Genomic DNA, 144,179 nt, shown 5'->3' on the forward strand with positions numbered 1-144,179 from the left:
TATCTATATTTATATTTCTGTGAATTAATTGTAAATTATACATGGGGAGTTGTACTCAGATAAATTGAGAGGGTGCTTACGCTTTTCAATAGTGAAGTGACCCAACTGTTAGTGCATATTTAGTCTTCCTATCTGGGCTTTTTTGGGTTAATTTATATGCGTTTCCTTGGAGGACAATCTATTCACTAACAGGAATACAAGATGTTATGGGGAGTTTTTAATTAGAAAAAATGGATCAAACTTATTGATGAGCTAATGCAAGTTAGTAGATTTCAACAGAATAGTAGAGAACTCCAACTTTATACCCAATCTGAACTTTTAAAAAACAAATATACCTCAGAAATGAATATGCTTTGAAAATTTTTCTAATTACTCAGCACATAATTTATTACAATATTTATGTTTATTATAATAGTCTAAAAATAAGTGTGAGCATGAACACTAAATGTCAAACTAGTATACCCACTTACTAATAAAACCAAACATCAGAATAACATTAAAATACATTGATAGCTAATCTTCCTATACAACTCCCCTATACAACACAATCTACCTATACAACTCTACATTACAATTTCATTTTCATAGATTTTAACAACTTGGCATTTTCTATGAAAGAAAGGTAAGGCTTGATTAAAAGGAGATAATTTCCACAATATGTCAAATTATGATATTGCTATCAAGATTAAACTATGTGATTTTGAGTCAAACTCATTGACCCATGTTTCATGAGTAGTGATTCAACGTGAACCCATCTCCCATGAGAATAAATGGAACACTTTCAACTTCTCATTGGATCTAGGTGATGCTCACACCTTTGTGAGCATCACCTAGATCCAATGAGTTGAAAGTGTTCCATTTATTCTCATGGGAGATGGGTTCATGTTGAATCACTCCTCATGAAACATGGGTCAATGAGTTTGACTCAAAATCACATAGTTAAATCTTGATAGCAATATCACAAGGTAAGGCTTATTCAACATCTTCTTTATATGAATTTAATTTCTACCAAATATGGACATGTGAAAAAAAAAAAAAAATTTGAGATGTCTTTTCTCATGGATTGATCACCTCAAGCCATAATATTGAACGATGGTGGTGTGTGGTCAACTATTTTTAACAACTAGAATGCATCTCGAAAACAAGTGGCTTAAACAATCCATCCATGTGCACAATTGTGTAGCTACCAAGCATTGTGACAAGGTAAGGCATAGGGCCATTGCATGTTGTGCCTTCACCAGAACACTTAATATTCTTATGGTTGCATTGCCCCCCCCCCTTCAATGGGTAAGAGATCGACACTTAGTGGATCTTCACATTATATCTAGGTGTTACTAGTTTCATTAGTGGTTGTCCAAAAAAGAGAGAGATTAAGGAATAGAATAAAATGATATGGGGAACAATGGTGCATTTCTTAACTAGACAATTTAAACATAGTTAAATAGAATGGATAATTGCAACAACTACTTCAAAGACTACCAAGCCACAACCTATGCCAATTACAATACACTTGCTTTGAGGATTCACACTATCATCCCATTGATGCTATAAAATTCAATGGAACTAGTATTAGAAGCAATAATATGTCAACATTTTCTTGAAGAGGTCTCATGCATGAAGGAGCATTACAAGAGAGTATTGCTTGCTGGTAAAAAAAATTAATTATCTTTTGTGGTTGATATCTTTAATTTTCCATAATGTTTTTGTATAAAAGTTGCAAGTCACAATTTTATGATAAATTTTAAGCACATTATGTTATGAAAATTGAACCATAACCATTGGTACCAACTGTGAGTTAATTTTTTCAATCGTCTTATTCTTTTATAAAATGAAATTGCCACTTGTTTGATTTCAAAAAATCATGATTTAATCCTATAGGGATTCTTCATTTAGGAAAATTTTTGTGAGTATAATATTATCTCAACTTATTTCCTCTTTTGATTTTTAATTTGCATGGGACCAATACAACAAGAGGTGACTGGAGTGTAGATTATAAAGATGGGTATTTCATACTTTTTCTAGTAATCTCCTACATAATCTAAAAGAGACAATTAGAGAAGTTTCCAATTAGTTTTGGAATGGTTGTGTTGAATAGTTCCAAAGAAGTTGGTGGGCTGGAAATAAAATATTCTATGTAGTGTGGGGAAACTCTAACTTCTTTCAACTTCTTTGCAGGGCATCCCAGTGTACTTCCTTTCTATTTTCAAACTTCTTGGTAGATTTAGACATTCTTGAAAAAATGCTATGAAAAGGAATATTTTGAGCGGTGCAAGGAAACTCCAACTTCTCTCAACTTCTTTGCAAGACATCCTAGTGTACTTCCTTTCTATTTTCAAACTTCTTGGTAGATTTAAAGACATTCTCAAAAAATACAACGAAATTTCTTGTGGTATAGAACTTAAGAGTGGTATAGGATGAGTTTGGTAAGATGGGAAAATGTTTGTCATCCTAAAGCTCTTGGAGGTTTAAATATAAGAAGGATAGGGGATATGAATAAGACCCTCCTAACCAAAACTGGTTGGACGTTGATGAATTATTTGGGTAGCTGGTGCAACATTGTGAGAGCTAGGTGCCTTGGAGGGGAATTGTTTCATCATGCCCTATGGACCCAGGCTCTACCACAAGGATCTAAAATTTGGAACAATGTGTTGCACACCTAGAAAATTCTAAAGTTGGATTATCACTAGATTGTAGGGAATGGTGATACCATTGATTTTTGGGAAGACCAATGGCTCCAAGATAACTCACTCATGCACACTAAGTTCCTAACTTTGCGTGAGATTCAGAAAATGGTTCCCTAACTCAAAACTATATCACCCCAAATCATCAATGGATTAGAATTCTACACTAAGAAATTTCTAGGGCAAGCCTTGCCTTGGAATTGTAAAACCTTCTACATAGTTATAGGATCCCTCTCATCATGGTGGAATAATCCTTTGTTTGAAAGCTTTACCCCTTGGGTGATTTTATGGTGATGTCAACTTAGCTTTGTTGCCTTAGGGGTGGGATGGCCCAGGGAGATTAGAGAAAGGTCTGGAACCCATGGATCCTACCAAAGATTTAAAAAAATTGTTGGATGACTTTATATGGGTCTATCATCACTATGGATAATCTCCAAAGGAGAGGATGTCAACTAGCTAACTTTTGTGTCTTATGTTTCTAGGATGCAAAATCTACCCCACACCTTCTTATCCACAACCCTTTTGTCTCAGAGCTGTGGAGGTAGGTACTGTCCCTAGGGGGGATTTTGGGATTGCAACAATTTGTTCACTAGAACGGTTCATCTTTCCACCCATACCTAAATAAGTTATGGACAATGATTTATCCTTATGTTCTTGGAAAACATGGAAAAAGTGAAAGTGAAATAACAAAATATTCCAGGATAAAGCAATTGCAAGTTTAGGGGTACCTCAATAGGTTATTTATAGGGGTGTCTTATGCAATTATATGGGGAAAATGATGGTTTCCTATTCCAAAAACTATGGAGGAGATCCAAACAAAGAAGCAAAAGCCTTGGCACTTCTTTGGGGAATGAGAATCACGAAAAAATGTGGAATTAATAGGTTAGAAATTGAGGGAGATTCAATGTTAATTATTAATGGTGTTAAAGAAGAAGATTGGAGTAGTTGGACAATCAAGGTGATAATTGATGAAATTTGTAAGTGGTTGGAGGGGTATGAAGAAATCCATGTGGGCCACATTTACCATGAAGGCAATGGCGTAGTGGAAAAGTTGGCTAAATTTGGCCATAGTGTCATGCAACTAATCAAATGGTAGTACATCAACCTAATTCCATCATCAACTCAAGTGATGATGGAATATGAGTGTACCTTTCACAATGATACATGAATCATCACACCAAGTGGTACATCTTCAAGTATCCCTGTGGGTAGGAAGTTAAGTGGTCTTCTTCTCATAAAGTTTTTGTTTGGAAAGATTGTATATGTATACACTTTTATGATCCTCTTTCCATGAGCTATAATTACTTCCACAAAAGGATGAAGGTAGTGGATTTGGCTAGATACAAAAAAATGACAAGAAAGATAATAAAGACACTTTTTTCATACCCCACTCCAACTACAGCTAGCATCGGGTGATTATGGAAGGAAAGGGACTATTAACACTTGTTGAGAGAGGGTTTTAGGGCTGTGGGAAACCTTTTGGTCTTATGATGGTTTTTTACTAGCTTTATGTTTTCATCTTGGGCATATTTTATTTAACTTGTAGGGACTATCTTACTTGCAACAAGGCAATGTCTAAAAATTTAGAGGAGTTAGTGGAATATTAAGAGGAATTGGTGGTTAAGCTAGGTGGTGGTATGGGCACCAGTGATTGTATTAAACCCGTGGGATTCGAGGCTTGCATCTACTAGAGTGAAGCAGGGATTGATTATCTGAGGGAGGCTAGCTTATTACCTTTTATGGAAGGGATGATAAAATATGAGGAGAACATCTCGATGTTGTAATTTACTTATGGAATGATAGAAAAGTGATGCAAGAGCATCTTGCATTAGAAAATAAAGGGATAAAAAAATATTTTTAAAAAATAAAAATAAAAAAAGGAGAAAAGAGGAATTTATATTTTCAAGGTGCATAAGTGGCATAAATAGAAGATAAATAAAAATGGTTGTCATTCTATTTATTGAGGTGTGTAGGTAGAATTCTAGAAGTTTGTAGACATTTCCTTAAATCATGCATTTAATATTTGTTGGGCCACATGGTGGTGCTTAGTTGTATTTGGGTAGGAATTAAATATTTTTTGTAAAGTAGTTGCATTTACCTTTTATCCCACATTGGTTGTGTTTGTAACATCTTAGGTGGTAAATGCCTATTTAAGAAAGGCATATGAGCATTTTTAATCAAGCTTCAAGGTGTGTTCTCTTCTTAGTAGAAGCTAGGAGAGAAGGAGGAATTAGAGGAGCAAATTTTGCTAAGTCTATGGATAGAACATTGATTGTGAGGTAGTTTACAATAGGATTGTGGTAGAGTTGTGAGTTTTTGAGAAGAGATAGTGCTTGTAGTTTAGAAATAAGGAGATTTCTTGGTGGGCTTATGAGAAAAAGTTGAGATCTTCCTTGGAGGTTTCTAGAAAAGTGTGGATCTAGACTAGCTAGGCTTTCAATTGGATCTTGAGGAATCTTGCAGAACTATTACTTTCTTTATATTTGGTCATAACCAAGAAGGCCTTATAGCCTGACACATTACATGTAAACAGTTATTTTATTAATAAAGAATTGTGATTTTGTATCAAATTGTGTATCTTCTATTCTGTTTTTACTATGTGGTTATTTGCTAGGGTCTAGGACATCTACTTTTGGGATTCTCCTACCTTGCATTCCATGAAGTGGTACCAGAGCTAAGTTTTTTCTTGAGCATGTAGATAGATAGTTGAAGTTGAGATAGTTTGCACAAAAACCTTGGGAGGACATGCATATGGATCTATGGTTGTGACGATCAAAGGATGATCCTTTTTGGGAAGATTGATTTGATGGTGATTCGTTGTAGAGGGTTTGTGAATATTTGGAAAGATGGCTCCAAGAGGATTCGACCCTAGGATGATTGTGAATCTCTATGATATAGTGGAGAGGAGGATTAATGAGATAATAGCTTGGGTGGACATTGTTGTGGATGCTTTTTTTTGTAAAAGATTTGACAAACTAAAGAAGAGAGTTATATGAAGTCTATCAATCTAGAAGAGAGTTATCTGGCTTGTTTGAAGAACTATTTGAGAAAGAAGATGGCATAGAAATGTCAAGACAGAAGAGGTTTGTTTTGTTGATGTGTTTGTGGAATCTGATAGAGAACCGATAGAGCAACTAGAGGATTTTTTGAGGATATTCCTAACCTTGTTGATGATGGCATGGAGATTGGTTTTTATGATCAGTTAGTTGAGCCTAACCTAGAGATTGTAGTACACTCAATTGTGGATGATCTAGTTGTTGTTGGTAGTGACTTGTATGTTTTGGAACATCTTGTTGTGAGAAATGGATGGTTGGTGTTAATTAAAGTTTGGCATATGTTGCTGAGGAGTTACATATTTCTATTGATATAGAGTTTGTTGTTGCTATTGTAGATTCACTACTTGTTGATGTGGATGCAGGTTTGCTGATGAAGCATTATGTTTAGTTTATTCTTGGGAGTGAACATGTTGATTGGATGGTTAAGATTCTAGGGTTTAATAGAGTGATGCAAATGTGGATGATTTGCATGTTATTTTTCTTGTCCCTAATGGCGTGTAAACTTGTGGTAAAGATGAAGATGGTTGTAGATATTTCTTTTGGCATCAAAGTGTGACACATAATTTTCTATCTACCGAGGGAGCCTAATGTAGGAGCATCTTGCATTAGAAAATAAAGAGAGATAATTTATTTTAAAATAATAATTTAAAAAAAGGACTAAAGAGGAATTTATATTTTCAAGGTGCATAGGTAGCATAAATAAAAAATAAATTAAAATGGTTAACATTCCATTTATCAAGGTGTGTAGGTAGAATTCTAGAAGTTTGTGGGCATTTTCTTAAATCATGCATTTAATATTTTTTGGGCTACAAGGTTGTGCTTAGTTGTATTTGGGTGGGAATTAAACATTTTCTGTAAGGTAGTCGTATTTATCTTTTATCCCACATTGGTTGTATTTGTAACATCTTGGGTGGTAAATGCCTATTTAATCATGCCATATGAGCATTTTTAATCAAGATTCAAGGTGTGATCTCTTCTTAGTAGAAGCTTGAAGAGAAGGAGGAAGAAGAGGAGTGATTTTCCCTAAGTCTATAGACAAAGTGCCAAATGTGAGGCAATTTACAATAGGATTGTGGTGGAGCTATGAGTTTGTGAGATGAGCTAGTGGTTTCAATTTAGAAACAAGAAGATTTCTTGGTTGGCTTGCAAGAACAAGTTGAGATCTTCCTTGGAGGTTTCTACCAAAGTGTGGATATAAACTACCTAGGGTTTGGATTCAATCTCAAGGGATCTTGTAGAATTATTACTTACTTTGTATTATGCCAGAATTGGGAAGGCCTTATAGCCTAAGACATTGCATGTAAACAATTATTTTATGAATAACAAGTTGTGATTTGGTATTAGATTGTGTATCTTGTGTTGTGCTTATGTAGTATCATTATTTGTTGGGGCCAAGACATCTCCTTTGGGGATTATCCTACCTTTCACTTCTTAAAAAGGTGACTATCAATGGTATGAGTTTTGAAATAATAGAATAAGTTATAGCTAAGGTTAGTGGGTTTTTGATGAGAGGCAAGAACTAAGGCAAGCAAGTATGCATGAATGATGAAACCAGCCTGTGCAAGTTCTTCAAGTTTAATGAGGAACCAGTTCAAACACAAGGTGGGCTTTCTAGGGAACATCTTCTTATGCCATGTTACACTATCCGCTATGCTATTATGAGATACATTACCCTTGAGGACTTGTTTTAGGTACTTTATTTCTACCATTTCCCCATTCTCAACCATTTAAGAAATTTGGATCAAATTTCAATTGTCTCTTTAAGGATATTATAATGAGAGCTATTAAAATTTCTTTGCAGATGGTTTGTGCTACATGGTTTACTTTGAGATAGTTCCATCAACTCAATACTATAAAAGTGTATCAATAGAAATTCAAGCGGGTAACTAAAGATGTAAGAATTTTAATCTTGGCAATAATATTAATTGGTTTTAACTTTTAGTATTAACAGACCATATGGTTTCAATTTGACTTTGTAGAAATAAAAAGTGAATAAAAAAATAACCAAATGATTATTAGTCGTAGCTAACAAGATTCAAGTAGTTTTTTATTAGTTGGAGCTAACAAGATTCAAGCAGTTCTAAATTTAACAATGAACTTTCAAATGATTTTAACCTAATGATATTTTTTATGAGTTCAAGGATAACTCATTGTTGTTTTTTTCATGTTGTATTCTTATGTTATTTTTCTTTAAGCTATTAGATAGTAATTACTAAGTTTTGTATTTTTTATCTCTTGATATTGTAGCTCCAAGCCTACTGGCATTTGTGTCATTGGTACTAATTTGGGGAAAACAAATTCATGTGTTACGATTATGAAAGGAGTGGTTTTTTGTTCCAAACTTGACTCGTCTTTGGTGATATCTATAGTGGCCTAAAAAGTTCATTTGGGTGCTCCTAATAAGTGTCAAGCTGTCACAAATCCTACAAATATTTTGTTTGGAACAAACATAAAGAGATGAAGATGACTCCACTCAAGATTGTTAAGCAACAAATGGTGATGCATGGGTTGAAGTAAATAAAAAAAACAAAAATTCCCCAAAGAAGGAATTTAGAATGATCTTGCACAATTGGAAGATTGGCAGGCATTGAAACATGGTAATAGGTATATGATCAACATGCAGCTCCAGGACTAGAAGTTTGGGGCCTCCTAGTTTTCCACTTTCAGCGATCTTTGTTGCAACAAAAATATTAGCGGCAGTGCAGTGGAGATTTTTTTGAGACCTTGAGATTCTAGGCTCTTCCTGAACCTTGAGATTCTAGACAATTCTAACTCTTCCTCAGGATTTTAATCGTATTATAATAGTTAAATTGCATTAGTAATGGTTATGCTAAAATTTTTTTCTATTTTTATTGAGAATAATTATTTTTCTTCTCACAATTTTTGACAATAACTAATGAGCTACTAAATAAATATTATTTTTATACTTTAATAAATCTACCAAACAATTAGAACTTTACAAAAAAGTGGAGATCTATGATTTTTTTTTTCTATTGGCTATTCATTCAACGGAAATTTTTTGTTGCTACTTTATAGTAAATCTATGAAAATTCTTTATTTCTATTAGCTAGTCAAAAGAATTGACTAGTTTTTGAATGGTGCTCAATGATTGCATTAGTATCTTACAATTAACATGAACTAATAATTTATTGTTCTTTGAACTAAGTAGGAACATTTCACTTTAACAATAATATATAATATATAATTTAGAATCTAAGATGTCATATTTTTTCCAATTAAAAGTGGAGTTCTACAAAAATTCTTTGTTTCTATCGAGTAGTCAAAAGAATTGGCTAGTTTTTTATGGCACTGGACAATTGCATGGTATCCTGCCATCCATAAAAACTGACAATTTATTATGCTTTGAACATATGGAAGTATGAATATTACACTTCAATAATAATTTATAATATAAATTAGCCAAATCTAAAAAGTATGATGTTTTTTCCATTAAAATAATATAGGCAATATATTGAAGATTAATTAGTTTTAAAAAATTATTAACAAATATATCTTTATATTTGATTACAATTTTTTATATGAGTGATAATAGTGATATTTCATTAAATAAATTTTGAAGCCAAATTTATTTCTTCATGTTTTTATATAGAGTTTAAAGATATAAAGTTTTAAAGAAAAAAAGATTTCTTTTTTGTCTTTTTTTCCCTCCTTTTCCATCAATTTTTCTCCTTTACACTCCATTTAATTCCTTTCTCTTTCTTGAAAATAGTCTCCTCCCTTCTCTTTAGAAATAATTTAAGTTGCATGATTTAGGTGAAAGATAGGTGCAAGGTTTTGAATCGTTAGCATGCTAAAGAAGACCAAATTAGTAGTACATATCAAGATTGAGCATCTTTTGAAGGATGTCACCTTATCATTTTTTTCTTTTCTTTTATTAGTAGTATAAATAAGTAAATTTTTTGGAACATATATATTTAATGTTTTCATCTTTTTCTGAAAATAACAACTATATGATTCATGTGTCCCTGGCATTAAAGATAATGATTTTGGGGTACATTACTACATATTAAATTGAAATCTTTTGGTCATAAAAAATTTTTCATTATTTTTTAAATTTTGAGTTAATTTTTAAGAGTAGTAAACATTTTGTAAGTTACATTAAGTCCTTTTTAAAAAGTTGTATGGATTTTATTTTTTGCAAAAATTGATTTATATAAATTGTTTTTCTATGAAAATGCATAGACCTTAACCATTTATTAAGAATGTAGGCAAGAATTGGATTATCTTATGTTTCAAAAATACTCAACATGGACTAAGTTAATAATGTTAGTATTCTTTGAATTTAAGTCAAACAAAGAACAGACGATTGATATGAAAAGGCACTCTAAAGGAAGGGTAAATGCTTTCCCTTGGCATAGTAGTATTTCTCCAATTTATTTTTTAAATATGTAATAGAGAAGCATAACTTCAATTCTTCTCTTTTTCATTATGTTTCACACTAGATTGAAATAAAATTGAATTTGATAGTTAAAGTATATGACATTTTACATTTAATTTTTTTCATTGAGTATTTTTTATTCTCAAAAGAAACATTATGTGGACAATAGAATTTTGTTTAAGGAGTATATTTTAATTTTGATCATTGTTTTTTGCCAAGGGAGGAGGACCCCTAGCATTACCCCAGCATACCACCATTGGTAGTGATAGGATTACAAGTATGAGTTGGAATGTAACTAAAATTGTTTTTGTTGCTCCATGCAACTTAAGGGCATTGCACACTAATGGAGGTTTTGTATGAAAAATAGGAGAAGAAGAAGACTTACCATGTCTTGGTCAAGTAGGATTAGGTGGTGGAAATAAGGCTTCACACATACTTTCTAGCACTAGGTCTCTTGAACTACCTCTCCCCCTCCTCAAGGGACTAGGTCAAATTGATCACATCCTTTAGCACTCATGCTAAATTTAGGATCTAGGATGAATTAACTTTAACTTAAAATAGGTGTTTTAGACTTGCCTCAACCTTTTTTTGTTGAAGCACTTCTACTGAGTACCCAACTTTGGTTTCTTCACGCTTTGGCACAAAACTAACTCTCCAATACTTGTTGGTAGATTTTTTAACTTTTTCAAGCAAGTGTATTGATCTTATTTATAATGTATTCTTGCTAGTTTTGAAAGCCAAGATGGGGATGTAATACTTGAATAAGGCCTTCATGAGGAAGCACCATTTACCTCATGGCCTTTGCATGCAACATAAAATGATTATATGAGTGTGGACTTAAAGTGTAATCCCACTATAGTAATAGGCAAACTCAATCAGAAAAAAATAACAATAATAAAACATAGTAGAGATTTTTATCTTTCTATAACTTCAAGTACAAGGGTTATCTAATAATGATTTGAACTTTTACAAATCTTCCGAGTGGAATCCATTACATGAATTTTTATTCAGATTATTTACTGGTTATTATTACTCCTAACAATAAGACTTTTACATCTAACCCTAAGGCTTGCATAAGATAGATCTTTATTGTATTGGTTTCCTTGTTGCTTTCTTGGAGCACTTGCTTGGTTTGTTAGATCAATGGAGTGATAGACATGTTGTGAGGATTACTAGGTATTTTTTTGTATTTCTATTACATTTAAACATTGGAAGTTAAAAATTAACCTCTCATGTGTTTGGCTTGAGTGGTACATGTTTTCATAGTTGACATTTTGATTTGGGCTTTAAGAATGAACCTAGATTTTCTTTCTCACACATATGTTTCACATAGTAATTAGGCTCTATGAACACTATTTGTGGCATTTTTGAGAGATTGGACTTCATTCTCTTTCCATACATTTGAAGCTATTCTAGAAAATACATCCCCTTGTAGGTAGAGAAGGATTTGATATCATCTCATTGTTTCATTTGGTTTAGTGAGGTGATTTCAAATTAGTGTGTCAATTAATCTACTTTCTATGTTTGAGTGAGGTGAAGAGGCTAGAGAAGTATGATCTATTCCCTTTTGGGCACATCAAAAACTTGGAACCCTTGAATCTAAGATAAGTCCCCATGTGGTCCATATTGTGAGTCTTCCTGGTTAGAGAGGGTTAACCATAGTGGACACTCCCTTTATTGGGTAAACCTCATGGATGAAATCTCAAGGAATATTAGCCACTTCTACTATGTAGCAACAATCACTATATAAATGTCCTTATGGAAGAAATCTCCATAGGTGTGGTCCTTATTGGGCTATTAGATTTCCTCACCATCTTTGATTGATTAAATTCTCAGAATGTGTCTAAACCCTTGTACACCGAGATCAGATTTTGCCCAGTTGAGATTGCAAGAGTTATAGATTTGACTATTACTACGAACCGTACTAGAGCCCAATTTTCTTTTCCATGACTATGTGTTATTGGAAAAAACTTCAAGGATATACACAAGTAGATTCCTTGGGGAGTAGAGTACTATATCCCTATTCTTGTTCATGTGCAAGGTTGCTTTATCCCTTGCCCATTGTTTGAAGATATTGTTTGCTTGAACTCCATAATTTCTATCTTGCATATCTAATTAATGAAAATGATTTATTGATGCATCTAGTTGGTCAATTAAAATGAAAAAAGATGATTTCCTGAGTTGAACCCTTATTGATTCATTATTCCCAAAAACTATCAACCTACTCAATTTTCTATCCTATCATTTCTAGTGTTCTTTAGTTGATCTAGGTCAGATTAGGTCACTACTATTAGAAAAAAATTCCACGTTGGATTGTTGCATTTGGGCCTCTTGAACTAGTAATCTTTGATTTCACAAGTGATCTTGTTTGGAGTCAGTGAGCTAGAAACTATAATTTTTGAGAAGATAAACCTTTGGATTATTCGATAACACACTTGGAGGGTCTTAGTAATCTCTTGTCCATTCACTTCCTATCACCTAGTACATTTTTCTTCATGTTGGTTACAACAAGATATCAAGTAGATTAATGAAAGAGACCTCAAATAGTCTTTAAACAATTACCCTTAGTTCAAACTCAACAAAGACATAAGGGAAACGAACTCGTATTTCATCGATCACCTAGGAATAATTTAGAAGTTTGGTTTGATCCCAAGAGTGACGTTAGTTAGTTGAATATACCCTTAGAACTTTCTCACATGGATATGGATATGAGTTACATAATGACTCAATGAGAGAGGGAAAGAAATGGATGGACACCTTGATGACATATTTGAAAAACATTGAGATACTATTTTGTTTGGTAATTCCTCTCATTAAAATTGATTAGTCTCACCACTTATCTCAACTAGACATCTGGATACACAACAAAGGGCTAAATGAGATAAGAGGCAACCCTATCAATACGAAAAATTACAATATGAAAACCAAGATGATTAACCTCATGGAACTTGTGTGAATGCAACATACACCAATAACTTGTTTAGTCATTCAAGACCAAGTTCACTACTCAGGACACCTTCAAGATACATGAGTGAAAGACTTAAGATAATCAAACATGAAAAGAAATCCTTCCTAGATGAACAAGCTACAAAGGAAGAGGATTTTAGACTCCTAGAGTTGGAAAAACACGACTTTTTGGAGATAAAAAGGAAAACCTTCCTAGAAGAGCAAGATAGACTCTTGTCTCAATAACTTAATGATCACTTTAACAACATGGATGTTGGTAGTGGAGTCAACTCTCCTCCATCCAGCCCTCCTAAAATTCCATGAAGTGGAAGACATTCAAGAACACCTTCATGATCTCCCAGCCCAAGAGGAATAAGGACTTCAATATATGATAATTATAGGAGACAAACATGTCATAGCAACTCAAGAAAACCTTCACAAAATGCTCACAACGGTTCAAAATATGATGGTAGTAGCTTGAATTTTGACCACAACTCCCAAGAATTCATTAGGATTTAACAAGACCCATGTTTCCAACAAGTATGTGGAGAGATATGTAAAGAAAAATAAAAGGATTTTCAAAGAATTTAATCAACAAGGGAACTAGAGTCCCCTACAACTTTTCTATGGACAAGTACATTAAGAATCAAGGTCCATCTATAGAAGAATTGATCAAACAAATGCAAAATATGATGGAAATGGTGATGGCACCTAATTGTTCATTCTCACTTGATTCAATTTTTCCTAACCCTTGATAAGAGTATTGACATGAGAGATTTCCCTAGAAAGGTTGAGATCCCCCAATATGAAAATTATGATGAGAATGTAGATCTGTATGAGTTTTGAGTTTCATCAAGATGACGTGTACCTCATGACATTGTTTCCAAGAATTCTTAAGGGTGAGGTGATGGAATGGTTCACCAACATAACTCCCCTCCTTGAGAATTTTAAAGATCTCATTCAAATATTTTTTTCAACACTTTGCATACAACCTATCATGATCTGTCATCTTGTTGGACTTGTGTAACACAAAGTAAAATCAAGGGGAATCCTTTGTCACTTTCTTGCAAATATGGAGATGATAATGCTCTCGCTAGTCTAGAACTATCCCTAAAAATGAGAAGATCAGAATGCTTATTAGAAAATTGGTTTCCAAAATGTGGTATGAAGTTAAAAATATGTTTTTTGAGTCCTTTGACACCATGGTTGAAACCACATTTAGGATTGATGATGTTTTGAAAGAACAAGGAATTTTGGCCAAAAATGGAAATAATAGAAAAAATGGTAAAAATAACAACAACAAAGATAAAGGAAACAACTCATATTGGAATAGTGACAAACAAGTGGTTAGTGATTAGTCATCCTTTACTACCAAATTACTATGCTAATCTTCATTAAATATCAATCCGAGAGCATGAACTTGAGATTATGCTTGCAAAGTATATGCTCTAGTTTATGCTAAAAGTCACTACTACCTTGAATGCAATAGCCATTAAGGAAATCAAGTTTATAAAAAAGAAAGAAAACTATCAAATAATTGGAAGGAAATTCTAATTACTTAACCATACATCTATGCACCTACTATTGTGGGAACAATGACTAGTTTTATTTCCAGTGGCAGCAGGAACAATAGTTCTAAACTTAACTTAGAAAATTAAGTCTAACTCCTAATTACTAAAGTAAACTCCACCTTCTATGTGGGCAAAAAAAATTCATGTATTCATTCAAATATTTAGTATTAAAATTTCTTGGAAAACAAGATGTATATCAAATCTATCTATCTGCTTACTACCTGACCTCGTAGATATAGACAAGGTCTTATTTCAAAGGAAGGAAATAAAAAACTCCTACAATCACTACTTCGTTATAAAGGATATTTTGTTATAGTTCAAGATTTATGCAAGTATGCAAACATAAAAACTTTAGTTATTTCCTTAAATTCCGATAAATATAGAGCATAGTGAATGCTAGATCTGCTCTTCTATTTGACTTAAACAACTTCTAAGAATCCAAGTATCGTGTAACAGTTCCTTGCATGTTCAACTAATTTCTTTGATGCTTTCTTTTTGGCTCAGCTACTTTATTAGGTCCCACTTGTTATTCAATAAAATAGGTCCCTTAAATATTTGCTACTAAGTCTCTGGCTATAATAGTGTCATAACATTTCACTTTCATATGAATGATTCCTCAACACTAGTCCTTCGCAGTTATTTTCGATTAATTCTAGCTTGGCTTGAATTCCTATGATCAACATTTAGTGCACATAAAGCTTCCTACAAAAATTTATTTATATCTATTAATTTGTAAATAAAAATCATTAATATTCAACTAATAGTTTTTGCAATCTCTTACGTTGTAAGAAGATCTACCAATGTCAAACATTCATGAAGAAAGATTTTTATCAACAAAATAAACCCTTTTTAGACATAATTCTAATTATCATTCTTATGCCATATGTTCATACCTTATACATCAAAAGTTCAAAATACTCTACTTAAAGGGTGATAAATTTCGGTATGTTATAGACACATGTCCATTAAAAAAGGGTCAAAAAGACATCTATTTCTTCATGCCATCAACCCATGTTTCCAACAAGTCTTTGGAGAGATATGTAAAGAAAAAAACTGCATTCTCAAAGAATTTAATCAACAAGGGCACTAGAGTCCCCTATAGCTTTTCTATGGACAAGAAGATTAAGAATCAAGGTCCATCTATAGAAGAATCGATCAAACAAATGCAAAATATGATGGAAAAGGTGATGACACCTAAGAGTTCATTTTCATTTGATTCAATTTTTCCTAACCCTTGATAAGAGTATTGACATGAGAGATTTCCCTAGAAAGTTTGAGATCCCCCAATATGAAAACTATGATGGGAATGGAGATCCGCATGAGTTTTGAGTTTCATCAAGATGACTCGTACCTCATGAGATTGTTTTCAAGGATTCTTAAGGGTGAGGCAATGGACTGGTTCACCAACATAACTCCCCTTCTTAAGAATTTTAAAAATCTCCTTCAAAGATTTTTTTAACACTTTGCATATAGCATTTCATGATCTATCATCTTGTTGGACTTGCGTAACAAAAACCAAAATCAAGGAGAATCCTTTGTCATTTTCTTGCAAAGATGGAGATGATAATGCTCTTGCTAGTCTAGGACTATCCCTAAAAATGAGAAGATTGGAATGCTTATTAGCAATTTTGTTTCCAAAATGTGGTATGAAGTTAAGAAGATGTTTTTTGAGTCCTTTGACACCATGGTTGAAAATGCTTTTAGGATTGAGGATGTTTTGAAAGAATAAGGAATTTTGACCAAACATGGAAATAATAAAAACAATGGTAAAAGTAACAACAACAAAGATAAAGGAAAGAACTCATATTGGAATAGGAACAAACAAGTGGTCAGTGATAGATTTCTAGCCTCCTCTAAACCCAGCGATCAAGTTCTTCTTCACTTTTCTAGCACTAATAAGTAAGGGAACAAGCCAGAATACCAAGATAGGCCTCAGGGAGAGAAATGCGAGTTTTGAAAACTTAGTGATTTATATGAGGATACATTGAAAAAAGTGATTGCTAATAACCTTGTGCATCCTCTACATCCTACAATGTTTCTTATACATGAGGTTAAGCCTTATTGGTGGGATGAGAAAGCCTATTGAAAGTTCCACAATGGTACTGGACATTATATTGAACATTGTGGGAGACTCAAAACATATCATTCAAGTTCTTATTGAGAATGAAAAACTTAAAGTGGATGGATTTAACACTAACGCCGATCACATGGCCTTCAAAGAAAATTTTCCCAAGTACAAGAAGGTGGAAACCTCTAAACCTAGGAATGACAAGGTTGAGATCAATTAAACTTACATGAATGTAGAGAATATTGTTGACATGATTGAAGTGGTATAATAAAATGTTATCATGATGACAGATAAAGATCCTTGTGATTATGATCTAGATATGGGCTCTCCTCTTATCTTTGATGAAGAACCCATCCTAGTGCTAAGGGTTCCTAACTCTAGAGTATCATCTCAACATCTCAATGTTGTCACACAAAGTCAACATCCCCTTATCATTAGAATACCTAGTTCAAGTCAACCAAATAAACCATTGCAAGTGGCATCCAAGAGTTTTCCTCAAAACCAAAAATCAATCCTAAGTTGAGTTACAATCTTATTGATTAGTTTCAAAGAACTTTAGTGTATATTTTGATCTTTAAGCTCTTAGAGTTGTCTCTAAGAGACGAGAAAGTCCTTGAGGATGATTTGTGCATGGTGAACCTCCCCAACAAGTTATAAGTTGAACAATTCTAGAACATGGTTAACCATATTTCTAGCCCTCATTACCTTACTTTTTCAGAGAAAGATAATAAATCTTTGAGGCACCCAGATAATCTCACTCTTCATGTTGAGGTCATGATCCACAAAACTCATGTTAGGGGCATGTTGATAGACATGAGTGATGTTCTTAATATTTGTTCCTTGAGTCTTTTAAAAATGTTGGGTTATTTTGTACAAGCCATTGATACCAAAAGAAATATTTCTGTAAAGCCTATGATAAGATGTAGAGAAGTTCCAAGGGATTGGTTGTCATTCCTATTAGGATGACCTTTTCAAAAATGATATTTTATTCCAAGTAGTGGACTGTGGCCCCCTTGCATACAAATTTTTTCTTCGTAAACCACAGATTCATGATATGCAAGCAATCTCATCTACCCATCATTAGTGTGTTAAGTTCCCTTACAAAAGAGCAGAGATTTGTATACTAGGGGATAACACTTTATATATTAACTTGATTTTAGTGAGTGCTTATGTTCCCTTCAATGGTGAAGCCAATGACTTCAATGTAGCCTATGCTACATATAAATACAAGTTCATTTCAATAGACCTTGGCATGGGGGGATATCAACTCATCTTCCTTGTGGTACTACCTATTTCACCTAGGTCTTATGGCAAGCCTTCGTAAGAAATGAGACCTTCCTCTCCATCTATGACTTTATTTGGCATGTTCACAAGCTCCTGGGTGCCTATTCAAGATGAGAAAGAAGATGTGTGTTGGAATTATTTAGAATAAGTGAGAGGGGGGGTGAATCAGCTATTCAAGGTCCAAATATACAAATAAAACTTTTCTTATCTCGGTGAACCCATACAACATTCATATTCACGCATGCACACAAATGAATATGTGAATACTCAAAACTTGTAAGTTACTATCTAATCAAATTGCAAAAATGTAAAGTATGAGACACAACACATTCATCATCACACTTGAAAAGATTCAATATGAAAACCCAATTTAGAAAAAACCATCAGTAACATGCTACTCCTTTTTCACTCTTCTAAAGTGATGTCTATGAAAGGCCAACCCTATTAAAGGTTATAATACACACTATTAAATATGACTTTGTTAAAGGATTTCAATCATCCCATTAAAAGTGAGCCTTTTTAGAGGACTTTACACCATTTACTTGGAATGCCAACATATTAAAGGATTTACCAATGACTATTAAGGAAACCTTAATTTGAAGGATTTACCCTAGAATGATACAATTGTTAGAGAGTAACAGTAAAGCTTTGATCTAAAAAAACTTACAACTTCTATTACAGATTATAGATCTCTTTTTTAGAAATCGAGTTTTCTTGGTCTTCTCACTTTTAAGTTCTAATAGCTTTTTCACCCTTCGAGCATAAATCTCCTTAAGCCTTCTTGCTTAGTATGCCATGCAAATTCTCCTCTTGGTCACTTAATGAAGCAAAACTCTTTAATTCCCTCTCCTCCTTGGGTTGTTGCATCTAACAACCTTCCTTCATGAAAAAACATTCCTAGAAATAGGAAACTAAGATACTTTTCCATTTTCCATCATCCATTTTAAGGTTTTGACATATTAAGTAGGATACAATGTATCTACCCCATATCTTGTATCTCTTCTAGAAACTTCTTCCTTGAATCCATTTGAATTCACCTCCAAAATGTTTAACATAAAATTCTATGCCAGTAACTCATCAATTTTATCTTCCTACTAGTTCAAACGTTTTAAGAAAATAAACTTGTTAGCTTAATTTTGGTGAATCTACAATCTTTATCATAATGTAGCAGCTCAATATTATCAATCTTCTAATGCTTGAGACATACTGCATCACTTAGTATCAACTATAAAATCATTTAGCATCAACTATATTTTAGTGGTGCTTAGCATCAAGTAAAATTCACTTGGCATCTACTATCTTGCCTTACATCCACTAGAATTCACTTTTACTCAGCTCTAACTGACTTTCTGATTGACTTGCACTAACTTTTCTTAGCTCCTACTATCCACTAAGTCATGTTTGGCAGATAATATTTGTTTCACTTATTCTTCTAAACTTTCTTAGTGTAGCCAAAATTTGTAACCTTAAGTAGATCATCAATACATCATGTTATCATTGTCTTAGCCAATCCTTTTACTTCATTACATAATCATAACTCAACCTTTCCTCTAGGTGCTATTGTTACATCTATTAGAAATGTTTTAGAATAAGTAAGAGTGGGAGTGTGAATCTATTATTCAAGGTCCAAATTTCCTATTAAAATTTTTTACTAAGTATAATGATCCCATTCATCTATTCATTCATCCAAGCATTAACATTTCTAATCAACAAGTTATTGTAAATCAACATGCAAGCATAACATATAAGAAATTAACACATAACATGGTGATTTAAGTGGAAACCTAATTTGAAAAAAACTACCAGTAACATGCTACTCAATTCTCATTCTTCTGAAGTGATGCCCTATGAAAGGCCTGCCCTGTCAAAGACTTACAACACACTATCAAATATGACCTTATTAGAGGATTTAACCACCCTATTAGAAGTGGGCTTGGTTAAAGGACTATAACATTCACTTGGAATGTCACCCTATTAAAGGATTTACAAATGGTTATTAAACCAACCTAAGTACATAAGATTTTTAGATCTAATACAATTGTTAGAGAGTATTAGAAAATCTTTGACCTGAATACAACATACAACTTATCTTGCAGATCTCAGATCACTTCTTAGCTCATACCATTGCATAGCCTTCAATAACTACAACTCTTGATAGCTTGCCTTCCTTTCAAGCTTAGTCTCCTTGAGTCTACATGCTTAATGTACCAGTGCAATCATCTCTTCATGAACACTTGTAGAAGCAAAGCCTCTATGTTCTTCCTTCTCCTAGATGTCCTCTCCTTGACATCCTTCTAACTAGTTCATAGTTTTGCTCTTCAGTAGCAACAATATCAATAGCATTTGCTTCTTGGTCAATGACTCCTTAAATAGAAGTCTTGGAGTTCCTTTTTCCCACTCAATTCCTCAACTCTTTAATTTTTATTTGTATGGATTAGGTACAATTCATTGCATCTACCCTATATTTTGTTTTCTGTAAAAACTTTTCGAATAGTCCTCGTGAATTTTCTCAAAAATGATTTACATAGATTTCTATGCCACTAGCTCATCATCCTTATCTTCCAACTCATTCACAAAATTCAAGTTAGCCACTTTTGTTGGCTCGGATTTGGTGAATCTTCATCATTTTAAAATAATGTAGTAGCTTGACACTATTGAAATACTAATGCTCGACACACTATTTTACTTGACATCAACTATGTTTTTCCTAATGCTAGACACCTGTGGATCGCTTAGCACCAACTAAGAATTTTCTCAACTTCAACTAAATTTCTTAGCACCCACTAATGATCTTAGTTTAAGCTTTACCATCAACCTTGTTACAAATTCTTTCCCAATCTTTCTAAGTGTTACTAACCTCTATATCTTTGAGTATGTTATCTATACATCATTTAACCATTGTCTTAACTGATCCTTGCACTTCATTACAACATCATAACTCAACCTTTCCCTTAGGTGCTCTTGTTACATCTTGTTGATCAAATCCTCTTCATCAATCAACTAAGTGATAGTACTTGGATCTTAAAAGAAAATGTCATTCCTACAAGTAGCAGGTTTGACATCAATGAAAAAACAATGATTGAAAACACTCTTTTAACAGCAAACTTCCTTCTTTACAATAATATCCTTTTTTGATCATCAACCTTGAGCTTTTCAATTATATTTCTAACAACCTCCCTCTTTGGCATTAATGTCAAATAAGCTGATCAACCATTAGACTAAACTATTCAACCAAATGCTAACAAGGGTAGAATAGTAAGTCAAATGCCAAAAAGTAAATTGTAACTCCACATCTTTCTCTACTATTCTAATTTCTTCATTTTTTCTTCTCCCTCTTGGTTGTTGTATCCTTGTTCTTTGTCTTTCTCCCTCTATATTTCTCATCTTCTACTATTCTAATCAACATCTAATTATTATATCATCAACATGTAATCAGTTTCTCACAACTTCTCCCTCTTTTCTGATTCTTCATCTTCAACAGTTGTTTGATCAATTTTTTGCTATTGCTCCCTCTTTGACAACAATGTGAAAGACATATTAGCACCTTAATATGCAAGTGTAGCTTTTATAGGTTCATTCTATTTCTCCCTCTATCAACTTTCTTGTGACTAATTTGGAACTTTGGCACTTCTACTACTTTAGACATAAATCCCAAAGTAAATATCCTATGCATCAATGTGTAAAATCCTCAACAATCACCTCATTTGATGCAAAAAATTCTTGCTTTTGCTTCAAGTAGCCTTGACTAGGGGTATCACCCCTAACTTACCTCTATGATACTCAAAAGCACCTTTAGGTAGTTCTTTTGTGAAGATATCAGCAATTTTTTCCTTTGAGCTAACATATTCCATCTTCACTTGTTTGTCTTCTACCAACTCTCTTACATAATGATACTTGATTGCAATATGCTTGATTTTAGCATGCATTACAGGGTTCTTTGTCATGGTGATAGCACTTGTATTATCACAATAAACTATCATAGGCTCAGTTACCTCTTCCGTCATACCTTGCTACAAATGTTTGATCCATACAATATTGATACAATTTATAGAAGTTGCAACATATTTAGCTTCAGTAGTGGATTGTGAGGTGCAACTTCACTTTTTGCTAGTCCATTTAATCAACCTTTTTTCCAAGAAAACTACTCCTCCACTTGTACTTATTCTATCATCAATATTACCTTCCCAATATGCATTAGTGTAGGCTCTTAGTTCAATTTTTTCACTCCTCTTGTAGTATAAGCCAAAGTCATCAGTTCCTTTCATGTACGTCAATATTCTCTTTACTACCTTTCAGTTATTTTCTCTTGGATTTGCAAAAAATATTGCCACTATTCCAATAGCTAATGAAATTTCTAGTCTACTATGTACAACATATTGCAACTTTCCAATCATTGATATATAGAATGTTTGATTCACTTTAGCTGATTCATTATTCTTAGATAGATTATGTCCTATAGCCATTGGTGTGCTCATTGATTTTGAGTCTTCTAATCCAATGTTTTTGAGTATGTCCTTGATGTATTTGGATTGGGTCACAAATATGCCATCATTAAATTGTTGTACTTGTAATCCAACAAAGAATTGGATCTCTACAAACATTGACATCTCAAATTCATGCTTCATTTGATTAGAAAAATCTTTACAAAGAACATCTTTGCTTCCAAATATTATATCATCAACAAATATTTCTGATATCAAAATGTCTTTACCATTTTTAGCTTTGATATACAAGTTGTTATGGTCATATGTTCTCTCAAGTCTTATCTTCACAAGATATTTGTGCAATCTCTCATACCGTGATCTTGGTGATTACTTCAATCCATAAAGTGCTTTGTATAGTTTGCAGACCATGTCCTTGTTCTTCTCATCAATAAATCCCTTTGGTTGTTCTATGTAGACTTCCTCTTCTAGTATACTATTCAGAAAAGTAGACTTCACATCCATTTGGTAGACTTTGAAACCTTTGTATACAACATATGCAAGTAATGTTCTTACCCCTTCCATTCTTGTAATAGGGGCACATGTTTCCCCAAAATCTAGTCCTTCTTCTTGTGCATAGCCTTTACAAACTAGTCTAGCTTTGTTTCTTGTTATCTCACCATTCTCATTAAGTTTTTTTCTAAACACCCATTTGGTACCAATCACATTCTTATCAGTTGGTCTAGGAACTAGGGTTTGTGTTTTATTCTTCTCAATTTGATCTATCTCCTCTTCCATGGCTTTAAACTAGTCATCATCTTGTAGTACATCTTTCACTATTTTAGGTTCATCCTTGCTCAATGGACATGATTCATTCCTAAGCCTATTTCTTATCATTGATCTAGCATCCTTATCACCAATGATTTGATTTGTAGGGTGATGTCCTCTTACATACTTGGCTAACTTGGGTGCTATTCTTCTTTCTATGTTTAATCCTTCATCTTTAGATTCATTTTGTTCTTCTTCATTTCATATTTCATCATTCCTCTCATGTATACTATTTTTAGAACTAGAATCTCCTTTTTTTGCATTCTACAACTTGGCTTCTAAATGCAACTCACTATTCATAGGCTAAGACTCAATAGATACTAAAATTTGTTGCTAATCCCCAACTTGATTTGCAACATTGTCTTCAATAGTCATTCCTTCATAGAAGTATACAAAGGATCTATAATCCTCTGAGTGCTTAGTTTCATCAACCTAAACTTTTGCATGCTCATCAAAGTTTGCATTTTCACTCTCCACAATCTTGTTAGTGTTACTATTCAAACACTTATATGCATTACTTCTAGTGGAGTATCCAAAGAATATTCCTTGATCACTTTTTGCATCAAACTTGCCATTTCTAGTATCTTTTAAAATATAGCATTTACAACCAAATAATTTGAAATGTTTAAAATTAGGTGAGTAACCATACCATAATTCAAAAGGTGTTGCATTTGTACCTTTCTTGAGTTGAACTCTATTCAATGTGTAGACTATAGTACTTATAGCTTCTCTCTAGTACTTTAGTGCAACATTTTTCTCCATCATCAAGGTTCTAGCATAGTCAATCACTAGCCTATTCCTCCTTTTAGAAATACCATTCTATGGTGGAGTTCTTGGTGCTAATATTTTCTTTAGGATACCTTTTTCATTGCAGAATATCTCAAATTCTTTTGATGTGAACTCACCTCCTTTGTCTGACCTTAGACATTTAAAATTCTTTCCTATTTCCTTCTCAACTCTAGCCAAATGCCACTTAAAAATTTGAAATGCATCATTCTTTTTCTTTAAAAAAATAGCAGTTATCATCTTGGAATAGTCATCTACAAATAGTATTATGGACTAACACTAGTACTTCAGTGAAAGTGTATGTTTTTCTTTTGAAACTGGACTTAGTCATCTTCCCTAGTTGACATTGTTTGCACATTGTATTTTAGGGTTTCTTCAATTTGGGCAACCCTTTGTCTTTGTTCTTCTTGCTAATGTTGATCAGATTATCAAAGTTAATATGACATAGCCTTTTATGCCACAACCACATGTCATCAATTCTAGCAACAAAACATGTTGCATCTTCCATATCTAGGTAAAATAAATTACTCCTAGTTTGTTCACCTTTTCCTATCATATTTCCATCAATGTCATAAATCTTGGCAATTTTGTTTCCAAATTCAACTTTGCAACCTACATTGCCTAACAGTGATACACTCAACAAGTTGTACTTCAATCCTTCAACATAATATGCATTATCACATGAAATTTTCTTTATGAGTTTAATAGAGCCTTTTCCTTTGATTTGAAATGGAGCATCATTACCAAATCTAACACTATTTATGTCATATTGAGTAAAGGTAATAAACTTACTTTTATCTCCTATCATGTGATGTGAGCACCCACTATCAATGATCCACTTTTCATCCTTGTTCACATAGGTAACCAATGATATTGCTCATTTTCATCTAATTCATCCTTTATGGCCACATATACTACTTCATCATCATTCTCATTAGAATCTTCTTCAACAATGTAGCATCTCTTGCCTTTCTCCTTGTATTCTTTGCGATCATCTTCCCTCTTGTTCCTATACTTGTTTCCTTCTTTTTAGTTCTTCTTCTATGTACATCTTGTAGCAATATGACCTACTTCATTTCAATTGAAACATATAATAGGGAGCTTACCTTTGAATTTACCTTTACCTCTATTGAATCTCCTAGCTAGTAGTGCTTCTAAGTATTCCACATCTTCCTCATCTATGTTGCTATCACTTGATGCATGTTTTCATTTTCTTCTCTTCTTACTCATTGTCTCCTGCTTAGTATCTCTTACTTTCATCTTGGCCTTAAAAGAAGATTCAAGGTTCTCAGGACTATAGTTGTCAAAATTGGATAATTTAAATGTAGTGAGTCTTCTCACTATTCCTTCAAAGGTTAGTGTGCTCCCTTGTACACACCTCAGCTCTTGGATGGCTAAAACTCTAATAGTATAGATAAGGAGCAGAGTTCTTAAGTATTTGTTGATGACAGTTTCTTCTTCCAATTGACCACCTAGACTTCTTTTTGTACTTACCACTTCTTTCATTCTTGTAGCATATTTAGCAACATTTTCACCGTGTTCCATTTTCATGTCATCAAATTTTCCTCTTAGGCTTTCTCTCTTTTCTCTCCATACTTCTAATCTTCTCCATAGATATCTAGTAAGGCTCTACACATTTTTAATGTAGTGTCACAATCTTTGATGTCATCTTATTTTGGATAATTGAGTGCAAAAGAAATCTTTAGCATTGCTTGATTGTGCTCTTTTTTATTCAAATCATCTATAGTAAGAGGTCTTGAGGGATTTACATGTTTTTCTCCAATTGAAGTTTGTTCATAGTCACCTATTGATCCATGGTGCAATTTCATCAGACTCTGCCATTTAGCAAAGTTGTCTTTGTTGAGCTTGGAAACTTCTCTTTTGGACATCTTGATCTTCCTACTTCTAGTGGCTTAAAACTAAATCAATAGATGGCTCTAATACTAATTGTTAGAAATTCTTTAAAATAGCTAAGATGGGGAGGCAGGGGGGGCAGTTTTGAATTAGTTATTCAAACTTTTCACTAAGTATAGTGAGCCTATTCAACTATTCATTTATCCAAGCTTTAACGTTTTCAACCAACAAGTTACTATAAATCAACATGCAAGCATAACACATAAGAGATCAACACATAGAAAAGTGATTTAAATGGAAACCCAATTTGGGAAAAACCACCAGTAACATGCTATTCAATTCTCACTCTTCTAAAGTGATACCTTATGAAAGGCCTACCCTATCAAAGGCGTATGACACACTGTCAAATGTGACCTTGTTAGAGGATTTGACCACCCTATTAGGAGTGGGTCTAGTTAAAGGACTTTAGAACATTCACTTGGAATGCTACCCTATTAAAGGATTTACAAATGGCTATTAAACTAACCTAAGTCCATAGGATTTTCAAATATAATACAATTGCTAGTGACTATTAGAAAATCTTTGACCTAAATACAACATACAACTTATCTTGTAGATCTCAAGTCACTTCTTGCTCATACCATTGCTTGGCCTTCAATCACTGCAACTCTTGAAAGCTTGCCTTCCTTTCAAGCTTAGTCTCCTTGAGTCTCCATGCTCTCTATACTAGTTCACTAATCTCTTCATGACCACTTATAGAAGAAGAGCCTCTATGATCTTCTCCTAGATGCCTTCTCCTTGACACCCTTCTAACTACTTTAAAATTTGGCTCTTCAATAGTAGTAGTATCAACAACATTTGGTTCTTCGTCTATGAATTCTTAAATAGAAGTCTTGGAGTTCCTTTTTCCCACTCAATTCCTCCACTGTTTAATTTCAATTTATACGGATTAGGTGGGATTCCTTGCATCTAACCCATATCTTGTTTCCTCTAGAATTTGTTTGAATAATCCTCTTGAATTCTCTCAAAAATGGTTTACATAGATTTTTGTGCCACTATCTCATTGTCCTTATCTTTGAACGTATTCACAAAATTCAAGGTAACCAATTTGTCAGCTCAGATTTGGTGAATCTTCATCATTTTAAAATAATGCAACAGCTCGGCACTATTGAAATACTTATGTTGGGCACATACTATGTTGCTCAACATCAAGTGTGTTTTTCTCGATGCTTGGCACTTGAAGATCACTCAGCACCAACTAAGAATTTTCCCAGCTTGAGCTAATTTGCTGGGCACCCACTAATGATCTTAGTTTAAGCTTTGTAGTCAAAATTGTTACAACTTCTTCCTCCAATGTTTCTAAGTGTGACCAACTTCTATTTCTTTGAGTATGTTATCAATGCATCATTTAACCATTGTCTTAACTAATCCTTTCACTTCATTATAACATCATAAATCAACCTTTCCCTTAGGTGATCTTGTTACATCTTGTTGATCAAATCCTCTTTATCAATCAACTAAATGATAGTACTTGGATCTTAAAAGAAAATGGCATTCCTACAACTAGTAGGTTTGACATCAGTAACAAAAAAATGATTAAAAACATTCTTTTAACAACAAAATTCCTTCTTTACAACAATCTCCTTCTTTGATCTTCAACTCTTTGATCATCAACAATGAGCTTTTCAATCAAATTTCCAACAACATCTTGTTGATCAAATCCTCTTCATCAATAAGCTAAGTGATAGTGCTTCAATCTTATAAACAATTGTATTACAAGAGAATAGTAGGTTTGACATTAGTGAAAAAATAATTATTGAAACACATAATAATCTTCCTCATAACAATCTTTCTAATTAATGATCTTTTCAATATCATTTCAACAATATCCCTCTTTGGCATTGATGAGAAGCCAAAATGATCAACCAAGTCAATCAAATGATGAACATCTTATTCAACCAAACTAACTAGGTCAAAACAACTAGACAGTATGAAAAAGAAAACTTGTATTGAAATTTCTCCCTCTATCAACAGCTTCCATCTTCTAATTAGGTTACAAAAATATAACTCCCTTTGAGTTTATTCTTATGTCTCTCTTTCATATTGAATTTATTAGCAGAATATCTCACTCTACGAATGATCCTTCTATATCTTTGATCAATCTCTTCCACTTTGTTTTGATTCTTTCTCTAATTACTTTCTCCCTCTCTAATCTCACTCATTTCTCCTTCTTATCCTTTGATTAGTCTCTACCATTTCTCCCTCTTTGAAAAAAATTCCAAAGACATATACAAAGCACTTGGCATCTTAAATATATCCAAGTATAAGCTTTTATAGGTTCTTCAATTTCTCCATCTGTTACTGTGCTCGTGACTGATTTGAAATTTATATCTCTTTAGTTACTTTAGGAAATTCATAAAGTAATATTTACAACATCAATTTGTATTATATGAAAATTAAATTATTTGATCTAGGGTACTCCCTCTATCTCTTATGTAGCCCTTAATAGGGGTGTCAACCATAGTTTACCTTTTAGATACTCATAAGCATCTTTAGGTAATGCTTTTGTGAAGATATCAGCAATTTTCTCCTTTGTGTTAACATATTCCATCTTCACCTCTTTATCTTGAACCAACTCTCTTACATAATGATGCTTGATTGCAATGTGCTTTATCTTTGTATGAATTATTGGATTCTTTAATATATGGATAATACTTGTATTATCATAATGAAGTATCACTGGTTCCTTGATTTCTTTCTTCATTCCCTTAAGTAACTATTTGATGCATACAATGTTTGTGTATTTGATAGTAGCAACAACATATTCTACTTCAGCAGTAGATTGTGAAGTACAACTCTACTTCTTACTACTCCATGTAACTAATCTTTTTCCTAAGAAGAATTATCCTCCACTGGTGCTCTTTCTATCATCAATGTTTCCAGCCCAATCAACATTAATGTAGGCTCTTAGTTTAGAATTTTCATTCTTCTTGCAGTATAAACCAAACTCTTTCGTTTCTTTAAATTATCTCATTATTCTCTTTACAGCCATCAAGTGATTCTCTTTTGGATTAGCAGAGAATCTTGCAACTATCCCTATAGATAGTGCAATATCAGGTCTATTATGTACTACATATTGCAATTTGCTAATCATAGCTTTGTATAACACTTCATTCACCTCTACTGAATCATCATTCTTTGATAACTTGAGTCTTGTCACCATAGGTGTACTTACTGTTGGATACAATTAAGTAATTGTGTATTGTCTTTGATGTTACACAAATGTCATATCAGTTATCAGACAGAGTCTACCGAGTTCTATCAACCAGGAAAATAGTTTACAGAGCTTACCGAGCTCAGTTGGTCAGTAAAAGCCTTTTGCAGTGTATACCGAGCATTCTGGTATGTCACACGGTGAGTTAGTGTTAACCGAGTTCACTCAGTAAGTTAAGGAAAGTTTAGTTCTTACCGAGATCACTCGGGTATCAAAGGATTTTGTAACGAATGGTTAAGTGTTAACCGAGTTCGCACGGTAAGCTAAGGAAAGCTGAGTTTTCACCGAGCTCACTCGGTAGTCGAAGACAGCTTTTACCGAGTCCAGTCAGTTTCCAAAGGAAGTGGCAAGATTACCGAATTTCCCGGTAATTGTAGTTCTTACCGAGTTCTGCTGGTTAACACAGGAAGGAAGTTTTTGTTCTGTATTGACCGAGCAGCGTCGGCCAGTGAAAGTTTTTTTTTGTTCAAGCCAACTTTAGAATATGTTTAGTCAAGTTGGTTGGGCAAGCCGACTTTGGAATTGTTTTAACAAATTGGTTGGGCCGACTTGGTATTATGAATAATATATAAAGAGGTGCTCAAGATGAAAAAAAAGGGGTGAGAATGAATATACGAAAAATGCAAGGAAGTGCAAGGAAGAGACTTGCGTGTGCCTAAGCAGAATTGAGCAAAGGGAAATCTTGGAGCTGCAGAGATATATTTGATCAGTAAGGATCTCATGGAGCTAAACTGAGATCTGTATTCAGCAAGATAAGTTGCATGTATTTTCAGATCATTCATTTTTGCTTTCTAACCATTGTAACAGTGATTCCAAAATCTCCTAACAGAGTTGGTTTAACAGCCATTTCATAAATCCTTTAATAGGGTGGCAATTCAGTTGAATTGTTCAAAAAGACCTCTTACAAGGCCACTCCTAACAGGGTGATTAAATCCTCTAACAGGGTCACACCTAACAGTGTGTTTTGTAACCTTTAACAGGGTTGGCCCCTAACAGGGCTCACTTCAGAAGAGTGAAAATTGGTGACTAGTTGCTGGTGGTTTTTTCCATATTGGGTTTCCACGTAAATCTGGTGTCTACTGTGTTAATGATTACTTTCTTTTGCATAGTCTCTTATTTCAGTAAATTCTTCATAAATTAACTAAACACCTATCAAAGTTTAAGCAGTGATTTTTGTAGTAGCAACAACTAAGTTTAAGGCATCTTTGGGACTTTTGAAAATATTTTTGTGGTAACTGATTTACCCCTCCCCTCTCAGTTACACCATCTTCATTTTCCAACAATTGGTATCAGAGCTTTTGGTGCTTGCAGGAGAAGATTTCAAAGATCTAAGCCAAAGATCAAGATGTCTTATAAGAGGGAAATCCCAAGGCTTAACCGAAACAACTTCTCAGCATGGCAGGGATTAATGAGACTTCATCTAGCTTCCATTGGTGACACTGGTTTGAAATATCTTGATGAGAAATATGTAGAACCATTAGGTACATTATCAGTCAATGACATTGCTATAAAGAAGACTCATAACATTATGATGATTGATATTGCATCTTCCTTGAGTTATGAAGAGTTTGATGATGTCAAGGACTGCACTACTACCTATGAAATGTGGGAAAGACTGAAAGAGATCTATGGTGGAGATGACAATGTAAGAAGAGCCAAAGATGAAAGTTTGAGAGGACAGTTCGATCAGATGAAAATGAAAGAAGATGAAAATATTGCCAAATATGTTGAAAGAATTAAAGCATGTGTCAGTGCTATCAAAGCTTCTGGAGGAAGTATCAGTGAAGAGATAGTCATAAGTAAAGTTCTTAGAACTCTACTTCCAGTTTATGCCATCAGGGTATCAGCCATTCAAGAAAGAAGGTGTGAGGCCAATCACAAGATAAACCTAGAGGCCATAGTTGGAAGATTGACAGCATTTGAATTAGATAATTTTGATAATTATGTTCCAGCTGCAAAGAACATTGAGTCTGCATTTGAAGCCAAGCTCTCACTCAAGGAAAAAGGCAAAAAGAAGAAGGAATCTCAGTCAGAAAGTGAAGATCAATCAGATCAGAGCTCTGATAGCGACCTTGAAGTAATTGAAGCCCTACTTGCAAAGAAATATTCAAGAGGAAGAGGTAAATACAGAGGTAAAGTACCCCTAATCTGCTTTTCATGTGAAGAAGTCGGTCATATTGCTGCAAGGTGTCCAAACAAGAAAGATAAAGATGAAAAGAAAAAAAAAAATGGAACAGTAAGAAAGATTTCAAATCATTTAAAGATAAAAGTAAGAAATCATGTTTTATGGCTAAAGATTCTAATGATTCTAATGATGAAGAAGAGGATGAGATTGTTTACATTGCTGTAAAAGATGAATCTGACAATGAAGAAATGGCACTCATCTCTCACATAAGTAAGAATGATACATGGATCATTGATAGTGGCTGCTCACATCATATGACTGGAGATAAAACAAATTTTGATCAATTTGAAGAGTATGATGGTGGCAGTGTAAGATTTGGAAACAATGAACCTTGTTGCATCAAAGGAAAAGGAAGAATCACTCTAACCCAGGAACTTGTATGTGATAATGCTTATTGGGTAGAAGGACTAAAGCACAATTTATTGAGTGTGGCACAGTTACTCAATAATGGACTCAAAGTAGAATTCATCCAAGGCAAAGCAAGACTGCTGAACGGTGAAGGAAAGCTGATTGGATCTAGTATTCAAACTAAAGGTAACTTGTTCTATCTTGAACTTGATGAACATTCATGTTTTATTGTTCAAATAGAAGAGAGTTAGTTATGGCATAAAAGATTATGTTATGTGAATTTTGACAATCTGGTAAAGATAAGCAAATTCAAGAAAGTGAGAGGCATTCCTGATTTAAAGAAACCAGAGGTCAGTTTATGCAAGAATTGTCAAATTGGAAAGATGGGTAAGTCTAGTTTCAAAAGAAAAAATTATCAGTCTGAAGATTTATTAGAAATTGTGCATACTGACTTATGTGGACCTATTGAAACTGAAAGCTATACTGGTGAAAAATATTTCATTCTTTTTGTTGATGATTAGTCAAGAATGATGACCATCATGTACCTAAGGAACAAATCAGAAGCATTTTAAAAGTTCAAATGGTATTTGGCAAGAGTAGAAAAAGAAACAGGGAAAAGATTGAAATGCCTAAGGTCAGAAAGAGGTGGTGAATTTATTTCACATGAATTTAATAACTTTTGTATTGAAAGAGGAATCAAACGACAGGTTTCAGCACCAGGTACACCTGAACAAAATGGCATAGCTGAAAGAAGGAACAGATCCATCGTGGATTGTGCAAGAACCTTGATGATAGAAAAGAATGTTGCTATCAAATACTGGAAGGAGGCTATCAGTATAGCAGTTCATACCTTAAACCGAGTACAGTTAAAAAAGGACTCATTCAAAACTCCCTACGAAATATGGTATGGTTATAAACCCAATGTAAGTTATCTGAAAGTATTTGGAAGCAAATGTTATATCTTGAAAGAATCTAGAAAAGGAAAATTTGATGTAAAAGGTGATGAAGGTATATTTCTTGGATACTCATGTAAGAGTAAAGCATATAGATGCTTAAACTTATCTACTCACAAAGTCATAGAAAGTATACATGTGAAAGTTGATGAATTTGCAAAAAAGACTGAAGAAGAAAGCAGAAAAGAACCAGAAGATTACAAAAGATTTTTCTTCAGTGATTCGGATATAATATCAACTGCATCTGAGAATCAAAAATCCTCTTCTACCGAGTCATCACTAACCGAGTTGCAGGAAACATCTACCGAGCCAACGTCTACCGAGTCAGAAAATACCGAGTTAGAGATTACCGAGCCTGAGGTAACCGAGCAGGTACATACCGTGCCAATTGATACCGAGCTAGACCAAACTGAGAAAAGAGGAGAAATGCAAGAAGATAACGACAAAAATCATCCAAAAGAAAAAGAACCTATTCTAGCCAAATATGTCAGGAGACATCATTCAGCAGATCAGATCATTGGAAATAAATCGGATGGAACCATCACAAGAAGTAAGTTGAAGGGTACTTGTTTACTTGCTGATTTTGAACCTAGAACTGTCAAAGATGCATTAGAAAATGATAATTGGATTGAAGCAATGAATGAAGAAATAGAGCAGATAGAGAAAAACAAAACATGGACTCTTATACCTAGGCCTAAAGACAAAAATGTAATCGGTACAAAGTGGGTTTTCAGAAATAAGTTGGATGAAAATGGTAAAGTATCAAGAAACAAAGCTAGATTAGTGTGCAAAGGATATTCTCAAGAAGAAGGCATAGATTATGGAGAAACTTTCGCTCCCGTTGCTAGATTGGAAGGTGTTAGAACCTTACTAGCATATGCTGCCTACAAAGGATTTAAAGTTTATCAGATGGATGTCAAGTCAGCATTTCTAAATGGTATACTGGATGAAGAGGTCTACATTGAACAACCTGAAGGTTTTATTGATCCAGATAAAAAGAACATGGTTTGCAAATTGCACAAGGCATTGTATGGTCTGAAACAAGCCCCTAGAGCATGGTATGAAAGATTGCATAGCTATCTTATTCAAATTGGATTTCAAAGAAATAATGATAACAGTAGTTTGTATATCAAGGAAGGACTAGAAAATAAGATTGTCCTAGTAGAAATATTTGTAGATGATACTATTTTTACAGGGAATGATGATCTTTGCAAAGAATTTTCAGAACAAATGAGCAAGGAATTTGAAATGTCAATGTTCAGTGAAATCAAATTCTTTGTGGGACTTAAAATTCAGCAGAACAAGAATGGCATCTACATCACTCAAGAAAAATATATCAAAGAGATATTGAAAAAGTTTGGTATGGAAGACTGTAAACCAGTTGGAACTCCCATGTGTACTGGACTAAAACTTACCAAAGAAGATGATTCAAAGGAAATAGATCAGACATTGTACAGATCTATAATTGGAAAGTTGCAATATGTAGTTCATACTAGGCCAGATATTGCTCTTGCAGTTGGAATTGTGGCAAGATTTTTAGCCAAACCAAGAGAAAATCACATTATGGCAATCAAGAGAATAATGAGATATCTGAAAGGAACTGAAGATTATGGATTATGGTATAAACTTGGAGGAAACCTAGACTTAAAAGTTTTTACTGATGCTGATTGGGCAGGAAACCTTGACGACAGAAAAAGCACAAGTGGAGGTACATTCTTTCTTGGAAAGAGGTTGGTTTCTTGGATAAGCAAAAAGAAAAACTGTACAGCTCAATCAACAGCAGAGGCAGAGTATGTTGCTGCAGCAGTAAACTGTTCTAATATTATTTGGTTCAAGCAATTGCTACAAGGCATGAAGATGGAAATCAAGGAACCAGTCGTTATGTTTTGTGATAATACAAGTTTAATCAATATATCTAAAAATCCAGTAATGCATTCTAAGACTAAGCACATTGCAATCAAGTATCACTTTGTAAGAGAATTGGTGCACGACAAGGAAATCAGATTGGAATATGTACATACAAAGGAACAGATTGCTGACATATTCACAAAGCCTTTACCTAAGGATGCATTTTTGTATCTCAGAGGTAAGTTAGGGGTTATTCCCCTATCTGAAGTTCACTAAAATAAGTTTTAGTGATGCATCAACTCTTACAATATTGAACAATCATCAGCTGATGCAGCAAATCAAGGAAATATTGCATATGAATCAGTACTAAAGGTACAATAAAATTCATTTGAAATTAGATGGTCTTTGACATGTGTTGTCAAAGAGGGAGATTTTTACTGTCATATCTTTTCCGAAATCCGAAATTTGATTAAGTAATTTCTTCACAGAGGGAGAGTTCTCTATCTTAGAGGGAGAATTGTTAATTATGTTGTGTTGCAGTAGACTTGCTTTCAAATTTCATTTCTACTATGACATGTTGTGTTTCCATCAATGCCAAAGAGGGAGATTGTTGGATACAATTAAGTAATTGTGTATTGTCTTCGATGTTACACAAATGTCATATCAGTTATCAGACAGAGTCTACCGAGTTCTATCAACCAGGAAAATAGTTTACAGAGCTTATCGAGCTCAGTTGGTCAGTAAAAGCCTTTTGCAGTGTATACCGAGCATTTTGGTATGTCACACGGTGAGTTAGTGTTAACCGAGTTCACTCGGTAAGTTAAGGAAAGTTTAGTTCTTACCGAGATCACTCGGGTATCAAAGGATTTTGTAACGAACGGTTAAGTGTTAACCGAGTTCGCACGGTAAGCTAAGGAAAGCTGAGTTTTCACCGAGCTCACTCGGTAGTCGAAGATAGCTTTTACCAAGTCCAGTCGGTTTCCAAAGGAAGTCGCAGGATTACCAAATTTCTCGGTAATTGTAGTTCTTACCGAGTTCTCCCGGTTAACACAGGAAGGAAGTTTTTGTTCTGTATTGACCGAGCAGTGTCGGCCAGTGAAAGTTTTTTTTTGTTCAAGCCGACTTTAGAATATGTTTAGTCAAGTTGGTTTGGCAAGCCGACTTTGGAATTTTTTTAACAAATTGGTTGGGCCGACCTGGTATTATGAATAATATATAAAGAGGTGCTCAAGATGAAAAAAAAGGGGTGAGAATGAATATACGAAAAATGCAAGGAAGTGCAAGGAAGAGACTTGCGTGTGCCTAAGCAGAATTGAGCAAAGGGAAATCTTGGAGCTGTAGAGATATATTTGATCAGTAAGGATCTCGTGGAGCTAAACTGAGATCTGTATTCAACAAGATAAGTTGCATGTATTTTCATATCATTCATTGTTTCTTTCTAACCATTGTAACAGTGATTCCAAAATCTCCTAACAGAGTTGGTTTAATAGCCATTTCATAAATCCTTTAACAGGGTGGCAATTCAGTTGAATTGTTCAAAAAGACCTCTTACAAGGCCACTCCTAACAGGGTGATTAAATCCTCTAATAGGGTAACACCCAACAATGTGTTTTGTAACCTTTAACAGGGTTGGCTCCTAACAGGGCTCACTTCAGAAGAGTGAAAATTGGTGACTAGTTGCTGGTGGTTTTTCCCATATTGGGTTTCCACGTAAATCTGGTGTCTACTGTGTTAATGATTACTTTCTTTTGCATAGTCGCTTATTTCAGTAAATGCTTCATAAATTAACTAAACACCTATCAAAGTTTAAGCAGTGATTTTTGTAGCAGCAGCAACTAAGTTTAAGGCATCTTTGGGACTTTTGAAAATGTTTTTGTGGTAACTGATTCACCCCTCCCCTCTCAGTTACACCATCTTCATTTTCCAACACTTACTAGTTTGGAATCCTCTAATCCAAATATCTTCAATAACTCTTTGTTGTACTTTAATACTTTAACTAAGTGATATATATACCATACTTAATCTAGTACACTTGTAATCTCACAAACAATTTGATCTTTCCAAACATAGACATTTCAAATTCTTGGTTCATCTGATTTGTAAGGTTCTTACATAAATCATCTTGTCGTCCAAATATGATATCATCAAAAAATATTTCAAAATAAAAAAATTCCTTTTTCTTTTTCTATCTTCATGTACAAATTGTTGTTATCATCAGTCCTTTCAAATCCAATCTTTACAAGATAATTATGAAGTCTATCATACCCTGCTTTTGTTTCTTGTTTCAATCCATATGGGGCTTTGTGTAGTTTTCATACCATGCTCTTATTGTTAGCTTCAACAAATCCTTTGAGCTATTCTATGTAGACTTCCTCTTCTAGTATGCCATCTAAAAATGCATATTTAACATCCATTTGATAAAATTTGAAACTTTTGTATGCAACATATGCAAGTAGAGTTCTTACTCCTTACATTCTTGCAATAGGAGAAAATGTCTCACCATAGTCAATTCCTTCTTCCCGTGCATATCCTTTGCAAACTAATCATTCTTTGTTTCTTATTACTTCACCATTTTCGTCTAGCTTGTTCCTAAATACCCATTTGGTGCCAATCACATTCTTGTCTTCTAATCTAGGAACTAGACTCCATATTTTGTTCTTCTCTATCTTTTGAATTTCTTATTCCATGGCCTTATACCAATCATCATCCCCTAATGTATCTTTTACTATTTTGGGCTCCTTCATGCTTAAAAAACATGATGTAGTTCTCAATCTACTTCTTTTTATTGACCTAGCATCTTTATTTCCAATTATTTGATCTTCAAGATGATGTCTTTTGACATATTTAGATAGTCTTGCCTCAATTCTTGTATCTACATTTTGTCTCTCAGTTATAGGGTTACTGTGTACATCTCTATGATGCATCTCAACCTCTCTTTCATGTATACTAATCTCAGAGTCGGAATGTGCATTTTCTTCATTCTATAACTTGACATTTGAATGCCATAGGGCATTCATAGGGTGTGATTCTATAGTCAGTAAAACTTGCTATTGATTTTTGACTTGATTTGCATATTTTCTTCAGAAGGCATTCCTTTGTAGAAGTATACAAATGATTTGTATTATTCTAGTTATTTCAGAAGTTTAGCCTCATGTACTTCTACAAATTCATCAAAATTCACATTTGCACTTTCCACAATTTTTCTAGTTTTAGTATTTAAACACTTATAAGCTCTACTTCTTGTGGAGTAACCAAGGAATATTCCTTCTTCACTTTTTGCATCAAGCTTTCCATTCCTAACATATTTAAGAATATAACATTTGGTTCCAAATACATTAAAGTGTTTTACATTGGGTTGATAGCCAAACCATAATTCAAAAGGTGTTGAGTGCCTTTCTTGACTTGCACATAATTTAAAGTGTAAACAATAGTCCTTATAGCTTCTCTCTAGTATTTCAAAGCAACAATTTTCTCCACCATAATTTTTCTAGCATAGTCCATTATAGACCTATTTCTTCTTTCAGTAATTCCATTTTGTGGAGGGGTCCAAGGGGATGATGTCTATCTTTTTATTCCTCTTTCATTATAGAACATCTCAAACTCATTTGAAGTGAATTATCCTCCTCTATCTAATCTCAAGCATTTTACATCTTAATTTTTTTCTTTCTAAACTCTTGTTAAGTACTACTTAAACAATTCAAAAGCATCAGATTTCTATTTCAGAAACATGACTATCATCATTCTAGGGTAATCATCAACAAATAGCATAATATACTTATCTTCTTTGTAGCTTTGTAATTCAATTGGTCAACATAACTTAGTACAAACAATTTCTAGTATTTATTTAGAGGTATAAGATTTATTCTTAAAGCTTGACTTTATCATTTTTTCTAGCTAACATTATTTGTATACTTTATTATCAAGTTTCTTTAGCTTAAGAAAACCTCTAACTTTATTCATGTTACTAGTACTAACCAAGTTATCAAAACTAGCATGACATAAAATTTTGTGTCATAGTCATACATCATCAAATATTGTAACAAGACAAGTACCATCCTTTATATCTAGATTGAATAGATTACTTCCAGTTTGATCACCTTTTTCAAATTATCTTTCCATCAGTATCATATATCTTAGCAATCTTATTATAAAATTCAACTTTTAATCCCAAATTGCTTAGTTGTGACACACCTAACATGTTATAATTCAATCCTTCAACATAGTAAGCATTGTCACATGAAATTTTGTTCATGAGTTTGATAGACCCCTTTTCTTTCATCAAACATGGTGCATCATTACCAAATCTTACACTATTTCCTTCATAAAAAGTTAAGCTATTGAACTTATTTTTGTCTCTAGTCATGTGATGTGAGCATCCACTATCAATAATCCACTTGTCATTTTTTTTGCATAAGTCATAAGTGTAGTTTCCTCATCCTCATTAGATTCATCCTTCATTGCAACATGCACCACTTCCATCATCATGTTTGTTAGAGTTATCTCTACTTCCCTCTTCAACAATGTAGCATGACTTCTTTCCTTTGTCTTTGTAATCTTTGTTTTCATATTCTCTTCTATTTTGGTATTTGTTTCCTTATTTGTACTTCTTCTTCCATGTACATCTTGTAGCAATATGACCAACTTCATTGCAATTGAAACAAATGATGGGTAACTTACATTTGAACTTGCGTTTACCTCTATGAAATCTTCTTGCCAGTAGTGCTTCCAATTGTTCAATGTCTTCCTCATCTATATCACTCTCACTAGATGCATATTTTATATTTCTCTTTTCTTCTACTTTGTATCATCAAAATCTTTCAATAACAATTTATCTTCAAAAGCAGATTCAAGACTTTCTTGTTTGTAATTGGTAAAGATAGATAGCTCAAAAGTAGTAAGTATACCTACTAGACCTTCAAGGGTTAGATTATTTCTTGGTATACATCTCAATTCTTGAATTGTAGAAACTCTAATAGCATAAACATGTAGTAATGTCCTCAAGACTTTACTTAATTCTGTTAGAATTGGTAATCTTTCCTTGGTTGTATTTACTAAATGGGATAAACCAAAGTATCTCTTATGTTGTTTGTCCTCTAGTCCACATGTGAGGACAAGTCTATTTTGTAATTCCTTTATTAAGATAAATAGTTATTCCTTCTTAAGAGGAATATGACACTTTTTATGCACACACTTATGAATGTGCCAATCATTCACTTGGGAGTTACAAATAACTCCTCTTCTCATCTCTTTATAAGAGATGCTTCTCTTTCGTTCACAACACACAATCACTATGTAGTTCTTGTAATGAGCTAGTGGCTCCATTTTCTCTGTTTTCTCTCCTTCTTTCATTCTTTAGGAATTTTCCTCGTTCATATTATTCACAAGGGGTTTTCTTTGCTTTCCCTTTTCATATCTTTGTCTCCTCTTGTTGATTCATTGATGGTTGTTCATTCTTTCACTCTCTCTTTGGATCTGAGTTTATGGTAACTATTTTCACAAACTCTCTTGGATTAATTGTTAATTTTTTTTATTTTAGTTCATTTTGATGTTTTTTATTTCTAACAGTATCATCATCCATTTGGCCATTAGCACCTTTTATTGTAGTAACAACTTTTATCCTAGCAACATATTGAGCAATATTTTCACATTCTTCCATTCTCACATCCTCAAATGTACCTCTAAGACTCTCAAACTTGTCTCTTTGAACATTTTTGTCTCCTCCATAGGTGGTAGTCAATGAATCCCACATCTTCTTTGTTCTATCACATCCTTTGATATCATCAAATTCAGAATAGCTTAGGGTAGAGGCAATCTCCAACATCACCTAATTGTGTTTTTTTTTTTTTTTTCTTATCTTCATTAGTTAGGGCTCTTGATGGATCGACATGTTCTACTAATTTGGTAGATTGTGCATGATCTCCAAGTCTTCCAAATTTTAGCTTCATCAAACTTTTCCATGCAAGAAAGTTATCTTTGTTAAACTTGGGTACATCTCTTCTTGACATATTGAATTTTGTGCTTCTAGTACCTTCAAACTAGTCTTCTTAAGTAGATTTCTATAATACTAATTGTTGGAATTCTTTAAAATAACTAAGAGGTGGGTGAATCAGTTATTCAAGGTCTAGATGTACAAATAAATTTTTTTTTATCTTGGTGAACCCATAAAACATTCATATTGATGCATGCACACAAATGAATATGTGAATACTTAAAACTTCCATGTCATTGTGTGATAAATTTTAAAAAATATAAGTTATGAAACACAAAATATTCATCAATATGCTTGACACAATTATTTAACATGGAAACCCAATTTGGGAAAAACCACCAGTAATATGCTACTCCTTTTCCACTCTTCTAAAGTGATGTCCTGTGAAAGGCCAACCTTGTTAAAGGTTACCATACACACTATTAAATGTGACCTGATTAAAGAATTTCAATCACCTTGCTAAAAGTGATCCACACTAGAGGAATTTAGGCCATTCATTTGAAATGTAACCCTATTAAAGGATTTACTAATGACTATTAAGTCAACCATAATCCAAAGGATTTACCCTAGATTGATACAATTATTAGAGAGTGATAGTAGAGCTTTGCTCAAACAAAACTTACAACTTCTCTTGAAAATTATAGATCACTTGTTTAGCCATCATTTTTTCTTTTTCTTTTCACTTTTTAGTTCTAATAGCTTGTTCACCATTCAACCATAAATCTCCTTAAGCCTTCTTGCTTAGTATGCCATGCAGATTCTCCTCTTGGTCACTTGATGAAGAGAAATTCTTTAATTCCTTCTCCTCCTTAGGTTCTTACATCTAAAAACCTTGCTTCATGACCAGCCATTCCTCTAAATAGGAAATTAAAATACTTTTCCATCTTCCATCATCCATTTTAGGGTTTTGATGGATTAGGTAGGATACAATGTATCTAGCCCATATCTTGCATCTCTTCTAGAAACTTCTTCCTAGAATCTATTTAAATTTTCCTCCAAAATGGTTTACATAATATTCCATACCACCAGCTCATCAATCTTATTTTCCTCCTAATTCACAAGTTTCAAGGAAATGGACTTGTTCGCTTATATTTGGCAAATCTACGATGTTTTTCATAATGCAACAACTTTGCATTATCAATCTTCTAATGCTCGACACATATTGCATCACTCAACATCAACTCTAAAATCACTTAGAATCAACTAGATTTTAGTAGTGCTCAGCATCAACTAAAATTTACTCGGCATCCACTAGAATTCGCTTTTACTTGGCTCTAACTAACTTTCTGCTTAGCTTACACTAAATTTGCTTGGCTCCTACTATCCACTCGGTCAAGTTTAGAAGATAAGATTTTTTTGACTTGTTTTTCTAAAGTTTATTAATATGGAAAACATTTGTAACCTTAATTAGATGATCAATACATCATGTCATCACTATCTTAATTGATCCTTGTACTTCATTACATAGTCATAACTCAAACTTTCCTCTAGGTTCTTTTTTTACATTGTGCTGATCAAATCCTCCTCATCAATCAACTAAGTGATAGTACATGAATCTTATAAGAAATTTTCTTACCACTAAATAGAAGGGTTGACATCAATGACTAAACAATGATTGAAACACACAACCATATCCCTCATAACAACCTTTCCAATCAATGATCTTTTCAATCAAATTTTAACAATGTTGTTATTAGAGAAAAGAAGTACATGTGCAATGAGAACTTCTATCCCTCTCCTAAGGCTTAAGGAAGAGGGTATAATTTTCTCAAATAGATGAGATATCCTAGACATGGCCCTCTAAGTCACTGATTCGATGCTAGAGCTAAACACCTCGACCATGTTCTTTTTGGATGCAAGTCTAAGGAGACTATTGCCATAGGTTTTTTGAATTACAATGAGAACACTACTCCTATCCTTGATAAGTTTGATACTGAAGAAGAACTAGAATACATACCTAATTTGGTTAAAAAGAAAGACACGTGAATATTGGTTTCCTTCCACTAATCTCCTTTAGGAAAATTCAAATAGTCCAGTCACTCATGAGATTGTTGTAACTATGGAACAAGATGAATCAAATGTAGAAGATCCTATCAAAGAAATGCAAAAAAATAATCTTTATAGTTTTATAGAAAGAGAATTTTCTACCCTTGATGACATTAAAGCTTCCATATCAAGATGTCCCAAACCTTCATGGTGTAAAAACCCTAATAAAAGTTTTAAAATGAGTTCACATGATTTTGAATGGGAGTCTGATTCATAGTCTTCCACAGTTGACATTGATGTTGATGACCCTTAAAATTATAGTTCTCAATCTAAGGTAGCTAATGAGTCACATGTAGGATTAGATAATTTAAACTCACATGTTTCCTTAGTGGATAATTATTCACTTCTTAGGATTAATACCAATTTGGGTAGCTTAGGAAGATACTTGATGGACTCTAACTCGTTGGTTATCAGAGATGATATCATTCACATTTACAAGCTTGAAACAGTCATTGAGTTAAATTTTGTTCATCCTAACCTCATTGATTGGTCCCAATGTGATGAAGAACCTAAGATTTTAACACTTCAAAATGATTCTGGGATAGTTTTTTACTTAAATGCCATTGAACTTGTAGTCTCTTCCACCAGTGAACTAGCTATCAACATGATAGAGCTAAACAAAGTAGCTTAGTGATAAAATAGAAAGAAAATAAAATAAAAAGAAAAGGAGTTTTGATGGTGAAAACCACTATGTGGTGGTGTCAGAACCAAAAATGTAAAAAGAAAGGACGTATCCATGGGTGAACACCGCTCTGAGGTGCCTAAGGATAGGGTACTTGATTGTCTCCCTAGCTAATTTCAAGATAGATCTTCAATTCTTATTGAACCAACATAAAAAGTCAATTTGGGCATAGATGAGGCTCCATAGATGCTAAACTTGGCTCAGTCCTTGGCACCACAAGAAAAAGAATCGTACACTAAGTTCTTACAGAGAAAGAAGATCAAATTTGCATGGACTTATTCAAATATGCTAGGGTTGGACACCTATCTCATCATACATCACTTATCCATAGCTTTGGGTGTCAAACTAGTTTAAAATAGATTGAGAAAGATTCATCCTCACATAGCTCTCCTAGTCAAACCATAATTAGAGAAAATCCTTGGTGCAAAATTCATAAGAGCTATTGACTATTCTGAGTGGATATCAAAATTTACAAACATGACAAAACCATTTGAGTGTGCACTAATTTTAAATATGTCAATAGAGAATTCCCAAAGGATGACTTCCCACTTCCCACTATAGACATGATAGTGGATATGAGTACGGTTATGAGATTTATTCATTGATGGATATTTTTCTTGGATAAAATAAGATTAAGAGAGCTCCTGAAGATCAAGAAAATAATTCATTTACTTGTGCATGGGGCACCTATTGTTAGAACATTATGGTTTTTGGATTAAAAAATGTATGATCCACCTATAAACAAGCTATGATACAAACTTAGATGACTTAGAAGTCATTCTAGATTAGATGAAAAAATTTCAACTAAGGTTAAATCCTAAAAAGTTTGCATTTGGAGTCACCTCTGAAAAACTATTAGGATTCATCATTTCAACAAAAGAATAGACGTAGACACTAAAAAAGTCAAAGAAATCATATATGTGCCACCTCCTAGAAATACTATTCAAATGAGGAGTCTTTAAGGACATCTTAATCTATAAGGAGATTCATTTCATAGTTGGTAGATAGAGCTCAACCTTTCAACAAGAGATTACACAAAGGAGTCAAATGTGTATGGAATGAGAATTGTCAAAAGAGCATATATCTTCAATCAAGACATACCTAGAAAATCCTCCCATTTTAATTCCTCTTATCACAGGGTAACCATTATTCTATATATTTGAGTGAAAAAATCTTCCTTAGGGGTATTAATAGCTCAACTTGATAAACATGGGAAAGTAAGAGCAATATATTATATTATCTATAATCTTGTTTCCTATGAGGTTAACTACACCAACATTAAGAAAGCTTGTCTTGTAGTTGTGTTTTCTTGCCAAAAGTTGCAACATTACATGCTTGTGCACACTATATACCTCATAGAAAAAATACATCCACTCAAGAATTTACTAGGTAAGGTTGTCCTCATAGGTAGACTTAGTAAATGGATGATGATCCTCTCAAAGTTTAACATAGAATACATTGGGCATGAAGAAATCAAGGGAAAAGCAATAGTAGATCGATTGGCTGATTTCCAAATACAAGATAATGGACCTATATAAGTTGACTTCCTAGATGAGAACCTCATTTATATGACTAAGAGAACATGGAAGATGTTCTCTAATGAATTATTTATGAAAAATAGTTTAGGAGTTGGTGTGATGTTTGCTTCTCCTCATGGGTACATGGTTCCTAAGTCTTATATGTTATTGTTCCCATGTACAAATAACATTGCTAGGTATGAATCTTTAATATATGGACTTAATATGGCCATAGAATGAAGAATCATAGAGTTATAGATCTATGGGGATTTATAGGTGATAATTAACCAAGTTAATCATGTATATCTAACAAAAAATGAGAAACTAGTACCTTACAAGAAGAGGGTTGATTCCTTGAGATGATACTTCACATTTGTCATAATTTAGAAAATCCCTTGAGTAGAAAAAAAAGTATTTGATGCTATGGCTATGCTTGCATCACTCCTTTAGTTAGGGAAACATGAATCTAGATTTGAATTCTTAGTGGAAGAGCTACATCACCCTATCTATGACTCTATAGAAGGTCATGTCATTTGCACCCTTGTTGGTTGTGAATCATCCCCTTATGGTGCCATTTACTCATACCTTCATTATGAAATTATACCTAAAACCTTTAACTGATCTTAATGTAGAAACCTTATTTGAAATGCCTCTCACCATTCCCTTATCTATGATTATTTCTATAAGAGGGGTCTAGATGGAACACTTTTTAGGTCCTTATAGAAGGAATAATTTGACAAAGAGTTAGTTGACATCCACAAGGTCATCTATGGGGGACATTTGAATGGCCTTTCTATGGCCTCAAGGTTTCTTAGGGTGGGGTACTATTGCACTACGATGAAAATTGATGTAGTATCTTTTGCAAAGTCATGTGAAAAATGTCAAAAACATGGTAACCTAATACATGCTCCATGCAACGAGCTCAATCCTTCTATATCTCATTAGGCATTTCAACACTGAGCCTTTGATCTTGTTGGGAAAATTCAGAAAATTCATTCCAACTCATTAGGTCGACATATGTTTATCATCACTACAACTAATTACTTCACTAAATTGGTAGAAGTTGTCCCAGATTTTTTTGCCTCGGGTTGCCTCAAGAAAGACAATCTCTCTGTTCATTCTTAACCATATCATCTATCGATATGGAGTTCCTTCTAAGAATATCATGGACAATAGAGACTAGTTCAAAAATAAGAGCCTTAAAAAACTCTACAAGAAATTCAAGATTAAACAAAATTGGTCCTTCATTTACTTCCCACAAGGAAATGGTCAAGGAGAAGCATCAAACAAAACCATTCTTAAAATCCTACATAGAATAGTTAGTATGAGCGGTAGAGATTGGTACATACAAATAAATCTGGCTTTGTGGGCCTATAGAATGAGTATGCATACTCCTATTGGGGCTACTCCTTTTTCCCTTACATATGTTGCTAAAGGATTGTTACCTTTTGAGTTTGAGATTCCTTCACTTTGAGTTTCGCTCAATGGTCTAGTTACATAAGACTACCACAACTTGAGACTTTAAGAGTTATAACTTCTAGATAAGAAATGTCAAGCATCATTTGACCATACGAAGCTTTATCAAAAGTTTATATCAAAAGTCTTCAACAAAAAGGTTCACCCTAGAGAATTCCAAGTGGGACATTTTATCCTACATTAAAATCTTAAGAATCAACAACATAGAGATCAAAAGGGAAAATTTGAACCTAATTGGCTTCGACATTACATAATTACAACAACATTTGGGTTAGGTGCTTATTTATTGTCTACAACTCATCCTATCAACATCTTGCACCTAAAGAAGTTCTATCAATGACACTCATTCTATTTGGGGGCATCCTTTGTACATATTGACTGATCCTAAAAAAAATGAAATATTGTCAAATTTCTAAAAATAAAAAAAGTCCTTAATAATGACCATTTTAGTGAAAATTTAGCAATAGGAGCTTTGATATGTCCCCAAAAAAAATATTTATTCCAATTTTTTTTTTTTAATTTTAAAAATTAAAGAAATTGAAAAAGTGCCTTGGTGAAAAACTAGAAATAGGTACCTTGCTAGCAAAAATACAAAAAAAAAAATTGTAAAAAGGTCCTAAGAAAAGAAGAAGAAGAAAATAAAAAAATGAAAAAATTGTAATTAAATTTAAATGGTGAAAACATAGAAATGGACACTCCTTGAGGCCAATGCACATCTATTTATTAGTGTGTGCCCTCAAAAGTTAGCCTTTCTCCATCATGCCTTTTCCTTGTTGCCTTAGTTTAGAATTGGTCTTTATCTTTTTCTTGGGGGCATAATTGTGTTAGCTTTGGTCTCTTAGATGCATTAATCTTAAGGACACCTTATGAATGGTGGTTTTTTTCAACACCACCCCACCTATATTTTTCACTAAAACCCCTGACATCAAGTATTTTTCCACACTTATTGGTTTAGCCTTATCTAGTCTTTTCATGCGACCTTACCTTATTTCAAGCATTTGATCCTTATGCTCAGAACTCAATATTAGTTAACAAAGTTCAATTTTTAAACACAGATACTTATTGCTTGAGTTATGTCATGATCTTTTCCTTGTGTCTTGGTTATTATTGATTTTTTGTTGAGTGTCCTTGTCCAATAATTCTCTTTGGTATGCATAGCTAGAGGACTTGGGACATGGGGCATATTTTTATTTTCTTTCTACTTGTGGGTGTGGCCTTCAAACTCTAGAGTGTCTCTTTTTGTCCCCTTGGAACACTTAGGAGATTTGACACATCATCCTTGATTTTTTTGGCATAACCATTTGTATGGTCATCCTGGCATCTATGCCTTTATATGAGCATGGTTTGGCTACATTAAATTGTGTAAGATAACATCAAAGTCATATTGACCTTTATGTCTTCGATACTTATGTTAGAATATTACCACATTCCAATTGATATAAATCAGATTCATGTATTCATAGTTGTACTCCTATCTAGTGATGATTGAGTGGTTTTCTGATGTCCATTAATAATGGCCCAATGATGAAAATAAGTTCCTTAACATTCTCTAATGAATGATGAACACAAAATCCTATGTTATAGTTTCTCTATTGCAAGTACACCTTTTCATTTTCACATAGCTTGCATTGTTAGACTTCATGTTAATTTTAATTTTTTTGTTGCATTATGAGTTTGAGAAGGTTTTCCTTCATCTTTATTGTTGACTTTTAATCAACTCTAGTCATGTTTGATCTTCATTTCCTTATCTTCTTTTCTGATCTCAATTGAGACTTTCTATCTTAAACAATTGATTGATTTTGGGGCACTCTCTATCTTAAGGAAAATTCTCTTTCTTCTTGTCATTTTTTTTGACCTCTTCCAAAATTCTATCTTACATTCACTTTAACCCCACTTCTTTTCTTTTAATTCAACTGTTGGGCATAATCTTTCATGCTTGATGATCTACCTTGGTTTTGTAATCATTATATCTTTCACCTTACAGCAAGAACCTCATCTTTAGTTTAATTTAATCAAATTATCTTTTTTTCATTTCTCCTCTATCTTATTTTGATTTCCATCACAAGAGGATAGTATCTATCAAACTTTAATGCTCGATTCATACTTATCAATCTTTGGTTCACTTGTGGAAACCTCACTTGAGATTCTTATGTTGGACATGTTAGTTTCCTTTTTACAATAGTGTTGACCTTGTCATTTTAAAATCAAAATTGTATTCTTTGTCCTAACATGTTCCCAGATCGACAACACAATGACAAGTAACTTAGGCAGATAGGTGATTTTAACAATCCACAATACTAGTGGAAAGGCTTCTACAAGCTATCTTTAATGTCTTCTAACTTTAATCGTACTCCTACTACTACTTTAATCACTATTTTTCTTTCTAAATAATGCAAGGATGCAATTTAGGAAAAGAACAATATTTCATATGATGGGAAAATAGAATTTCTTTCATTGTTAATACTTTACCAAAATGGAATATGATGAGTTAGTAAAAGTCCATATACACTTTTGTTTTGATTCCATAAAAAACTATTATAACATGCAATGCAACCAAAAAAAAGTGTAGAAATACATATGAAAGGAAAATAAAATCATTTTAACAGAGAATATTTGTATAAAATGGAATTTACATAGAAATTAGCAGCTTTACATGTATTTTTCCTATAATTTCAAGGACAAAACTAATCTAAATGCAAGTGACAAACAATGAGATAAACTCAGTAGATGAAATTACAAAGCTCATTCACCTAAAATTTTATTGATATTCTATTTAGCTTTGAAAATTACATATATAGGCCCTCATAGATTTAGGTAGTCACATTGCAAGATTACATTCCAGAGCATATGATGGGAATAGCTTCAAAATAGGATCAACTAACATTCATCCATTACAAAATGAAAAAAAAGCAAGGAAAAATGTTATATTTAGCTACAATAAATAGAGGAAATAGAGAAAAAGAGAAATGGAAAAATTAGGACTAGGAAGTCATTATGAGAAAAATTGCATTGTTTTAGTTCTTCTTTGCTACAATGGCCCTGTGTGCCCTTAATGCACACAGAATCATCTTTATCTCCTTGACACTTGGAATGTAGATTTTGTTAGCTCTCACCACCTAGTATTGATGGTTCTCTATTAGATTCTCTACCATGGGAACCTTAGAATGGAGCTTATCGAATGCTCTTTTCAGTTTTCCATTAATAGAGATTTATTTCTTGAATATTTGAATCTTGAAATTTTGCACAGATGATTTCTTCATCTCTAAATTCAAGGAACTTTACCTTAATCCTTTTAATGTCAAGAAACTAATTATTTGTACTCATATGTGACATGGCATCAAAGTCTTTAAGATACACATAGACTTTCACAATTAACTTCTTCATAGAGCCATACAACTTTTTCAACTATTGTTTAACTTTAAGCATGTTCTCATATTTAAACTCGACTAATTTCTTCCAATGAAAAAAGAGCTCTTTTCAATTTCTAAGTATGCAAAGACTAAAAGAAACATTAGCCTTCTTGTTAATTACTTCTTAGATTAGTATCAATTCACCTTTAAGCTTCTCAGACTTTATTAGCATTGAGACTTTATGTGGAGAAACTTCCTTCATTAATTTGTGTCTATCCATACTAAGATTTCCCAAATCATCAACCAGATGGGGACATTATGACTTAATATTTTCAATCCAAACTTGAGTAATATGTCCAAATTTTCTCTCCTATTATAATTTCATGAACAAGTTCCTATTTTTCTTTGCACTTGGATCAAATGTAGTTCAGGTAGCATTATTCATGGATACTATAGCCAAAGGTCCCAATGTAGCTCTAATATAATCAACCAAATCCTTGTTGAAAGCCTTTAGTTCTTCTTTTTCTACATTTAATTCCTCCAATCTATATTCAATCATAGAATTTATGGATTTCCATATATTGACCATAGAGTCATGGATTGGAAGACCTATGTCAACTAATTTTATTTTCAAGTCACTAAAAGCTAAGATCCTAATTCTTCCTTCTTTGAAAGGTTCAACTACCTCTGCAACCATGTAGCCTATATCCAAATATGTAGCTAGAGCAATAGGAGTCTTCTACTTCTTTCCTTTAGATGTTTATTATGATGGCTGCATTGATTGTGAAATCAAGTTCTTTAATGGGACACTCTCCTTTATTATCCCTTTCATTTTGTCAATAGTCTATTTTAGCCAAGAATTAGTCTGAAGGACATTGAATGTTAACTTGAGAGTTGAAGGATCAATTAGATTTTTAGCTATGAGAAGATTTTGCTTTTTCCTGCTAGAAAATGTAAAGGATATCATTATAGTAGTAGAATGATAAAGAATATTACCTTGATCTATGTCTCCTTGTTGTTGAGGAGTGTCTAGCATTTGTTGGTCACCACCTTGTTCATATTTTGAATTGTTTTCACCGTGTTGGTTATCTTCTCCATAAAAATTAATGATTTACATGCTAGCTAATTCCCCTTCTTTGCCATTATCCTTTTCTTTCTCTACCTTCACTTATTCAACTTTTCATGTGTCTAGCAAAGAGCCTCCTTTGGAAGTTAGAGGGACTTTGATATTGCTCTCATGTGGGTGATCTCTACCTACTACTTGTGAAGGATCTATTGATGTAGAAGTAGAAGTAGCTATAGTAGAGGTAGTAGTTAATGTAGATTGGGGAGCACCTAAAGATAATCCCATAGAAGAAATGTTGCCTCTAATTATTTTCCTCTTGGATCTATTACATTCTACCCACTTCTCAGTTTTCTATACAATTCCCTCCATAAGTATCTCTAATTTATCAATAACTAGGCCCTCAGATGGGATGAATACAATAGGCTTCTCCTTTATGTCTTTTCCATAAGTTGTAGATGTCATATTATATTTTTCATCATCAATATCATCAAAGTTAACATTCACATTATATATCTTTGCTTTCACCATAGTGAACCTTGACTAGTATCTTTGTTGAGTATGATATTAATTGTTACACTCAGCCCAATAATCCTCAAGGTCATGAATATGATTGAACCTTGCACCCAAATGAGGCCTAATAACTTAATAATCTTTGAATTTGAACATGGTATGAAATTCCTTAACAAGGTTCTTTGCATTAGACCTTGATGAATGTGAATAAGATCCTATCTCAATTGGAAAGGGGTTTCTATCCTTTTTGTTATTATTAAATAGAGTGTTTACTTTGAGAACTTTCCTACAAAAAAGTACTAACATCCAAGGTGATAGAATCAGACATGTAGAAGATTGGTAAGAATATGGTAAAAGTGTTTGATGAAGAGTTCACAACATTGGAAAAGATTGCTTTAGTTTAGGGCTAGGCAAAACATGATACATAATTATCAACACAGTTTCCACAAATGAGTGCAATGATTTGCAAACATTGGATGTTTGTATAAAAAGAGTTGGGAAATTTTCTTGGAGAAGGAAAGAAGTTGTATGGAAAATGGATCATGTCCTATTACTATCTCAAAGACACTGATAGTAAGATTTTGGCCTAGATATGTGAGCTTTACATACTCAATGATACATTCTAGCAACCATATGTAAGCAATGGAGATATTGACAACAAGTTGCAAGTTCATGATGCCATAAATATCAATAACCTAGAGAGGGAAATGGAAATCAAGAGATTCTCTATTCTTAGAGAACACTTATCCCCAAAGATTATTATGCTTCAAAAGTACCTAGAATAATGTCTTAATGCTAAGACATCATATAACAAGTTTTCTTATATTGACTTGAATGCAATAGAAGTGGCATCCTATTGCCTTTTCAAACAATTGAACACTATATAGATACATTAAGAGACACATGGAAGAAGAAACTAGAGATGTTAAAGATACACTTTGCAAATTGTATCTCCATATTATCAAATTAAGCCAGAAGAGGTAACTCAAATTTTCACATTTAAATAAGTTTTGACATGTTTATCATTGATGTTAAAGAGGGAGTGATGTAGAGAGGAAAATTGTATGAAAAATGCATAAAAGAAAGTAACAATTATATACTATGTGGGATTAGAACCTTCTAGAGAGATAAGGAAAATATGGTTAAATGTAATGATCCACAAATTTTGTAATATTTTAAAATTTTGTAAAGGCCAAAATTTGAAAACTTTTTGACGTATGATTTAGGGACTTAGCCAATTTTCCCATATGTTTCCATCAACTTGAAAGAGGGAGATTGTTTAAAATATGGCTAAGTATGATGAGTAATATTTTTCATTTATGGCAACATATTATTTTGGAATAAAAGGTAAATCACACATCTAAGGATTCTATGATCAGAGACAAAAAATTGTCCAAGTATTAGACAATTCAATATCAATATGAAGATAATTATAATATTATGGAGTGTAGACTAAGAATTATCTTGTTCATACTTAAGGATAGGTAGACTAGAGCATCACAATGACATACCTAAGTGCATAGATCAGTTCGGTCAGTACAGACAAAAATATAGGTAAAACACTAGTAAAGAAAATGAACACGACAAAATAATATATAACATAAAATGTCTAATGATAGGTTAAGGAATTCTTTTGGCCATGAAATAATTACTTAATTGTTTAGGCTAAACATCTAGGATATGTGAATTAAGTATGTGACTTGAAAACTTATGTGAGAGATATTTGATGTGAATTTTGATGTAAAATCCAAGATATGTGAAGTACAATAGTTAGAAAATAAGAGATTACTCTATCTATCTTGTTTTATTTAAAGTAGTTCAATTATATAATTGCATGTTTGGAAATGGGCTCTTCTTGCATACATATGTAATTGTAATACCAACTCCTAATAGGGTTGAAGTGACCCTTAACAATGTTTAGGCTTTTGCAGTGCCTAGTCTTCTAACAAGGACTAAGGCAATATATGTACTCCATAGACTCCTAGCAAGGTCAATATCCTTAACTAGATACCTTTCCTTAGTGGATAATTTTGTGGATATCATCGCCACCAAAATTTCCACTTGGCTAGAGTTTCCCAAATTAACAAAACATGGTATTATTAGTTATCTTTGTGTATTGATTTATTTACTATTCAACATTATTGGTTTGCTTTCATATGCATGTTATAAAATAATTATCAATATCTAATTGTGGGAAATAATTTGTGTACTCATTGTGGAAAAAAGTGATACAGGAGCATTCTAGGGCTTTAAGAAATCCTGCATGGTGGATGTATTTTGGCTAAGATTTGTAGAATTGATCACCAAATAGTGATGCTTGATTGCTAAAGGTTGTAGTGTTAACCAAGGTAATTAGTTGTTGGTCAAGATCAGTGTCATTTTATGTGCTAGACATGTATTGGTTTCTTAGCATGTTTTGGTTGCTCAGTAGATACTATGCTCGACATGCATTGGGTACTCAACATGCACTATGAACTTAGCATGGACTATGAGCTCAAAAATGCTTTTTGTTTGGCTATTTCTTGGCTTAGTCCCCATGACACTCAGTTTTTTCTTGGTTCCTATAGGTTTTGAGTTATTTGTAAGACAACTTTGGGTATTTAATTTGTGTTGTAGCCAAGTTGTGGTTCAACATATATTAATGGATTTAACTTAATTTGTAATAAACGGGGCTGACTTGTGGATTAGTTGGGTATAAGCATGTGTGCTTGTGGAGTCTTTAAAATAAGGTTGATCTATCTTGGAGAAGAGAATGTGAAATTTTAAGGGCTAGTAGTTGTGGCTTGGAAAACTAGGAGATAGCTTGGTGGGCTTGCAAGGACAAGTTAAGGTTTCCTTGGGATTTTCTTCTAGAGTTTAGTTCTAGACTAGATGGGATAAGGATTGTGAGTTGGATCATATGTAATCTTGTAGAACTATTTTTTAAATGTTGTTGTATTAGCCCTAACCTAGAATGCCTTACAAGTAGGTATATTGCATGTAAACAATTAAATCCATGAATAATGTACTATAATTTATTATTAGATTTTGCTTCATCTCTTTTGTGTTTCCACCATGTAGTTATTTGCAGGGATCTAGATTACCTCCAATAGGGGTACTAATAAAGGGTGCTCACCTTAATACCATAAAGACTTAATAGAAACAAAGAAACAATGACAAATGTGAGAACAAAATATTATCTTCTTATTTGTGCTACAAATGTAGAATTTCAGAATTCATAAATACAATATGCTAATCCACATGGGTGCCTTCATTATAGTAATCTATAAGGCAAGCAACAAACTATCACCAAAGTTGTCCTAGACAATGTTTGGGATTTTCTTAAATAGGCAATTTTATGCCACTAGCAAATGTTCTAGACATTGAAACTTAATACCTAGAACCAATAGACCTTAACAATACATATAGAGTCAGCCAAATACATCTTTGATAATTATTTTAGATTTTTGGGCAGCCCTACTTTGAAAGGTCATAACTCATAAACTATTGCTCCAATTGGCTATTATAACCACTTTTCAAAAAAGTTAGCTCTTGTTCTACAAGCTCAAAATAGTACTAGCACCCTTTAGTTGAGTTTTCAGACCTCAACTAGTAGTTCTAGCACCCTTTGTTTGAGTTTTCAGACCTCATCTAGGCACTCTAAGCCCTTCAATGCTCAGCCTGGACATTTTTCTACAAATATTTCCACCTAAAATCCTTGATAACTTCTCTAATACTTAATTTGTAGCAATGAGATTTTTATGGTATCCTTATAACTCTAAGATGAACATTTCTATAGAAAATGAAAACATTCTCAGCTCATATGAAAAATTTACTAAAATAGCAAGTTCCCATAAATAGTAACCACCCTATCTACTAGTCCTTATTAAAATAGAAAAGTATAAAAATAAAATATTTTTAGGTGATGCAAGATTTCTATTACACCTAGCATGCTCCTACATTAGACACATAGGGTAATTTAAGAAGTGACTTTATCATGTCTCAAGTATTTAGAGGAAAACTAAGATAGTTAACTTCCTCCACTACTAGCCATGATGAATTCTTTACTAACATCCCTTTCCATTTGACCATGTATTCCTCATAATTTATGTTCCTTGAACTTTTTCCATTATGACTGTCCAATATCTCCTCAATCTCATTTGTAATACTCTATCAAATCTGAAATGTGAATACTAGTGAAATATTCAATTTAGCAGGCAATTCCACTTCATGAGCATTTCTAGAATCATGCATTTTCACTATCTTGTATGGTCCAAACTTCTTCACCTTTAGCTTATTATATGTACCTATTGAAAAATGCTCCTTTCTCAAATTAACCATGACTTCATCTCCAATTTAAAATTCCTTATACCTCCTTGGGAATGGAAATCTATAATTGAATGTGATCTTGTTGATAGAGTGAGAATCTATGCACATCCTCCATTCTCCATTCTTCTTTGGTGCTAGTATGGGTTGTACATCACATGAACTTAGACTCTCTCAAATTAACCTCTTCTACAATACATGATGAACTTGTTGATTCAACTCTTCACTTTTTGCCAATATCATTATGTGCACTGTCTTATTTGGCAAATGAGCTCCTAGAACCAAATCTATATGGTGACTAAGTTTTCTAATTGGGGGCAATCCATAAAGTACATGATCCAATAAAATATCATAAAAATCTCCCAACATATCTAAAAATTTTATAGGAACCTCCTCTACTTCTTTTTTACTATCTCTTGGAATTATAGAAAAATAGATATGTGCATGCTTCATACCTTTGAGAAATTATTTTCCATCAAAAAAACATATTTTGGCAGCACTACATACCTTTTCTTCTTTCTCCTTCAATGGCTTCAACTTATGCTTCACTCCATCCTTGGTTAGAGTATCAATATTTTCTCACCCATTATGTATAACATGCCTATCAAACTACCACGACCTAGCTAGAAAAAGATGGCATGTGTTCATAGGCATGATATCATAGATTACCTCATCTTGGTAGCCTCCAATATTGAACTTCAAAGAGCACTACTCATTGACCATGACCTTGTTTCCATCTTGTACCCAAGTAATATGGTATGGATGTGGGTGTTTCTATCTCTTTAGCTTCAACATGGTGACCATCATTTATGACTCTATATTTTTAGTAGTTTTTCCATCAGTGATAACATCACAACACTTATGTTCACATCTACACCTTGTGCATAACAATATCACTCTTTGATCAGGTTCATTCTCATCACTCACTAGGACTCTTCTGTTAACTAGGACTCCTCCTCTTTCAACATCTTCAGAATGTAAGGATGTGATATCTTCATCAACATGTGCAACTTTGGCATGATCTTCTATTCTTTGGTCTGTGCTTCCTTGGCACTAGGAATATTCAAATTTTATATACCCTTCTTCTCCATAGTGGAAACATTTCCCATAGAAGCCTCCTCTTCCAGATCCTTGTCCTCTACCTCTTCCTTTTGATCTCTATTGTTTTGATCATGGAAATGACTTGAATTATTTTCCCTCTAGTTCTGATTGCTACTTCTAACCTCATCCTTATTCTTCTTATCATCAAATGTACACCTCCACAAAATCATGTGGTAGATCTTCCACCTTGACCTCTTTTGCTATTCTTATTATCAAATATCTTTCTCAATTTTCCCTCAACTATTAGGGAAAACTGGTATGCCTCTCCAATACTGTTCATTTGAACTAGACTCAACTCATCTCAAATACTTGGCCTTAACCCATTAGGATAATGGGAAACTTTATCCTTATCAACTTCTACATGGCTAGTTCTAATGAGAACTCGACATAACTCTTCAATATATTCTTGAATAGATTTTCCCACTTGCTTCATCCCTTGAATCTTCTTAAATATATCAAGCTCATAATCTATGGGAATAAATTATTTCTTTAATTTAGCTATCATCTAATCCCATCTGGTGATTTTGAACTTTCTTTTCTATTTCACTCCAACTGAAACTCCTGCTACCAAATCTTTGCATGTCCCTTTAGGGTTTCCTTCATAAACTTTACCCTATCTAGATCCTTAATATATTCATAATTAAAGGACTCCTTTAGTTGATTGATCAAATTGATCAACTTTTCTAGGTTAAGATTTCCCAAAAATGTGGGAACCTCAAACTTAGGTCTTTTTCCAATCTTGGAGATGACCCTAGAAAGTCTCTCTTCCCTTGGGTTTATAACTTCCTCTTCTTCAATATTATTTTAAGTTTGTGGTGACTGATCAAGGAAGTACTGTACATACTTTAAAAATATTTGGACCATGGCCAATGTTGTAGTTGATGTATGGCCAACATATGGTGGACATGTTGTAACACTAAAGCATTATAAAATTACTTGTATAAAAGGTCTTAGGGTTAGTCATTTTTTACAAGGTGTGATATGAAAATTGGTTCTTGTAGTGGTATTGAGCTATAAGGGATTATAGATTGTAATCAGGTTGTAATCATTGGATCATAATAATATTAGACTTGTTTTTTGGTGGATGTAGCCTAGGGATTGAGTGAACAATGTTAAATCTTGGTGTGTTGTGTTCTTTTCTATGTAATCTATTATTTTCTGATATTGGTTATATTTATATGTAATTTTTATTTCTATCTAAGGTTTAATCCTAATAAGTTTCTTCTACTTCATCCTCATCCCTTCTTTCATCTCTTCCAATACTTGCATTTTTTTTTGGAGGGTTCTAAAACCCTTAGGTGTAACACCTACTACTCTTCTATCATGCTCTCTTCGTGGAGGCATTTTCACACTTCCATTGAAACCCTAGTGCAAACTACTTCATAGTCAGCAATTTGTCTACACACTCAGCCCAAACCATGGTCCTAGCATGAACTACCTCATAGTTGTTGATCTGTTCACACACTCAAGAACTCTAGCTCTGATACCACTTGATGAGGGGTGCTCCCCTTAATACCATAAATACATAATAGAAACAAAGAAACAACAAAAAATGTGAGAACAAAATATGGACTTCTTATTTGTACCATAGATGTGGAATTAGAGAATTCACAAGTATAATATTCTAATCCACATGGGTGCCTTCATTAGTAATATGCAAAACAAGCTATGAGCTATCACCTAGAGTTAGCCTAGACAATGTTTAGGCCTTTCTTAAATATGCAATTTTATGAAGACCAGGAAGGTTCTAGACACTAAAACTTAATACCTAGGGCTATAGATCCTAAAAATACATATAGTGTCAGCCAAATACATCTTTGACAATTATTTTAGATATTTTAGGTAGCCCAACTTTGAGAGGACATAACTCATGAACTATTTCTCCAATTGGCTATTATAACCACTTTTTAGAAATGCTAGCTCTTGATTTATAGACTTAGAATTATATGAGCACCCTTCTATTGAGATTATTGTCATCATCTGGACACTCTAAGGCTTCTAATAATGAACCTAATTTATTTTTTGCAAATGTTTCCATTGATAATCTGCAATAACTTCTTAGATACTTAAGTTCAAGCAATGCGATTTTTATGTTACACTTATAACTCTACAATGACCCTTCCTATAGAAAATGAGAACATTCTAAGATCATAGGAAAAAATTATTAAAAATAGCAAGTTCCCATAAATAGTAATCACCCTATCTAATAATCCTTATTAAAATAGAAAATATGTAAAAAAAAAAATTTGGATGATGCAAATTTTTCCTTACACCCAAGATGTTCCTGCATTAGGTACCCTTAGAATTCTTGTTGCATTAGGTGGTATCTAAGTGAAGGTGTTCTTGACTATGGAGAGACATTGTCAAAGTTGAGGTAGTTTTCTACAAGACATGGGTGAAGCCTAGAAGCAAAGGTTGATCTTATGGAGCTAATTGATCTTATGGATTTGTTGTAGAGGGTTTGCAAAAATCTTGGAAGATTCCTCAAAGAATATTGGACCCTAGAACAATTGATGATCTTAGTGGTGTTGTGGAAGAAAGGATCTTAGAGAAGGTTAAAGTATATTTTAGATATGAGATGGTGTTATTAAAGAGTGGCATAATTGTTGCAATTGCAAGTGCTTTAGGTTGTGTACCTAGGCATGTGGGCACTGAATATGGTTATGAGGAAGTTGTTGAAAACTTTGAAATTGCTAGATCTAGTGGTGAGGATATAAATAATCATGTGGAGAGACCTATTGGAAGTAGGGAAAGTCAATTTTCTAGACCTAGATCTTAGTTGAGGCTGAAGCATAAGATGGAGGTTTCTAATTTCTCAAGTACTTTGACTCATGAAGACCTAATTGATTGGATTGGTTAATTGGAAGACTAGTTTGAGCTAGAGGATATTGGAGAGCTACTCAAAGTAAGGTTGGTGCAAACTAAGATGAAAGGACATGTTTCTTTTTAGTAGAAATATCTCCGAACAGATAGAGAAGAGGAAGGTGAAATTAAGATCACTAGATGGAGACTGAGAGTGACTAAGCTGAATGCTAAGTTCATTCTTAGTGATTAAAAACTTGAGTTTTTTAAGAGATTAGAGAATCTAAAATAGAAAGAAATGATTGTGAAATATTATACCTAGGAGTTCTACAAGTTGGTTATTTGGTCTAGTCATAGAGAATTTTCAAAGGAAAAGGTAGCTTCTAGTATATTACTGGATTGAGATTCAATATTTAGGATGAGCTTGGTATGCTGAATATTTCTTCGGTTGAGGATTCTTGTCAATATGCTCTAAAAGAAAAAAATAAGTTAAAGAGGAAAAATCAAGGTAATACTAGAGGGAAGGAGAAGTAGGATATCTTAGAAAAAGTTGATAGCTTAGAAAAAGCTAAACTATGTGTAGAAAGTGAACCAAATCCTATTGATTAGAAAAGAAGATGTTGAGAATACCTAGAGGTCACAAAAGCATAAAGGTAATATTAGTTTAGAGCTCGGTATGTAGACTAAAGAAAGCTCTATATGGTACCCTTTCTTAATAGAGATGACCTTCATCAACGTTTAACTAATAAAGTCTTCAATAGCATTTTAAAAAGCTATTTTAATAGCTTTCCCATAATATCAATCCGCACATTTCTTTTTTTTTTCCAATAATGCTCTTCCATAGGTCGACTTCTTGTAAAGGTATTTATTTTAACTATGATTGCTTGCTATAGTTCTATATCATTCAAGTTTTGGTTTCCTTTAAGGCCCCTATTAGTAGAACTATCAAGTATCACTTCAAATCTTATGGGACAGTCTTTTATTATAGATCGAGAGAGATTTATTTTTATTTTAAAGTCATCATGATCCTCATTTATATTTGAGTCTCTTCCTATCTAACAAAACTTTATACTTTTTTTAGTAAAGTTCTAATAAGTTCAATTATAATAAAAACAAGAATTTTTTTATGATAAGTTATGTTTAAATATGACAAAAAATCAATTCATTTATTTAGTTATGATTCTATCTTGGCTACAATTTTTTTCTTACCTTTTATTTATAATTGTTATGAAATCAATTGACTAAGTGTTAAGTAACTAATAGAAAAATGATTTGACCATAACATTGAAACAATCTCCCCTTTTGGCATTAGTGACAACAATACTTATCATACAAAAAAGTTGAATACTCAAAATACATGTCAAAACTCCCCCTATCAACAATCTAGGTCCTCAACTTGGTTTTGACTATTGTCTATTGTCATAGCTTGGCAACCTCTTACTTAATGCGATCAGATTTCCACAATCCATCTTAGTTATATTAATCAGTTTCTAGATTAGATTGTGTGGAGATTTTTGTCACAAAAATCTCCACACAATCTAATCCAGAAACTGATTAACATAACCTCTTACTTGTTTTTTCAAATTTTCAAAAATTGCTTTTGTAAACATATTTTCTGCTATGTATATACATATTTATACTATACACATATTTCCTTTCTTATTACAACTCTCCCATTTATATATTTGGTGTATGACAACATATGATAATATTGTCCTCCTTTTTGGCACAAATGCCAAAAATGCAAAGAAATTTACAAGTTAATACCAAAATGTGACAAGAAATCACCATGTACCTTTAAAATAATGGTCTTTTTCTTGTCTTGATTCTCTTCCAATACTTTTGATGCATGCAAGGCTATCTACACTTCTATTAAAAGTTCCATCATATGATTTGCTATAGAGAAATTGTTATCGTGCACTAATGTCTTTGCATGCACAATATGTTTTTGCATTGAAACCATATTGGGAAGGATCATGGCTTGAATTTTTGCAAATGTGGCCCTTATCTTGGCTTCTTCCCTTAAAAGTTTTGCCTTTAGATGTGTCAAGTACCTGATCTTTGCAAAATGTCTAGAACTACAACTAGGATCAAGTGATAGTTGATGTACTACACTTGCCTTCATGTCCTCATCTATCTTGGATAGTTTATCCTTTATTTCCTTAGTGAAGATAGATGTATCACTTAACTTGAAAAACAAAGCAATAAAATTATTTACATAAACTTCAAGTTTAGCAAGAGTGGATGATTTTACTTTGTCAATAGTTATCTTTTGTGCTACCTTCTCCAAAACTTTGTTTTGAAACTTTCTTTCTACCCTCATTATACTTGTGAACAATGTCAACAAATTGGTCCAAAATTAGTTATTTTTCATCAACCTCAATGCTTTGTACATCAAAAAATATGCCTTATATAGCCTCAAGAACTTGGTTCCTCTATTTTCTTTTAGCTATAAGTTTTGGCTACCTTGCTATTTTCTTCCAGAGATCACCAAGGCTATCTATCTCTTTAGGAGTGTAGTAAGAGGTATCCTAGTTTATAATAAAAACATTCTCAACTAGATCAATTTATTCCTTAGAAGTTTCTACCACTTGACCAATTTCCTTATGACTAATAGAGGAAATAATTTCCTTTCTTTATTCAAAACTTTAGTACTTGATTGAGGATTAGTCCTAACTATTATTGCACTTTCCATTTTAGAAATAATAGTGCCAATAGTAGAAATGGAAAAAATGTAGGAGAAAAATATTAAAAATAGGAATGCTTGAATTAACTTGTTGTACCTTGGTCATCCCTAATGTTGGGATGAATGGAGCCTACTACTTAGTAGATGAAGTGGTGAAAAATTCACTCATCATAGCACTTAGTAATGTTGCTCCAATAGTTAGTGGGGTGCTTGGTGAAGCATTTCCTACTGCAACCAACTTGGTATCAATTTTCTTTGAGCTAGGTTATACTAAGTCTTTAGTCAGACAGTGAGGAAGAGAGGCCATTATCTCTACTACTATCTTTTCTACATTTGAGTATTCAATACTCCATATTTTAGGAAGATCTCCTCTTGTATATTTTTGATCCTCTTCATCTTCAACATCATCTCCTTCTCTATTTTGTACTTCCTCGTTGTCTATTTCCTCATCGTGATTTTTTACATCTTCTTCATCATCCTTATTATCAATTTTCCAAAATTGATCACTGGGCTTGTGCAAGCCATAGATATTCTTCCATCCAATAGTTGTTGACTTCACAACTAATTTTATGTCATTTGATAAGATCAAGAATGCATTGTATTGGGACTAAAAATTGCATGGTCAATTTTTAGAATCAAGCCCTATAAATTATTTTTCATGAACACATAATCGATTGTACCTTTGAGGTCCATGAGGTGTTTAATGCTTCTAGAATGTTTAATTTAGTGTGTCTATGTGTTCCATTTTGACCTAGTGTCAAATTTGCATTTTCACCAAGTCTTAAACAACAACGGGAGCCCATGTTAGCAAGTGAATATCTCGCACCCAGAAATGTTTCATGATTCACAACTTTGGGATTATCTAGTCTCTAGAGAGCTTATGTTTTAGATTTTGAGTCTTTTATAATCTGTTTGACTAGGTTTTGAATCCCACAAAGTTGGTAGTTTATTATTTTCACGCTAATGTACATTGCACATAATTCTGGGAAGCCTAATTTGACAAGTTATAATTTTGACCCAGTTGACCAAAATGCTAAATTTCCTTTTGCATTACATTATAGAAATTAGAGACTTTTTAAATTTTAAAATGCGATTTCAACCACAATTTCTATCTTTCTAAATGTGTTAGCAAATACAGATTGTTTGGTACCTCTGTTTGTGACATCATCACTTGAGATCTATGATTGGCTAGATCAAATGGATTGTAAAATTGTGTTTTCCTCTTAAAATACTTTAAGTGTACCAAGTTTCAAGTCTTTGTGAATCCGTCTACACACTTTTCTAGGTCAATTCCATTTGCAAAAATCACTTTTTGCCATTGTTCCCAATTTGCAAACTCCAAGTAGCCTACTTTGACTGCTGACCTTTTGTGCCTAGTTATTTGTCATGAGCCAAAACCATAGATCCATACTCACTTCATGACAATAAAAAAACACCCCAATTTGTCTCTCTAACTGTTAGTTTACCCACTTTTCAAAGCTGATTCCAAATGCAATTTATGGTTTTCTGACATGTTTTCTTCTAGGTAGTTTTGAGAAGTCAACTTTGATAGTGAATATATTTTGACCTCGAATTCATCATGAGATGAGATTTGAAATGGTACAAGTATGTAGAACAAAGATTTAATGTGCCTACTTTTAGATCCCAATTAGATGTTTAGATCAATTTTTAAGGCTGGTCAAAAGACCCTCTGGCATTAAATTGACAGTTTGTAGATTAATGGTAAAATGAGTTTAAATGATGGGTTTGATAGATCAGTTTAAAGGTTCAGGTGTTTGAAAACAATTATTATTTTTTAGCTGGGCCACTTTGGGGCCAAACTAATTGCATTAGATTGACAAAGTGATGATGCAAGTGATGAGTTAGGGTATGGAGACTTGTACACTAAGAAGAATGTGGCCATAAGTAGCATTCCCATACACTTTGGCTCACAAGGATATTTGCAATATGTTGCATATATAGTTACATCTTTTGGTCTTATTTGACAATCATTTGATGTTATTGTGGATGGTATTGAGAAAAGTATTGTAGAGGCACATGAGAACTTATAGTCTGGGTTAGTATTCTCAAATAAATGTAAGATCTTAGATGCAAGAATAATTAGGAGCCCTAATGCTTACTTAAATAATCCTACAATTGAAAGAGCTTGATACAAACATAACATTGACACAAGTTAATAATGCTACAAATAAGCAAAATCATAAGTTCCTGAGATTCATCCTACTCCATTTAATATTATTTGGGGAAATAAAAGGAGTTTAATTTCTTGGAGGATATGAGTCTTAGGGATCTACCAAGAAAAACCTCCTTAGAAGAATCAAACATTACTCCAATTTGTAGTAGATATTATTACTAGGGGAAGGAGACTTCTCATTTTTATTAGCTTTGGCCAAGACATTTGGTCATTAACCACAAAGTAGGAGAGCCTTATATCAAGTGTGAGGGAGTGAAAGCTGGACACAATAGGGGAAATTAAGTATCCTTTGCAAAGGAGGATGGAGTTCTCTTTTTGTTGAAGGCAAAAGATTCATGCTAATCAAAGAAAAGAAACCCACAACAGACAAAAGAAAATGCGAGCACATTGAAGGAATAGAACTCATGAGAAAATTTTGAAGCCATAGCTAGATAAAGATCAAACCTAGCCAAGATAAAACTCATGAAATTTCCAAGCTGTTGTAAGCAAGAAGATCATAGGAGGGGATTGGTTGAATTAGAAGACCAACACTTTAAATAGTCCACTCTTGAGCTCTCTGAAGGCATAAAAAAAGAATAGTCAAAGGATCTCCCACAATAAAAAAGGCAAATCCACACCATGCTAAAAGATGTCTCACATAGACATAAGAGGCATCAAGTTGCATGCAAAGTGAACCATGGTTTCTAAAAGATAATTCATGCACAAAAGAGAAGCCAATAGTTTTGAAAGGAGATGCCGCAAGTTGAAGGGAAAAAGGATGAACCCATTACATGCTTGAGATCATCTTGATGGTATGAGAGTCTTCTATTGATGTTTTTGAAGGTTCCTATTTACTAGTTCATGTTATTGGAAAGTTGTTGGCTTCTTATCAAAATTTTACAACCTCTCTCGATGCAAGAAAGTTATGGACATTCCCAAGATAATAATGTGCTACACATTTTACCTTAATTGTCACTTGTAATAAAATAATTTAGTAGAACACTCATCATATTTGGTTACCCATGGGTGGCTATGTCAAATTGAAGTTTTGGTCATTATAATTTGGGAACCTAGCCATTTTCACTGTTTGGAAAGTATTTTGCTACTTCTGGCATATATTATCCTAGTGAAACTACTACATGGATAATTTTGAAGTCTGTATCCTTTATTTTTGATAAATATTGAGGAAAATAATTCCTCACAAGTTCTCTTCCTACATATTCATGTCAGGAGTTTTCCATACTATGCATTAAAAGAATTCTTTAATATTTAGAGATTAGTCGGAGCCTGGGCAAAGCAAGTAAGGAAGAGATGTCAAGCTAACACACAAAACCATTTATCCCACAGTGGGGAGGGAATAGACTTTTGAGCTATTTAAATATAATTTCAAACAAAACACATAATGTTTGATGACAAAAGCCTTTTGTGAAGGCCAAGTTGCAATGTGTGGGTCCTATAGCCAACTTGGTTGTGATAGTTGGATGTTGTTAGGTGCATAATTTTCAACAAGGATGCATGTGTGATGATGTGGTGAGATTGTAGACCAAGGAAGGAGATCATGCCACATGGCAGATCATGTGGCCATCATTAAGTCACTAAAGGGAAGATGTGAGATGGTTAACAAGGTTATTTGGTGACTATCGAGGTGGTGTGATGATGTGGCTCTGATGTGGATAGATGGATTTAGCTAGAAAAGTGATTGGAATCTGGTGGTTGCCATGTCACCACTAAAAAATGGCAAATTTTTGGCAAGCGACATTGCAACTTGCCAAATATTTTAGAAAACTAGCAGAGTTTGAATGTGAGTCTTGCTAGAAAACAAAGCCTATCACAAAGTGACATGTGGTGCTGGTTGAATAGTCAAAACTAGTGAAGAATTGACATGTGCCAATGTTCAAGGAGGAAAAGTAGTTCTAATTTTAAAAAAAATTCCTTGTGTGCACATTAATTCTAAAGATGAAAGATTTGATTTCAAATTTTAAATTTTTATAGTTGAAAACTATAGAATATTTTAAATTTTTCATTTTATTCTTTTGATTGCAAAGCCATGAATAGGATGCCTGAACTTCAAATGGCCATAATTGAGGCAATCTTTATAAAAAATGGGCATTCCAATATACCATTGGAAATAGAATGATCTGAATTTTCCCAATCTGAGGTCGGTTCATGCACAACAATTCACTAGTTCATGTTATAGGTCAATTTGTGATTCCCAAAGCATTCTCAGTAGAATAGGCAAAACTCATCATTGATCATCAAAATTGGCTAGGAGGTAGATATAAGAGTATTTTGGAGCTTGATGGTGAAGAAAACAGATTTTAAGAGGTTTTTTGTTTTCTAAAGCTCTTATTCAACTGATTTTCACTTTTTCTATGAGTTCGCTTTGATATCAAAATCAATTATTATTCTCATCAAGTTTTTGATATATTTGATGCCTTTGAGAGGTAAAATGAGCAAGGATTTGATTTAGCCATTGAAGGGAGAGATTAGAGAGAATCTTTGAATAGAAAAGAGAGAGAAATTCAAGTGGACACATGTTAGATGTAGAGAAGATATGAGAATTCACCTCCTCCTATATGATTCTCATTCTTTCTCATTGTAGAGGTTCCAATTTTTTGAAAGAAAAAGTTCATTGCTATGATACCATTAGGAGTTCTAGTTTTTCACTGTGAGACCATTACTTCCAATTTTTGACATGTTTTCTTAATTGTGACATCATTCTTTCAGCATAATTCTCTTGTATGAATAGCAATATGAAGGATAATATAGAAAGTCATATCCATTAGGTGTTTTATGTTTTCATTTCATGCATATGTCTATAATATTTCAAGGAACTTAATGCAAAGAATAGCAGGCTGAGTTTCATTTTAAATCTTGTATCCTTTCTCAATGAGCTTCAATGTTTTATGATCTTTGAACAAAGAGCCTAGGTCATAGTTGCAGCCCCTTAAGGCTATATGTTGTTTCATTGTTTCTTATAACTCAAGGAGGTATTTAAATGCCTTAAGGAAATCAACAGGGTTTCAAGTTTACTGATGGGCATATCATCTAAGAATGAGGTTTAGATTGAGCATAGATGTCTATTTACAAGGTGAATGGATAGATAAAATATCTAAACATATGAGTAAGTATCAGATATCCATATGTATGCATTTGATTCATGGATTTTCCCAATGGATTAGGCATTGGTTATCTATAGGATCATTACTTCTTACTGCTGCATATTTGAGGTTTTGCTGAATTCAACATTATTAATCAACACTCTTTCTGTTTCATGTTGAAGAACCTAAATGTGGTGCCCTCACTCAACTTGTGAATATAATAGGATTTGCATTTTTCCACTGTATATCTGTGTCATTGCATAAGTGTCAAGAGATTTAAGGGCTTTTATCTACTTAATAGATTCATGAGTCTGTTTTTGCATTGGTACCATATTGATTAAATCTGAGGTCCACCTACCTAGGTTTTGTAGAGCCTAAAGTGAAGAAGGGTCTAGCCTTTGTCGGCCTAATGTCTAAAATAGTATGTTGAAGATGGGAGTTAGCTACCCCTAGATGTACCATATTCTCATCAAGGTTATTTGAAACCAATAATATTTTCAAACACAAACATATTCAATCTACAAGTTAACTATTGTTCATTCACCTTTAATGATTCCTTCATTTCCTTATCTAAAAGGCTCGACATTAGTTTTTTGAGATTTTTCTCTTTGATGTCTTTTGTTGCATTGTCCCATTGTGGTGCTTCTACCTTGAGTAAGTCATTAGGAACATTCAATTTTATTTCAATAGGGGAATACTTCCACTTAGCCATATTTTCCACCAGGGCATCCTCAATTTATTTTTTCTCTTCCTTGGTTCTTGTTTCATACTTTATAAATATGAAATTAGTTCTAGCTTGACCTACTTCTTGTATTTTCAATATTTTCTTAGAGGGGAGGGTAGACCTTTTCAATGAGGTATACTCATCTTCATGATCATCATAACCCAATTTGAGTTTCTTGCCTAATTTTATTGTTCTTCTAGGTAACACAACAGGGGAAGATATTGTAGGTTTGGTCATTATGACCTCCACTTTCTTCTTGGGAGACTCCTCCTCTTTAGATTCTTCTTCCTCTACATTTTCTTCCTCTCATTCTTCATTTTCAAGGACATCCCCTTTTCCTTTAGTTAGCATAATAGGAGAACTATATGATTTGGTATTTTAGAGGGGCCTAATTCCAAACATCAAACCAATTCAACACTCAAAAACACACAACCCATGATTAATTTTGACTTAGCTATAGGAAAAAAACCTTTAGAATTTTCAAACACAATAATGGAACATATAAGGTCCCATCAAGAATCAACCATCAAAATCCTCCAAAGTACAATTGAACACATCAACATTAATCCCTTGTTTGATGAACCACAACCAATAAAGGGAAACATGACTCTTCCTAAATATCCCAAAAGGATGTTAAGACATGATCTCAATCACATGATACAATAAAAAGATTTTCCTGAAGGGACTTGTACTCTAGGGATGCCAAATATGCCTCCTTTGGAGGAAAATTAAAAAAGTGCACCTTTTTTCCTAACTCTACCAAATGTTATGACATCAAATGTTATGGAGCATCCCATGAATAAAACATGTAAAACATCAATTGCAACAATACCTACGAACATACAAAGGAAAAGCCTTATTGACATTACACCCATTCCCAAAAGGAACAAATCACATTGCCAAGTCAATATGATGTCCCAAGGAGAAACCTCTAACACACAAAGGTACCAAAACAACAACCCAAACATGATGATCGATTCTGAATGACATAATTAACTCCTCTAACAACATCAACCTACAATAGTACAAGGACTTAATTTTTCCAACACACATTCTCCATATCAATAACAACATCAACCAAAACAAAAACAACCTCAAGTGTTGCAACCATCCAATGTCCCTAAGACACAATCCAATGTAAATCCACTAGACTTACATGCAATGTACTAAAAACAATTCCAAAAACAACAAGCCATGTTTGCTAAAAAAAATTGCAACTCAAACAATAGTTGGAATACCAAAGATGCCTCAAGAAAAAAATGGGTATCAACAATATTTGTTACAACAATAGCATGTACCACAACAACCTCAACAGATACCTCTACAAAAACAATCATATACATGGTCCCACATGCAACTAACAGAGGTATCTCAATAACAACCACAAAAAATAGCACAAGAACAAAACATTATACAACAATCACAGTCAATACCACAACAAGTACCCCAACATGTACCAGAACCAAGACCATTTTTTCTTTAAGGTGCTAACATTCCTCCACCACCTAGTTACACATCATTTGACTCTTTAGACATAGAAATGTCAGAATTGAGTGGGCATAATTCTTTCCATAGCAAGTGATCTACTCATAGACACAAAATACTTGAAGAGAAAACTATTATGCAAAACCATAATGAAGAATTAATACAAAAATTCAAACAACTCTCCAAACAAGTTGAGGCATTGGGAGTCTAGAAGAAATAGCCTCTATATATAGAAAGGGATTTATGTCCTAATCCATTTGATAAAAGTCTATACATACCTCCATTCCCAAAACACTTTGAGGCTCCAAGATTTAAAAAATATAGAGGAAAAGGCAACCCTATTGATCACATCTGAGAATTCTTGCATCTTGTACCAAACTTAGTGATGAGCCCACCTACCTCGTGAGATTGTTCCCCAATTCTCTAGGTAGGTCCACACTTGAATGGTATTCCAAAATTCCTAGTATTATCAAATCTTGGTTAGAGTTGGTAGACAATTTCATCTCCCACTTTGCCTTTGACATTACAAATGAGGTGACACTCTTTGATTCGTGCTCAACTAAACAAAAGATGGGAGAACCATTTATCACATTCATACTACACTAGAGAAGCTTATTCAATAAATGCTCACAAGACATTCCTAAAGAAAAACAAGTTAACCTATGCATTGAAAACCTAGTCCCCAACTTAATGTATGAACTCAAGTTCAAAATTCCAAGCACCATTTCCAAACTCTGATAAAAAGGGGCTAGCATCCAAGATGATCTTATCTAGAAGGGAATCTTTAAGATGAACAAGGAAAACACAAACAACAACTCATCTAATCACAACACAAAAAAATTTCACCCAAAAAAAGAATGTGAGTCATGATGGCATTGTGGATACACATACAATTGGAACAACACAACCTCAACTGACTTTGAAAGGTGCAAACCCTACAAATTCAAAACTCCCAATCAAACATCACCTCCATAATAGAAAATTGAGAATTCCATGTAGGATGGACCTCAAAGACATCATAGGAGCAAACATAAAAAATTCACACCATTGGGGATACCTCTTGAGACTACACTTCAACAATTACTTAGTAATACTTTCTTGTAGTTGACCCCAATCAAAGACGAGCCCCTAACTAAAGCTTCTTGGTGGGATGAAAAAAAATTATGTGATTAACACCACACCAAAGGACATAAGATCTCATCATGTTTCCAAACAAAACATGCAATAAAAGACCTTATTGATGATGGTGTAATCATAGTCAATCCATCATTGCTAGCATGCAACTTTAATCACACTATCTGCAAAGATTTTTTGAGTAATCACAACAAAGAGAAACCCTCCACTTCAAACTTGAACTCACAAGACAATGTGAATCAATTGTGCACTAGATATGAGGGTCAGTGCAAGAAGTTGGGTCTCACTTTTGGCCAAAAAGTGGAAGTGTTTTTCCTGTTTTTGAAATTTTTTGTCAATTGATGTCAAAATTTGAGGTATTTAGAGATTGAATATAAAAAACTCGAGAAATAAAATTTTTAGTGTTCGGAATCTAGTTTTTGAATATGTAATTTATTTTTATACCCATATGATAGATTATTTTTTTGATATGGATCTTTAAAAACCACTTTTTCCAAATGCATGTTTCAGGACCATACCACGCTGGTGTACGAACACCATAATTTGACACAAATAAATGAATTTTTGCAAATCCTTTTAAAGGGAGTTACCTAATACACCTAAGATTGATGAAAATATTTTTCCTTAATTTTTTTATTGAATTATTTTTTTATTATTAATTATTAATTGGCTATAAATGTAAATTTTTAAACCTCTTATGTACGGACCACATACTTTCATCAAAATCTCACTTTTTTCAAACTTTTTTTTTAACATCAAAAGAATTGTATGTAGATTGATAAAATATAAATTAATTTAACAAAAATTATGAAAAAAAAAAGTTATTAAAGTTTTAGTCAATGTCACTTTTCAACATTTAGGAGATAGTTTTGATTAATAAAGAATGGAAAAACATAAAATAAACTAATAACACAATAAAATTTACATTTTTGAAATCAAAATAGTAAGGCCTATAATGGGTTTTTGTCTCATCAAAAAATTCAATGGGAATGACTATAAAAAAATTACGACAAAACCAAAAATTGTTGATTAAATGCCTTAGAAAAAAAAAGATCATAAAGGCATGGCTTGGTGGGACCAAGTCTTTGGCATGCCTTTCCCCAAGGCAAAAGCCCCATGCAAAAGTCTAGAGCCATACCAAATTCCTGCTCATGTCTCAAGAATTAGGCACCCGGTTTGTAATTCAAAAATTGAGTGCTCAATTGCTTTAAACCATTGTACCCAACTATTTAAAAATCAAGTACCCAATTCTTTTTAAAATTGAGTACATTATTTATAAACGGGTACCCATTTTTTAAAGAATCCAGTGCCTAATTTTTAAGAAATTGGGTACCCATTTCTAATGTACCCGTTGGGCCCCAAAAGCTGCCCCACCGATCGAATTTCAATGATTGAAATGATTGAATAATAGTTTCGATCTGTAACAACGAATTGTATCATGCTTATTATATTTTCTTGTCCTCTTATACAATTTGCAAGCTATTGATTCAAATTCAAAATTGGTGCAAACATGGGATCAAAACAACAAAAAAAGAAGAAAGAAAAAGTTCTGATAGATGAGGAGATTGCATCATATAATGAGAATGAAGCACAATGTCAATGAGAGAGAAGACAGAGAATTAGAGACTTGAACAATGTTTCAAAGGAGAAAGACATTAAGATTACAACAATGGATGAAGAGGTCAAAGAAGAGAACCCAATACAAGAAAATTCAGGTGCAGATTCTAATCATGCATTCAATACAGGTGTGTCTCCAAACCCTCAAATTTTCTCTTATGATGAAAATGGTGATTTTTTAGAAGCAGGTTACAATTTAAACGATTTAGATTTTCTTCATGAGAAACAATTGTCAAATGATCATGCACAAAACACTCTAATTGAAATGCCTGCACCAAAAGAAATACCAAGAAAATTTGAAAATGATATTCAAATCCCAAATGACAGTGAAAATATTAAAGTGTCTAAAAATAAAAATTGCATGAATGTAGACATAGAAACACCAACTACTGAACAAACATGTCAGGATGATAGTAAAGTGTTTGAACATAATTTTCATATTCCTAATGATGTGCTAGATAATCTTGAGGGATTGGTTTCATGGATAAAAATTAGGACACATGCTAATATATTGTATAGGCATTTTTTTTATAATAAGAAATTTGGGTTTCAATGTCAACTAATGTTGCAACTAATTAAAATGTCTAAAATGCAAAAAGTAATGAGAAGGTTAGGAATGTATGCAAAACCCAAGAATAAAAATGAGTCTTTAAAAAAAGTTGCATCCAATGTTGCTAATGTCTTTGATGTTATCGAAAAGAGAAGTTGGTCTAAAGATAAGAATGCAACACGATGAGCAATAACAACAGCTTTAGTTAACATATCAACTTCTGACAAAAGATTGATTAGCAACATAAGTGGATATCTTAATGTGAATCGTAAGACTTTAGAAAGAGCTATAAAGAGAAGGGTTAACTTTGAATGTGATCCAGCAAATATTTTATGGACTTCTAGTGGTAGAATCTCGAGATGTGATATGAAACTTACTAGTGAAGTCAAAAGTTTGATTGAAATTTTTTGGCATGATAATACAAGAGTATCACCTAATTCAAGAGATGTTCTTAAATTGAGAATTGGGTCAAAAATATGTGATCCACATCCTATACACCTTTTGGACATGACTCAAACTAAATTGTTTAAAAAATTTGTAGATCATTAGTGAAATTTTGATCTTTTGAAAAGTGTAAACCATGGTATGTAAGGATTAACAAGGAAAGAATCTCATGTTGTTGTAAAACTCATATTCAATTTTGTTACCATTATGATGTATTTAGATCTATACGTGGTACCATGCATAGTAAAGAAATGTTGCAAGAATGTGGTATAAAAATACCACCTCAAACTATAAAAGATTTCATATCAGGTTTGTTTTGTAAGCCACCTAATGATCAATACTTTCTTTTCAATGCATGTTTTTCTACTACATGTGATATGTGCAGTAATCTTTCTTTGTTAGATGAATTTATGCATGAAAATGCTTTGACTAATTTTGGACAACAATTAGTTGAGGTAAAAGGATTCAAAACTATTGAATATCCATTGAAGGATGGGAAGATTGGAAGAATGTGTGATCTAGTTACAGATAAAATTAGTTGTCATGCATTTATGGATGAGTTTAAGAGTGTGATCATACCAAAATATGTTAAACACTCTCAAAATTCTAGATGGCCTAATGGACAATTTCACATATGTAAGAATACATTTTAAATTGGTACTATACTTTCAATTGTTGACTTTGCAAAGAACTACACGTTTGCACCACAAGAAGAGGTACAACCATAATATTACAATTTAGTGCAACTAACAATTTATGTTCATATAGTTTATAGGCATGCACCTGATAGTAAAGAGGAGGATCAAAAATTATTGAGAGAGTACCATTTTTATTTAAGTGATAATAAACTCCATTCATCTGAGTTTGTCGAATATTGTTTCAAGGTCTTTTATAATAATTTAAAAGAGAGATGAATTCAAATGACACAACATTGGATATGGTCAAATAATTGTATAGGACTATTCAAGAATTCTAGAATGTTCTATTGTTTGAGTAGGACACATGGGCAAACTAACATCCAACATGTGTGGAGTTTTTTTGAGGCTGGACATGGTAAAGGAGAACATGATGGTGCTAGTGCATGTGTGAAGAGAGCTCTAAGAAATTAAAATTTGAGGAAAAAACTAAATTCAAAAATGCACATGAGATTTTTGAATGGTGTAACAAATATTTATACATAGGATCAAGTCAGAACTCTACAATCAAATGTTTCTTCTACCTAGTTGAAGAAAATAATATCCCTTCAAGATATGATTGTGATAGAATTAGTGGGTCAGCTAAATGGCATTCATTTAGGAGTTCATATTCTAACACTTGGACTATATGGACTAGGGAGCTTGCTTGTTTTTGTCAATTTTGTCTTGCGGGTGAATGGGAAGAATGTGAGAATACAGAATGGGTTGAAGATTGGAAATAGAGATCATTAGCACCTACTAACAAGCATTTATAAGATGATATAGTAAATGAAGGCCAGAATGTTACTTTTGCATTAGATTACTATGATCGTATTTCAGACCTCATAGAACTTGGTATGCACAATTTAATTATATTTTTTTGTGATCTCATGCTTCAATTTATAATATTTTCATATGTACACTCATGTGATTAAAGTGTTTCTATACTTTATCTTATCTTGTAGGACATGTTTATGTTGTTATTGCACCTAGTGATAATGATGAACAGACTGAGTATTGGCTAGCTAGATGTGTGGAACCTAAGAAAAAATTGACATGTCATCAAGTAGATGATGATGGTTTTGAGTATCCAATCGAGTCTATCATTGTAGTTGGAACCTAGCTACATAGATACCTAACAAGGAGAAATGGTTTGCCAGCATTTGAAGACTACCAAACCAAAAAGAAGATTTTACACTATTCTCATTTGGTTGTGGCAACAAATATCAAATTAGAAAGATACAAAGGGAGACCTGCCAATAAGGTATTATGGACAATTTTAATGGACGAGCATGAGACAATCATAGATGCATTGCAAAAGAGAGAGGATGCAGATGGTACAGTGGGATGACTACATTTAATGATGCAGGAGCATCTTGCATGGAAAAATTAAATTATTAGAAAAAAAAAAAAACAAAAAGAAAGGAAAAAAAAAAAGGGAAAAAAAAAAAAAAAAAAAAAAAAAAAGAAAAGGAAAAAAAAAAAAAAATTGCAGAGGAGAGAGAAAGTGACGAAAATTAGAGGAGAAATAATAAAAAAATAAAAAGGAGAAAATAAAGGAAAAGGAGATTTCTATTTTCGAGGTGCATAGGTGGCGTAAAAAGAAAAATAGTAAAAATAGTTGTCATTCCATTAATCAAGGTGTATAGGTGGCAATTTAGAAGTTTGTGGAAAGATCCTTAAATCATGTATTTAATATTTGTTGGGTGCTTAGTTGTATTTGGGTGGGAATTTAATATTTATTTAAAAGTAGTTGTATTTACCTTTAATCCCACATTGGTTGTGTTTGTAATGTCTTGGGTTAGAAGTGCCTATTTAAGCAAGGCTTATTATCATTTGTAATCAAGTTGAAGAAATGGAAGCTCTTCTAATGGAAGTTGGAGAAATAGAAGCTCTTCAAGACAAGCTCTCCAAGTAGAAGCTCTTTAGATGTAATTTCTTGTAGAAGCTCTTAGCGAGCCATCTCTCTTATATTGTAAGAATTTGGGGTTTTTCCATTTGGAGAATATTTTAATGAATTTCAAGTATTAATGGAAGTTTTATAAAGCATTTTGTCATCTCTCTTGTCTCCATATTGTTTCATTTTTGGTTGTGAGTTGGTACGAGTGGTGTGGTCCGTCATCAGTGGTATCAGAGCAGGAGTTCTTGAGTGTGCGGATAGATCGCCGAACGTGAGGCAGTTTGCACCAGGACCTTGAGTGGGTGATGTTTGTTAAGAAGTTCTTGATTGTGTAGATAGATCGCCAACTGTGAGGCAGTTTGCATGAGGTTCTTGTGTTGCATGAGATTTTTCTTCTAAAGACTTGATTATGGAGAAGAGAAAGAAGATGACTTTTGTGATTGGATGGATTCTGAGGATTCCTCGACTTGAGAAATTTAGAGCAAGAAATCAACAATCATTGCTAGTTGATTTGCAGAAGCAAGTGAATGAATTAGAAGCTGAGTTGTGGAAACAAAGAGCATGTCACCAGAAAAGAGATGTTGATAATTCTTTGGATGTGGAAAAGAAAGATGATCCAGTGGAAGAGCAAGTGGATGAAGAGGAAATCATTTGCGAACCTAAAGTTGAAGAAGATGAAAGACAAGAGGAAGAGCATGAAGATGGCAAGATTTATGAACCTGAAATAGAGCAAGATGATTTGAAGATTGCAACAATGGAGGAAGAATATAGTGCCTTCGTTGGAGATCAAGCAGGTGGAGTAGTTACGTGCATTGTTGACGACATAAAAGAGGCAAGCAAAAATGAAGATGTCAAATAGGTAAATTCTTATGAATCATGGGATGTTGTCTTTGATATGAGTTTAAAAGATATTGATGATGGTTTGCATGAGGATCTTGTTAGTCATGTATGGTATGCAAAGGAAGATTGGTATGGTGTTGCTGGATTTATTGCAGGTGTAATTAATTCAACAAGATTGGATGAGGATGAGATTTATACTTGGATAAAGTTCATTGCAAAGGAGAAATTTCAGCATCGGATACTTGTTCCAGCTATGTGTTGGAGGAAGAGGAAAAAAAAAATCTGTCAATAGTGGCTACTTCATTTTGTGAATCCATATTCACAAAATTTTTCCTACCATGGGAGTCGGATGCAGGAGCATCATGCATCAGCAAAAAAAAAAATGTGGAAGATTTGTATGTTGGTTTTCTTGTTCCTATTGAGGTAGAAGCTTGTGGTGAAGATGAAGATGGTTCTATATCTTTGTTTTGACATCAAAGTGTGGGACACACTTTTCTATCTACCAGGGGAGTCTGATGCAGGAGCATCTTGCATGGAAAAATTAAATTATTAGGAAAAAAAAAAAAAAAAAGAGGAAAAAAAAAACGGGAAAAAAAAAAAAAAAAAAAAAGGAAAAAAAAAAAAAAGAAAAAAAATTTGTGGAGGAGAGAGAAAGTGACGAAAATTAGAGGAGAAATAATAAAAAAATAAAAAGGAGAAAAGAAAGGAAAAGGAGATTTCTATTTTCGAGACGCATAGGTGGCGTAAAAAGAAAAATAGTAAAAATAGTTGTCATTCCATTAATCAAGGTGTATAGGTGGCAATTTAGAAGTTTGTGGAAAGATCCTTAAATCATGTATTTAATATTTGTTGGGTGCTTAGTTGTATTTGGGTGGGAATTTAATATTTATTTAAAGGTAGTTGTATTTACCTTTTATCCCACATTGGTTGTGTTTGTAATGTCTTGGGTTAGAAGTGCCTATTTAAGCAAGGCTTATTATCATTTGTAATCAAGTTGAAGAAATGGAAGCTCTTCTAATGGAAGTTGGAGAAATAGAAGCTCTTCAAGACAAGCTCTCCAAGTAGAAGCTCTTTAGATGTAATTTCTTGTAGAAGCTCTTAGCGAGCCATCTCTCTTATATTGTAAGAATTTGGGGTTTTTCCATTTGGAGAATATTTTAATGAATTTCAAGTATTAATGAAAGTTTTATGAAGCATTTTGTCATCTCTCTTGTCTCCATATTGTTTCATTTTTGGTTGTGAGTTGGTATGGGTGGTGTGGCCCGTCATCAGAATCAAGTCTTTAGATCATGCATCATTTAAATCAAACACATGTAAATTTTTTCATTATTGTATTATTTTTATATATATGTACTTATATAATTTAATTACATGTATGTGTGTGTTGTCAATACCAATTTAGAGAACTTATATACCTCTTATTCAAGTCTCAATTACAATTTATGTAAATGCAAATGTTAAAGTGGATCGAACATCAACATCTTGTGCAATTTCACATAGTAAGTACATGCAAATTACACATATATTTACATAGTTCAGATACCTTGAATATTAATTTATGTGTTTATTAACATGTGTGTTTTTGTTTTAGATTTTTATTTTATAGGACCTCATTTGAAGAGATGTGTTGAACCAATTTTATGTTTCAAATGAGTTCGTTGAACTATAAATATATCATTGACATTGTCTTACATATATTGTGAAAATATGTTGTACAAACTAATTCAAAAATAAGAATTTACTTCCATTTGAAAGTTAAAGGTATGGACTTGATAAATTACAAATTAATTGTCAATTTAAGTAATGACCTCCTATTTTTTTCCATTACTTTTACATTCAAGCATGTTTAAATTAATGTTCGTTTGAAGTTTCAATCTACTATTGATTGTAATATTAAAAACAAGTCACTTGCACATGATAATTTAAAGATCATTACTCATTGTATTGATTATATGTTAGATCATTACTCACTGTATTCATTGTATTGATTATATCTTACATTACTAAACAACACATTAAGATCAATTATGATACATTGTTAGATACGTTATCTATACATGTGTGTCTTAAGGACATGGGAGTCCTAATACATCATTATATCTGTTATAGGTTATGATAGGTATTCATATGTTTATTACCACATAATAGGTCTTACTAGGTGATAATGAGTCTTACATGACCAAACAACACATTAAGATCGCTTATGATACATTGTTAGGTATGTTATCCATACATGTGTTTCTTAAGGGGACATGGAAGTCCTAATAGGTCATTATGTTTGTTATAGGTTATAATAGGTATTCATATGTTTACTACCACACAATAGGTATTATTAGGTGATAATGATTCTTACATTACCAAACAACACATTAAGATCACTTATGGTACATTGTTAGCTACATTATCCATACATGTGTGTCTTAAGGGGACATAGGAGTCCTAATAGGTAATGTTATGTCTGTTATAGGTTATGATAGGTATTCATATGTTTACTACCACATAATAGGTCTTATTAAGTGACAATAAGTCTTACATTACCAAACAACACATTAAGATCACTTATGATGCATTGTTAGGTATGTTATCAATACATTTTTTAATCTAGTAGGTCAATTTTATTTGTATAAATCTCAATGCATAAATTTGATGTGATATTTATCCAATAATGCTTTATAGATAGTTAAAATTATTGTTCATCTTGCATATATACTTACAAAATGTGTCATATGTTCATGAATAAAATATGTCAGAATAAATAAAATGGTTTGAATATACTTAAAACATGGTGAAACATAATAATATATACAACATACACAAGCATGATAAGAAGTCGTAAAAAAATAGTCCATGGTCTAACATACATCATAACATGATCTATTAAGTGAAAAAATACATGGTCTAACATACAATTTTAACTATCTTAACACAAAGTGTACACATCATAAATAATATACATCACAAAAACACAATCTATAGGTGCCAACAAGACCTAATGTATCTGAACAAATTTCCTCTTTACTCCATGTGAAGAGGACTTAGATGGATCATCATGTGTAATATGAGTCATCTTGTCATGTTGGACACCCTGTGAGGTAGATGTATCACCCTATGTAACATGAGGCACGTCTCATCATGTACATGCTTAATTGAAATGGGTCTCAAAATCTAGCTTGAAAATAAATTAAATATTCTCCACATAATAAAATAAATTATACCAAATGAGATGGGTGTCCCTCACTAATAGGAGGAGGCGCACTGTCAAAACTACCAAATGCGGCAATGGTGAGGTGCTGTAATTTACAATACATACATTTTTTAAATTTGATTTTAGAGCATAATGAACTATACATTATCTACATAAATCAAAATACTAACCTCAAATGACAATGTAGGTACCTCCATCTGGCTAAGTCCTATGCTCTCAACAACACTCATGGTGACGTAGTCCTAAAATTATGGATACATAAACGTTTAGTCAAAATTAAATATACATGAATAATTACAAAGTACATAATTTGTACAATACATTTTTTATATACTATAAATTTAACATGTATATATAATATATATATCATACTTGAGTGGTAGCCAATGTCACAAATGTTTCTATAGGTATGCTAGCATGATAATCATAAGATGGAGTCGAAAATAGACTATACTAAGGCCTATATGGATGAGTATGATATGGCTCATGTTCTTAAAATCAAAACACATAGAATATATATACATGTGAGTCAAAATTGTTCATATTATAAGTTAATAATAATGTACATACATAAAATTAATACAAATTATTTGTCTTCAGTCAAAAGTTCATACCACATGTATTTGAGGCTATGCCTTAGTGGTAACTGGAGTAGGACTTGTACTAACATCAATCTGTGTAGATGCAGACAATCCCTACAAAATCAAATAAAAAGAAACATATGAGCACATGTTATTAAATTTGAATTTGAATGTACATTTTTACAATGTAATTCAAAGTGCATACCATATAAGGGACCCAATGCTATAGGTCTTGAAAAAAGACTATACTACCTCCTAGGAGGAACAATATCATCCATCCTCTGTTATTTCAGAAGTACAAATTAATACAGTTAATAAAATTACACACGTATGTAGAAAGTAAATAATTATGTGTACTTTATATTTATATTGAAATTAAAATTTTACTTGCTGCTCTTGATTCTCTCTAGGCTCTCCCTACTGCATGAGGTCAACAAATGATGACACGTCTATCTCATCACTACCATCACCACGGGCAGCGTATACATCATCATCAAAATGTACACCCTCAGCATAATGGCCATCATGTGCTACACCAAGATCACTTTGGGGGCCTATGCATATGCCTCCACAGCTAGTACAGACATGTCCAAGTGGAGGAGCATGTACTACCTGCGTCCACTGCTATACTAAATTTCTTGAAAGGGCACTCAAATGGGTAAAAGTAGATGAAACTACTTGATGATGGTGAGGAGCATGTAAAATAGGCATAGGGAGAGGTACAAGGGGCTCAGCTTGCCTACAGTTTCTCATTCTATCACTCAGCTTTCCCCCAGGCCTATCATGAGGCATCGCTCTACCAACCCCCTAAAATGCTTTCATATCAAAATAGTTGGGTTTCAAACCCAACTCAAACTCAGCCCATAAATTCCTAAGGAAGTACATGGGCACCTCATGGTTAGCATGTGCTAGATGGTCATATACCATCCACCGCCACTCCCAAAAATGTACTGCTATACGTGGATGTGTACACCACCTAATGGAAATGTGAGGCTTCTTATCACTAATTGTTTCACCCATCTTAGGGTTTACAAAATAATGTTGAAAATTCCCTTTACCTGTATGCAGGTTATAAACCTCTTTGTATGATAAGCCATCAGAGTAGAAGGCACCCATGCTTTCCCTCCATGATCTAAATGAATTAGTGTCTTAATCAAAATGATGGATCGAGTTAACCATGCCTTGCATGCTATCTGCAAGATGTAGTAGGTGAGGGGACGGGTGCCTCTCATGTCAGATAGCCTCTATATCACACATGAGGTCGTTGAGGTTACACCTCATGGTCTCACAGAGCTCATTTGCAGTGGGTGGTGGAGGTGTGGGTAGAGGTGGAGGTGGAGGTGGAGGGGGCAGAGGTGGGGGTATGGGAGGGGGATGAGGTGGTGGTGGGTCCATCAAATATAATCTACATATATGTTTAAACAACATAAAACATAAAACATGACAAAAATACATCACAACATAAAACATGACAAAATTACTATTTAATAAAATTTAAATTAAAAATTTATCAACTAGATCTATATAAATGCACATATCTTTATGAAAATCATATCAGTTAAATAAATAAAGTTAAACACTGAAGTCAAATTAAGCATTAAATACCAAATTTTAAAGTCTAATCATAAAATAATAGTCCGAAAAAATATATCTAGGTTAGTTCAAGGTTTCTTTTCTTAAAATAGGAGCCACGAAGCTAATTTTTCTTTCATGTATGCTTATTTTGTGACACTGGAGGATTGTATGAACTCATTATGGATTATAAATGTTCATCTCAGGATGAAACAAAGTTAAGATTATGATAAGGTTAAGGTTTACAATTTTTTTATGCTAATGGTTTTCATGATGGCTAAGCTTAACATTATTATAATGATTGTGGTCCTTTAATGTTAGGGAACTTACTTGAGATTATGGTTTTAGTTAGAATTATATTTAGGTTTCGAATATTTATTATGGTCCTATTGTTTATAGGATATATAATAGATGGTGTTAGGATGAGAGTTAAGGTTAGAATTATCTAATGAAATCTTAGACATAGAATTATGATTTGATTAAAAAAATTTATGATTGTAGTTTGAATCCTAACTATTATCCACTTTTTAATGCAAACTATAAGTATAGATCATGCTAGGTAATGAACTAATACATGTGAACCCTATCCCTTACCATATAATAATCCTAATTCTAATCATAATCCATAATTCATTACCTTGTCAAGCTTTGGCTATCCATTTTATTGCCAGAGTAATCCTTTGGCTATCCACAAAATGTTCCTAATGGATTTATATAGAAGACCAAACTGATTTAAATAAAATGAGTAGGAAGAAGAGAAACTTACACCCAATATGAGGAGAGAATCTTTTAATGTACTTGAATTCTACCAACCAAAGTGAGATAATTAGAGTTCCAGTTGTTGATTTTTCCAAAGATTTTCTTGTTGATATAAAGACACATTTCATTTATATGTTAGGGTTTACTACAAATGGAATCCCTAGGTACCTAACCACTTAATTATGAAATCTCCATCCAATAACATATTTACTACACAAGGTAGGGGACTCAATATTTAGCCCTAATAATATAGATGTAGAGACATAAATCTTAGTACCTGATACAAAGAAAACAGGTCCAATTTGATCATTAAATGACTCGTGTTGCACTCTTGTAGCTTAAAAAGAATACAAATATTATCAACAAACTATGTACATTAGATACTTATTAATTATTTGGAGAGTAGATCTTCTAACTTTTAGAGACAATTGGTTATCTCTAAGGAGATAATGTAATGACTCAATGTTCAATAATAAAAAATAAAGAGGATACAAGAGGACACCCTTTCATTATTGATCTAGAGAGTCCTAAAAATTATGATCTAACCCCATTAATTTCTATACTAAAACCCTAACACCAATCATAAGAGAGGACACCATTTGACATAATATTGGATGGAGGGCTTGCAACATCATCATAGTGAAACTCCATTCCACACTTTTGTAGACATTTTCATAATCAATTACTTGAGCATGCCTACACTCTCTCCTAGAAATGTTTCCCAATCCAAAGTCTTCCAATAGGTTATAAATTTCTCCAATATGCATAAATATCCTTAACAAAACACTTTTGTGTAGGGTTAATGATCTTGTGTAGGATATCTTATAGTCTAGAGGCTAAGACCTTGGCAATAACTTTGTATGATATGTACTTAGGAGTGTCTTATCTCTAATTTTTAATGAGATTCTTATCTCCCCTTGGGGATCAATTTTATGAGCCCTCCATTGATTACTTGACCCAGGAATTTTATGAGCCCTCTATTGATCACTTGATCAATTTTATGAGCCCTCCATTGATTACTTGATGTAGGGATTTCTCATTACTAATTTTTTGGATGGAGGAGCTGATTTATGATAGAAACAGGTTTATCCCTTGGAATAATGCATCTTCATTCTATGAATGATGGTTCTCATTTTACCCCTATCTTCTAAGTCATTTTGAACTATCATCGTCTTCTAACCAAAAAAATTGATAGTAAAATTAGGAAAATGATCTTACCATATATATCACTAGGGGGTGGGTATTTCTTTTTATATAATAAGGAAATATTTTGTTATGTGGCCTTCCATTCTGAAAATGCAATAAATATTTAGGCTACCCATACAGGAAAATAGGAAACAAATAGGGGAATCTCCAGTCTCCAAAAAAAACTTTTAGGCACTTCAAACCCAAGATAAATGGAAATTAAACATAATTATCTAGTTAGGGATTGGGGTGTTAGAGTGCTTCAATAACCTCCTAATTAGTTATTACATGATGAATACTCACTTAGGATATAAAGGTTTAGGCATTCAATGGAAAGACGAGTTATTCACTTCTTTAGATATATTCTTAGGCATCCAAGGTTGTAGACCGGGCTCCTACTTGCACTGATGTGGACACCTCCACCTCTTGATGCTGAGGGAGGGTTACTTAATTAGATGCTTGATTCATTGAAGTCTCTTCTAATTTTTTTATGATGTATCATTTTGAGACCTTGATATCAATATTTAATTAGTTTTAGGATTAGGGTTCAATTTGGTTTATACTATTTGATTAGGTTTACATGCTTACATTTCAATTAGGACAAGAGTTAATAAATTGAATTGAGTTTTAAAGTGCTAAATTTGGTTTTAGATATGGAATTATAGTTATAGCTTTTATATTAAAAACCAACATTAATTAAAAAAAGTTAGGTTTGAATTTTGTTTTAAAGTGTTCAATATATTATTGAGTTCTAGTTTAGGGTGATTTGGTTTAGTCTTAAGGTCAACGTTTAACTTGGTTCAATCTTAGGGTAACGGTTCAATTTGGTTAATGGTTGGGGAAAGGATTTAAGGTTAAACTCAAGGCTTCTACTATTAATTTGGTATATATTATTAGGTTTATGATCATGGTTTAATTCAATTTCATTTATAAGTATAATATTAATTAGTTAAGGGCCAAGGTTACCTTTCAATCTAGTTTGATATATTCAATTTGGTTTAGGGTTAACCCAGGGGTTAGTTTATTTTAGTGTTAAATATTAAGATATAATTCTTTGATATCACTCATTTTTTGATATTTTGATTATATCACCCCTATACATGTTGATAAATTATATGCAATGAATCTTACAAATATTGTTTTATCTCATTACATGTGTCATGGTAATTTTTTTGAGTTTATGTACATGACATGCTCCTATATATGGTGTTTTCCTTTTCCTATAACATATTGTGTTATATATATATATATATATAAATTTACCTAAGTACCCTTCTTGATTATCTATTACGGACACGTCGTAAATGACATATCTCTATATGAATCTTTTGATATGATATGCATGGATACTATATATAATGACAATTTTAAATCCTTCCTATGCAAAAAATGATCTAATTAGATATGTGTACAAATATTTTTAGATTAACATGTACATGACATGTAGATGTAGATATGATGCTCCTCTAGGATAATTTAGTTTAAATAATAAATAAGGTTACAATTTTAGGGTTTGAATTAGTACTCAAGGTAAGATAGGAAAGTTATTTACTTATTTATATATTACCTAGTGTAGGCTTTAGCAAATTAAGATTAAGGTTAAGATGATAGTAAGGGTTATGATTAGAGTTAAATTAAATACAACTTGACATTATACTTAATCCTAAATGACACCTAGCCAAGGGATCCAAAGAACTAATCAAAAGTTTTACTAAGAAAGCAATAACATACATACAATAATTTACATTTATAAAAACAATAAGAGATTGCATTCCTTAATGAGAACTGTACATGCCCAAAAATGGTTCGCATCTATGATTTCATCACTTCTTCATACTAATTTGTCCCATTTTCTCATTCTACTAACTTCAATCTTTTGGCCAGATTGACCATATTTTGTCATTTGTATCCCCTTTCACATCAATTTCATATCAACTCAGAATCATATCAAATCAACTCAAAATCACTCCAAATCAACTTGGAATCACTCAAAATCAGCCCTAATCAACCCAAAACATATCAAACATCCCAAATAAATCATCATTTATCTATTCCTAGGCATTGTTGTGGCTTTCAGTGCCTTGGAAACCTATCAACTTATCAATCTTATCAATCTGACCTTAGTACTGTCATGGCTCTCAGTGCTAGGTCAAAATATCATTCATGTCATTCAATCTTTGACATTGTTGAGCCTTTCAATGTATGACCATGGAATCATCAACCATTCTAATAATATTGACAATGTCCGTCAATGTTATTATGATCGAACCTTATCAATCAATTTCAATCCTGTAGCATTTACAATGTCGGTTAAATGTTACATATCAATTTATTCATGTCATGTGTCCTTGGCATGTTATCAATTTCCATCTATCAATTCATTTGACCATATTTTTGGTCTACCTTTTCATCATCTTATTCGATATCCATGATCGTCACATTTTCATCAAAGGATATAGTCGCATTCATTTAATCAATTTGGCCAATCATCTGCTAATTTTCTCTATAAGATTAAATATCCCATAATTTAATCCTACCTTTCTAATTATTCTTCCTAATTATCATCCTCAATTAATTAATTTTATTAATTAATTAGTTTATAATCATTAATTAATTAATTTTATTAATTAATTGATTCATTATCTGCAAACCATGGAAATTCTTAATTTCCTAAGTTCCATTTTTCATCATTAAATCCATTTTCTACTAATTCTTATTTTGTGGAATAAGAGGATTTTTAATTCAAATATTACATAAAATATTCCATCATCATGACACTTGGCTGAGATTTGTCACAATTAAATATTCTTGTCTCTTACGCATGTCCCTATTTGGCTTATTCGTCATAGATTCTTGGCTTTAAGTGGGTTGAGGAATCTTATGACGTGTCATAGATTCTCTTCCAAATTTGACTCTCATGTGCCATAAAATCTTACTTTTGGCATATTGTATCATATGCATCATAGGAATTATTATTACCTCTTACGCATGTCCCTATTTGGCGTATTCATCAAAGATTCTTGGCTTTAAGTGGGTTAAGGAATCTTATGACGCGTCATAGATTCTCTTCCACATTTAGCCAAATTTGACTCTCATGTGTCATAGAATCTTACTTTTGGCATATTTTGTCATATGTGTCATAGGAATCTCTTACCACATTGCAGGTCTATGGGTGACAAATCCAATGCTCTCACCCTACTTGAAAATTAAAAAATGAACACTCTTTCTCTCATTTTGGGTCTCTAGGAGGAGAATGCTTAAGTTTTGAAAGTCTAAATCTTTGAATTTTTGAGTCTCTACTTCTTTTCATGTTGCATTCTCTCTCTCACATAAAATCACACTTCAAGTATTCTCATGGCATTATCACTATCATAGGCTTTTGCTTAAATTTTGTGCGCACTATAGGCAACTTTGGAGCTACAATCATTTGGAAAAGAAAGAAGAACATGGGAGCTACAAACGAAAAAGGGGGTTTCTATTTCTTTCTCTATTAGTTTGGCTTTCATGGTAGACTAGTGGGTGCTAATTCATGTTGATTGAGTTTGTGATTTTCTCATAGTGTGTTATGCATTTAACCCATTTTTCTGGTCCTAAATTTGGTGAACCCGATGTGAACATGCATATCTAACTTGGGTTTTCTTGTTTGTGCTTGTATGTGCAAGGAAGGAGCTCACTTGGAAGGGTATAACAACTATCTGCTCTTCCTTTTCACACCTAGATCTGAACTATTGGAGCACACCTAGGTTCATACATGTGGCAATCGTGGGATGAAGACATGATCATAAACTACTAATGCTTTGTTTGTAGGACATTGTCAAAGACTTTGTGTGTCTTTCAAAACTATGTGTGTGGATTTCCTAGATTAGATAACATTTTGTTTGGTGCTTAAAAAGAACCTTTTTCTTTTTTGCCTGGCGTGTCTATGATGTTAGATCCCTAGGAGTTGCATTGGATGTATCCTTTCCCCTCACCATTCGTGGATCTTGGGTGTAAGAGAAATTCGTGTAACTTCTATAGGAGGCCTACCTTGGATCAAGATACTTGATATTGGGTATGCCAGGGGATGACCTCAGAGCGGTAATGGGCCAAAGCTAGGTCAACATTCTAGCTGCTATATAAAACTTGATTACAATGAAAGTTGTATCGGTGCTATTGCTGCATGATAGCTCTCCTCCAGTACCCTTGTGGTGCGTCAAACCTCGGTTCTTGAGGTTGGGAGACCTTCTGCAAAATTTTATCATTAACTTGCCAAATGGAATGCCCTTACTAAAAACCATGTTTTAGTGGCCAAAATCCTTTCTATCCACTGGCTCAAGGGGTCACCCATGCCCGTGAAGACATCCTACATTCTCGTGGTCCTTAGTAGAGGCAACAGTCCCTTGGGAAGTCATGCCCTTGGGAAGCAGATCTTGGTAGCCCCGAGAAGTGAGTGCACTATAAGGGGGAGCCTATGGTGCCAAGATCCTAGGTTATCCACTCTGGATAAGCACGGCTGAACTTCAGTTCAAGTAGGAATCCTAAAAGCCTAAGTTGTGGTGTGTTTCTTAATTTTTACAACAACTATTCTTGTCTTAATGTGTCTTGCATGTGTGTAAAACATAATCAAGATAAAAGCCAAACTTTTAAATTTACACCTTGGATATAATTTGAACTTGTCAAAACCTCACACATTGCCAAAACATTTCAACCTTTATCAAACTTTGCAAACATTGATTCAACACGCTCGAACCTTGGAAAACATGGCGACTTCTACTCTTAAATGTGCTTGGAAAAATGTAGATCTCACACTTGCATAGATTTCACTTGCATTCACCCTAGTCCAAGCTTCATTCTTACATCATATAGACTTCATATTGCACATTTTAGACCTCATTACTTTTCATATTGCATCCATTTAGGTTCATTTTTACTTTCCTTAGTTTTTGCATTCCCATTTTAGAATCAACACTTTGCATTCACCACCTTGCATGTTGACATACCTATTCATCATCTTGACCACTTTATCCATCATTATGGGTGTCCTAATAATCATTTTGAGCATCCAAATTGGCCCTAACACTATCCTCTACCATTTACCTCTCTGTGACATCCCTCTTAGCATCACCATCATTTTGAGTCCTCAAAACATCATTTTAAACCCCCAAAACCTTTGAATTTAGTCAAAAATCTAGACAAAGTATAAGTCTTAGAGTATCTCCTAGTGTTGATGGATAATGGATCTTGACTAGTCTTTTTATCTTTTCATATCATTTTCTTTGATCAAAATTTGTCTATGTCTTGATATATTTGACCTTGTCATCTTTTATCAATTTGATCTTTTCGTCTTTTTGTCACTTTTTGGACAAGATCCAAAGTCCTTTATCACAAGGTTAAACTCCTAGGCAAAATACTTTCAAAAGGTTTTACCTAAGTTCAAAACTTTCCATATACCCTTGTCATAGCGTAATCATATCCCTAGAATCCCCAAACATCATTTTGACTTACCCTAGTGGTATATCCCCTTTATATTGCATTGATCAAAATCCTTAGCATCATTTTCACTACCAAACCCTATCAAATTCTCCATCAACCAAATTACTTTCTTGAGCATTTACCCTCATTTTGCATGTCCCAAACGTCATTACGAACCATAGAACATCATCCTTTTCATGATATACCTTGCATACATCAACCTTTAGCATCCTTAAAAAGTCCAAAACATAACCCTAATTGTCATTTTGCATACCTTAGAGTCATTTTCATCCCCTCTAGTCAAACTTCAAAACATCACCTTGCATTTTGCATTTGCATAATATCCCTAGCACATTTTCACTTTGCACATCAAAACCATAATTCATTTAGCATTTCCTCACATTTCATAACATTCCTAAACAATTAAAAATCCCAAAAAAACTTATATCTTGCATACCCACCACTCTAAAATCACCCAAAACACTCAAAAATTCCATTGCATTTGCACTCTTAGGTATCATGCGAACACTTACTAGGAGACAAGCACCTTAGAGACCAGAGGAACTATATTAACCTTTGTTTTCTGAGGCACAAGCACAACCAAAACCTCATCCAAGACAATGAAAGAGCAAGAAAATCCAACAAACCTTTGACGAAGACCAAATCGAGGCATCGCAACCATTACTATCAAACCCTTTGAATATGTATCCTCAAGATCCTCATAATCAAGCTATGGAACAACAAACCTTGAAAAATGCACCTATGATGAGATTTCCTCCAAACACTTCCCCCACACATGGGATGGTTCAATGGAGTCCTGACTTTGAACCTATATTTGTGCCAATGCCACCAGGAAAAGGAAGTGTACCAACCTCGCCTGAAGATGAACAATCACATTCCTTTGAATTCAGCCAACCTAACACATAAAACATACATCAAGGTATTGTACACCTAAGTGATGACTCTGACACTGATTATGGCATCACTGATGAAGAAATGGCTAGGGCATTTCAAGACAAAAGTTTTTGCAAGAACTTCAAACGTTTGGCAGCTCAAGAAATTGTCAAATTTAACCCAAACTTGGAAGGTACTAAGTCCAAAAATCAAACCAACACAACAATTGAAAACATTCAACCCATGATAAATTTGGACTTAGACAAGGGAAAACAACCTTTGGAGTTTTCAAATGCAATAATGGCACCTATAAGATCCCATCAAGAACCAACAATTGAAATCCTCCAAAGTACATTTGAACACATCAATGTCAACCCCTTGTTTGATGAAATACCGCCAATCCCTAAACACCCCAAAAGGACATTAAGACTTGATTTTAGTCACATGATGCAACAAAAAGATGCACCTAAAGGGACCCATGCTCTAGGGATGCCATACATACCTTCTTTGAAGGCAAATCAACAAAGTACACCTTGGCTCCTAACTTTACCCAGGGCTACGGCATCAAACACTATGGAGCCTCTCATAAGTACAACATGTGAAACATCAAGTGCAACCATCCCTATGGACACACAAGGGAAAAGTCTTATTGACTTTACACCCATTCCCAATAGAAATGCATCTCATAGTCAAGTCGATATGATGTCACAAGCAGGAATATCTAAAACACAAAGGTACCAAAACAACAATACAAACATGATGTTCAATTCTCAAGTACTTAGTCAACCCCCACGACAACAACAACCTACAGTGGTACAAGGACTCCACACTTCCAAGGCACAACCAAGTCTACATCCTCTTGATGCACATCCCACATATCAACAACAACATCAAACACAACAACAAAAACCACAAGTGAGGCAAACATCCAACATTTCTAATATCCAGTCCCATGTGAACCCACTTGACTTGCCCACAACTTATCAACAACAATTTCAGCAGCAATTCCAACAACAAAAAGCGATGTTTTCTAAACAACAAGAGCAACTCAAGCAATAGTTGGAATACCAAAGACACCTTGAGCAACAAATTGCATACTAGCAAAATTTGTTACAACAACAACATGTGCAACAAAAACCTCAACAAATACCTCTACAACAACAAGCACACACATGGTCTCACATACAACCAATAGAGGTATCCCAACAACAACCACAACACACGACACAATAGAACATGGTACAAAAATCATAGTCAATCCCACAACAAGTTCCACATCAAATACCACAACAAGTTCCCCAACAACAAGGACCTTTTTGTCTTCAAGGTGCCAACATACCTCCACCATCTAGGGACACTTCATCAGACTCATCAGACACAGAAATGTCAGAACCAAGTAGACATAGTTCTCACCATAGCAAACGGTCTACTCATAGAAACAAAAGAATTGAAGGAAAGACCATCATGAAAAAACCCAATGAAGAACTATTACAACAATTCAAACAACTTTCCAAACAAGTCGAGGCATTGGGAGTCCAAAAGAAACAAGCTCTATATACAAAAAGGGACCTACGTCCTAACCCATTCGATAAAAGTCTATATATGCCTCCATTCCCAAAACACTTTGAAGCTCTAAGGTTTGAAAAATACTGAGGAAAAGGCAACCTTGTTGATCACATCTGAGAATTTTGTGCTTCATAAACCAAACTTAGTGATGAGCCCACTTACCGTATGAGATTGTTCCCGTGTTATCTAGGTGGGCTTGCACTTGAATGGTAATCCAAACTTCTTGACAATATCAAATCTTGGTCAGAGCTAGCAGACAAGTTTATCTCCCACTTTGCCTTTAACATTACACATGAGGTGACACTTTCTGATTTGTGCTCAACTAAACAAAAGGCAAGAGAATCATTCATCACATTCTTACTGCATTGGAGAAAACTAGTTAGTCAATGCTCACTAGATATTCCTGAAGAACAACAAGTAAACCTGTGCATTGAAAACTTAGTCCCGAACTTAGTGTATGAACTCAAAATCAAGAGTCCAAGCACCATTTCTAAACTAATGAAAAAAGGGGCTAGTATTGAAGATGCTCTTATCCGTAAGGGAATCCTCAAGATAAAAAAAGATAACATAAACACCAACTTTTCTAATGACAAGGCAAAATTTTTCTCCAAAAAAAAGAATGTGACTAATGATGGCATTGTGGATGCCTACATGATTAGCACAACACAACCTCAATTGACTTTCAAAGATATAAACCCTAAAAATTCACAAAATCCTAATCAAACAACACCTCAACAACAAAAAACTAAGACTTCCACACAAGACAAAAGACATCCTAGAACCAAAGACAGAAAATTCACACCATTGGGAATACCACGTGAGACTGCATTACAATAGTTACTGAGTAATAACTTCCTGCGGCTACCCCCAATCAAATATGAACCATTGACTAAAGCTGATTGGTGGGATGACAAAAAGTATTTTGATTACCATTGCACCAAAGGACACAAGACTTCATCATGCTTCCAATTGAAACATGCAATACAAGACCGTATTGATGATGGTGTAATCACAATTGATCCATCACTGTTAGCATCCAACTTTGATCATATTATTTTGAAAGATCCTTTGGGTAATCATGACAAAGAGAAACCCTCAAGTTCAAACTCAAACTCACAAGGTAATTTGAATTACACATGCACCGGCTATGACTACACCATCAATTGCTTTAATGAGTCTAACTTCCGCATATCCACATTCACATTGAAGGCTGAAGACCCTCGTTGTGCTGTTACTACACATTGCAGCAAGATCACCCTACCTGGAGCCCCATCTAGACCTACTACTTCTACTAGACCTACACCCCCAAGTAGACCTATTGCTCCTACTTCATCTAATTATAGCCTTGTTGAACAACTCGAAAAACCCCCTGCCCAAATATCCATTTTGGACCTACAGCATGCATCTCCCCAACATCAAAAGATATTGGATCAAGCCATTAAAGAGTTAGTTGTCCCAGATAACATTGATGTTGCCAAGTTCCAAGCCATGGTTGGGAACCTATCTGTGTCACAACATATCACTTTTTCACCCCGAGATATTCCTAAGGACAAACCTAACCATAATGATCCCCTTTATCTTGAAATCTTCATCCATAATGCCAAAGTCAGATGTGTCTTAATAGATGGAGGAGCAGGACTGAACATCTATACTCTTAAGGTTGTCAATAGTTTGGGTTATTCTGAGGATGACGTGGATCACTCTCAAAGAATCAAAATAAAAGCTTATGATGATGGTGAACGCTTCTCTAGGGGCATCATCACATTACCTGTCAGAGTTGGTCCAACTAGTGAAGACACATTGTTCCATGTCCTAGACATCGAAATGAATTGCAACATGATACTAGGATGCCCTTGGCTTCATGCTATGAAAACATTCCCTTCTACATATCATCAATGTCTAAATTTTTCCTATAATAACATGGAGGTTACCATCCTTAGCGATCCAGATCCTTTCCAATTTTGTGCTAATCTAAGAGATGCTACTGCATACCAAATTCCAACAAACAATGAAGCACAACCCACAAGTTCCTCTAAGTATGTGGATGCTGATATAATGCTCAGTAAAGCTAAGGAAAAGATGAAGATTGAAGAAAATGGGTGTGGAGAATACTTTATGTCTCAAGTCTCTCACATTAGGGAGTCACCACTTTCTCCCGTCAATACAAAGAATGATACTTCTATCAATGAGAATACATCTGTATGTATTGAGAAAGCAAAAGCAGAATGAGAACCCACTTTGATATCTCCTAGCAAGTATGGACTTGGGTTTACCATCATGCAAAACACAAGGCTATGATGGCTATAGTGGTCTTGGATCTCAGAAACAAGGAATCATTGAACCTATCACTACAAAAGGACAACCTCCTAGTTTGGGGCTTGGATTTAAACCATTACAAATAGGTCCTCCTAGTATCACGATACCTACATGTAAGACTATGGATGTTTCAAATGATGAAAAGGCTTTTGAGGATATCCCACTTGAAACCAACAATCCCCTAGCCTCTAAGGATAACCCCAATGACCTAGTTGAATCAGTTACCCATATATCTACCTTCAATCAAAGCCCATTCAACACTGATGATGACATCTCCTCAAGTTATCCTAAAATTTTGGATTGGGACCAACGTGGAACACTAATTTTTAATCAATTCGACAATTATGACACTCTTATAATAGACTTTGAAGGAATTTTGACTGAAGATCATAAAGAATCAATTTCTTTTAAAGAGAACACATTGGCATACTTTGGGGAGCCTACTCCACTTTCTAGTTACAAAGCAAAAAGAGAAAAAGATAGCAAGCATAGGTCTCTTGGTGAAAATCAAAAGGTGCCATTAGACTATAAAAAATCAAAAGCTAAGCAGCTCCCAATGATACAAAATGAAAAATATGATGCCATGAATATCAGTGTTCCAGTGTTCAACATGCCACAAAGTCTTTTGGAGCTCTCTCAATCTGCATTCATGCGAAAGGTCATTGGTCTCAACCCTCCCAACCCTCCCTTATATCCCTTTATTTATTCCCAAATCCAACTACCTACTTTGTCCAATAACCAAAATCAATCCTTTATCCAACAAGCCTTTGCATATGTCATCATCAGTGACATCCCACATGATACATCTGTTGACCCAATTATCCTCAAATGCCTTGATTAACAAGAGATAGACATTGTCTTACATACGATACACGATGGTATCTCTCGAGGCCTTTCTAGTGGTTTGATTTTAGCTACAGACTCGGAACAAATCTTGCATAGTTATGGTCAGTCATGGATCCAGAGCTCATCAGCTAGCAGCACTAGCAACAGATATCTTCTCAGAATTTCTTAGTGACCTTCTTGATTCCATCTAAAAGTCTTGAAAAAATATCAAAAAAATAGTAAAAAGTCATGAAAAAAGAAAAGAAAAAAGTGAAAAAAATCATGAAAAAATGGATGCCTTGATGAAAACCTGGCAAACGGGCATCTTGGCACAAAAATTTGAGTCAAGAGAAAAATTTTGTCCAAAAGTGAAAACCTGGCAAACAGGCGCTTTGGGCAAGTACTATGGTGAAAACCTGGCAAACAGGTGCCATGTGTAATCAGTTATTGCTCCTCCATCTATTAGGATTCCATCTGGTCTTTTTCCCTCTATCATTCCTTGATCATACCCTTCATATTGTAAGACATCCTTGGTTCCTTATCATGGCTCACAAACTGGTTAATGTCCTTTTTTACCTTGCTTAAGTATCACCTGTCTACACACACACACTGTCACTGGCCTCTGTACATAATTTGCATCTTGTCTAGGGGCATAGTACCTACATGGTGTGTAAGTTTGAATTTGAACTAGGGGCATACCTCTAAGTGATTTTTTATCCATTGGATCTATCACATAACAGATTGGAGCTAACACTTGTATATGCTTATATGATCCTGAAAAAAATCCCTAAAAATCATAATATGTCCTGAAAAAATCCTAAACATTCAAATACGATCCTGAAAAAAATCCCTTAAAATCATAAAATGTCCTAAAAAAATCCTAAACATTCAAATATGATCCTGAAAAAAAAAATCACTAAAAATCATAAAATGTCCTGAGAAAATCACTAAACATCACATAAATGTCCTGAAAAAATCCCTAAAAATCATAAAATGTCTTGAGAAAATCACTAAAAATCACATAAATGTCCTGAGAAAATCACTAAAAATCACATAAATGTCCTAAGAAAATCACTAAAAATCACATAAATGTCCTAAAACAACCCTAAAGATCATAAAATGACCTGAAGAAATCAGTCACACAAAAAAATCAAATATCCTCAATAACCCTAAAAATCTCAAAACCTGTCAAAAATTTGCAATAAACTTTACACGTTTTCACTATGGATAACCACCCCTTTTGCATAAACACTTGCACTTTGCAGACTGAAAATCAAAGCACTACGCTTCAATGCCAATCCTAATATTTGAGCAATGTGACCAACAATCAATCCAACATGTCGCTACGAATGTATCAACTGAATCCATAAACAGTGCTGTCACATTATCAACCTGTCGTACATCATCTAAACACCTAACACACTAAAAAGCACGTAATAATGGACAAGAATACCTGTTGGCTCACGCTGTTTAGTGAGTGATTTATTTTTGCTTTTTTTTTTCTTTGATCATGTCCCTATGCTACTCAATGATATAAATTGATCTATGAGAGTGGCCAGGATGGTTCATGGTTCTTTTTTTCCATTTTTGTCTATTACAATGTACCTTTTGAGAGTTTGGGGCATGTACATATGCCTCAGGAAGGACAAGGTCATTCTCTATTTGCATCGTGCTTGTTTACGCAAAAGGCTTGCATTTGCGCTCTGGCCCTTTATGCCATGATGTGTTGCATTCCATTTGCCATATCAAAATAAAGCTCCATTTGACATATAGTGCACTTTCTAGAAGCAAAAGTCTTTCCATCATACTAACATCTCCTCATCTCATCTTTCTTCATCATCTCATTCTCCATCACCATGATCATGTCTTCTGATTCACCAAATCATCTTCCTCTTGCATTCATGCATTCTTGCATCATCCTGCACTGTCAATCAACTTTCTATGGCTTTCCACCTGGTTCAACCTTAGTCTGAAATTTGTCTCATCATCTTTGACCAAATACGACCATTTTTTATGATTTCCCTCAGGTTATGACATCTTTCCATCATCTTGGGCATGCACGCATAGTTTTGGATCATTTTGTCAGTTGCTATGGTTTTTTCTTCTTGTTGTTGATAAATTGACTTATCATATGCTTATCTTAGTCAATTTCTCAAGGGGGCACCCATATATATCATCCCTATTGGGGCATGTTGTAGCTTTCTCATCAGTTATTCTTTGATACAATTCTCTAAATCACATTGTATCAAAGAGGGGCAAAATGTAGACGCTCAAAAATGGTTCACATCCACGATTTCATCACTTCTTCATACTGATTTGTCCCATTTTCTCATTCTACTAACTTCAATCTTTTGGCCGGATTGACCATATTTTGTCATTTGTATCCCCTTTCACATCAATTTCATATCAACTCAGAATCATATTAAATCAACTCGGAATCACCCCAAATCAACTTGGAATCACTCAAAATTGGTCCTAATCAACCCAAGACATATCAAACATCCCAAATCAATCATCATTTATCTGTTCCTAGGCATTGTTGTGGCTTTCAATGCCTTGGAAACCTATCAACTTATCAATCTTATCAATCTGACCTGAGTACTATCATGGCTCTCAGTGCAAGGTCAAAATATCATTCAATCTTTGACATTTTTGAAGCTTTCAATGTATGATCATGGCATCATCAACCATTTTAATAGTATTGACAATGTTCGTCAATGTTATTATGATCGAACTTTATCAATCAATTTCAATCCTGTAGCATTTACAATTATGGTTAAATGTTACATATCAATTTATTCATGTCATGTGTCCTTGGCATGTTATAAATTTCCATCTATCAATTAATTTGACCATAGTTTTGGTCTACCTTTTCATCATCTTATTCAATATCCATCATCCTCACATTTTCATCAAAGGATATAGTCACATTCATTTAATCAATTTGGCCAATCATCTACTAATTTTCTCTATAGGATTAAATAACCCATAATTTAATCCTATTCTTTCTAATATTTCTTCCTAATTATCATCCTCAATTAATTAATTTTATTAATTAATTAGTTTATCATCATCAATTAATTAATTTTATTAATTAATTGATTCCTTATCTGCAAACCATGGAAATTCTTAATTTCCTAAGTTCCATTTTTCATCATTAAATCCATTTTCTACTAATTCTTATTTTGTGGAATAAGAGGATTTTTAATTCAAATATTCCATTAAATATTCCATCATCATGACACTTGGATGTGACACCTCATGTATTCTCCTTTGACACTTGGGTGAGATTTGTCACAATGAAATATTCTTATCTCTTACGTATGTCCCTATTTGGCTTATTCGTCATAGATTCTTGGCTTTAAGTGTGTTGAGGAATCTTATGATGCGTCATCGATTCTCTTCCAAATTTGACTCTCGTGTGTTATAGAATCTTACTTTTGGCATATTCTATCATATGCATCATAGGAATTATGATTACCTCTTATGCATGTCCCTATTTGGCTTATTCGTCATAGATTCTTGGCTTTAAGTGGGTTGAGGAATATTATGACGCATCATAGATTATGTTCCACATTTAGCCAAATTTGACTCTCATGTGTCATAGAATCTTACTTTTGGCATATTCGGTCATATGTGTCATAGGAATCTCTTACCACATTGCATGTCTGTGGGTGACAAATCCAATGCTCTCACCCTACTTGAAAATTATAAAATGAACACTCTTTCTCTCATTTTGGGTCTCTGGGAGGAGAATGCTTAAGTTTTGAAAGTCTAAATCTTTAAATTTTTGAGTCTCTAATTCTTTGCATGTTGCATTCTCTCTCTCACATAAAATCACACTTCAAGTATTCTCATGCCATTATCACTATCATAGGCTTTTGCTTCAATTTTGTGTGCACTATAGGCAACTTTGGAGCTACAATCATTTGGAGAAGAAAGAAGAACATGGGAGCTACAAACGAAAAAGGGGGTTTCTATTGCTTTCTCTATTAGTTTGGCTTTCATGGTAGACTAGTGGGTGCTAATACATGTTGATTGAGTTTGTGATTTTCTCATATTGTGTTATGAATTTAACCTATTTTTTTGGTCCTACAAGAACATTTACATTTCATTTTTAAATAATTATAAGTACACTAAAAGTAAAATAAATAACACATCCACATGAAAGAATATTAACTACTTCAGTTCAATCTATTTAAATAATTTATATATACATTTTCTCCTAATGCAACTTGGAAAATTAATTCGGAATGCACAATCATCCACTATACATGTCACAGGGTATGAAAGGTTGAAAGAATATACATTTATAAAATAGTTTACATCATCCATGAAACAAAGTACAATACAATTTAAGTAAAATCATTTTAAATACTAGAAGTTTTTTGTTTGGATCCGTTGGTGGGTTGTTATGTGATTAAGTACTTAGTTATATATGTTTAGGGTTTTATTTATATGGTTAGGTCAAGATTATAGTTTAAACAATGAATTTAGGTCGAGGTTATAGTTAAAACAAGGTCGAGGTTATATGGTTCTAGGTCGAGGTTATATTTATTTGTAATATTACAAGTTTAAACAATGAATTTACATCTAATCTAATCATTCAACATTGTAATAAATACATAAATTAAATACATTTCGAAACATCTAAAATAATAATTTTTTAAATAAACATTTACGAAACTATATTTTAATTAACAAATACAAAAATTTAAACATCTACTCATTAACAATGTAAATTTACAATTTTACATATATTAAAAATGAAAAAAAAAAAAAAAAATTAACATATATATTAAATTGAAAATTGAAAAAAAAGAGTAAAATAGTATAAAACATATGAAAATACCTAGTGTATCAAAAACTAGTAGCAAGGAGGTGGTTGGTAGGGCTGAAAATTCGGCTCCCATATGCGTCTCTAATCAGGCTCACATTTTTTAGGTCATGAAAATGACCTCAAAAATGCCCAAAAAAAGTTTAAATAAAGTCTTACAAATCGGGTACCCGATTTGTAAGTAATTAGGTACCCAATTTTTAATAAGTCGGGCACCCGATCCACTTTTAAATATCAGGTACCCAATTTTTGAAATTTGGCTTGGGTGCCCAAAGCTTAATTCTAGAAATGGCTACCCAATTTTTTTAAAATCAGGTACCTATTTTTCAGAAGTACAATTCTGTAGATCTGACTTCTATGAAATTGCAACCCAACTTCTTGTGGTCACCCATGACTACACCATCAACTATTTTAATGAGTATGATTCACAAATATCCACATTCACCTTAAATGATAAAGACCCTTGTTGCACTGTCACTACACAACATACTAAGATCACCCTACCTGGAGCTCCTTCTAGACCTATTGCCTCTACTAGACTTGCACTCCCTATAAGACCTAATGCTCCTACATCATCTAATTACAACATTCTTGAATAGGTTGTCAAGACCCTTGTGAAAATATCAATGTTTGACATTCTATGAGTATCTCCCCAAGATCAGAAGATCTTGGATCAAGCCCTTAAAGAGTTAGTAGTCCCAGATAACATCAATGTTGTCCAGTTCCAAGGCATGGTTTGGAACTTATCTACATCACAAAATATCAGCTTCTCCCCTCAAGATATTCCTAAAGATAGACCCAACCACAATCATCCTCTTCACCTTGAATTCTTTTTCCACAATGTTAAGGTCAGATGTATCATGATATATGGAGCAGGGCTGAATATTTGTACTTTTAAAGTTGTCAAGGGTTTGGGTTATTCTGAGGATGATGTGGATCCATCTCAAAGAATCACAATAAAAGCCTATGATGATAGAGAATGTTTCTCTAAGGGCATCATAATATTATGCATAAGAGTTGGTTGAGCTACTAAGAATACATTGCTATGGGTCCTAGATATCAAAATGAACTGAAACGTGATACTAGGACACCCTTGGATCCATGCTATGAAAGTGGTACCCTCTACATATTTCTAGTGCTTATATTTTTCCTATAATAATGTGGAGGTTACTATCCCTAGTGATCTAGATCCCTTCCATTTTTTTGTTAATATGAGAGATGCCACTACTTGCCAAGTCCTAGTAATCACTAAAGCACAACCCTCATATTCCTCTAAGTATGTGGATGCTAATATATTCTTTAGTAAGGCCAAGGAAAAGATTATGATTGAAGACAAATAGTGTGGATAATACTTTATGTCTCAAGTATACCACATTAGGGAGTCACAAATTTCTCCCCAATCTTATAGTATGTCATAACTATTGCCAGAGTAACACTCTGAGATAAGTACACAAAATGCAACTTCTATCAATGAGAATACATCCATGTGTCTTTAGAAGGAAAAAGTAGAACAAAAACCTACTTTGATATCTCCTAGCAAGTCTAGACTTGGGTTTACTATCATGCAGAAACAGGGCTATAATGGCTCTAGCAGTCTTGGATATTAGAAACAATGAACAATCAAAATTATCACTACAAAAGGATGACCTCCTAGTTTGGGGCTTAGATTAAAACCATTATGAATATGTCCCCCTAGTAATATAGTACCAATGTGTAAGACTATGGATGTTTTGAACAATGAAAAGGCATCTAATGGTACCCCACCTAAAACCAACAATCCTCCAAGTTCTAAGCATGACCCCAATGATACAAATGAATCTAATGCCCATATCTATACCTTTAGCAAGAGCCCATTAAACATTGATGATGACATCCCCTCAAGCAATACTAAACTAATGGATTGGGATCAATTTAGACCACCACTTTTTTATCGGTTCGAAAATGATGATGCTCTCACAACAAACTTTGAAATCTATGAAGGCATTAAAGTTAGTGATCATAAAGAAGAAATTTTTTCTAAAGTGAACTCATTGGCATATCGGGAGCCAACTCCATCTTCTAGTTACAAAATTGAAAGTAGAGAAAAATATAGCACACATAGGTTGCTTGGTGAAAATCGAAAGGCACCATTGGACCATGAAAAATAAAATTCTAAGCAACTCCCAAGGTTACAAAATGAAAAAGATGATGTCACAAATATTAGGGTTCTAGTGTTCAACATGCCAATAAGTCTTTTTGAGCTCTCTCAATCAGTCTTTATGTGGAATTTTGTTGGTCTCAATCCTCACAATCCTTCCTTATATCTACCTATTTATCCCCAAATCTAGCTAGCTAATTTTCCCAAAACCCAAGATCAAATCTTTATCCAACAACCCTTTGCATATGTCATCATCAATGACATCCCATAAAAAGAATCTTTTGACCCATTTATCCTTAGATGCCTTGATTTATAAGAGGCAAAAACTATTTTACATATGGTACACGATGGTATATCTCAAGGGTTTCCTAGTGGTTTCATTTTACCTATAGACTTAGAATGAATCTTGCATAGTTAGGGTCAGTCATGGGTCTAGAGATTATTAGCAAGTAGCACCAACCAAAAAATTCTTCTCAGCATTCATCAAGAACATTTTTTATTCTATCTAAAAGTCTTGAGAAATAGCAAAAAAAATTTAAAAAATTGAAAAAAGAAAAAAAGAAAAGAAAAAAGTGAAAAATGTCATGAAAATTGGATGCCTTGATGAAAACTTGGCAACTAGATGTCTTTGCATGAAAATTTGATTCAAGGGAAACATTTCATCCACAAGTGAAAATATGGGAAACATGCACTTTGGGAAAGTACCAAGGTGAAAACCTAGCAAATAGGCACCATTTGTAATCAGTTATTGCTCCTCCATCTATAATGATTCCATTTGGTTTTTCCTCCCTTTGTCATTCCTTGATCATATCCTTGATATTGTAATACATCCCTATTCCTCGATCATGGCCCACAAACTAGTTATTTTCCATTGTTATCTTACCCAAGTATCACCAGTTTGTATATACTCTGTCATTGGCCTTTGTACATAGTGTGCATCTTATTTAGGGGCATATTATCTACATGGTGTATGAGTTTGAACTTTAATTAGGGTCATATCCCTAAGAACATATTATACATTGGACTTATTGCATATCAAATCAGAGCTAACATTTAAAATCCAAATACGATCCAAAAAAACTTAAAAATCCAAATACAATCCTAACAATTCAAATATGATCCCAAAGAAATCCTAAAAATTCAAATATGATCCTAAAAAAATTCATAAAAATCATATAATGTCCTAAAAAAATGAATAAAAATTATTAAACATCCTAAAAAATCCCTAAACATTAAAAAATGTCCTAAAGTAAACACAAAAAATTGCAAAATGCCCTAAAGAAACCAATTTCACAAAAACATCAAATATCCCCAAAAACCTTAAAAGTTACAAAACCTATCAATTTTTTTTAATAAACCTTGTACATAATCACTCCTTTTTCATAAACATTTACACTGTTATAGAGTAAAACACAAAAGCACTATACTTCAATGATAATCACACTATCTAAGCAATGTGAAGCAATAATTAATCCAACATGTCACTATGAAACTATCAACTAAATCCACAAACATAACTATCACATGATCAACCTATCAAACACTATCTGAAGACTTAAAACACTAAAAAATAAAGTAATAATGGACAAGAATAGTTGTTGGCTCACACTATTTAGTGAATGATTTATTTTTTCTTTGTTTTTCTTTGATCATGTTCCTATGCCACTCGATGATAAAAACAAATCTATGAGAGTGGCTAGAATGGCTCATGGTAATCTTTTATTTTATGTTTGTTAAAATTTACCCTTTAAAGTCTAGAGCACGTATATACACCTTAGGAAGGACAAGGTCATTTTCTATCTTCATCGTGCTTGTTTATGTAAAGGGTTTGCATTATCACTCTGGCCCTTTATGCCATGATGTGCTATATTTTATTTTTCATATCATAATGAAGCTCCAATAACATATGGTGTAGTTTCTAAAAGCATAATTCTTCACCTAATTGTAATTGATCCTGACCACATCTCCTCATTCTTGTATCATCTATCTCATTCATCATGAACATGGTCTTGTACTTTGATAAATTAAATCATCTTCATCTTGAATTCCTGCATTCCTGCATCATCCTACACTGTCTGTCAAGCTTTTATGGCTTTCCACCTAGTCTAGCCTTAGTTCAACCATTTTTACATGAATATTGAATAAATTTTACCATTTTTGACTAAATTCACCCATGTTATGACCTTTTCCTATCATTTTGGGTATGCACACAAAGTTTTAGGTCATTCTGAGTCCAGTCATGTTGATTTTGGCCAATGGAGCCTTCTATTGTGTAAACTGCATCTTCAAAGAACATGTGGTATTTTCATAGAACTCTTGGGCTTTTCAAGTGTGTACTTGGCACACTTGGGTGTATTTTGGGTGCACTTGGGGTAGTTAGATGCCCAAAACTACTCCCAAAGCCCCTATGTTGCACTCTAGATCCCATAACGTTTGCATTTCAACTTTGATTCATAATCTATCAATTGTGTTGGATTTGTATATTCTTTGTGAAAAAAATTAAGCTATCATTTTCATTATTTGGTCACTTTATTGAGTGGTAACCCATGAAAGTACTCTTGAGCCTTTGATTGACCCTCGTTCTACACTCTAGACCTCATAACTTTCCCATTCTCACTCCAATTTGTGATACATCTATTGCTATAGTTTTGTCTTCTTGTTCTCAATAAATTGAGCTATCATATGCTTATTTTAGTTAATTTCTTGAATGGGAACCCATATATATAATCCCTAATAGGACAAGTTGTTGTGGCTTTCTCATCAATTATTCTTTGACACAACATTGTAAATTGCATTGTATCAAAGAGGGGGAAAATGTAGATGCTAAAAATGGTTTATGTCTATGATTTTATCACTTTTTCATAGTAACTCATACCATTTCCTAATTTCACTAATTTTAATATTTTGGCCAACTTGACCACATCTCAACAATGTCTATTATCATTTGTATCCTCTTTCACATCAATTGCAGATCATTTTAGAATCACATCAAATCAAATCAAAATAATATCAAATCAACTTGGAATCATATTAAATCAACTTAGAATCATCCGGAATCAACCCAAACTGTGTCAAGCATCCCAAATAAATCATCATTTGTCCAATCCTAGGCATTGTTGTGGCTTTAAGTGCCTTGGAAACCTATCACTTTATCAAACATTTCAATCAAACATTTGTACTATCATGGCTCTCGGGGCTAGGGTCAAACTACCATTCACCTCATCTAATCTTTAACATTGTTGAGTCATTCAGTGTCAGATCATAGCATTTTCAACCATTTAAAAATATTGATAGTATTCATTGATGTTATTTATCAACCAATCTTGATCTTGTAGTAGTTTACAATGTTAGTTAAATGTTATGTGTCCTTAGTTCATGTCATGTGTCCTTGGCATGTTATCACTTTTCATCAATCAATCAATTTAACCATGGCTTTGGTCTACTTGTCATCATCCTAGTTAGTCTACATTATTGTCAAATTTCATCAAAGGATACTGTCACACTTATTTAATCAAATTGGTAAATCATCTACTAATTTTCTCTATATTATTAAATAACCCATAATTTAATCTTATATCATTTCACTAGTTATTCATCCTAACTAACATCCTTAATTAATTAATTATATTAATTAACGGATTCACCATTCTTAAAGCATGGATATTCTCAATTTTCAAAGCCATATTTTCCACCATTAATTCCATTTTCACTAATTTATTTTTGTGTGGAATAATGGATTTTTAATTCAAATATTCTACATAATATTGACATCATTGTGATGTATGGGCATGACACATCATGGATTCTCCATTTACACTTGGCTAAGATATGTCATAATCTATATATTCTTATTCCCTTATGCATGTCCATATTTGTCTTCCATTATCATATATTTTGGCTTTAAGTGGGTTTGAGGTGTCACATGACACATCATAGATCCTCTTACATTTTTAGCCATGTTTTACTTCCAAGCATCATAAAATCCTACATTGGGCATCTTGTGTGATATGTGTCATGGATTCTCAAAGGAATCTCTTGTCAAGTCGCATATCTAAGGTGACAATTCCAATGCTCTCATCTTGCATGCTGATTATAAAATGAGCATTCTTCTTCCCATTTTAGGTCCTTGAATCCTTGAGCCCTTGGGTCCCTAGCCTCTCTCTCTCTCTCTCTCTCTCTCTCTCTCTCTCTCTCTCTCTCTCTCTCTCTCTCTCTCTCTCTCTCTCTCTCTCTCTCTCTCTCAAAAGCTAAAATCACATCTTCTATTATTCTCATAGCATTACCATTACCATCAGCTTTTGCTTCCAAATTATTTGTACTATAGGCAATTGGAGCTATATCACATGGAGAAGAAAGAATGACATGGGAGCTATAAATGAGAGAGGGGGTTTTTAACATTGTGTTGCTTTCTTTTTTTATTTGGCTTTCATGGTAGACTAGAGGGTGTCAATGTATTCTTATTGAGTTTGTGATTTTCTCATAGTATGTTAGAAATTAACCCATTTTTTGTTCCTACAAGTATCCTTGAGTATTTTCTCCACTTTCTTTCTTCCTCTTTTCAAGGCTTAGGAAAGATTAATTCCTAATGTAATTCTAGCCTTTACCTCCTCATAGGTGCAAAAATATGGTGCCTTGGGATCTACTAGCTCATTCAAGAAAGCCTCAATTTTATCCTATGTGTCATCTATATTGACCTCATATCCCATAGGCTTAATGTATACCACTCTTGGAATTACTACCTAGATATGGACCTTATCATAGTCAACAATGAAATTGATGTCTTGTTCATAGTTCTTCACTAATCTTTTTGGGATTCAAAATCTTCTTTTCATTTTCTCTTTGAATGACTCAAAGTATCCGTCCATTATGCTTTCAAAATTACTACCCATTTCTACTATAAATCATTTATCTAGTATAAAACTAGTGTATCCATTTTGTTAGAATGAATACTAATCATAATACGTTGGGGAAGTATCCTAAGCATTGTAGAGTATTGATATGTTGCATTTATGACTATATTTTTCATTTATGTCAACACAACAACAATCATATAAAGACAAGAAGAATAGTAGTCAGTAATCTTATGATGTGCAAAATTTGAGGAAGTTTTAGATGATGCATAGTGAAGTAAATTTTATCGAGGTTATCCTAATGATGTATTTAAGAGGATTAAGCCTAATTCAATCATGTACAGAAGTGACACTTGATTCATAGGAAGGAGTGTAGAAACAAAATATTGTAAAACAAAGTTATGATGATCTATCACTATCTTTTATCTGAGATGCAATAAAGAGATTCATTGTCACTTAGTGATACATGATAGTCATATGATGATGCCAACATATGTGCAAGATATGGTTTCACATGTGTGAATTTTGGTATATAGAATCTAAGCCAATATTGCTATTGTAACTTTGAATTAATTAATTATCTTATTTTAATTAATTGGGAAATTCTTAAGCCAACTCAAGGAACTATTATGAAGACAAGGTATAAAGGAAAGTCTTTTTTCCTTATTTGTAATGTATCTTGATTAGGAGGATCAAGTGGAATGCAATGTATTAGTGCATAGTGTGAGAAGGAGAAGAATGCTTGCTTAATGCTTGTAAGTGATCTAAGGTATCATTGGATTTATAGGATGAGATCTTGTTACAAGATCTGAAGGAGACAAATTTTGGTTGATAGGATAGAAATAGAGGTAGGAAGTACATTTCAGTTCTATTATTCTATAAGGAAAAATACAAAGATCATTTGGATAGTGGGTTCTATGATCTTAACCTTGAAGCTATTTGGGTAGTGGGTCCAACTATCGTCCACAGCTCCTAATAGGGGTGGCACAACTCCTAATAGGGTTGGACTCTCCTAATATAGATTCTAAGTCTCCTAACATGGACTCATATGTACTAAATTTTGTAATAGAATACTAATAAGGTTTATCCTCTAACAAGGAATATTTATATTAGTACACCATCTTGTTGGTACCATCCCCACTAGGGTTTTCCTTTAATCAACAATTTTTCTAGTTAACATATCTAGTGCTAATTGTGTATGAGTATCTTGTTATAGTTTCGGTTAACATTACCCATATGGTTAATATTGTTTAAACTTAATGATTTTATAATACTTGTATAGTTTAATCACCCCTCCCTCCCACAACCCCCCCCCCCCCCCCCCCCCCTCACAACCTCAACTATACCAATGGACTATATATTATAGAAATTGGTATTAGAGCTTCAGGTCCTTGAAGATAAAGCTTAACATATTTTGGAGATTGATGATGAATATGTTTAGGAAGGATAGTCCAAGATTCGATCAGGCCAACTATTATAGTTGGAAGGAAAAGATGTAGACTCATCTACTATGCATGGGTCTAGGATATTGGCTTTTGACAAAATCTAAGAAGGAAATTCTTTAGAATCAAAGCTACATGAATTTACTAAAGGAGAAAGAGATTTTTTCATGTGTAACATGAGAGCTAGAGAATTCCTACTGTCAACTCTTCGAGAGAATGAATATAATCAAGTAAAGATATTTAAATGTTCTCATGAAATTTGGAAAGCATTAGAAGTTAATTTTGACGATAATGATCATGCAAAAAGAATGAGATTACAAATTTTGATTTGTGCACTTCAAGATGCTAAGATGATGGAGGAAGAATTGATAAGAAGTTATGTCAGTAGAATATCATAAATTGTTGCAGGTATTCAACCTCTTGGTGAGTCTAAACAAAATGATGAGGCTATATGGAATATATTGACAAGTTTAACACCACCATTCAAGTAGACAACTCAAATTATTTAGCTTGTAGTTCTCTGCACACAAGATTTCACTCAGGAAACATTGCTTGGAATGTTAGAGTCTATATAATTAAAATTAAGACATTCTAGAGAACTAGCCAGAGTTGAATCAACTTTCAGTTCTTTGGAAATTTGACCTAACCTATCAAGAAGTGCATGTGCAGGAGGAGACTTTCCTAGTAGCATCAAATTAGAAGAAGATAAGAAGAATGAAGAAAGAATACACCTTCTAGTAAGAAGACACCTTCTAGTAAGAAGACAGAAAGATGGTAAGAAAATCGTTAAATGTTGGACTTGTGATGAATATGGTCATTATGCATCTAAATATAGTTAAAGAGAGAAAATGTTTAGAGGAAAATTTAAGCCTAGAAGAGATAATGATAGAAATTATTTATATGCTAATGAGGATGAATAATATAAAGAGAAATATTAGAGTGAATGTGATGATGAACTGGGCTATCAAGGAAAATGATCTTGATAGAGAAATTAGAGAAGAGAGATCTTTAGTTACCCAAGTTGAGAAGAAATTAGATTGGATAATTGATAGTGGATGTTCACATCACATGACTGGTGATATGAACAAAATTTTAAAGTTGAGAAATCATAATGGAGGTATTGTTAGAGTTGCTAACAATGCACTATATCATATCATAGGGATTGGATCTATTACTCTTGATGGTAAAACTAACATTGATGGTTTTTACTTTGTTGATGATTTGAAACATAATTTTCTAAGTGTTAGACTAGTGGTAGACAAGGGCTATCTATTGTAATCTATAAAGAAGACTTGCATTCTCAAAGACAAAGATGATAACCTGATTCGTACTAGAACTAGATCTAGAGGTAATGTATTTCAATTGAATCCTACTCAACTAACATGATTGGTTCAAAAGGTTGATAATAGTTGGTTATGGCATAGAAGTTTTTGTTATATAAAATTTGATAATATTGCGAAAGTTAGAAGCACACAACATTTTTTTGTGTACTTACCAAGAATCAATAGAATTAAGTTTTCATAGAGTTGTTTTCTACTAGAATCTAAGGGATCTAGGACTTATTTTTGTAGTAACTAATTCACTTGTCCCCTCTTAGTTACTCCTCTTATATTTTCAATAGTCTAGTGGTGTGTTGATGGAGAGTTGCACCAATTTGTTCATAGGGACAGTTCATCTACCCATACTTACATCAAAAACTTATGGTCTATACTTCACTTGTATGTTCCATGGAAAATATGGAAGGAGTGGAACAACAAAAATTTTAGGGAACAAGGTACTACTAATTTGGGGGTGGCCCAATAGGTTATCAAACTTCTAAAATAATGTAGTGGGATTTTTTGTTGGAAGCCTCCCCCATCCCCCCAAACCCATCATGTAGACTTGACATGAAAAGGACTTTTGCTTGGGATGTAAGCCCAATAGTGGCACCATTCAACAATTCCAAAGCTGTGACTAGAAAGAAGATAGTGTGGCACCCTACCCCTAAGTTCTGAGATAAACTCAATTTTGATGGTTTGGTTATGATGCATAGTACTATGAAAAAAGGTGTCTTTCACAATAGTATGGGAAATCTGATCATTGCCTATACTTGAACCTATGGAGGGGGCTCAAAAAATAATGTGGAAGCCTTGGCACTTATGTGGGATTTGAGATTGTGAGAACACATGGAATTAACAAGATTTCTATTGAAGGGGACTCAATGTTAATTATTAATATTGTTAAGGGACAGAGTTGGAGCTAATGGTTGGTCAAAGTGAAAATTTTATTAAATTTGCAAGTTGATGGAAGAGTGCCATAAGATCTACATAGATCACACATATCACAAAGGGGATGGTGTTCTAGAGGAGCTAGAAAATTTGGCCACAGTATCACATGGTTAATTGAATGGGAGGATGTTAGACAATTTCCATCATCAACTCAAGTTATGATGGAAAAGGAGTGTAGTCACAATAAATTCATATGAATCATCATAATAGTGGCAGGCCTTTAACTATACACATGTGTGGGAAGGTAAAGCTCTTCACAAAGAAATTATTTGGAAAGAAAGTATGATGATTTTCCTTAAAGATTTGTTTTCTATGAGTTTTATGTATTTCCAAAAATGATGAAGAGGGTGGATTTGTCAAGATGCAAAACACTAACAAAAGATGATAAAAAAGGCAGTTTGTTAAATTCCCACTCCAACTATAGCTAGTGATAGCTATTTATGAATTAAAAGGGACTGTTAACACATGCCACAAAAGGTGGTTTTTATGGTTTTTGGGAAACCTTACAAACTTATCATGGTTTTTCACTACTTTTTCCTTTTAATATTTGGTACAAATAGTAACTGCCAAACTTACAACAAGGCTATGTTAGAAGATTCTAAGGGGTTCATGATCAAACTAGATGATGACATGGGCACTAGTGATCATATTGACCCTATAGGAGTGGAGGCTTGCATCTGTGAGAGTGAAGCTGTCATGGTTTATCTATAGGAGGGTGGCTTGTTACCATTTGTGGAAGCAATGATGCAACATGATGAGAACATCTTGATTCAGTTCTTTACTTTGTGGAATGATAGGAAAGTGACAACCAATGGGATAGGTTTCAAAATCATGAAGAAAGTCATTGCAAAGGTTGGAAGTTTTTTCCTCAAAGGAAAGAACTAGCACAAGCAAGCCAAATTAAATGATGAAACCAATCTAAGAATTTTTTTCAAGTTTAACAAGGAACTAGTAAGAATGCATGATGGGTTTTCAAGGGAAGACCTTCCTAAACCCTGCGATGTCATCTACTATGCTATTATGAGATGCATTACCCTTGAGGATTGATTTTAGGTACTATATTATTACCATTTCTCCATTCTTAACCACTTCGAAACCTAGATCATATTTCCTTTATGTTTATTTTGTTGCATTCTATAGAAGATTCTATATATAATGATAAAAGGGAAAAATAGGAGGGTAAAACATCTTATCTTGGCTGCTAGGGGTTCATGAGAAAACTGTATATCTACCATCTTGCCAAAAACTCGTTGCTCCTAGTCAATTTTCTAGCTTCTTTGGTGAAGGGTGCTCCCCTTAATATCATAAATCATAAAAGAAATAAAGAAACAATAGAAAATGCAAGAATAAAATATGGACTTCTTATTTGCACTGCAAATGTGGAACTATAGAATTCACAAGTAACTCACATTGGCTCCTTCATTATAGTAAACTAGAGGACAAGCTACAAACTATCACCTAGAGTTGTTCTAAATAATGTTCAGACCTTTCTTAAATAGGCAATTTTATGCCACGTGAGAAGGTTTTAGACATTGAAACTTAATACCTAAGGTTGATAGAACCTATCAATACATATAGACTCTATAAAATACATCTTTGACAAATATTTTTGATATTTCACATAGCCCAAATTTGATAGCCCATAACTCATGAAACATTGCTCCGATCGACTATTATAAGCTCCCTTTTTTTAGAAATGCTAGCTCCTAATCTATAGGCTTGGAACCACACAAGCACCCTTTCATCAATTTTGAGACCTCATTTGCGCACTCTAAGGCCTCCAATAGTGAGCCTAAAGAATTTTCTAGAAAAAATTTTACCAAAAATTTGTAATAACTTCTCTAATACTTAAGCTAGAGAAATGAGATTTTTATGGTAGGCTTACAACTCTAAAATGAACCTTCATGTAGAAAATGGGAACATTTTGAGCTTGTATGAAAAACTTACTAAAAATATGAAGTAACCATAACTAGTAACCACCCGATCTACTAGTCCTTATTCAAATGAAAAAAATTGAAATGAAAATATTTTTTGGGTGATGCAAGATTGCTATGGCATCTAGGATGTTGTTGCATTAAAGAACTACAGTAATTTGACAAGTTACTCCATCACATCTTAGGTGTTTAGAGAAAAACCAAGATGGTTGAGCTCTCCCCTTGCTAGCCTTGATGAATCCTCTACTAGCCTTCCTTTCCATTTGACCAAGTATTCCTCATAAGTTTTGTTCCTTGTGCTTTTTCAAACATGAATTTCTAGTATCTCCTCAATATTATTTGTAGTCAAACTAGCTACTAGAATAATCCACTACACTTCTGCAACTTCATCTCTATCACCTCCTTCATAATACTCTATCAAATCTAAAATATTAAATACTAGTGAAATATTCAATTCAATAGGCAGCTTCACTTCATCATCATTTCTAGAATCATACCTTTTCACTATGTTACATGGTCTAAATTTATTCATCTTTGGCTTATTATATGTACCCACAAGAAAAAACTCCTTTCTCAAATGAACCATGACTTCATCTTAAATCTAAAATTCCTTATATTTCCTTTTCACATCTATGTTAGCCTTATACTATGTATTCATCTTTATGATATGCTTCTTCACCTCCTCATGGATGTTGTAAAAATATTTAGAAAAATGTTTTACTTTAGCATTATGTCATGTCCCCTTTTCAAATAAATAAAAAATAATAATCTTTGCTAAGGCAGGCAAGCCCAAGAAAGTGAAGTTTCAGAAAAAGGGGGTTAATCTTTGGAAACTGTTGGACTAATAAATGAAAATTATTATTAAAATATGTTTCATTAACCTCTCTTGGATGTGAGTTACAGTTATGCCCTCTTTTAAGGGGTTTGGAGGCATTTTGGGCAGATTACAAAACTTGATTTTTGCTCATTCTTTGTTATTCTTCAGAGGCTGCCAAACCTGTGGAGAAGGAGACCCAAGAACGAGAGTTTGCAGGTTTCCAGAGAAACCCAAGAATAGGAGTTTGCAGGTTTCTAGAAAGGATAAGGATGGGAGTTTGAAGCCATTCCATGTGCATGCTCATACAGAGTTTGCCTTTGTGCTGAACAGTGTAGATTTGTGGGTTTTTGGGTGTGTTTTTTGCATGAGTTTCGTGTTTTCAATTGAGCATTTCATATCAGTCTTGGTTTCTACTGTATTTCAAAATTTAAGCTATTAAAATAGAGCTGAATATATGTATTGAGACGTGATTAAAATTTTGAGAGAGTTTATTAGTATTTTTGTGGTGTTTCCGGGCATTTTTGTGTTAATTTTGAGAGCCCGATGAGCATAGTTTTTGTCCTACATTTGTGAGCTGTTGTGTAAAGGCTATATAGATCTGGAAATGTCATTTTTTAGGCTGTTATGCTACTGAAATTTCTGTACAAATTTTCATTTTCAGATTTATTAATAATAGGTGAAGCTATGAAGCTTTTGGCACCATTTCTGGCATACCCGATTTGGGGTTTCTTGAGAAATTTGGAGGATCTTTGTGATATTAGTTGTTTGATCTTAAAGATCTGATTAAAGGTTGGAAATATCATATAAAAATTAGAAAAGAGACATTTTAGTGGTATCAGAGCCATGATCTTGCCAGCCTGAGGGTTTGTAGAAGTTGCAGGTCAGTTTTGACAACTACCCAGATCTTGCATTTCAGTTTTTAGAACTACCCAAATCTTGCATGTCATAATTTATAGTTGCATGTTGCTTCTAATCAGCTACATGTCAAAATTTATGGTTGCATGCTACTTCTAATCATTTTCATGTTAGTTTTTGGTGAATTTGGTGGTTGTAGAAGTTTGCATGTCAATTTTGACAACTACCCAGATCTTGCATGTCAGTTTTGACAACTACCCAGATCTTGCATTTTTGACAACTACCCAGATCTTGCATGTCATAATTTGGTGGTTGCTTGTTGCTTCTAATCAGTTGCATGTCAAAATCTATGGTTGCATGCTACTTCTAATCATTTTCATGTTAGTTCTTGGTGAATTTGGTGGTTGTAGAAGTTTGCATGTCAGTTTTGACAACTACCCAGATCTTGCATGTTAGTTTTGACAACTACCCAGATCTTGCATGTCAGTTTTGACAACTACCCAGATCTTGCATGTCATAATTTGGTGGTTGCATGTTGCTTCTAATTAGTTGCATGTCCAAATATATGGTTGCATGCTACTTCTAATCATTTGCATGTTAGTTCTTGGTGTTTGAAGAAATTATATCCTATTGGGGTTACACTCTACTTTATCCAGTACAGAGTCTAAGAGGACACGATCTTGGACAATTGAAAGCTAGAGTCAAAACAGTAGAAAGGATGGTTATTTAGACATTCAAGATAAACTTATGAAAATAAGCCATGACATGTCTAAACAGGTGGTTGAGCACCACCGTATAATGAATGACATGTTATCTGACCCAACTAAGGTGGATAAGTTGACTGGATTTCTATTTGGTAGATTTTCTCATAGGACAGATGACACAATTCCCAAGAACTTGCATGAGGAGTTTGAGAAACTAGCTGATAGCCAAGTAGAGGTCTCAGATTCTACTCAGCCACAGGAGGTGGTGGGAAAGGATATTACATAGATTGATAGTAACGGTCAACTTGATACTCAAATTGAGACAATTGTTTACAGGTTATCAAAGGGTGATGCCACAGGTATTCAGGATGGTATAGTTACAATAGGCAGTGACTACAGTGTAGTGGGTTCAGATGATGATTATGAGGATGTTGTTGTGCAAGATGGTGAGATACCTGGTAGGGATGAGCAGACATTGATCATTCATGAATTTGCTGAGAAAGAGCACCAGCCACAGTTAGATGCTTCATCACATGAGGTTGAGGCTGGTAGTACTTCACATGATTTGTCCAGCCAGCTAAAGGTGAACAAAGATAGTATTCTAACTTCATTATCTCATCATGACAGGTATGTGGAGTTAGTTGGTATTGGTCATATTACTCAGGTGAGGAGTTTGCTTGAGTTACCAGTTGATTCTAGTTTACGAATATGGACTCAAGATTGTTATATTGGCGTTTGGGATTTAGTTGACTGGAGATCTTTAACACTTTTTGGTAGTAGTGTTTGTATGGGTGCTATCATGGATTTGATTAGCAGATTACACGGTGTTGTCTTTTCCTGTGACAGTATCTTATCTGATGTTGGTATTAGTTTTTATACACTGATGTTGGGCTTTGTTCATATATCCTGTTGACCATACTTGCTAGAATGTGTTGATGATATTTCATATTTGGAAGTGTGTATAGATGAGTCCCAGGATCATATTGGCATTGATGACATCCAGGAGGATATAGTGGGCAGTTTTGAAGACTTAGTTTCCTTGGGTATAGAGGAGTTGGATAGCAATGCTAATGTTTTTGATTCTCCGTATGTTGATATGAGCTTTAGATTTGATTCACAGGATATGGATGGTAATACTCTAGAGACTAGTAACTTTGAGGATACTCCTTTAGACAGTGCATCAGAGGAGGTTTGTAGGAGACAGTCAAGCCAGTGCCATCATGTGTCTAATCAGTTGAGAGTTAGTGACCGAGACATTGCTATCACTTGCCAGCATTTTGATGCTGCTCATCAGTTGTTAGCAGTTTATGGATGGGGTTCTCCTACTAGTGATGAGCAGGAAGGTAGTTATCTTTCCTTGACAGAGATCCACTCTTTATGGGAGGCTATTCGAATTTTGAGACAGAATTATATACAGTTGTTAGCCGACAGAGATTATCTTATAGAGTGGGGTAGTACAGCATATGATGCATTGTTGGCCAAGGAAGATGAGGTGAGTGAGCTTACTGAGCAGCTTGACGTGACTTCTAAGATTCTTGAGAGTACACGGTTGGCTTTCAAGGAGTCACAGTTTCATTTGGCTAAGGTGACCATGGAGTTAGAGCGACTACAGTCTTTACCTGATTCTATACAGTCACAAGCTATGGTGTTTGGTGATCTGAGGATGTCCATGGACGAGATTTTCAGAGACATGGGAGATGGGGATGCATACATCTTTGATACTAACATTGGCATATCAAGTTCATTCCCACTAGAGTCAGGTTTAGTTGAGTTGGGTATTGTAGCAGATTATTGTATGCCTGATAGGGTGGTGGCCTCTAGTACTGAAGGCATGAAGACTAGAGATGTATCAAAGATCATGTGTGATGTTGGTGAGTCGGCAGTTGGCATGGTTCCTGCTAGTAATACTACTCCCTTGGTGATATCTTCGGAGGTAGTAGTTAGTTCCAACATGGTTAATGATCAATTGTAGTTAGTTTCATCTGGATTACAGTCTGAGCCACTGACTGAGATTGGTGCATTCTATCGGCATTACACTATGAGGTACGCTCATCAATTTACCTTTGATGACCATGTTGATGAGATGATGATACAGAGATGTACTTTGGTTCCTAGTGCTTATCATCAGTTATGGGACAGTTTGATGCCTCAAGATGAGAGTTGTGATGGGCATGACATGGTGATAGGTTCTGCAGTTGACAGCTTGATAATATGTAACTTAGAGCAGGAGTTTGGGAATGATGCTTCAGTGGGTGTTGTTATTGATTCTACTCCTTTGTCTATGACATCTCCTGACTTAGCTAGTGATCAGTCACAGTGGGTTGTATCACTTGTTCATGGTGAGCTGTTGACTGAGGTTGCTTTTTTTAATCAACATTATATTGTAGGGTATGTACATCAGTTAGCATTTGATCCTTGTGTTGAGGAGTTGATGGCAGGAAAATTTGGTTTGGGTTCCAATTCTTGCTATTTATCTTGTGATGGCTTTTCACCATCTGGGGTGCATGGTAGTTATGGTTATGAGATAGTGGCCGGTGATCTACAGAGTTGTGTTGACTACAAGCATTGTATAGTGTGTGGATTCTCCATACTTGGTATAGTTTCATTCAGGAGCATTCACCATTGTTGCAAAGTTGGATTGTACATTCCGTATAGGCCAGTGGAATGCATTGATGGTATTTACTGTATTGGTAGTCCACTTTACTTGGGTTCTAATGTTCTAAGAGTTTGTGCCTCATTGGTTTTTGATTGTGGTAGTGGTGATTTTGGAGTTTGGTTGAGCTATAATTGTCAGTTTGATTATGGATTCCTCTTGGTCATATTGCAGAGGATATTGCAGGAGCTTGTGTTAATTGGTAGTAGTATAGTTCATGACTACATTTGGGATCCAGGTGGATTTATTGGTTTATTGTTCAGCCATTGCTTGAGGACAAGCAATGTTTGGGAGGGGAGGACTTGTCATGTCCCCTTTTCAAATAAATAAAAAATAATAATCTTTGCTAAGGCAGGCAGGCCCAAGAAAGTGAAGTTTTAGAAAAGGGGGGTTAATCTTTGGAAACCGTTGGACTAATAAATGAAAATTATTATTAAAATATGTTTTTTTAACCTCTCTTGGACGTGAGTTACAGTTATGCCATCTTTTAAGGGGTTTGGAGGCATTTTGGGCAGATTATAGAACTTGATTTTTGCTCATTCTTTGTTATTCTTCAGAGGTTGCCAAACCTGTGGAGAAGGAGACCCAAGAACAGGAGTTTGCAAGTTTCTAGGGAAACCCAAGAATGAGAGTTTGCAGGTTTCTAGGAAGGCTAAGGACGGGATTTTGAATCCATTCCATGTGCATGCTCATACAGAGTTTGCCTTTGTGCTGAATAGTGTAGATTTGTGGGTTTTTGGGTGTGTTTTTTGCATGAGTTTGGTGTTTTCAGTTGAGCATTTCATATCAGTTTTGGTTGCTGCTATATTTTAGAATTTAAGCTGTTAAAATAGAGCTGAATATATTTATTGGGACATGATTAAACTTTTGAGAGAGTTTATTAGTGTTTTTGTGGTGTTTCCAGGCATTTTTGTGTTAATTTCGGGAGCCCGATGAGCATAGTTTTTGTCTTACATTTGTGAGCTATTGTGTAAAGGCTATATAGATATGGAAATGTCATTTTTTAAGCTTTTATGCTGCTAAAATTTCTATAAAAATGTCCATTTTCAGATTTATTAATAATAGGTGAAGCTATGAAGCTTTTGGCACCATTTCTGGCATACCCGATTTGGGGTTTCTTGAGAAATTTGGAGGATCTTTGTGATATTAGTTGTTTGATCTTAAAGATCTGATTAAAGGTTGGAAATATCATATAAAAATCAGAGAAGGGACATTTCACATTACTAATCTCTCCTTTATCCAACAGCCTCAATTTAAAAGTATTTCTAGGACTAGTCCCATATACAATCTGAAATTATGATTTACAAGTACTCCCATTGATAGAATTATCATATGTAAATTTTTCCTATGGTGAATTCATATCCCATCCTTTTGGTTTATGTCCAAACAAACATCTTAGCATGGTTCCCACACTACAATTCAAAAACTTATGTCTATTCATCAGTCTATGGATGATGTGATGAACTCAACTTCAAATCTATCTTTAACTTCTTCCACAATGTACACCAAAAATACCCAACAAATTTGGTATCCTACTCTAAAACTGTACTCTTTGGAAAACCATGTAGTCTCACCACTTCTTTGAAAAACAACTCTACCACATGAACATCATCACTAGTCTTCTTGCAATGAATAAAATATGCCATCTTTGAAAACCTGTCAACCACCACAAAAATAGAATCATGCCCACACTAAGTCCTCAATAATCGAAGAATAAAATCCATGCTAACATCCTCTCATGACTTCTCTAGTATAGGTAATGTATGATACAACCCTGTATTTTTCTTTACTCCTTTTGCCGTTTGACATATATATAACTTCATTAAAAATTCTTCACATCTTGCCACAACTGTGGCCAATAATAATTCTCAGCAACCAAAGAGATGTTTTTATCTCTACCAAAATGTCCATCCAACCCTCCACTATGCTCCTCCTTGATGAGATTCTCTCTCATTGAACTTTTGGGAATACAAAACTGGCTTCCTTTAACTAACATACTATCTTGGATCATGAAATCCAACCACCTTGTGATGTCAAGTATAACAAGTTTTCTACAAGTCTTCCATGCTTCACCAAAATCAAGATCATCTGGATACAAAGTACGGATTTCCTTGAACCCAACTACCTCTATCTACATTTATGTTAGCAAAAATTGTCTTCAACTAAGAGCATCTACAACTCTATTAGACTTCTCACTCCTATGTTTCAAAACAAGTGTATAATTTTGCAAAAGGTTAACCCACTTATAATGTCTTTGGTTCAATTTTTCTTGACTATGCAAATAATACAAATTTGTATAATAAAAATTCTCTGTAGGAAGAACATAGTGTCTCCACTTCTTCAATGCTTCAACTATAGCATAAAATTCCTAATCATAAATAGAATATTTTCTTTTTACATCATTCAACTTCTAACTAAAATAAGCAATAGGTCTACCTTCTTGGCTCAAAGTAGCTCCAATTATAGTACCACAAGCATCACAATGGACTTGGAACACCTTGTTAAAATCAAGAAGTGCTAAGAAATACCTATTGCTCAATAACTTTCTATTTCAATAGATGAAAACTCTTATATGTGCCTATAGGTCACTTAAATTATTTCCTATCCCCTCTCATTGTTTCAGTCAAGGGTCCACAAATACTACTAAAATCTCTTATGAACTTTTTGTAAAAAATAGCTAGTCCATTAAAAGATCTTACTTCTATCACACTCCTTGGAGTATTCCATTCAAGGATAGCATTCACTTTCTCTGGGTCCATTTTTAGACCTTGTACTAAGACTACAAATCTTAGGTACACCAACTCCTTTACAAAGCAACACTTCTTCAGGTTTATTAGCAACTTTTCTTCCCTCAACTTATCAAACACCTTGCAAATATGGATCAAATGCTCCTCCAATGTCTTACTAAAGATCAAAATATCATCCAGCTAAACAATGAAAAACTTAACCAAAATCTCCTTTAGCAACTCATTCATGAGCTACATGAAAGTGCTCGGTGTATTGGTTAGCCCAAAAGGCATGACTTACCACTTGTACAATCCTTTTTCAGTCTTGAAAGTAGTCTTCATCTCATTACCTTCTCTAATATGAATCTAATGGTACCCACTCTTTAGATCCATCTTTTTGAAATATTTAGCTCCACTCAAATAGTCCATAATATCATCCATCCTTGGCAATGGAAACCTATACTTGATTGTGAATTTATTGATAGTGTGAGAATCTATGCGCATCCTCCATTCTCCATTCTTCTTTAATCCTAATTTTCTTGTACAACACATGGACTTAGACTCTCTCAAATTGACCCCTTATGTAACAACTCATGAACTTGTCTATTCAGCTCTTCACTTTCTAGTAGTGTCATTTTGTGCACTATCTTGTTTAGCAAACTGGTTCTTGGAACTAAATCCATCTGGTGACTAATCTTTCTCAATGGTTGCAATCGATCAGGTACATTATTTGATAGAATATCAAATAATTCACCCAGCATATCTACAACTTCTATAGGTACCTCCTTTATTTCTTCTTTACTATCTTTTGAAATTATAGAAAAACAGACAAGCTCATGCTTCATACCTTTGAGAAACTCTTATACATCACCAAAATATATTTTGATAGCACTACATACCTTTTCTTCTTTATCGTTCAATGGTTTCAATTTATATTTCATTCCATCCTTGGTCAGACTATAGGTATTTGGTTGCCCATCATTTACAACATGCCTATCAAACTACCACAACCTACTCAACAACATATGACATATGTCCATATCTATAATATCACATAGTACCCCATCCTAGTAGCTTCCAATCTTGAACTTCACTGAGCACTACTAACTGACCATGACCTTGCAGACATCTTGCATCCAATTAATACACTATGGACATGGGTGTTTCTATCTCTTTAGCTTCAACTTGGTGACCATCATTTTTGACACCATAATGTTAGTACTTCCATTGTCAATGATCACATCACAATACTTATCTTCACATCTGCACCTTCTATGAACCAAGCTTCTTTTTTGATCAGGTTCATTCTCACCACTCAGTAAGAGTCTTCTATTAACTAGGACATCTCCTCTTTTAGTATCTTTAGAATTTGATGATCTGGCATCTTCATTAGCATGTGCAACTTTGGCCTAGTCTTCTATTCTTCAATTTATCCTTCCTTGGCACTAGCAACATTCAAATGCTCTATGCCCTTCTTCTCCACAATGAAAAAATTTCCCATAGAAGCCTCCTCTTCGAACTCCTTGTCCTCTACTTCTTCCTCTTTTATCTTTATTGTTATAATCATGGAAATGATTGGAATTGTTTCCTATTTGATTCTAATTACTACTTCTAGCCTCATTCTTGTTCTTTTGATCATCATTATAACCTTTGTAAAATCCTTTGCTAGATCTTCCACCATGTCCTCTTCTGCTATTCTTGTTGTCAAACTTCTTTCTTAGTTTCTCCTAAAATTTTAGGGAACATTGGTATGCCTCCTCAATACTATTCATTTCGACCAAACTCATCTTGCCCTAAATGTGTAGCCTTAACCCATAAAGATAAGAAGCCACTTTCTCCTTATTTGCTTCTTCATGTTGTGCTGTAATGAGAACATAGTAGAACTCTTCGATATAATCTTGAACAAATTTTCCTGCTTGCTTCAACACTTGCATCTTCTTCAATAGAACGAGCTCATAATCTATAGAAATAAATTGTCTCTTTAGTTAGCTATCATCCACTCCCATCTAGTGATTTTGTCCTTTCCCTTTCTATTTTTCTCTAATTAAACCTCCTCCCACAAGATCTTTGCATGTCCTCTCATTTTCACATTTGTAAACTTGACCCTATAAGGATCATCAATATCTTTATACTCAAAGTACTCCAATTCTCTAATCTAATCGATCAGCTGCTCTAGGTTAAGATTTCTCAAAAATATGAGAACTTCAAACTTAGGTCTTTTTCCAACACTGGAGATGACCCTAAAAATCCACTCTTCTTTTGGGTTTGGAATTCTCTCTACTTCGACATGTTCTTCTACTTCATCCTCATTCTTTCTTTCATTTCTTATAGAAATATTTATTCCTCTATGCATTTGTTCTTCCAATGCTTATATTTGTCTCTAGAGGGCTCTAAAGCCCTCAGGTGTAACACCTATAGCTCTTCTGCCACACTCTCTTCATGGAAAAAATTTTGCACTTCCCTTGAAACCTAGTGCAAACTGCCTCACAATCGATGATCTATCTACACACTTAGCCCAAACCATAGTCTTTGTACAAGTTACCTCAAATTTGGTGATTTGTCCACACACTCAACAACTCTAGCACTAATACCACTTGATGAAGGGTGCTCAGCTTAATATCACAAACCATAACAAAAACAAAGAAACTACAACAAATTTTAGAATAAAATATGGACTTCTTATTTGTTGCACAAATATGCATTACAGAATTCACAAGTACAATATGCTAACCCACATGCATGGCTTCATTATAGTTATCTGCAAGACAAGCTTCAAAATATCACCCAGAGTGGTTCTAGAAAATGTTCAAACCTTTCTTAAATAGGCAATTTTATGCCATCAAAGAAGGTTCTAGACATTGAAACTCAATACTTAGGGCCGACATACCCTAACAATACATGTAGATTCAGCCAAATAGATCTTTGATAATTATTTTAGATATTTTAGGTAGCCCAACTTTGAAAGGCCATAACTCATGAACCATTGCTCTGATTAGCTAATATAAACACTTTTTATAGATGCTAGCTCTTGATCTATAGACTTAGAACTATGTAAGCACCCTTTCATTGAGTTTTTGGACCTCATCTGGGCTCTCTAAGGCCTTCAATCATGAGCTTGAAGATTTTTTTGCAAATGTTTCCACCAAAATTTTGCAATAACTTCCTATTACTTAAGCTGGAGCAATGAGATTTTTATGTTAGGCTAACAACTCTAAAATGAACCTTCATATAGAAAATGAGAACATTCCAAGATCATATGACAAACTCACTAAAAATAGAAAGTTCCCATAAATAGTAACCACCTTGTCTACTAGTCCTTATTAAAATAGAAAAGATTCAAATGAGAATATGTTTTGGGTGATGCAAGATTTCTCTTATAGCCAGGATGCTCTTGCATCATTCTATCACTCCCTAAGTCTCCTTATACCCTAGTCTTGGCCCTAGCCATAAAAAAACCCTAAGAAAACCAAAGTCCTTGAGGCTAAAATTAGCTTCATTATTTTAAACACACACCTTAGGAAGAGTAAGCAGAATGCCTAGAGAGCTAGCAAATGCCTCTAGCTAGAAAAACTTCAAGTCTCCCCAAGCATGGTTCCAGCTTTGAATCTACTAAGAGTGATATTAAACCTACTGAAAGGAAGGGATTGCCTCAGGACATGAAGCCTATCCCCAACCCTTCTAGCCCTTCTCACATTTTTGACACCCTCAAAGCTACCCCATCTAGAAGTAGGGGGGAAGATATTACCTCCCCCAAGAAAGATACTCATAAAGTTGGGGATAAAAAATGCAAGTATAGCCACCGACAAAGCCACAAAAAGGCTATATTGGATAGGCTAGAGTAGTGTATGAGGGATCTAACAAATAATCACATTGGTATCTACCAAAAATTTGAAGCTCTTGTAGAATTCTCCAACAAAGTCATGCATTCTATGACCACCACACTTTATATTTTGTAGGTGAGTAAGGATGTGGTGGACCTTAGCAATGAGAGTGAGAATATTTGTTACATATATGCCTTTTAGTAGAGAACTGGTGGCAGATGCTTTTAGACAAACCTGTCAAAGTGGAGGGGGAGGATGTGAACAAGGATGAGCCTAAGGAGAAGGATGAGGATCCTAGAAAGGAGGGTAGCTAGCCCTAGGTTTGGTTTTTATATTTATTTTTATTATGATGTTGTTTACTATGAACTAGATACCCTACCAGGTTTTACATTAGATATTTGTATCAATATGTGCGACTGATAGCAACAAGTTCTTTTTGTACTACTAGAATGTCCTTTAGTTTTTTCTTTCTACTAGTTTCAGGACTAATGGTAGCAATTAGAATTTTATATTAATTTTCAATCATCTAATGGATTATTTAAATATTCTTTTTCTTCTCATCATCAAAGGCATTACTTGGTTAACAAATAGTGTGAATGTGAATGGTATCAGTGAGACTAATAACTTTCTACTTTCTAAGATGTTAAGTCCTTATTACTTTTTTATTATATAGAGATCTTGTTAGATTGTAATTAACATCCTACTTGAAATTATTTGTATAAGTAGCTTCATATTTAATGTGTAAAATATCATTTATTACAATACAAAGATTCTAATTAATCAGATATAAAAATTTCACTAAAAGATATATTGAGTGCTAGTTTAATTTGATGTGATAAATATCTAAACTTCTTTTCTAGTGTTAAAGATTTTTATTTGAATTCTGTATTGATCATTTTTTGCATGAAATTATAGAATGTATCTTAGTGGAACGCTAACCAAGTGGAACCCCAACCAGCACCGTAAGCAGTTTGAATTTTCCTTGGTTGGAAGGGCAAGCGGGAGAAGTGCGTAAGTAATAAAAAATCACAATTCCAATCAATATTAGAGAAATTCGCTTTATCAATCTTTTACATTTGAAGATTCATTTTCTAATCTAAATGATAAGATTATAATAATCAATTTGAAATAATCTATTAGCATCTATGATATGGTTCAAATTACTTCTACTTTGTTTAATTTTTTTTTTAACCGTGCTCCTAGGTTTCAAAAGTCTATAGCTCAACCTGAGTATAGAATTTGATCCCTATAGTAGTCTCAATTGGATAATTGTTTCTAGCTCAATTCCCCCCATAGTGAGGAAAATAATAAGGTGTAATAATTTCTATAGTTTATGATTTCTTATTTTCTACTGCTTCTAGGTTCAACCACCGTTGAAGTAATGCAAAAATAATGTGATTTAATATAGTTTATAATCTGATTATATGATTTATACAGTATAAAATCAGATAGAATTAGATTACATGATTTATTATATTGCTTCTCCATAGATAAAAATGTAGACAACTAATTTTTCATTCTTATTTTTCATCAAACTACACTTAATAAATACAAACTTTTGCTAACCAATACATCATATTAAATTTTGTGTTTCACAATTTATATAAATAATCTTTAAAGCATAGAACTTCTAAAATTTTGTAGGCATAAATTAAAAAGATTATTATTATTTTAAATCTTCACCCAAGAGAAAGTCTTCTAATGAGTACAAAATTAGAGCTATGATCTTTAAATCATTTTGAATGGAATTATGTTTCAAAGTTATTGTCTTCATTTGACATGGCAAATCCATTTGTTGAGAGAATAATGAATAATTAGATGAGAGAATAATAAATAATTTCCATATAGAAAGTATACCTCAATTTCGCTAGTGCCTCCTTGGTAAAGTTTTCTCTATTTTTAAGACCATCTGAGAGAGATTTCTTCGGTTTTTCATCTAGGAGATAAATATTTTAAATGCTAGTTGTCCGATTTTTAATTTCATCTACAACAATCATTTGCATTTTAACATTGTATCAGACCAAAGCCTGGAAGAAAGTTCTGATGAAGAATTCTATTAGAATATCGAACTAGAATCTGTGAAAAGATTACGTAAAGAAATGCAACCGTGTGATGATATATTGGACACTTGTAAAAGAAAAATGATTTCAATGTTTGACGTCGAATACCATTGAAGACGGTCTTAGTCAAAATTTAATCACTATTGATAACATCAATTCTTGATATGCTCATTCCAACCAGTGTGAAGTCGTAGTCATATTTTAGGCTTAACTTAATCACGATTGATTGCCGTGTTTTTTAATACCCAACAAATGAATCATACAAATAACCTCATGCCTGGCCAATATCGATTCAACGTCGAATAGTTTCATAAAACCACGTGGAGGATCATGCAATCATATGATAAAATATCCAATAAAGAAGGAATATTCTATTGTTTGATTATGTTTGTATCAAAGTAATTTGGTATCTGACTTCTTCAAGTTTATAATCTGGAGTATATATGTGTGGGATCATAGAAAAGCAAATTAATATATATCTGAAGGCTAGTAGTATTTATTGGAATTTTTTTTTTGATGCGTCCTTCAAAGGGATTATCATTAGTTCAAATGCATATGATCTTCTAGATCATCATATATTTGTGCTAAAGTTTCATATAGTCCAATATGAAGAGTATTATGCCTGTTTGTGAAAAGTTAATTCAATGAAGTTAGGGATATCAGAAGGATGTAAAGATATCAGTAACATCGAAGTCTACAGATATTAAGCAACATGAATAAACAGCAATGACTATTGATTATCTTCTTCATACAAAGAAACAAGGGTTCAATCATTTCACAAGTAACTTTTTCGCAATAAGATATTAAACTGAGCCTGCATCGAAACTGGAAATCATCATATTCTCAACAAGGTTTTGATCTATGCAATGCGAGCGAATAACAGTTGACAGTAAGCAAGGTATTTGAATGAGGGTGCAACAAAGCTATATGGCTCAGATTTTTCTAAAGTTTATCCCTCATGATGTGAATCATATAATGGCTCATGTCATAAAGTTTGGAAGGCAGTGACTTAAAGCTTAAAAGTAATTATAACCGAGAACACGTCATGCACAACGACTCTATAATCCCGAGTCATCCCAAATATGACGCCATGTCATCTTAATCCAGCAGAGATGAAGTCGAGCTCAAGAAGAGTGAGCTATGAAAGGAAAACTTGAGATGTAAATAGGGATAGAAGGATGGCATATACCCAAAAAAATTAAAAAAAAATTTTTAAAAAAAAATTAAAATTGGTGTTAAAAAAAAACAAGTGTCATGTAGTCGCTAGTATTTGTTAGTAGTTAATTATAATTCTTATATTTAATAAAATAAAATTAGATATTAAACAATTTAATAAAATTATTAAAATATATTTTTAAAATAATAATATTAATTAAAATAGTTATTATATACTAATTTCAATTTTTATTGTAATTTTAATCTTTTAAAATCTCATAGTTTAAATTAGATTTTTATAAAACTTAAAATAAATTTTAATAACATCCTTATATAATTTTAAATATTTAAAATTATTATGTAAGATACTAAAGAATATAAGTATTTGTATATTTATGACATGTAAAAATAGCTTTGTAATTTATATAATCAAATAAAGTGCATGATTTTTTATTTCTTAATTCTATTTTAAATTTTAACAATTTGAATTCAAATAAAAGTATAGATTACTTTCTTTAAGTTAAATAATAGTTAATATAATAAATATTTTTAAATTTTTAAATCTTAAACAAATTTTTTAAATGAAACAAATTTATTGTAAATTCTTAGCTTACAAATTTGTACATTGATTAAACCTTATAAAAGAATAACATATAGAATATGGTTGCTAGACTAAAAAATAATCATAATATATATTTGAACCAAATATCAGTTATAATTAAATAAAATAAATAAAAGAATGAAGAATTTGGATTGGTTATAGCCAAAATGAACTCAACTTAACCTCTTCAAAATTAAAAACTATAAAGAAAATCTATAATATACGCACAAAAATCTTATTCATAAATCATCACACACACACACACACATTCTAAAGTAATAGCAGTACTTTCTAATGGAAATTTAGTGTTAGCTCCTAAACAAAGGGTCCTATAACACCTAAAGAGCCCAACGAATCACATGTCAAATAAATAATTTGTTTAATATACTATTTTAATAGAAAGACATCTAATCTTGAGAAAGAGTGAAATTGCCAAAAAATACTTACTTCTTATTAGTTCAAAATAACTGATTAATTGTGTTCAACTCAATACTATAGCATATTGCCTATGAAAAATACAATAATATTGTGTACGATGTCATATGGATAAATAAGAAGAAAAATAATAATCTGTACAATGTCATCTGTATAAATAAGAGAGAGTCACAAAGAAGATAAATAGGTATTGTTACAGATGCACACACAGAACAGTGTGTTGATTGATTCGATTTCACAATGAATGTTGTGAGTTTAAAAGAACAAATGTGTGATAATATCTAGTAAATTTCATATCATTTTCCTCAGTCCCCTCATATTTTCATTTAAAGGGATGGCTTAATAAATGAAGTATTTGGAACAACTACGATCAAATTTTTGCATAGTAAATATTGTAGGTAATCTTGTTGAGAAAATCGTAGTTGTTGAACATTAATATATTTACTTTGGTGTAGAGATTTGATTACACCAACTTTCTTGTCATACATTCCTAGTTTACACAATGATTACAAGCCTTGCCCTTAAATGAAGGAAGATGGAAATATATTTGGAGTTGTGATACTATAGACTATGATCATACCTAGATTTCATGGTTAAGACTCTAGTATTGAATTGTTGACACGAGGGAAAGATTAGAGATTCTTTATAGATATTGGTTGTAATTGGTTAGAGTTCATAATTTGCGCAACCATTTGTAGTTCGTGTTATGAAGAGTATTTGACTAAGAATGCTTCACGCTTCCATGCATTGGATTGATTCATTATATTAGATTGTGATAAACTACCCATACAATTGCATATTTATTGAGCAATATTCTCACCTTCTTGCATCCTCATACCATCAAACTTACCTCTAAGACTTTTAGATTTGGCTCTCAAAACATTTACATCTCCTCCATAGATGATGTGAAGAGCACCCCACATCTTCTTTGCACTATCACAACCCTTGATATCATCAAACTTGGTATAGCTTAGGGAAGAGGCAATCTCCAACATTGCCTCACTGTGTTCTTTGAACAATCAACTCGTGGGGAGTTATAAAATTTTGAGGTATGATAGATAAGTCACAAGTTTTACAAAATTTTGAAGTTTTGAAATTTTGAATGAAAGTTAGGTACTGAATAGAGATTATCTGAGTTATTCTCATAAGTTAAGATTATGTATGCATAACCAAGTGGTTTTTCCACTCATGTAAAAGGGTGAGATTATTAATCTCATATTTGTTTTGACTTATGAGTGGACCTATATAATTCCACCTATGCCTTTGCTTAGGTTCATCTTTCTTGGTAGTTGTTCTAGCTCTCTTTCCTTTAGGCTTCTCAACTTCTTGAGTCTTCTTAATGATAGCTCTTGTGCTAGCCCTAGTGATAGGAATTCTAGGATTTTTTTGTGAAGGATTCACAAATTTGTTGGGTTTTCTTACTGCTAGCTTCTTTACTTTTCCCTTTTTCTCCTTTGTAGCAATAGGTGCTTCATTGACTTCTTAACCCTCAGCACCTTCATCAAATTCTAGATAGTGTATGCTAAGTGAGATATACAGTATGTGCCAAGTCACTCAAGTATTGAGAAGATAGTTGATGTCGAGTGATCATATGATGCCAAGTCATTTAGAGGCTGAGCTACAACATTGAAGATATAGTGGATGTTGAGCATTAGAGATTACAAATGCCAAGTAAAATAATTTTGGAAATAGTTGTTTGTGATGGTACAAACTTCTATGTAAACCATTTTTTAGCCTACTTATGGATTCCTTTGGTCATTCATAAATAATCTTAACTTAAAATTTTATAAATATGTCAAAATTTTATCACTCCCCTTCAGTTGATTGTTCACATATTTTCCAAAATGTTCTAGTGATATATTCTCTTTATCCTTCAATATATTTTCTTAAAAGAGCACTAACCCTTATTTTTAGGATGTTGTTTGTAAACACACATTATGATCTAGAATAAACTAGTGATGTATAGGTACAAAGAATGAGATGGCACTGTTGAAAATAATTGGTTAATTGTATATTATCTTTGATGTTACACAAAATGTCATATCTTTACTAGCTAGTGTATGTCAAGCTTGCTTAGGAAATGAAGACATTTTCCTATGTTTCACAAGATTTCTAGTGTTTTCAAAATTTAGAAGATAGTATCTATCAAGTTCAATTGGGCATCAAAGAGAAGTTCACAGAAGTCGAGTGTTAATCGAGCTCACTCGGTTAACAAAGGAAAGTTGGATGGAACTGTTGCTAACTGATCTCATGGGGTTACCAAAGGAATTTTGCAAGGATATAGTGTTAACCAAGTTCCCTTGGTTAACATAGGAAAATCATTTTTGAGTTAGTCTCTATCGAATATGAGTGGCTAATGAAGGATTGTCTTGTTTTGGCATTTCTAGATTGAAGTGTCTAAAGACCTCTAACAAGGCCACTCCTAATAGGGTGATTAAGTCCTCTAATAAGGTCATAGCTAATAGTGTGTTTTGTAACCTTTAATATGGTTGGCTCTTAAAAGGACTCATTTTAGAAGAGTGAAAAATAGTAACCATTTGCAATTGGTGGTTTCCTCCAAATTGGGTTTCCACGTTAAACCTTGGTGTAACTTGTGTTCATTATATTCCTCTCATGTGTATGCAACTAAGTTAATTAAGGTTAATCATAGTTAATATCTTAAGATTTATGCATTTAGTATTTGCTGAGTTACAACATATTGTTAGTGTTAACAAAGTGTCTATGCGTTAACCGAGTAACAACAGTTTTAGTAGATTTTGTGTTTTGTATTGACATCTAAGGGATATGGGATTTATTTTTGCGGTAACTTATTCACCCCTCCCCTCTCTCTTACTCCTCTTATATTTCCAACAATTGGTATCAAAGCTTTAGTACTTGTAGAGAAGGTTTCAAGGACCTAAGCAAAGATCATGATGGCTTACAAAAAAGAGATTGCCAAGTTGAATAGAGATAACTTTGATGCATGGTAGGAACTTATGAAGCTACATCTGGTGACCATTAGTGATTTAGGATTGAAATACTTGAATACTCAGTATAAAGCTCCAATTGGAACTATGGCTATGGAGGAGATTGTTAAAAAGAAGAATCATAACATTATGATGATTGACATTGCATCTACTCTTAAATTTGTTGAATTTGATGAGCTCAAAATGTGTGCTACTACTCATGAGATGTGCCAAAAACTAAAGGATATATATGGAGGTGATGATAATGTGAGAAGAGCCAACGAAGAAAGCTTGAAAGGTCAGTTTGATCAGATGAAGATGAGAAAGAATGAAAACATTGTAAAATATGTTGAGAGAATCAAAGTTAGTGCTATTGCAATCAAAGCCTCTAGAGCAAAAATTGATGATTTCATAGTGGTGAGCAAGGTACTGAAAACCCTTCTTCCTATCTACAAAATTAGAGTGACATCCATTCAAGAGATGAGATGTGATCCAAATAATAATATAATCTTGGACACTCTAGTGGGAAGATTGACAACATTTGTACTAGATAACTATGATAATTATATTCCTAGTTCTAGCAATCTTGAATCTGCATTTCAAACCAAATTGTCACTCAATAAGAAAGATGAAAAGTCAAAAGGAAAACAATCTATAAGTAAAGAGGAAGATAGTTTTTAAAATGATCTTGAAGCCATTTAAGTCCTACTTGCATGAAGATATCCCAAAGAAAAAGGAATGTACAAAGGTAAAATTCATTTAATCTATTTTTTTGTAAAGAAGTTGGTCACATTACTATAAGGTTTACAAATAGAGAAGACAAATATTGAAAGAAGAATAACAAATACAAAGGCAAGAAGGATTTAAAGAGATAGAAGGACTACAAGGATAAAGGTAAGAAGTCATGTTTCATGGCTAAAGATTCTGATAGTAGCGATAATGATGAACGGTTTATATTGTTGTAAAAAATGAATTTGATGATGAAGAAGATAAAATGACACTTATCTCTCATGTTAGAAAAAATGAAACATGGACTATTGATAGAAGTTGTTTTCATCATATGACTGGTGATAAAACAAACTTTGAACATATGGAACACTATGATGGTTGAAGTGTAAGATTTGGAAACAATGAACCATGTTGCATAAAAGGAAAAGTTTGTATCTCACTAACCAATGGACTTAGATGTCATAATGGTTATTTGGTTGAAGGACTAAAGCATAATCTACTAAGTGTAGCATAGATCAATAACATTTGATTAAAGGTAGAATTAATGAATGGGAAGGCCAAGTTGCTAGATGGAAAAGACAATCTAGTTGGGTCTGGTAACCAAACAAAAGGTAACCTATTCTACCTAGATCGTTGTGAAAGTTCATGTTTCATTGCTCAAGTAGAAGAAAGATGGTTATGGCATAAAAATTTTTGCCATGTGAAGTTTGATATCTTGATCAAGATAAGAAAAAACAAAAGAGTGAGAGGTGTTGCTAGTTTGAGAAAACCTAATATGGGTTTATGCAAAAAGTTTCAAATTGGTAAGATGGGCAAGACAAGTTTCAAAAGCAAAAACAATCATTATGAAGAAGTCTTGGAGCTGGTTCATATAGAACTTTATGGACCTATTAAAACTATGAGCTATAGTGGAGATAACTACTTTATTTTATTTATTTATCATTAATCTAGAATGATGATAGTAATGTATCTGAAAGATAAGTGTGAATCTTTTCAAAAGTTTAAGTGGTATATGGTTAGAGTTGAGAAAGAAATAAGAAAGAAGCTAAACTATTTGAGATTAGATAGAGGAGGTCAATTCATTTCCAATAAATTAAATGAATTATGGACTAAGAAAGGAATCAAAAGACAACTATCAACCCTTGGTACACCATAGGAGAATGGTATAGCTAAAAGAAGGAACATATCAATCTTGGGTTGTGAAAGAACCCTGATGATAGAAAAGAATGTTGTAATCAAATATTTGAAGGAAGCAATCAATATGGCAGTTCATACTTAAAACAGAGTACAGGTGAAGAAATACTCAAATTAGACTCCTTACAAACTATGGTATGGTTACAAACCTAATGTAAGTTACTTTAAAGTATTTGCTAGTAAATGTTATATGCTTAATGAGTCTATGAAAGATAAATTTGATGTCAAGAATCATAAAGACATATTCCTAGGATGCTCCAATAGAAGTAAAGCATACAAATGTTTGAATCTAAACGCTCATAAGATCCTAAAAGTGCACATGTGAAGATTGATGAGTTTGTAGAAAAGAGTGAAGAGGAGAGCAACAATGAACTTGAGGACTACAGAAAGTTTATCTACTTTGAACCTGATAAATTTCCAAATCCAATTGGAAGTTAGCAGAGTTCACCTTCTAAGTCCCTAAAATCTCCAAAAGCACTTGAGTTGTAGCAAGTGTGACCCAAGTCATAGTCTAAAGGACCCGAGTCACAGTTAGAAGCTACCAAGTTACAACTAGTGCAACCCAAGTCTGAATCTAAAGGTCCTAAGACATAGATGGTGGGACTTGAACATGACGTAGAAGATCATGGTGAGGTAATTGGACCAAGTTCTAAATCCAAAATTTCTATGTTAGCAAGATATCTCAGAAGGAACCATACAATAGAGTAGATCCTTGGCGACAAGTTAGATGGAATAATGACAAGTAATAAATTGAAAGGTACATGTTTACTTACTAAATTTGAACCTAGATCAGTTAAAGATTCTTTGGATAATGGAAGATGGATTAAACAAATGAAATAAGAGATAGAACGGATATAGAGAAATAAGACCTAGACTCTTGTTCCTAGACCCAAGGATAAGAATGTAATTGGCACAAAGTAGGTTTTTAGAAATAAGCTAAATGAAAATGGAGAAGTTTCAAGAAATAAATCAAGGTTAGTATGCAAAGGTTATTCTCAATAGGAAGGTATTGATAATTGTGAAAAAATATCTCCTGTTGCAAGATTAGAAGGTGTTAGGAATTTACTTGCTTATGTTTCATATAAAGTATTTAAAGTATATCAAATGGATACATGAAATATGCATTCTTGAATAGAATTCTAGAAGAGGAAGTTTACATACAACAACTTGAAGGATTTGTAGATCTGAGATAAAAGGATATAGTTTGTAAACTGCACAAAGAATAGTATGGTCTCTAACAAGCTCCTAGAGCTTGGTGTAAATGACTTCAAAATTATTTGTTGAAGATTGGCATTCAAAGGACAAATGATAATAATAAACTATACATCAAAAACTGACTAGACACGAAGATTGTGTTGGCAGAAATCTTTGTGGATGATATATTGTTTACTAGAAATGATGATTTTTGCAAATATTTTTTAGAAAAAATGAGTAAGGATTTGAGATGTCAATATTTGGAGAGATAAAATTCTTTTTTGGATTAAAAATTCAATAGAAGAAAAATGATATCTACATTACTCAATGTAAGTATATCAAGAGATATTGAAGAAGTTTCGAATAGAGGATTCAAGACCAATTGGAACACCTGTGTCTACTAGACATCATCTTTCCAAAAATGTTGATTTGAAGGAGGTAGATTGGAAAACATACAAATTAGTGATTGGAAAAATGCAATGTGTAGTACATTCTAGGCCTAATATTGCTCTTGTAGTTGGTATGGAAGTAAGATTTTCAGCTTATCCTAGAGAAAATCATATGATGGCAATAAAGAGAATCATGAGGTATCTAAAGGGTACCGAGGATTATGGATTATAATACAAGAAAGGAGGAATAGTTGATTTGAAATCCTTTACTGATATTGATTGGGTAGGAAGTGTTGATGACATGAAGAGCACCAGTGGTAGAGCATTCTTTCTTGGTAAGAGACTAGTGTCTTGGACAAGTAAGAAGAAAAATTTCATATCTCCATCTATAGTAGAGGCAAAGTATGTTGTAGAAATAGTTAATTGTGCCAATGTTGTTTGGTTCAAGAAAATTTTGGCAAGTATGAGGTAGAAATAAAGTATCTAGTGGTTAGCTTCTATGATAACAAAAGTGCAATTAATATATCAAAGAATCTTGTGATGCATACTAAGACCAAACACATTGTAATAAAATGTCCTTTTTTTAGAGAATTGGTGTAAGAAGAAGAGCTGAGATTAGAATATTTAAATACTAAAGAAAAAATTATAGACATATTCACCAATACATTACCTAAGGATGCATTCTTGTATGTAAGAAGTAAGATAGGGGTTATTCGCCTATCTGAAGCTCACTAAATAAAGTTAGCACTAGTTCCATCCAACAAAGGAAGGTTGCTCGATTAGCACTAGTTCCATCCAACTTTCCTTTGTTAACTGAGTGAGCTTGATTAACACTCAACTTCTATGAATTTCTCTTTGATACCCAAGTAAGCTCAATATATATTGTCTTCTAAATTTGGAAAATACTAGAATGGTTGGTAGACATAGGAAATTGTCTTCATTGCCCAAGTGAGCTCCTCGTACATTGACTAGTAAAGATATGACATTTGGTCTAAGATCAAAGACAATATACAACTAACCAATTATTTTCAACAATATCCCACTTTGGCATTGATGGAAATACAACATGTCATAATACAATCAAATTTCAAAGAAAAATAATAGTAAGGATAATATACTTCGTTTCATTCTAATTCTCATCCATGACAACTCCCTCTAGAAGTTGAGTTTTAATCAAGCTCACTTGGTTAAATGAAGCTCACTAAATAAAGTTAGCATTGGTTCCATCCAACAAAGGAATTTTGCAAAGATGTAGTGTTAACAAAGTTTTTTAACACAGGAAAATCATTTATGAGTTAGTGTCTAACTACTAGGGTAGGTTAATGAAGGATTTTCTTTTTTTAGCATATTGAGATTAATATTATTTTTTTCTTGGTTCTAACCAATTGAAGAGATGAATATTAACTATCCTAAGGTGTATTCAAGCTGACATGAAAATTCATATGATATAATTATAAGGTCAGGTTGAGGATTGAAAGTGTGTGAGAATGTGTGGAAGATAAGAATATGCTCAGAAGAAGTGAATTGAAAGGATAAGGAGAATATCCTTGAGGAGCTACAAAGAGACATTCGATCAAAATGGATCAGGCAGTGAAGCTAGAATGGAGATCTAAAAGCACCAAAGATAAGTTTTATTGAGCAGTCAGGTCATATCATTGTTTCTCTCTAACCATTATAGTAGTGAACTAAATCTCTTAACAAAAAATGGCTTAATAGCTATTTGTAAATACTCTAACAAGGTGGTATTTCTAGATTGAAGTATCTAAATACCTCTAACAAGGCATCTCTTAACAAGGTCACACTTAACAATTTTTTTTGTAACCTTGAAGAGGGTAGGATCCTAACAAGGATCACTTTAGAAGAGTGAAAAATAGTAACTAGTTGCGATTTCTAAATTTTGTTTCCATGCTAAATCTTCATGTCGCTTATGTTCATGCTATTTATTTCATGTGTATGAAAATAAGTAAATTAAGGTTAATCACCCTTAATATGTTAAGATCTACATGTTCAATATATGCTAAGTTACAACATATTGCTAGTGTTAACTGAGTGCCTGTGTGTTAACTGAGTAACAACAGTTTCAACATATTTTATGTTTTGTATTGACATCTACGGGATTTGGGATTTATTTTTGTCATAAAAAATTCACCACTCTCCTCTTAATTACTCCTCTTATATTTCCAATAGGAACAAACCTAACTTAAACTTCATAAAATCCCTTGCTAAGAGTTACACACAAAACCCATAGTCAAAAAAACCAACAAGGAACAAGAGGCCATATGCAACATTTTACTAGCTATAATTATTTTACTTCAAATATCAATGCAATAACATGCCTGGCTATGAGGTCTTCTAGTTTGTAGCCTTAAATAAGAAAAATGATGAAATTAGTGTCTGATCTTGCATCTTTTATCTTCTTCTCTAAGATGATCTCTAAGGTATCCCCCTTCTACATCTAACCAAACATCTTTTATAGCCAACTAAGCCACAAGTCATCAAATTAGGCATTAAATTACATTATAGTTCCATTCCTAGAAGGATTAGAAAAAGCAAAAAGAAAATGGACAACATAAGAACATGTGCTCTTAGGAATAGGTCCAAACACTAGTAAGGTGTTAGCTCCCAACTACAAATGATGCCATGTTAGAGTAGGAAATTGTGCCAATGCAATCAACATGACTCAATCAATGAAAATTATATTAAAGGAAGACCATAAAGAAAGTAACATAGGGAGAATCCAAACTCAATTAGAATCATCTTTTCTCAAGCTTACAAATAGCTCTATTTAGAGTTACATAGAGAAGCAAAATACAAAACCATGTACTTAAGCTAAGATTCCAAACTTTTACTTGGGTGTAATTAGTAATTTTTGGCTATTTTTGTCCTCATTTAGCCTAGAAATGATATCCAATCTAAGAGATCTTTAGTGGGCTATAATCCTTATAGAGGGATAACATGACTTTACAAGTTGGCTCTAATGTATCCATGGTTAGTAGAGTTATGTTAATGTTAATTCATTGATGTGTGCTAGCTAAAATTTTGTCAGTCTATGAGTGATAAATTTTTGGTGTTTATGATTGGTCCGTGTACTTCTATGCTAGCTATTGGTAGGGTTGAGGGTTTCACACGCATCCCAACAAGATCAATAGTTGTCATGTCTTTGTGTTTTGTTTAGTATGGTTTCACGAAAACAAGGGATATTGCAACAGATCTTTATTTTGATATTTTTTAAGGATATCATACTTCTTTGATGCTACAAAACCTAGAATTATGTCATGTGTATTTGGGTGGTCATGTCCCATCTCTGGCATTTAAGTCAACCCAATATCCACATGCACGGATTGGAAATAGAGATTCAATGAAAGATTAATAGATCATTGTTCATTCTATCTAATAGGAAAACATGTCGATGACTCCCATGTTTTCATGGAGTATCATCTTAGGATCATGAAAACATGAGATGTTGCAACATTTCCTTACCTATTGTGGGTCCTTTATATCTACATGTGTGGTTGAATCAACTTGTCATCCATTGGCATGGTGCCATGTGTCTCCATTTTGGTGTTTCTTCATACTGTAGTGTTTTCATGAGGCTCCAAAGCCTAGAATTGTGTCATGTAGCAAAGGGTCCCACCTTTCATGCTATCCACTTCCCTCTTTTCTCAAATTCTTTGATCTAACAAATCTTGCAATTTTGCATTGCTGCCCTAGCCCTTTGTAAGGATGTAACAACTATTAGATTTGATCACATCATGGGGATCTCCTTGTTGCATCTCAGTCATCCGCTGGAAATAAATCTCATCTACATCAATAGTTCTATCTTAATCTCCTTATTAGGGAGATTCTTGCAACATCTGGGTTATCTATTTCAAAAGAAATATCTTTGGCCAATGGTGGCAACTTCATTTTTTTTTTGGATTCTTGAAATATCCAAGTTGTTTGTTTGGAAAGAAAGATCTTCATCAATGACCAAATGTGTTTTAAGGGAAATCAGATCCCCTACCCCTCATGGTTCAAATCTAAATTTGTTTAGGTGGTTAATAACTCATGTTATCCCTTTCAACAATTTTCTATAGCATCTCAAGTTACTGCCTTGTAGTAATGACATGCTATCACAGCCTATTCTTCAATGTTCAGTGACTTCTTAGGCCTTATTTGCATGACACAAATTCTCCCCATGCCTCTTTATTTCATGTAATGATCAATTCTTTGGTGATTTGTTCCCTTTTATACCTAGGTCCATTTATTTTTTTCTTTCTTGTCAGTTCCAAGAGGATAATTCACATCATCATAAGATTTCATTCTGACTATTTAGTTATTGCTTCATCTACAACTCAACTCCACCTTGGTTGGGGTTTGAACTCCATAGTTAAATTAGAGTTATTCCTAAATTAATTAAAATGCATTTGTAAATATGTTTTCCTCCTTTTTCCTCTTCTTGCCATTCATGATTTGTGCATGTATTTTACCTTTTTTTGAATGTTTCTTTACATTTTCTTAGAGTTATAAATTGTGTTTAATCTATTGATAATTGTTTCATTGTGAAAATAGCCTTCCTTTCAACATTCAATCAATTCAAAACCTATATGTGAATTCTTAGGAAATAGAATAGAGTTGAGATTTATATATTTGGGTATCTCATTTATCTGTTGTGCATCTGAAGGCAGAGATTGTAACCACATTTCAATCTAGTGCATCACCTTTCCATTTTAGCATTTTACTTTGTACAATCTTTCTCCCTTTTCCTCTCAAGTGGTAGTGTAGATACATCCTAATTGTAAGGAAGATGGCCTTCCTTGGAGACCCAACCTCAAAGTGAAATTCCCACAGTTAGAGGTTATTTTGATGTTACACAAGATCACTTGAGGGTCATACATCAAGAAAGGGTGTAGACTTCTATGTCAACAATTGCTAGTACACCCAATGAAACATAGATTCAACTCCATAAATCTATTGGTAGCCATTGTAATCTTTATTTTTTGACAAATTGGGTATTTTCCTCAATTTCATTAGCCTTCAGAGGCATTCCATAAAAAATTATGGAGACTCTATTGTACATCTATTTGTTTCAACCAAAGCCAGTGCTGGTATGCAATGATCATCTTTGATCTTTTGTGATTTCCAAGTTTTCTATGAAATTGTAGCTTTTATGATGCTCTAATCATGGACCCATTGCAAAAAAGTATCTACTATTCACCCCCTACATCATGAAAATTTTATTCCACAACCATCATATTGCCAACTTCAATCTCACCCTCAAGCTGGTTATATCTAGTATGGTTAAAATTACTACTCTCCTCCTACCCTTACTCCACTAGCCCCAACATCCCCATATGAAAATCTTAAATATATGATGTTGGAGTTCCAAAAGAAGACTAATTATGGGTTCCAAGAAAGGAGTAGGATAATTGACTCATGATTTCATAAGCAAAATGACCAATTGCTAGGCTATGATAAGTGACCTAATGAGATTGCAAGGTGGAAAGAGATAGAGAGAGAACATGAGGGGATGGCATACCAGACCTATCTCTAGAAAAAAGAGGAAAAGAGGGAGAAATAGAGACATTTTGAGGAGAAGATTTCAAGAAATGTTGCTGCAAAAAAAGAGGAGGAAATGAGGCTCTAGTAAACTTATTTTTAAACCAAGGAAGTAGAGGTATCCCCTTCTTCTCCACTCCCTGTGCAAAAACATGGTCACATGCACCTTCCATGCCTATTACCATTTCACTCTTTGAGTGTGGACTAGTTGTATGGACTCCTAATGCTCTAACCATGGAATTTTGGGAGAGTGTAGAAAATCCCACAAAGCTACCATTGGAGGAGTTATGACCTACTAAGGAGGACAAGGAGGTTGAGATGGAACAAAAGGAAGAGGATCCAATCATCTTATTTAAAGAGATTCCCTCCTTTATTGAGGAAGAAGAAGAATAAAAGATAGAAGAACATATTATTCCTTTTGAGTGTTTACAAGAGAATAAGGATCTTCTACTAGAGAAGGAGGAAAATCATTTGTTGTAGGAGAAAATCCTCCATGATGTGGAGTATGAGAAAGAGGACCTCAAGGATAGCTCTATTTTTTAGTAGGAGCATGTTGATATGCATTAGGTTTCCCTTCAACCTATGAATTTTATTGTAGCTATGATTTAGGAGATCGATGGCAAGGATGACCTTTCAGATGAGTTTGATGCTATGAGCTCTTCCAAAGAGCTTGAATCATCATCTCTTATATATGAAGACCATGTTCTTTAGTAGTAGTATCTCATGAGTATCATTGGGAAGAGATGGATATTATTTATTCACAAGATGATGATTTACTTCCAAACTAGCTAGACACCAAGGTTCTAGAGCACAAAAATAATGTCTAGGTTGATTGCTTAGATAATGTTCCACCAAGAGGATGCCCCATAATGCATCTAGCTCTATAAAAATGCAAGTTAACCTCAATTATGATTACTTTTGAGAATGAGGGTGAGTTTCAAATGAAATAGAAAATATGTCTTGGTCAAGTTGAAAATGTCCTAGTGTTGGAAAGCTTCATTGTCTTCAACATTGGGAAGAAGGTGTTCCATGCAGCAATGAGTTTTTTGTTAAGAATAAACCATGGATAGAAATAAATATTACATGCAAATATAATCAAAAAAAAAAAAAAATAGATCACGCAAAAAAAAACACAAGACACCAAGATTTAATGTGGTTCAGTCAATCCCTAGGCTATGTCCACCAAACATCAAGTCAGATATTATTATGATCTAGTAATTACAACCTAACTATAATCCATAATCCCTTATAGCTTAGTACCACCACAAGAAGCAATTTCACATCACAACTATAAAACAATCCCTAACCCTAAGCCCTTCTATACAAGTATTTTTACTGCTTTAGGGTTATAATTAACAGTTACATGTTAGTCCCAAAGAATTTATGAAGTATGTACAATAATTTCCTAATCAGTCACCATAATCTAACAATATCTCACTTGGGGACTAATTAGGATCCACACTAAATAACAATCTCCCACTTGGAGACTGATCTTGTAGCTATGCTGCTACTCCATGAGGCTCCCACTAGATCAAACCACCCTAGACATTGTTGTTATTTTATTCATGTTCAATCTAGAAGACCAGGAAAAGATGAAGAGAGTTTAGCTTCTCCCTTGTTGCTACCTTTGTCAACATATCTATTGGATTATCATGAATATGTATCTTATCTAGCTTTAACTGTGCATCCCCCTAAATTGACTGAATGAAATGGTACCACAATTGTATGTGTTTGGTCTTTGAATGCAAAGCTGAATTCTTCACATGATGAATGGCACTCTGACTATCTATAAAAAAATAATTATCTTGCCAAGAATGTCCTAATTCTTCTAAGAACTGAAGCCATGTCATCTCCTTGGCTTCCTCTATAGCAACTACATGCTCTGCCTCTATAGTGGATAAAACATTAACCTTTTATAACCTAGAAACCTAGCTCACGACTGCCCCACCAATAGTAATGACATAACTTGTAGTATTCTACCTAGTATCAATATCCCCTGCCAAATCTAAGTCAGCATAGCCCTATAAATCAGTAGTAGAGGCTCCAAAGTGTGAACAATTATTGGATGTTCCTCTCAGATATATGAGAATCCATTTAACTGCATTCCAATGCTCAATTCCTCGATGATTCATATACCTACTAACAACTCCAACTGTATGTAAAATATCTGGCATGGTACATACCATAACATAGATAAATTTTCCTACATCTAAAGCATAGGGTACCTTGAACATCTTATCCTCCTCTTCTTGTGTCTTGGGACACATCTCCTTAGTCAACTTCAAATGACTAGGTAAAGGTGTGTTGATAGCTTTAGCATTCTCCATAGAGAATAATTGCAAAACCTTCTCCACATAATCAGCCTAAGATAGCATCAATTTTTTGTTCTTCCTATCTCTACAAATCTTCATACTATGGTTTTTTTTTCCTGCCCCCAAGTCCTTCATAGTAAATGCATGTGCTAACTGGCATTTCAACCCCTTAATATGATCCATGTTAGACCTAGCTACAAGCATATCATCAACATATAAACATAAAATAATGTAGTTTTCATCATCCAACCTCTTGAAATAAACACAATGATTTGAATGACACCTGCTATAGCCATGCTCATGAATAAAACTATCATATTTTAGATACCATTGCTAAGGTGCTTGATTCAAGCCATATAAACTTTTTTTTCAATTTGCACACTAAGTTCTCCTTACCTTTGACCTCAAATCCCTATGGCTAAGCCATTTATATCTCTTCATCCAAATCACCACGAAAATGGGTTTTTTTAACATCAAACTTCTCTAAATGCAAATCTTCAGTAGCCACAATACTTAAAATAGTACAACTAGAAATCATTTTAACAATAGGAGAAAATATCTCATCAAAATCAATTCCCTTTTTCTATGCAAATCCTTTTACAACTAACCTAGCTTTAAATCTTTTTTACTTCCTTCCTCTTCTTTCAACCTATAAACTGACTTATTCTATAAAGCCTTTTTACCTACAAGCAACTTGCATAAATCCCATGTCTTATTTTTTGGCAAAGAGTCCATTTCATCTTTCATGCCAAACTCCCACTGAATCTTATCATCCACCTACATAGCTTCATCACAAAATTTAGATTCACCAACATCAGTAAGTAAAATTGAATACAAAGAGTGAGAGAATATTTTTGGAGGTCTAATTTTCCTTGTTAACCATCTAACATTCACAAATGTGTGTGGTAGTTGTTTTGGTTGTTGCACATCATGAGGAATGGCTAAAACATTAGCTTTTGGAGTAGCATCCATCACTACATAATCATCTTGTTTCTTCTCATTTTGGTGCAATAGATCTTTGTACAACACTTTCTCATTGAATATGACATCCCTACTTCTTACAATTTTATGATTTTCAAAATCACAAAGCCAAAACAAAATTCATTAATTCTATATCCAAAAAAATCACATTTCTTTAACTTATCTTGCAGCTTGGTTCTATTTTCAAAATCTATGTGAGCAAATGCTTCACAACTGAAGGTTTTGAGAAAAGAGTAACTCACCTTCCTACTAGTCCATGTTTCCTCTAGAATACCACAACACAAAGGATGTTGGTCTTAGATTAGTTTTGAAAATTGAGTATCAATGCACTTAACCTATTCTTAAGTTGATGCTGAGTATAATACGAAAGATGAGCTATAGTGTGTACCAAGCTAGGAAATTCAATAGGTGTTGAGTGAACTTAAAGTACTAAGTGAACTTTAGGTGCCAAGTAAAGTTCAAGTGTAAAGTGATAAGTGATGCCGAGTCACTATAGGTGGTAAGAAAAGTATAAATTCAGAGTGAAATATAATTACTATAGGAGCTATGTGAAAGAAAATTCCTACGTGTGTCGA

Source organism: Cupressus sempervirens, chromosome 4 (genome assembly GCF_028749045.1).
Source record: "Cupressus sempervirens isolate cs-2001-9-10 chromosome 4, ASM2874904v1, whole genome shotgun sequence".
In the NCBI taxonomy this organism is placed as follows: Eukaryota; Viridiplantae; Streptophyta; class Pinopsida; order Cupressales; family Cupressaceae; genus Cupressus; species Cupressus sempervirens.